The sequence below is a fragment of the Xiphophorus maculatus genome, chromosome 18 (genome assembly GCF_002775205.1).
Source record: "Xiphophorus maculatus strain JP 163 A chromosome 18, X_maculatus-5.0-male, whole genome shotgun sequence".
NCBI lineage: Eukaryota > Metazoa > Chordata > Actinopteri > Cyprinodontiformes > Poeciliidae > Xiphophorus > Xiphophorus maculatus.
Window position 1 is genome coordinate 33298147 of NC_036460.1, and position 123046 is coordinate 33421192.

General features: G+C 40.2%; 6 protein-coding genes and 2 long non-coding RNA genes across 11 annotated transcripts; 3 read left to right on the top strand and 5 right to left on the bottom strand.

Annotated features, from left to right (window-relative positions):
• Window positions 1-266: 266 nt before the first annotated feature.
• On the bottom strand, window positions 267-41077 carry snx19 (sorting nexin 19). 2 transcript variants are annotated; one of them, XM_023351398.1, is made up of 14 exons: window positions 40990-41077; window positions 39552-39814; window positions 35797-35991; window positions 34504-35709; window positions 34009-34207; window positions 32310-32410; window positions 32086-32205; window positions 28931-29055; window positions 28301-28373; window positions 27965-28121; window positions 21524-21659; window positions 8899-9083; window positions 8381-8468; window positions 267-5346 (listed from the first exon to the last, which is right to left on the bottom strand). In XM_023351398.1, the coding sequence occupies exons 2-14, from the start codon at window positions 39753-39755 to the stop codon at window positions 5223-5225; spliced, it is 2913 nt and encodes a 970-aa protein (XP_023207166.1). In that variant the 5' UTR covers window positions 39756-39814; window positions 40990-41077; the 3' UTR covers window positions 267-5222. The 2 variants fall into 2 exon arrangements, with proteins under 2 accessions (XP_023207166.1, XP_023207165.1); XM_023351397.1 differs by having other exon boundaries at window positions 28301-28394.
• LOC106700049 (L-amino-acid oxidase-like) lies at window positions 40710-70191 on the top strand. Of its 2 annotated transcripts, XM_023351399.1 has the most exons (10): window positions 40710-40980; window positions 43338-43464; window positions 43665-43873; window positions 44059-44164; window positions 45110-45324; window positions 45722-45834; window positions 53500-53701; window positions 53781-53849; window positions 54112-54248; window positions 68936-70191. In XM_023351399.1, the coding sequence occupies exons 3-10, from the start codon at window positions 43829-43831 to the stop codon at window positions 69693-69695; spliced, it is 1647 nt and encodes a 548-aa protein (XP_023207167.1). In that variant the 5' UTR covers window positions 40710-40980; window positions 43338-43464; window positions 43665-43828; the 3' UTR covers window positions 69696-70191. The 2 variants fall into 2 exon arrangements, with proteins under 2 accessions (XP_023207167.1, XP_023207168.1); XM_023351400.1 differs by lacking the exon at window positions 43665-43873.
• Window positions 56536-57134, bottom strand: LOC111611996. Its single transcript, XR_002754349.1, has 3 exons — window positions 56987-57134; window positions 56791-56903; window positions 56536-56718 (listed from the first exon to the last, which is right to left on the bottom strand). It is a non-coding gene; the product is annotated as an uncharacterized LOC111611996 (long non-coding RNA).
• LOC111611995 (piggyBac transposable element-derived protein 3-like) lies at window positions 58590-60073 on the bottom strand. The gene is made up of 2 exons (XM_023351401.1): window positions 59739-60073; window positions 58590-59630 (listed from the first exon to the last, which is right to left on the bottom strand). The coding sequence occupies exons 1-2, from the start codon at window positions 59929-59931 to the stop codon at window positions 59152-59154; spliced, it is 672 nt and encodes a 223-aa protein (XP_023207169.1). The 5' UTR covers window positions 59932-60073; the 3' UTR covers window positions 58590-59151.
• A 1949-nt stretch (window positions 70192-72140) lies between the features above and the next one.
• timm8b (translocase of inner mitochondrial membrane 8 homolog B) lies at window positions 72141-77269 on the bottom strand. Its single transcript, XM_023350915.1, has 2 exons — window positions 77041-77269; window positions 72141-72937 (listed from the first exon to the last, which is right to left on the bottom strand). Exons 1-2 carry the CDS (start codon window positions 77140-77142, stop codon window positions 72770-72772), a joined length of 270 nt encoding a protein of 89 aa, XP_023206683.1. The 5' UTR covers window positions 77143-77269; the 3' UTR covers window positions 72141-72769.
• Window positions 77270-77981: 712 nt separating this feature from the next.
• Window positions 77982-94435, top strand: sdhd (succinate dehydrogenase complex subunit D). Its single transcript, XM_023351600.1, has 4 exons — window positions 77982-78068; window positions 82098-82205; window positions 89563-89713; window positions 93531-94435. Exons 1-4 carry the CDS (start codon window positions 78020-78022, stop codon window positions 93694-93696), a joined length of 474 nt encoding a protein of 157 aa, XP_023207368.1. The 5' UTR covers window positions 77982-78019; the 3' UTR covers window positions 93697-94435.
• Window positions 84578-87719, top strand: LOC111612007. Its single transcript, XR_002754362.1, has 2 exons — window positions 84578-85083; window positions 85177-87719. It is a non-coding gene; the product is annotated as an uncharacterized LOC111612007 (long non-coding RNA).
• Window positions 94436-101254: 6819 nt separating the features above from the next.
• il18 (interleukin 18) lies at window positions 101255-115205 on the bottom strand. Of its 2 annotated transcripts, XM_005807198.2 has the most exons (6): window positions 114986-115205; window positions 107664-107740; window positions 107531-107557; window positions 107283-107423; window positions 102250-102386; window positions 101255-102077 (listed from the first exon to the last, which is right to left on the bottom strand). In XM_005807198.2, exons 2-6 carry the CDS (start codon window positions 107728-107730, stop codon window positions 101847-101849), a joined length of 603 nt encoding a protein of 200 aa, XP_005807255.1. In that variant the 5' UTR covers window positions 107731-107740; window positions 114986-115205; the 3' UTR covers window positions 101255-101846. The 2 variants fall into 2 exon arrangements, with proteins under 2 accessions (XP_005807255.1, XP_023207645.1); XM_023351877.1 differs by lacking the exon at window positions 114986-115205 and having other exon boundaries at window positions 107664-108839.
• Between the last annotated feature and the right edge of the window lie 7841 nt (window positions 115206-123046).

A 123046-nucleotide genomic window follows, 5' to 3' on the forward strand; every position in this document is an offset into this window, starting at 1 on the left:
TCCTGTGTTCTAGTCCTATACTTATCCTGAGTTTCAATATCAATCTCGGACTTAAGAAAAAACTGATGGATGACATCAGCTTTTTCATGTACACAAAGAAGTAAAAAATCAGAATGCAGACATCATATTTGACCCTAAAGAGACTGGACACATTTCTGAAACACCTCATACAGTAAAAACCTGCCTGAAAGTCAGATCTATTAAAACCTTGTAAAACATTCCCATGCACTCCACGAACCAGGACGATAACACATGCAAACAAAAGCTCAAGATTTAACACTTCATGCTTTGGTAACTTTATTATACAGACACTTGAAAATGTTTACACATCCACTAACTGTAGAGCAGAAAAACACAAGAAATGGAATCCAAAGAAGTGGCCAACATGTCAGGACTCAGCGGACCTGTAGCGTCTCTATAGCTGTTTAGTTTCTCATAAACAGTTAGAATATTACAGAATCCCCCTGACTGTACAAGCAAACTGTACTTTACTGATCTCTTGTAAAGTACAGTGGTAAATAATGAACGTCTAACTACGGTGTGTCTGAGTGTTCCCAGGATTAGAGCAAAAACAAGATTTATGATGTTGTGAATCTGAACCCCCCGCCCCTCAAAAATCTATTTATTACTATTTTTATGTGGAACATTATCAATTTAATTTGGGAAGCAACTGCTCCCATCATTGGCTTTAATAAAGATATTAAGAATGAAAGATATTGAATGTCTCTAAACCTAGTGCCTTACACCAAATGCAGACATGTGCAGAATGGGGTGGGGGGTTGCCGGAGGGAAATAGCAGGACCCTTCTCGCCTTCAAACACAGAAATGTTTCGGCTGAAGAGAAAACTTCTGACTTTAACTTAATCAGGCTGCCCAGTGCTGGACTAGATGCAGCCTGAGTCGGCCCCACCGCTGTGGGTCAGAACCAGATATCCTGATATAAAGAAACGGTACTGCAACGCCCCTCCAATCCCCGGTACCACCTGCTCACTGTTCGCGTTCTGCTGTACCTTAACATAACGCGACAACCAGGCAGTTCACACCGATGCTGACATATTGGATAAAATCCACCCTGAACAAACAAAACGGCCTCTGTTCTTCCTACTAAGAAAATCAACATCACTGTTTAAATATTGATTTAGTGAATCTGTGAGAAGGGGGCCAGGGTAATTTCCTGAGCTTAAAATCAATCACTGATTATTGGCTTTTATTTACTGAGATGTATTTGTGAACAAACCCAAACACAAAGATTACACCATATTGTAGCCATGGTAACGTAACAATCAAACTATCAAGAAGATTATTTGCCCTTTTACAAAGAAAACCTCCTAATTAAATCCTAAATGTACAATTTATTTTTAAATGTATCTCTGCTGAAAAAATTAAATAAACTTGAATAGCATTGTCATACTCAATAAACAAACGGTAAAGGTTTAGATATATGGTTTGTGTTACAATGCAAGCATGTATAGGACCCTAGACCCTCAGTAGACCTTTAAGATATTTTAGGCTGACCTATGAAGACACTGTTACAGTAATCGACTAAGCTTAAATGCATGGATATTTCTCAAGATTCTGCTGAATGGTAAAATCTAAAGACAATATTTTTTTTCTCAACCTCACAAATCTAGATCTCGCAGAGGTGATATCAAAAAATTATGTACAGTTACAGACCTTCTGCATGGCCCTGATCAAGTGAGTGACAGTCTGCAATGTGTACATTATGCTATACAGCGAGTACAACTTTCACTGGTCATGTATTGGTAATTCATTGTTTATTAATGCATTATAGGAAATCAGAATTAGTAGATACAGTACATTCTTTAATTTAATTTTAATATAATTTTAAACAAACCTTCATAAAATATGGTTGTCAAATAAATTCACATGCATCCTGTAAGCTTTCATCTGGTAACAGGATAAAACTGACCCTTCCCCCTCATACAACTGCCTTACAAAGCCCAGATATTTTTATAAAATGGGGTTTTGTTGAGAGGTTACGATGAGTCAACATCTCACTTGAAGCAGAGAATCCTCCTAAGGTCTTTGTTATGTGCAAATCCAAATGAGGTGTTCTTTGAGGCTAAGGCTAACAGCTAGACCATGTTAGGTCTAAATCAAAGCAGATTTCTACGATCCTAAAACTGTGACAATGTTGTGGTAGTTTATGCAATGTCATTTTAAAAACGTCTTAACCATTGTCAGACGTGCATTAGACCGCTAATAACCTCAGAGTTTATTGTTTAGTACAAAAAAGAAAACAATTCACAATGACTTTACCATGCAAAACATGGACTACAAAATGGATGCAATGTAGTGTAAATGTAGTGTAACAATGTAGTGTAAATGTTTTACACTAGAATTGGTTTAGGACAGTAGAAATTAGCTTTCTTCTTGGTCCTATTCTGCTGTTAGCTTATTAGTTAAAAGGAATCTAGATTTATACAAAATAAAGACACAAAAAGAGAAATCCACAACTTTCAGGCACTGGTTGCTTAGAAACTTTTATTTATTTATTTATTTATTTTTTTGGCTTTTTAACTAAAGTTAGTGAATTTTTTATGTATTTATTTATTGTCAAGCTAACAAAGAAGATAAATCTAAACTAAATCGTCAGAAAGAGTTTATATATTAGCATTGTCACATCTTATATTATGGACGGAAGTCAAGACTAGCTTAGTTTATATACTGCACCAAATAAACAGGTTCATAAATACACCGAATAATAATAATTAGAAAGAAAATAATTAATTAAAGGCAAAATGAAGACAACTTAATGAGTGCAAAACACTAGAATGATATTAGATCTGTAACATCTATCACCTGCTCATGATGCTTTGAAGGAAGAAAACGAGCTGCTGACTCACTGAACTTCCACCTGTCTCTAACACATGGACTGATAATGTGTTTTGCAACAAACATAATTATATTATTTGGAGAAAAAAGTTTTTGTACTTTGTCACTCAAATGCCATCAAATGCTAAGGCAATCATTTCAAAGTGCAAAACCTTCAACTGTATTATTAAGGTGGCAGCATGATCCTTAAAGGAATAGATTGGATTTTCTGAAGTTAGGTTCCATGAAGTTTTTTTCTGAAACATCTTCCATCACTTGTAGTGGAAAGACAACATATCGTAGTCAGTTTGTAAAAAAAAAAGAAAGACCTAACAACTAAAGATAGACTACTGATTGCAGCTATTTAAAGTGACTGAAAAATTGAAGATCTTTCTGTCCATGGCACGCAGCTATAAAGTAGCAGATATGCACCATGCACATCTTTAACAAGTGGCCATTCAGTTTTTCAGTTAAACAACGTTACAGCAGTCTTGGAAATTGCAGGCCCTGTCCACAGTAAGCCAAATATTTAGCAACGCAGAGCCTAGCTAAGTACTGCTTTAGCAATGCTATGCTAGGAATCTTTTATTCCTTTTTCTTGTTCTTTTTGCTGTATATACTGTGGACATTAACACCACATGCTGGCAAACCAAAGGTTTCACAGCTTTTCCCATCGGAATCTAACAGACCATGAACGGTACATTCAGCTTTCTTTTAAAAGAAGAAGAAAAGATTGAAGTTAAACATGTTGTAGAGACTGTTGATGTGGACTAATACAGCCAGCATGACTCAACAGATGGAAATGTTGTGTAGTATCACAGGTATCTTTTCACCTGACAAAACAATGGCAAACTTATCAATGGGTGATTGTAGTACTGTGAATCTACTACTACAGCATTGTGTTTCAGTTCATAACCAGTTGTGTTCAATAAGTAACCCAGAGTCCTGTCGTCTAGATGTAGGCCTTCCACCATGCTAAGGGTGGTTTTACTTTTCTACAAACTGTATATGACATATTTGTACAGCTGATATGGGAATATTGACTGATAACTTGCCAGTGTTTCTTCCACTAGTTGGACTCTCACTGGGCAGGTGAAGTTAAACCTAAATGCCTAATGTTGGTCACACTAGTGGCATGGCAAACATGACGCATTAGTATGTCTCAAACTTGTTCCAACTACTGATGTTTTTCTGTCCTCCAATCACTGGACTGTGACGTGAGGTACCAGCAGCTCCACCCTAACCATACCATTGTGCTATAGACGGAGGGGGCCCAGGAATGGTGGGATAGTGGTCTGTATGGGACGCTGTACTGAACCGTAATCTTCCCACCGGAGACGAAATGCAAGTGAACTTCCTTCAACATATCTGTACACAACGTTTCACCATAACTCAAACACGCATGTCTCACAACATTTAATAACTGTCGAATTATGACTAACTGGGGCTAAATAATCAAAAGAAAAGACCAGTCTGTGACTACCAAGGACACAGACTTTCACAAATTCATGTGAAATACCTTGAACAGATGGCAGCAAAGAACTCACATGTTTCATGTGGTGTATTTCTGCTCAGAGAGTTTTATAAGAGTCGGCGGTAGCATTACTTATCACCATTACATGTTGACACACCGTATATCACAAACTCTTTCAGAATGGTTTTGTGGTTTTAATTGAAGTTATATCAATATTGATCCTACACCTATGTAATGTTTTAGTTGATGCCCAGTTTCGTTTCATAAAAGGCCTTCTTAAACAGCTGAGACATAAGCTTGTAAAACCAGTACAAAAAAACCTTTCCTGGACAGCTCTAAACTCATCCCATACAGCGTGTACCTTTCCTGCACATTGACGCTTGCCAGGTAAATCCCACAGGAAAGCTCAGATTCAGGGAAATAAAGCTCACATTTTGTCAGGATAACATGTGGAGCCCTGGGATGGAGAAACCGTCACATTGTGCAGGACAAGGATCAAGCATCTGAAGACAGTTTAGTTAAAGTTGGCAAATTATGCAGGCAACAGAAGGCCAGATCTGGAGATGGGGCGAGGTTTTACCACATATTCGCATTGGAACAAAAGATACGCCGGTCTCTGGGATCCAACACAAACCGGGTATGGTTTACAATCAACAGCAGATTGAAATTCAGCGTGCATGTAACACTGTTAAATAACTTCAGTAACTAATGTAACTATGTTACCTTAGGATGTCACCAAAGTGGTCTAAGGAGTTTAAAATAAGCAAAGAAAAAGGTAAACACACTCAGAAACAACAACTGTCACAGTCATGACCTGATATTACTGGAACAGGAACATTCCCCAAGCTTTTCACCAGCAGGTCAGTTAGGCTCAAGGAAAGAAAAATAATCGAGCTGCATTTGGGTTCTCTTCTCATGCCAGCATCTTTTCTGGCTTCTTAGAGAGAGTCTGCAGGAGGCTTCTCTGGAAATCTTCCTCTGGTAATTCAGGAACCAGGAAGTCCAACAGAAGATCAAATATACAGTAGACCAGGTGTCTGCAGAAACAAAACACAACTCATCACCATCCTATTTTAAGGAACTGTGTTTCCACTACAAATGTGCTAAGATTTGTGTCAATATTCTGCTAATGTCGAAAAAACACAATTTCACAATTGCAGTGGTTCCATTAAATAAAAAAAATTAAATAAAAATCACATAAATAAGCTTGTTCATGAGATCAGTCAGTAAAAAGCAGAGCAGATGTAAACAGTAACATGACAATTCAGCCATGGCGCTAGCACTCATCATCAATCAGCCATTAGCGACCTGTCAGTGTTTTAATCAGGCGTTGGAGCAACAAGCCCCTTAAAGGGAGTGGCTACATGTGCAGCGTTGTGGGAAAAATGGAGTTGATTTTACAGAAGAGCTATGAATTTAACATGTTGGAATGACAAACAACTTCCTGTCATCTTCATTGATGTTACTGTGGCCAACAGTAACATCAGGCTCAAAAAAGTGTTTTCATTGCAGTTTAGAGAAATACATCTATTTTGATTCGACCAAAAAACCACCTCATCCAAACCATAGACTTTTTATCAAAAAGTGTTTTTCGAATTTCCATGTTTACATTAAACAAATTCATTTTCGTCATTTAAGAAAGCAGAAACAGGGTTTAAATTTAGTGTAGATTTTATCCACAAAGGGTCAGATACAGTATGTGAATCCCCCTGAGACTTTATGTTCTGTAAAAATTCAACCTAACTGCTGTTTTAACCAAAGGACATGAACTGAACCAGGCTGCTGACTGTAGATGGTGTTTAAAGGACAGTCAAGACTAGAGGAACAAGACTACTCAATGCTATGAGCACAAACTGTCCAGTATGAGGACAGGGTTTAGGTTGCCAGGACCTAGGTTGCCCCCCTTCCATTCCTCTGTGGTTTTAGATTTTACAACAAAAACCTAAGTCTGATGCCATAACTATAAAAGCTGAATGTTAATGCCGAGTTGTACTGGCACATCTAGTTCTACATGAACCATTTAAAAGGTTCCTGTCATGTGTCCAGGTGGGATTTGAGAGGAAAGCAGAGGACACCAGAACAACCTGATGAAGCTCTGTTGCTTGGAATTTATCTCTGGCAGAATATCCTTCATCATTTATATGTTAGCACAGGCATAGCATATAAATTTCATTTGTATTAGCTGAAGCTGTGCTTTTAAATAGAAGGATAAAATAAATAAAAAGGACTTGATAGGAACAGATAATTGAGAGTCCATGTTAACTGAACATCAAGATTGAGTTTAATAGTGTGTTTACTAATGAACAGTTTGTATAAGGATGTATAAGGATATGAGGATCCAAACATGCTGATACATTAGAAAAGTTCAGTAAAAAATAAGTACAAAAAAATAGAGAGCGTTTACTAAGAGTATATTTGCTCCTTCTACATATTAACAGCAGATACTTCTTTCCATCTTATTGCTGTTTGTCTTTGGAGGGGAAAGGAAGGACATTGGTCATGTGACAGTGAAAGTGATGCAGCAAAGGATTGTGGGGAGTTTGACTGAAGCACAGAAACAATGGTGAAGTAAGTGGAGTGGTCATTTTTTCCCAAGGTGTCAAAAAAGTGGTACTATATATCCATATTAATATTGGTTATCAGCTATAACAGCAGTATTAAAATCAGATATCAATACTGGCTCAAATTTTCATATTGGTACATCCCTACAAGACAAGTTTGTCAGGTTTTTATTGGATTAATAAAAAAATATAACTATGTTTTAGTCAGGTTCTGGGTTGTTTTGGGTTTTGGATTTATTGAGTCTAGTTTTTATTATTATTATTATTATGTATTTCTTAGTCTTTTTCTTTGATTACATCAGCCTTATTTCTGATTTACCTTAGTTCAGTTGTTCTTAGTGATTCTAGTTTATTTCTTATTCATGTCTATTTATTCTTTGTTACTCTTCGATTCATTTTCTTAGTCCTCTTGATTAGCTACAGCCTGTTAGCTAATCAGCTCAGGTCTTTTGTTCCAGCATTCACCCTCTCAGTGTTTAACACTTCTTCTGCTCTCTCTTCTTGTTGGGTCCTCTTGTTTAATCCCGTTATTTCCTGGAGGCATGGAGTGGAAGACCTACAACCTATTACATATAACCACAATTCCAATGAAGTTGAGACTTGTAAGACATGAATAGAAACAGAATACCATGATTTACAAATCCTTTTCAACCTATTTTCTCTTTTAAAAAAGTTTTATCACCTGGATCAGGGACTACAGGCAGAAATGAGTACTTGGAGCTGTAGCCTGATACAGTGAATCTCTCTTCTTGTCTACTATGTACTGTCCCTGTTTTTAATCAAATAAGATGTTAGTCACATCCATTCATCCATCTTGTCCTTAGTGGGGTTGTGAGGGCTGCTGGTGCCTATCTCCAGTGGTCAACAGGTGAGAGATGAGGTCATCCTGTACAGGTCACCAGTCCATCACAGAGCAATGTAAATTATGTATTCAATTGAATTCATTACAAAGACAAGTTTTCAAATGAATACACTTTTTTTGTATTTGCATTGTATTCAGTTTTTATTTGTTTTACACAGTATCCCAACTTTATTAGAATTGGGGTTGTAAAATCCCAATAAGATATATTAAAATTTGTGGCTGTATTGTGTTTGAGGTTATAAGCAAGTGCTAATTCTTGACTGTCCAATTAATGAGGCAATCTCTTTCCATTGGACATGATTACATCACTATCACTCCTCTCATCTCATCTTCTTAATCTGTCCAAACATTCTTTAGAAGAGTTCTGCAATTAAAAATAATATAGATTAAATTACTTATAAATTGGGTTTTTTGGTCTTCATGGAACTGTTTCTCACCTGAACTGTGAAAAAAAAACAAAAACATCTATACTGATGAACAAAAATCTGATTATTTCAGCTTCTACTCAAAAAATGAGAAGATTGTTATAATTATTTTTTACAGAATTAACATTGTAGTCCTTCTGATAGCGTAAAATAATATGTAAAAGCTAAAGAGTAAATGAAAACCCCAAACCATCATAGCGTAGGGTGTGTTGTGTATATTTGCCTGTTAATGTAAGGGTCTTGAAAAGAATCCAGCGCAGTCTGCCAGCTCAGCCTGTACTTATCAGAACCCAGCATATCTGAGACCACATCTAAAGACACAAAGACAAGAAGATGAAGCTAGCAGTTTGTGATGACCAGGCATGAGGTGGTTTTCCACATCAAGACATACAAATTATTAAACATTTCAAAAACTGAGCATTTTCTGGTCCAACTGTTGAATGTCCTCTAAATGAGATTCCAGACAAAGTGGTAGAGTTAGTGGAGTTTTTTCTGGCTATATGTACAATAAACTAACAAAGCACTGTCTCTTCATCCATCAGACTTGTTGCTGCACACTGCTGGTCAGTTAAAAGAAGGCTGCTTACAAGACAGTGAAAATAATCCCCTGTTTGAATTAGAGAGTGGCACAATGACTGGCCCTCTGTTGGATTGTAGGCTAGTTCACAATTTCTTTTTTTAGAGTTCCTATAGAAAGGCTAATATGTGATGGCATTTTGGATGATCTCAGGTTCTGTATACCTGGCAGAAGTTTCATCAGACCATCTAAGGCTTGCTGCTTGCTGCTGTCTTTCTGCTGCTGGCTGCGATGAGGTGGCGGGGCGGCTGGCAGCGTGCCTCCCGGCCACACTGCCTCCTGGATTACCTGCAGGTACACCACCCAGTACTTGGTGCACGTCAGGTTGGCTACACTCACATCAAGCCATCTGAAACACACAGAAACAACACAACAATGCTTTGTAGTTAACACAGAGCACTGATTGGTTCAGCCATTGGCTCGACCCAATGGTGGGCTGAGGAAAAATTCCACTCCCAGTGGAACAATTTCAGGCAATCCCATTATACACAGAGCTGTCTGTCATGTTAGAGTAGAATGACTCTGAAACCTGTTGAGCCAACCTGGATTTAGGAGTTCAATATAATGCCTGCCTGGACCAATACTCAGTGTTCCAGTGAGCTGGTAGTTTTACACGTAAGCTGATGTCACGCTTTGCTGCATTCCCACGGAGATTGGAAGCTATGAAGAGGAGCAGTCCTGGCACAGCCTTGTACAGGAAGTGGTCTCAGACTGAGCCCATTTCCCAAAAGTCTTAAACACAGCAGCTGAATTTAACATCTTATGATGAGTAAAGTAATAGGTCATTAGTTGCTGGAAGTTTTAGGCCTCTTCTGTTTTGACCTGGCCTTCTTCCTGCTGGAATTTCCCATGTGAACAGTAGAAACAGTCAACAGGCTATCCAGACTTCAAAGAAGTTATGAAAAGAAAATATCTCTGAACAGCTCAAACAAGTCCTCACAGAACTAGATTCTAGATTTCTAATATACTGTTTAGCAAAATAATTCATACTCTTTGACCTTCTTCACATTTTATGATAAACAACAACTGACATGTTTCATTCAGATTTTAATAGGAGTGTTACAGTAAACAAAATGTTATGGTTCAGTACTTTTTCAGTTTTCAGTTGTCTTCAACAAAGAGAAAAATAAAAAGCAATCTTTATAAAACTGGCTGGAGAGTTGATTTCCTCATTTAGCATATGCTCAGTGGAATATTTTGAATAACTAATTGTACTTACTGTACAGTTTGATAACTAGGATCAATGGGATTGTATGTGTGATTGAAGTGAAATTATTTTTTTGTAAAGTGCCTTGAAATGGTATTTGTTGTAAATTGGTGCTATAGATATAAACTTAATTGAATTAAAACTGAATCATTTGATGGTCCCATAATGAGATGGTAGACATGCAGATTTCTGTGGAAGCTGTATGAATAAGTTTTATGGATGTAATATTTCTGAATGGTTCACACAGATTGTTATCCATCAACATTTTGTTTGTACTGACCAATTGCTTTGACAGGGCCATTCCCTATCCACAGCTCAAAATAACTCACATGAAGTAAAGTTAGTACATAGAATCCTCCAGGGGATGGTGAACATACAACCTCTGTAACCCAACCCATAAAGATTTACAAAGGGAGCATGGAATCACTGTCCAACTGTAAATGAATCCTCATAATGTCACAGAGCTTTAGCTTGTTGTTTCTGCTTGTCCAAGGCTGCAGCTCTTGATGTTCACACACTTTACATCCATAACTCTAAGTGATAAAGTGTGTGTGTTTCTCTGAGAATTAAGAAGTTGTGGGGGGATGTTAAACGCCACTGTCCACATGCCTGGCTTCAACCAGCTGTGATTGGAGTAGTTCTTTGTTTCTAAGGTTGATGCAAACCTTCACCACTGATACAGTGTAACCACCTATTTGTGATTCTGTATTTGCAGATTCAAATATTTGGAGATTTTTCTGTGTAACTTCTAATTATCTGTAGAAATTATCTAAAATATTCTAAACAAAATGCCAAAATACAGTGCTGGTACACTTGCAGTTTGCAGGTGTTTGCAAAACAGCAAACATCCCAATAGTCATGACCAATAAGCTCTTATTGTTTTTAGGTTAAAGGCACATAATAACTGACAGCTACAGCGATCCAAGATACTGAATGTAATCTGAACTCTTGCTTTTAATGCAGTCCCTTTATTGCTTTTCATAAATATCATAATTACTTTATAAATTCTTTAAATCTTGCTCCACTTTTTCCTCATCTCAATTAACATTCTCTAAAAACTTTCTGTATATTATTTTTTTGGGTTATTCATATAATACATTATAATATTAAGGTTTCAAAACTAAGTGAAAATTTTTTATCACAGATAAGTGCACCCCCTTGGCATTAACTGAGGAACTTATAACATCAGATGTGATAAGAAAACCCCCCACATTTTTAAACGGTTTATATGCATTTTATTGGAGGTCTTTAACTAAGGGTGCATTCAGACCGGGATAGTCTGGTAGACTCAGTTCAATTGGGGACTAAAATTGCAACATTTGCTACATTTTCAGAACTCTAGTTTGCATTCACACTGCACTGTGACAAACGACCCAAACTAACTGAAAAACCTGTGTGCCAGATATCTGGCTTGGCCGCATCAGAGTAGATCAGTGTGTCGCAAAATGAGCAATAAATAAGTTTTCTATGCACCTTTTCTTGTTACTCCAAGGCCTGAATGGTTTATTCATAGTTTATTTAATGATTTATTCATAGTTATGTTATTTTCTTTTCAAATTTATTAGCCTGTGTACGAAGCTAATTTTGACATTTACCTCAGAAAGGAGGCTTTCAATTTTTATTTAAAATGCCATTTATATGTTGTATTATTATTTTTAGCAACTCAATTTTGCACGCCTGCACTTTTAAGTTATATAAGCCTTGCTTGTTCAATATTTATTGTTAAATCAAAACTTGTTTGGGTCCATATTAAAAGATTCATTTGTTCAACCTTGGCCTGCGGCTTTGTTCAATTTAAAATTTTGGCCCACTGTGTATTTGAGTTTGACACCCCTGGTCTATGCCAATCACCAGAAAGATTATTTTGCCCTTCAGATCAGACAACCGCATATGGATTTAGATCCTGAACACTTAATACACACAGCAGAGCACTTTCAACCAATTAAAGCTGACAAATGCCAAGTAATTCTACACGAGAGATTGTGGTCCAATTGAGACTGAGACCATGAAAACCACCAGAGTTGTTTTCCAGCTCCGCTCTGTCACAGAGATGTTTTTCATGCCAGGAAATTTTGGAGAAGACTGCCAAGTAATGTTCTGCTTTCTGCCTGTGAGCTTCATGTGGCTTAAATCAAACATAACATAAAGTGTTACTAAACGAAGTGACTCACTCATTTGGTTCAGCTCAGGAAGAGTCTGCAAATGATGTGTATGTCACCATATTTTTCCGTCAACCAGCAAAATTTTCAACACGTGTATACAAATACCTTCTATACTGGATATAAAGAGCAGGATCCACACAATACGAAGGCCAAAAGAAAATACATGAGGTTAATTAGAGAAAGAACAAGACAGTCCCATAAACAGGTATTGAATGAATGCAGGTGGCACAAACAAATGAGTAAAAAACACAAAAGACAGCAGAGGACTTGAGCCAAATATCCACCTTGATATTTATTCCTCTAGTTCAGTGGTTCCCAAAGTGTGGGGTGCGCCGTGTCACAACTGCAACACAGATCTGTGAAGATCTGCAGCAACAAGCCGGCTGACCCAGCCACTGAAAAGATGGGAGGGTTAAAGTCATTTTTTCACAACAAACCTTTTGTAGTGGCTACTTGTTCTTTTCTATAAAGCCACTATATTGATAAATTAGCTTCAGTTTTCTTTGTTAGTATCGGTTAGCTTATCTCTTCTTAGTTGACGCGTTTCTGTTCATTGATATGTCTTGTGCATTAAATAATAAACAATACTTACGGTTCCACACAAAGTATGAACTTTACTTTCTTTGGCATAACATGAAAATTATTTTGTCTTGCACAGCATCCTTAAAATTAACGGTCAAAAACTGTGTAGAGGTTAAGCGACCACACTTCATCCAACATTCTTTTCTTTTTTACTCTTAAGTGACACCGCCCTTTTTATATATACAATTGTGTCCTTTAGGTGGCGCTGTTTTATAAAAAACATAGTAAAATAAAACCTTACTGTAAAGACAATATCTAAATATGCAAAAAGCATACAAAAAAGAAACAATGTTAAAACTAACATTTTTGGCTCTTACACCTTTATTTTCATTTCCTTTCCTCTCAGGGAGCTGTTCATGATTTAACCCCATGTTGCACAGAGGCTTTTTTTTTAAATGTATTGATGATAGCAAAGTTAAATATTGTTACAAATTAAAAAAAGAAACATGTTTAAAATAACACTGACTGCGAAGAATACCCTTCTACAGTATAGAACAAAAAACAGTTACACAAAAGTGTTTGACTGTAAAGATGGTTTGAAGTTTGTTTTGCTGCAACCTGAAGTGGGAAATAAACTTCAGAAAATTAAATATGTGTATAGGTTTATGTCTGGTTGAACGATGTGTGTGATCAGTTGACTTTTTTTTCTTTTTTTGGGGATGTTATTGTAATCCGTAGGATTACAATAACATCCCTAAAGACCCAGAAGAAAATCTTTGGGAACCACTGCTCTAGTTCATTTCATGGAGCTTCCAGGAAAGAAACATTTAGTTTACAGAGATAAAAACTTTTATGATTGTAATAAATTTGCTTAATGAAATTTATACATTTGGACAATTTTCAAAGGTGAGAAGGTGACAAACACAAAGCTAGAGGGTCTGAGTCAGCTGGTTAACTGAACCAGGTGATGAAAGCAAGATGCCTGGAATCAATCAGTAATGCAACACAGACTAAATTTGTTTAAAACATCAGAGCGGGTGATCGCCGGCTGTGTGTGTGGGTGTGTGTTGGACTCCAGATGGCTTTAATTTAGTTGCCATTTAAAGTCAACAAAGACAAGTAAAACCAGATCCCATTTAAGCTAAAATAAGCCCACTGCCTGATTTCCACAGACAAAATGTCACTGCACAAGTATGTCTCTGGAGGCAGAAGATGAAATGTGCCTTTGGCTGCAAGTCTCAGGTGAGTGGTGAAAACGGACACCGCAGATGTGGAAAGGCCAAGGGGGTTGCTGCATGACCTCATCCCACGACTGTCCTTATTTAAAACACGTGTTTATCACTTACCAAGTTAATTCTGCTAACATTCCCACTGCGCTGAAGCACGAAGCACTTGTTCACCATCTAACTTTACCAACAGTGTGGATGATAATGAGCTGTGTAATTTTACACATCCAGCCAAGGGAGGGTTTTAGCATCGTATCAGGTCTCTACAAGGCCAAATAAGGACGAATACACAGGGAGGCTGGCTGAGGTTAATTGTTGGCACATTGAGGTGATGATGATGTCCTGTTTCATAGGCTTCAAAAGTAACTTTGCTGGATGACCTATGATACATCCCTAGAGAGGATTATGGAGTAGCAGAGAAAATAAATCAGAACAACCTAGTAATAGACAATATGTCTCAGAAAAAGGCTGTTGAAAAGAAAAACTGACTTATGCAAACAGTGACATTACACTGGGCATGGTGTTAACATGTACATGATGTGAGATAGAAACCCCTCGGACAGCCTGATCCAACCACGAGGACTTGGTCTGACTGTCTCCTCTCAGGAACAGCCTGTCCATCGATGTCCCACCTCGCCTTGCTCTTTAGGGTTAGACAGATAACACACATTATTATGTAACAAATCCAACATTCCCTTCCATTTTCTCACTACCAAATCCTTCATGTGAACCCCATCTATCTCGTCACTGGCTCCCTCAGGGAGGAAACAAATTTCTGTTGACAGGAGAAGCTTATTGGTTCCCAGCAGGCTTCTCTGACTCTCTCTCTCTCCAGGCTCTATGTGTCAAAGAAATGCATCAGAGGAGAACAAACATGGATAGTGAAGTCTAATCTTTCTTCTCACTGCAGGAAAAAAACCCACTGATATTCAAGTATTGATGTCAGGTACATGTTAGTGAGGTCAGTTATTTAGAGTAAGATTTAGTTCTCGCATCATTGTGATAAGGAATCAGCAGACTCCTGTTCAGTAATAATGCAGTTTTAACAGGACTAAAAACATGGTTTTAGCAGTGCTGAGGAGAATTTTAGTGACTAAATCAGAAGTACAGAATTGAAAGCTCTGTCATATTGTCTTGTGAGGTATGACAGTATATGTAAAAATGTTTTTATGTGTGTCTATACAGTGGCCCAGAAGGTCAACAACATGAAAAAACCACAATACAACAACAAAAGCCTAAAAGGACGTTACTGCAACTTCTCTGTAAATCTCCCACTTTAGCATAATTTCTGGTGTGACTTGTTGTACGTTGTGGGTTTTTGCTGTTCTGTGGCTTCTGTCTTATTGTGGCTTTTTTGTTGTTTGCATTTCCTTCTAATTCATGTAAAGCTCTTTGAACTGCCTTGCTGCTGAAAATGTGCTACATAAATAAAATTACCTTTCCTACCTTACCTTTTGTTTTTGTGCTGTGGCTTTTGATTTTTTGGCTATTTGTTGTATGGTGGTTTTAGCATTTCCTTGATCCTTCTGGGTTACCGTGGGTCTAATGGATGACCCTTTGGTTAAGGATCAAGTCCTATCAAAACCATAAATTATATGTATTTAATATAATACATATAATTATATTAATTATATATAATAATTACATTTTGTATAGCACAATTGTAAGGGGCTAGAGTGGGAGTGGCTGTAGAAGCCTTAAGTTACTAAAAATATGTTGAATAACCCCAGCTTACCCATGACTTAGTTGTAGCTCACAGCTACAGCGCTGCCATCTTCAAACTGAAAAGTGGGATGTGGCTGAGAAATCCCCTGGAGTAACATCTCTTACACATTGAGTTCTAACCACCAGCCTCAGAATCCTTTCCAAACAACACAATGTGGTCATTAGCTAAACAGCATAGCAGAGAGTTAGAAACCACATCGACTAGAGTCAAGCTAAATGTTCACCACTGGTGTAACCCAAGCAGACCACGGGTGTCAGACTGAAATCTCTTGGTATTAATTAACAGCCTAGCAGAAGTAGAATCAGAGCGAGTAATAGTAAAAGAATGAGCAAGAGCGTTCTCCATGTCAGCTGTTGACAGAGACTAAATCCCTCCAACGCCCCTTCAAGCTGTTAGTGAGGACTCGCAGTACCATTCAAATTCTTTATGAATTTTAGAGAGTAAAAATAAAGAATCATGTCTTGTTGTGTAGCAGATGCTGCATGTGGTTAGAAGAAGAGGTGCCATATGGACTCTGGTCAAGAGAAACATTGAGTGATCCGATACCAACAAAACAAAAATTAGGTGCATATGTGAGAATTTATCTCTAATCCACACAGAGTCAAAATTATTTATCAATCCCATCAGGAATTTGTGATTGTTTTTGTCATTTTTTTTGCAATCAAAATTACATGGTTTTGGTGCTTCTTTAAAAGTATTTGCAAGAAATTTTCCAATATTTTGTTCCTCCTTGAATCTCTTCCAAAATCAAATTTTAGAAGAAAAAAGATGAGAAAACATCCTGGCACCACAGCATTAATCAGGTGTTCCTTCTGGTGGCCATCCCTTCATAAGGATGTGAGGGAGTATGTTTCAGCCTGTCCCACCTGTGCTAAAAACAAGTCTCTCCATCAACCTCCTAGTGGTCTCTTGCAGCCCTTACCCGTTCCTGGACGTCCTTGGTCCCATGTTGCGCTCGATTTTGTTACCAGCCTGCCTCCCTCTAAAAACTCACTTTTAAAAACCCATTACACAAAATTCACATTTTGATAGGTTTTATACTGCCATTTGGGTTTCTGCTGCTTCTGGAAACAGTCTAAGCACTTTGGCAGCATTCACACCAGTGCTGTATGGTCCGACTGACTCAAACTAGTTCGTGTATCTAGAAAGTCTGTTTTTTTTTCGGGAGGTGTGAATGCCTAATCGAATTCTGACGTGGATCAAAAACAGAAAACTTTGGCCTGCCTACAAACCTCGGTCTCAGACTGGTTGAAGTGAACTATGGTGTGGTTTGAATGCATATGTGAGTAAGGGTGCACCGATAAATCGGCCCCGATTTCCTCAATTTTAGGAGATCTGTGATCAAATAATATGTAAAAGTAAAGCCGAACCTATCCACTGGCAAAGGTCTAAAACTCAGCCACTGTTCTCTTTTGCTCTGCTGTGAAACAGGGTTGACTAACAGACCCATCCACCAGCTCCTGTCTGCATGTTTGTTGCCAACTTAGCAACTTTCTTGCCATATTTTGCAACATTTCAGACAAAAAAATTCTATCAACCAAACTCAGAATCGGCAAGTCAGGCTGTTTAAAGAACTGTAATCAGCCCAAAGACAGCAATCAGTTTTTGGGCTTAAAACCGATTGCAGAGACCACTCCAAAAGGAGGAAGCGGACTACAGCACAGGGTATTCTGGGTAAATACAACCAAAACAAACATAAATCCAACACTAATAGGAGAAATGGCTTGTGGTCTTTTTCCCAAAAGAGAAATCTTACAACCAACAAAGTCTGATTCCACTCCATATTGTTTAGATTTCAAGAAGGAAGTTGGCTCAGTTTCTTCTTCAGAGGCTTTTGTGTTGTTTCCTTCAGTGGTTCTTGGTGCAGCGTCCCCCATTTCTTTGGCTCATTACACACAGTATGAAAGAGAAATGCACCAGCTGAAAATGTAACAAATGTTGCAATTTTGGACTCCAATTGAACATAGTCTACTGGACTATCAGGGAGAAAACAGCCATATGTTTTCTGGCAATAAGTCAATGTTTCGTACTATGTATAAATTTAACTTCCTAATTATTAAGCCACAATCAGCGGACACTGCCCTGTTACCTAGCAACCCCAGCTGAGCACCAACCCCTCATCTAGCATGCCAAGCACACTTCCAGCACATTTGGTAAGCTGTTTATACCACTGTATGCTGAACAATGGCTGCTGGAACAGACAAGTGTCTCGTTGGTTCTCCACATGCTTCTCTCCGAGGAAGTCCACAGATTCTCAAGATGGACTTAATGTGGCTGTTTACCAGACAAGTCCATGCAAAGGTACGTTTTTACCACATTCTGTGTCACACAGGAAACTGCTCTGCAAAAAACAGTGTTAATATTGAAATGTTTAGTACATGATGCCAAGCTGATAATATTGTGAATCGGTGCAAACAAAAGCCAGACAGCGACTCTGTGCCACACTAACCGTTGTGTGGTGGCTGCCGTGGTACAGAAGAAACAGGGCTAGGAGCACAACTAGCTCATCAAACCTGCTGGTGTCCAATTGGATTATGGGAAATGAAGGAATTTGTCACGCAAATTCGGAACGCTCAACTTTGAAACCTCAACCATCTGCGGACAGTGTGCGTAGAGTCCAAGTTGCTAACTGACTACGCACAGTACGCACCAGTATGTGGAAGACTTCACCATTTAGAAACTGCAGGTGGATCTTTGTTGGTTGTTCAGGAGGCTTCACTTCTACTTTTAAGTCTGACTTGGGGTCAAACATATACCACTGTACAACTGTGCATCTGTTCGCAGCCATTTTCCTGTCTTTAAAGTGCGAATGTAAACATTAAGTTGTGGGGCATGGCCATGACACGCTGCTGTCTAGCTGCAATGGAGTGAACAAAACACACAAGCCCTTTCATGCTTGGTGTGTGGCACTTCTCAAAATAGTGCTCTCAAACTCGATAGGGGGAAACAATACTCTGGTGTTGACACCTCAGAGAATATAAGGTCACAGCACACGGCATCCTGAGAATACCGTCTGCACGTTCAGGATACTGGGAGGACGTGCTAAAACCATCTGTGGCAAATGCCTAGGGAAGTTGATCTCAGAGCCGAACCCCACGGGCATGCATGTATACACGGGCACTGCTACGTCTTACAGTAAATGCACCAGATAAATGGCTTGTAAACAAGAGGTGAGAGCAAGGTTCTCATTTTACAAAGTGGAGATTTCTTTACCACCAAACGGCAGAGACATAAATGTCCCAGTATTGTTTGGGTGTGGACCACTGCAAAAGCTCATGGTGTTGTCTAAAAATATAAACTCCTTTTGACTAATGACTGCTGTCAGCCAGTATCCCCTCTGTTGCCTGTAAATAGCATTCTCTGTGGAATCTCTACTATGAAACCGGAGTCTCTTTGTACTGTCCTGAGTGGGTCTGCACACACAGATGTCTCCTAAAACATAGATGTTTCCATCATTTATTTGCTGCAGAAATCCTTGCTGAAAACTCTCAAGCTCCCTTGAGGTTTACTTGGAAAGCTCAGGTCAGATTGTCTGTGGTCAAACATCAGAGAAAGAGAGAGGGGAAACTAAACAACAAACCAAAACTACTGTCCCGTTGATATCACACAGACATACCTGAAGCCACATCACACTGTTGCTCTTCTTTCCTGCATTTAAGTGGTGCAGGCAGGGTCCCAGGTAAAATCACCTTTACCTTTTCATACCATGTCAAACAATTAAAGCTTCAGTATGTAATATTTGTAAACAGTGGTTTTTTTTTAATATTTGATAAAACTGTCCCCAGTATAACACATGAGACATGAGAAAATTGTTTACCTATTCATGACAGGCAGACTTCTGCTACCTGTTATGAACCAGCTTTAGCATTCATGACAGGCTGAAGTGTGAAGAACTAGCTGCTAGTGTAACATAGTTAATATTGTATAGAATTCCACTTGTCATTACTTCCAAGTTTGGGTTCAGGTGTAATGAGTGAAAGAGCACCCCCTCCTGGTGGTTTGGCAGTATTAAATATAGTGAACGCATACATCTCGCTGTCAGTTCATGAGAGATGGGCGGTTAGCTTGATGCTAACATGAAATGCCATTCCTCGTAAGGTGCTGTACCCACTGTGATGAACCCGAGAATTTTAGAATAAACATTCTTGGTCACAATCTGCTACACATGTAGAGCACTGACAGAGAGAGGCATTAGGGGTTGCATCATGTGTGGTACAACTATACCAGGCAGTTTCCTGGTCATCTGGCATTTATAGCCTAATTAGACAGTAGTACCTCCACTATAGAGGTTGATTGTAGTTGTAGAGATAGGGCTTACTGTTGGAGCCAAATCAAATTCTGGATGTCTACACTGATGCTTAACTGTTCTCATCAGTAATTGTAAAGAAACTTTGATTGCTTCTTATAGATTAAGGTCATTTTTCAGTGGAGAAAAAAAAAAGTTTTTCTGAAAAAGTTTTACTTTTTGAAGAATTGGTCAGAAAGCAATATTCCTGGTCAATTACATTCCAACATTCTCCAGTTGCAGTCATCAGTTCAGCTTTATGTTATTTCTTCACTGTAACGGTTCAGTCAGGTTAAAGCTGGACTGCTTGATCTCTGGCTATATAGAAATATAATTATTTCCCTAAGATAAAAATGTTCCATCTTTACTCTGCTGGGATCAGACTTGGACATGTAAATACTTTACTAAGCACAGTAATACTCCCATTTTTTAATACATATTATCTTCTTTTAATACATCTGTGGTCTACAATTTTTATATACAAAAAACCCCCATTCAAGTTAAAGCTATAAATCTACACACTATTGAGACCAGTGTAAAACCGCTGTAAGTCTGAGTGTAAAACTGAAATTTAGCTTTGATAAGTGTAATAACATAGTTCCAACTTGCACTTAATTTTATATCCAAGACTTCTTCTGTCAAGAATGTCTGCATCCCTTGCAGAAGAAAGGCAGATGGGATTTTTTTTAGTCTCACTCTTGCAGCATCTTGCTGTGGCGTCCCAGAAAAAATAATGTTCATTTGAAATAACGTGATTTTGATTGCTTCTTATAGATAAGAAGCAATCTATAAGAAGACTGCTTATAGCAGTGGTTCCCACAGATTTTTTTCTGGGCCCCTTATGGATTACAATAAAATCCCCCACAAAAAAAAACAATCAACTGCTCACACACATTGTTCAACCAGACATAAACCTATACACATATTTAATTTTCAAACTCCACTGAAGTTTATTTCCCACTTCAGGTTGCAGCAAAACAAACTTCAAACCATCTTTACAGTCAAACACTTTTGTGTAACTGTTTTTTGTTCTATACTGTAGAAGGGTATTCTTTGCAGTCAGTGTTATTTTAAACATGTTTCTTTTTATTTGTAACAATATTTAACTTCGCTATCATCAATACATTTAAAAAAAAGCCTCTGTGCAACATGGGGTTAAATCATGAACAGCTCCCTGAGAGGAAAGGAAATGAAAATAAAGGTTTGTTGTGAAAAATTGACTTTAACCCTCCCATCTTTTCAGTGGCTGGGTCAGCCGGCTTGTTGCTGCAGATCTTCTCAAATCTGAGTTGCAGTTGTGACACGGCAACCCAGTGTCACAACGTTTAGGGAGCTCAGTCAAAACCCTGTCCGTTATGCTTAGTCAGGCACTGTTTCTTCTTTTTTTTTTTATTCATCCATACCGCTTCCCGCGCCCCTCCTGCAATGGCACTGCACCCCCCCTAGGGGACGCGCCCCACACTTTGGGAACCACTGGCTTTTAGATTCTATAATATTATAATTCTATAATATTATACAATTACTTGATGTTAATTTAATAATATCATAGGGGAGGTTGTTTGATAAAATTTGTTCACCTCTCCTGTACAGTTGGATTTTTTATATTACTTGTATGTCCAAATGTTCTGTGCTATTCTATTCTAGTGTTAAATAGTAATCACCTGTTAATGAGGGTTCCAAACAGCAGCCTGACAGTCTTCTGGATGTTTTTTGAACATAGCCAGCTCCACTGCTCCTTCATCAGAAGACACAGGATGTTCAGAGCCACCTTGGCCTGGGACATTTCACCTGCTGAGTCTGAAACACACAACAACCAGTTTCAGTATATTGACTCAACATGGTAAAACATGAGACTGGCTGAAGATTTAATGGAGAAAAACAAGCATGATATTCTGCTATAGTAAGATCTAGAATGTCTGTTTGATTATGATAGATGAGCAGATTGATGACCATACAACCAACCCGTAGGTTTATTTACACTGCCTCCATGTGGTTAACCTTTAACATTGCAGAATTTGTTAATCAGTCAATGGGATTGAATGAAGGTTTTGATAATCAAACAAATTTAGAGTTTTGATAAACGTGAGCTTCAGTTTTTCTAATGAAAGTTATTTATATCATTTTGACAGTTCCCACTGGTGATGTTATATCATGCAAAGTGATCAGAGTAACTCCTGAGGACAAGGACAGTAAATGGCTAAAAAGCGTACTTTTTTTACGTGTTGGTTGTCGCCATGATCCTCCACTTGATATACAGTTGAAATAAGATATTTATATACACCGAATAAAAAGATACATGCTTTTTTCTTCACTGTCTGAAGATAAATCAGACCAAACACTTCTTGATTTAGCTTAGTTAACAAAATTTTTTCTGTTTGGTAGATGCCAGGAAATATGGCAAAAACATCTTTTCTAGGAATTTCTTTGAGATTAGGGAAGATTTAAGAGATCTGGAACTGGAATAAGGGTGAGGGAATAAGGAATGTTTTCAGGGGCCAAGCAATGCAGAGACTGAAAAATAAGTCAGTCCTAAACTTAGCAAGAGGCCAGAGAAGAGAAGTTAACACAAAAGGTATCTCCTTTTTGATGCATGTTGCGAATTTGAGTCAAGAGATTAATGGTAAATGGCTATAATGTAATCACAGTTATGCAAATAGTCTGCATTTGTAAAAAGGATTGATTAAGTCTGAGGACTCCAAAGCACTTCACACTGCAATCAGTCATTCACTCATTCATACACATCCTGCCTTAAGAGTCACGATCAGCCCTGTCCAGTCAACTGGATGCCAACAGTTGTGCAGCACTTTTAATAGAATAGTCAGGCTGTTTTCACAGATGATCATCCAGCAGACTTGGTTCCTTAGGGGGCCAAAATTATTTTTGTTCAATTTTCAGCTACTGTGCTTCTCCTTCATACTGCACTGAGTCAAACCAACCAAACTCTTGTAATGCTTCTACTCAAAACTTCTCTCTTTCAAATATACACTGTGTTCTCTCAAACCTTTCTCCTCACACTCAAAACTTCCCTTTGCTACAATCAAATCTCTACTTGCAAACCTCTGCATGCTTACAAATTCATCACGAAAATGGCAGCTCCCAGAAACATTTTTTAATTCATACTTGGCTGATTTAGGCACTGATTCCGATAAAGCATCTGGAGACATGGTTGAGGGGCACTTTAATCACGTGAAACTGATGCACACTGTCCAGTTTTTACCAGCATATCACCTTTCTTACACGGGGACACAACACTCTGGACTGTGAGTACACAAACATTCACTGCACATACAGAGGTCTTTCTCACCCCCTCTCTGACCACATCTACATCCTGCTGGCACCAGTTTATCGTTCACTAATGAGACAGATAAGGCCAACAAAGAAGACCGTCATTGTGTGGCTGAGGGATGCAGCCTCTGTGCTACAGGACTGTTTTCATCTCTCCCCACTTACAAGGGAGAGATGAATCTAGAGGAATACACCTCCTCTGTTCTGGGATTCTTCTCCAAGTGTGCTGATGATGTCACCATCACCAAGACAGTAACCTGTTATTCAAACCAGAAACCCTGGTTGAATGCTCAGGTGAGAGCTCTGCTGAAAGCTAGGGATGCTGCATTCTCTCAATAGGATCATCAAAGAGGGCATAGAACTTAACACCCCCCTCAGAACCAGATTTATACCACTACTTGGTGACTCACCTCCCTGTGTGATCACAGAAGGACTTCCTCACATCCTTCCTGGAAGAAAGTCCTTCCAGGAAATCAACCCCCATAAGGCTGCAGGCCCCGACAACATCCCAGGGTGAGTACTGAGGGACTGTGCACATCAGCTGTCTGAGGTGTTGGCAGACATCTTCAACACCTGCCACTGTCACTGGCATCTGTGCCCATCTGCTTAAAGACCACCCTATCCTCCAGTGCTCCACAGTGACGGAAGGTCTTCCGTTAATGGCCTTCAGTTATTCCGAGTTGAATAACTGTCAGTTAACACTAACAACAACACCACCGTCTCCTCCTCCATCGCCCTCAACACTGGCCTGCCGCAGGTCTCCTCCTCTTCACTCTGCTGATGTATGACTGCTCGGCAAGACACCCTATAGTGAAGTTTGTGGATGACACAGCAGAAGTGGGAGGCATCATCAAGAGTTAACTTTAATGACACCGTAATAACACTCAATGACATCTTCATAACTGTTTCTTCTTGTTTCACTTTACTTCAGGTAAAAGTTAATATTAATGACTGTTATTAAAGCATTTGACACTGTAATAACACTTAATGACATCTTCATAAGTGGTGTTACTTGTTCCATTTTACTTGATATAAGAGGAACTATTAATGGCTCTGTTATTAAATCATTTGATAGTGTAATAAAAATTTAATGAAATCTTTATTATTAGTCCTACATGTTCTACTTTATTTCATGTAAGAGGAAATATTAATAACTATGTTGTTAAAGCTTTTGACAGTGTAATGCACATATGTCAAAGTCAATTAATTATCTATGGCCCCCTGGATGATATTTAATTGGGGCCTGCCATGCAAAGCAATGGCAGGAACCTATTACTATTGTCGGAGAGAAGCGTCTCTTTAATCTTTATTTTTCTTCCGTAACCGTTAATGCGGCTCGTACCGCTGGGTGCACACCTACAAATGAGGTATCAAAATGTGCAGAAAATTCACGCCATTGGAGCTATTATTTTTGGTGGGATTTGGGCTTAACGTGGCGACATAATTCGCAAAAAACTACGAAAAAAACCCCATTATAAGTCAATGGGAAAAATCCTGGAAATACCCTATTTTTGAGGATTTTCTGTGTCGTCACAAATTCACCTAGAAATGCCATTCAAATTTCATTTTGTAGATACGTCTTGGATCTCTTCGAAAGTGAAGACGGCTCGTCGATACCAGTTACGGTTTGTCCACAATTTGCCTCTAAGCGACCCAAAGTTTCTCATTTTTCTTCAAATTAGAGTGACAGCCGATCTCGGTTCAGATCTGGGCACAACATTTCTTTCTCTCATCGCTGTAAATGCTCTGAGTGAGGTACAGATATGAATCTCGGGACTATCGCAGAAGACACATAGGCCTCTCATATGCTCGAAACGCTTTTCGAATATGTATTACGGTTCCCGAACAGGAAGGATTTGTTTCCAATGCTTCTTTTCAGTAAAACGTGTTTGCTCAAACACACAATTGTGTGTTTGACAGCTCAGAGCTCACACCTGCTGAGACCATTATTTGCCATAGCAACGGAACTCAAGAGGCTATTGGCTGCTGGTTTGGACTACAAATACGCATCGCTGTAGTTCTATCTATCCTCAGTTGAAACAGATCAGGACTGAACTGGCCTTTAGAACTAATTGCTGCTATGGGCTGTATATAACTGATTTAACTCAGTAACTGTTACACATGGGATTAGTTTGGAACTTTAAAATTAAGCATATTGAAAATTTCACAATAAAAGCCCTGAATATTTTTACATGAGGTAATTGCTCTTTTTTGGCTTTATTTGACTTTTTCATCCAAAGCACTGTTACACATGGTATTAGTTTGGCCCTTTAAAATGAAGCTTAACAAAAATTTCAAAATAAAAGCCTTGGATATTTTTACATGACGTAATTGCTCTTTTTGGCTTTATTTGACTTTTTCATCCAAAGCACTCTTACACGTGGTATTAGTTCAGAACTTTAAAATGAAGCATAATAATAATTTCAAAATAAAAGCCTTGAATATTTTTACATCATGCAATTGCTGTTTTTGGCTTTGTATGACTTTTTCATCCAAAGCACTGTTACACATGGGATTAGTTCGGAACTTTAAAATGGAGCATAATAATAATTTCAAAATAAAAGCCTTGAATATTTTTACATCATGTAATTGCTCTTTTTGGCTTTATTTGACTTTTTCATCCAAAGCACTGTTACACATGGTATTAGTTTGGCCCTTTGAAATGAAACATACTGAAAATTTCAAAATAAAAGCCTTGAATATTTTTACATGACGTAATTGCTCTTTTTGCCTTTATTTGACTTTTTCATCCAAAGCACTGTTACACATGGTATTAGTTTGGCCCTTTGAAATGAAGCATACTGAAAATTTCAAAATAAAAGCCTTGAATATTTTTACATGACGTAATTGCTCTTTTTGCCTTTATTTGACTTTTTCATCCAAAGCACTGTTACACGTGGTATTAGTTTGGCCCTATGAAATGAAGCATACTGAAAATTTCAAAATAAAAGCCTTGAATATTTTTACATCAGCCACTTGTGTTTTGAGCATTATATAACTATTTTAACCCAAGGACTATTACACATGGGATTAGTTTGGCCCTTTGAAATGAAGTTTAACAAAACTTCCAAAATAAAAGCCTTGAGAAAATTTTAAATCGTACTGAATGGTGCACGTCCGCCTCACTTAACGTTCTTGCGGTTCTCCGCATGCCACTGATTACGTTGCGGCGTTCTTTGGCGTCGACGCCGATTTGTGGCGTGACGACGCCGGGCCCAAACCCCACGGGCGCGCCTTGGCAGGCCCCGGCTAAATTTCTTCCGAAATTTTCTAGTTACTATTAGAACGGCCCACAGGCCACAGCCTTTGCACACACCAACACTACATTCCCCACAATGCAACCGTAGCCCGCAAAGTCACGGTAGTGCGCACAATCTGGCTTCATTGTTCATCAGCAATCAGAGCAGAGATCAACTTTCAGGTACCCCCCTCCTCAAAAGTGGCTAAACGTAACGTGGACGCTGAGAACCAGTGGCGCAAAAGGTGGCTATGCACTGTATGCAACGCAAAAACGATGTGGGGAATTTTTTTCTAGTCAGCATTTTATGTACTTGACCGCTGTTTGTGTATGAAGTGATCAATAACAGAGGAACAGCACTGATTAGGCGTCCCTCCCCTCCTGCCAGCCGCTCTCCCCTCCCGTACAGTAGTGATGGGATTTTCGGCTCCTTTTCGAGATGCGGCTCTAATGGCTCTTCTTACTGTGGAGAGCCGGCTCTTTCGGCTCCCCATATATATTTTTGACATTATTAATTAATAGCTTAAATCTAATTTTATAATATTTTGTTTCATTATTGACATTGTTAAGCACTTATGATGAGTAAAAATGCCGCATAACAATGCTATAGCAATACCAATGCGTGTGATGTCCGCATGTGCCTGTGCAGGTTGTTTGTCGAGCCTGCACTATAGGAAATCTGACTTTGCTCAGTCTGCACTCTGCCCTGGAGCTTGATGTAGCATTAAAATGAGTCCAAATCTTGCTCCGTTTTCTGTCACTCATTTATTTTCACCTATTCAGTTCTCACACTGACTCCCCTTCTTTCTGTCGTGCTTCTTGACCGCTGAGTGAGTGTCTGTACATAAACACCTGCCGAAGAACGCTATACAGCTTGGCCAACTGCCTGCCGTTTCCACAAAAAAAGTGGAGATAAACTTTTCTTTCAGTGTTTCCCCGCCACATTATTAATTGAAACTATGTGTGATTGGTCAGATGTGTGGAGCACAGGCTTGACATGAGGGCAGTGGACCGACCGAGGGAAAAAAACTCTCTGCTCTAGCACTGGCAGAAGAGCAAAACGCGCAACGAGAGGGAGAAGGGGGAGGAGAAGAGGGGGGAGAGACAGCGAGGCACTGCAGGACAAAAAAAAACGATGTGGGGAAAAACTACCCTTGCAGAGCACAAGCACAACGACAGGGAGGCGGAGAGACAGCGATATACTGTAGAAAAAAACCCGGCTCCCAAATAGGATCCTAAAACGGCTCCCATTGTGGAGCCGGTTCCAATCGTTCACTTCAAAGAGCCGGCTCTTAGAGTAAAAAAATAAATAAAAATCAGCAGATTGAAGATTCTACGGTTTGTGTACAAATGTTTTCCACTTACAAAGATGCTGCAATAAAGCTCTTGTAACCCTTCTCAGATTGTTGGGAACACCTAACTGCTACCAATCTCTTCAAATCCAATGGAAACACTGAGGGTATACAAAGCTTTTTTTCTTTGTTTATAACATTGCTTTTCCATCTTGGCTTCAGTCTTTATAATGTCAATGTCGTTTTAAAAAAATGAAGAAAAAGCCAGAGAAGCGAGACTTCCTTACCGTGTTCCTCACACTGCTCTGCTCTCACACCATGACCTCGGCAGCCTACCCACTGCCCTAACACTGGACCTCCCTCCATCTCTGTTTCCTTCTGCAGCGACTTTTCCTCCTCAGTAATGAAGGCTTGTAAATCCACCAGAGTCATGCCATTAAACACCTGAAGGAGACAGCAGAACCATGGCATGAGAAAACAAATCCCACCTTTGCTACATTGAGGGGGAAATTATATAAATGTAACATTTAGTTTGCCTGAATGTGTTTCAAAAAGAGCAACACTACGTTTTCAATGGAAGTGAATTACAGAACTGTGATTAAACCTCAACAAAGTTCACGTACTGTACTGGTTTGGTCCCAAACAAACGACACAGGAGGCCTAATTTCTGAGCCGTTCATGAAGAGGACGCCTTTGCTGGAGAGTTTGAGACGTGAGCTACGATTAGGAACAGTAAAGATGATGTTAACTACATGAGCACAAACTTCAGAAAAAATCTTATTTGAGTTTAGAAATACTAACAGTAAACTGGTTAAGCTGTAAATACAAAGCTTCATTAAGTTAAAATTATTGTAAATATCTTTAAATGTAATTGATGGTGGGACTCACCCTCCATAAAATAAGTAAAAGTTAGAGCTTGTAAATTTGAAAGTTTAGCAATAAGGGACTATGCAAAATGGACATTTCTGTAGCTGATGTTTGTTGCTTTCAACAGCTGACTGTTGAAAGTAGTCGGTGTAATGCAGTCGGTGTAATGTGGTATACAGTAACTTGCAACAATATCTAATCTTTTTAACATTTTGCCACGTTACAAAAACCACCTGAAATGTGTTTTATTGGAAATAACTAAATATATAAAATGTTTCATATTAATTACTTAAATAAAGCCTGATAATGTAAAAGGGTTTTGAACTAGTTTTTAAAACCAGTATACCCTTGGATAGAGCGTATGGAGAACTAAAGATGTCTCATACCGGTTCTTCTTGTCTGTACCCATCTTCCCTCCATCCACCTCGGACTCAGTGTCCTCGGTGGGGCTCTGAGGTTCAGAGTGAGGGAATGCTGTCTTCAGGGTGCCTACAATAGCATTCACCACAATCTACATGTGCAAACATAAAACACATGATGACAAACCTCAAACGGGCTCCTGACAGATCATGGGCTAAACTTGGCATCACTGACCCACTGATACAGGAAATCTACAGGACATTTAACATTCTACAAAAGATTTTCAGAAGCTGTTTGGTGAAAATTACGGAAATACTAACAGTGACATAGTTAAACGGTGCATATATGTACTTAAATAAAATTCAAACGTATCGAACAGATTTGTATTTGCTACATGTAAAATAAGTGAAATTGTGAAAATTTGGGTGAATCGCATCAACGTTCTGGTAACAAAACCTTTGCTTTTAATAGTCCAAGTGAATCTTAAGGTTCTTCTCCAACCTTCAGGACCTGTTGTTAAGACAAAGGTAAGAAAACCATATGTCCTCTGACTGGTCAGTTGTGATCTGTCTGAGGTATAACACAGTAGAAAGTTTGCACACAGTTTGTGAAATCTGAATTCAGGGCTTATATAAGAAGGTAAGATATCTTACTTACTATCATTTTATCTAACTTAGCCAAGAAATATAACAATATGTAGTGGTGGCTTTGGCTCCGGGCGTTTACACACAACTTATGTAAGTCTTACATCCACTTCATGTACTTTATGTTTTGTTACAATATAACACCAAAAAAGTTTCCACAAAACAGGGGAATGTTACCATTCAAGTTTTAAAAGAAAATAATAATAATAAATCAGTGAAAGAAGCAAACAATGGGTGTATGTGCATACAAATCTTTAACATTTTATCAAAAACACTGACCTCTAAATATGTCAATTCCTTCCAAGCAGCCAGATTTTTTTAGTAATCTTTTAAAGCTGACCTCAATAATAGTTGTCCAGACTTTTTAAAGTCTGATGTTTCTCTAGACCTTACCTGTTTTTTCTTACTTTAATCAGTGACAAAGTGCTGCATCCTAGTGCATAAAGGAGCATTATCATAGATCCTTCCTTCTAGCAGCCGTTACACTAGAACCATCCCTGCTCCCAATAAAACTCCACAAATGTTTATATCCATACTGTTATTTGTAATTTTCCTAATTTCCTGCTGACATTTGCAGTTTTTTTACTTCTTGTAAATAGTCTGTTGCTGTTTTCTAGGCACATATATTTTTTTTTACAATTTTTAAGTAGCCCTACTAAGTTGCACATTTCTATAAATCTGAATATACTATTTTTAATAACAATATACTATTATTTCTCTTTTTTTGTAAAGTTGACCTTACTGGGCAGTCTCTTCTTATTTTGTATGTTTAAATTGCTCCATCTTTAATTTCCTTCAGGTGGGACAATAAAGGATATTTTCATTCTATTGTTATTTGGTTTAGTCATAAGTCTGACCATAATAACAAATCATGCAGTGTGTGCTTAAACATATAGTGACAATAGGAAGCAGGTGGAAGAGTGCCTGCAGTCAGTAGAATCAAGAAACAATAAATGAGTGTGAGTTTGTTGTAATTTATGATTTGGAGACATTGGTACTATCCAAAAAAGATGAATCTAAAGGTGGGTAGGAGATGTATGGATAAAGGAAGTTGAAAACCACAGAACAGGTTCATGGGTTTTTTGAAAAAAGAAATGCAGAAGGTAGGTGTGATAGAGGAGGGCAGTAGAGATATACTCAGATGGAGCCGGATGATCCAGTGGGGAAATAAATGAAGGCAGCAGCTGAAAGAAGGAGAAAATATAACAGCAGTACTAGTTAAGCAATGGATAAAAACAGACTGGAAGGGGTACTTGTGCAAAAAAGTGTTAACTCAGATCCTGTGATCTGAGTTAACAATTTTTTGCATCTGTATGCAGTAGGTAACTCTTAAAAGCAATATGCTTTTTACATACACTGTAACAAATTGCTGTAAAAACTACAGCATGAAAATACAGTAAGGTGGCTGGGTTTTGAAAATACAGCTCTTTACTCTGATCTGAAATGCGTATGGAAAATATATGGGATGTGATTGGACCGCTGGATCACGTGCGGAAATTTACAGCTGTACTGTAAATTTTTAATGTACAGTTGCATTGTGGGATTTTTACCGGCTGTAGGCGAACGTTCACAGGCTAGAGGGCGGGGCCAACAATGACTTTCACCGGGTACTTTTTAAAAAAACATTGTATTGCAGTTTTGTGTACAAAAATATATTTTAAATGGTTATACTGAGCTACTCTCGCTTGTTTGCTAAAGCTAACTTCGGTTATTTCTCAGCTAACATCATGTTCAACATAAGTGCTTTTTAGTTCAGTTAACCTAGAATATGCAGATGACTATATTCTGGTCTATTTGCTGAAGTTGTTTGAGGGTAGGATGCTGCAACAGTTTTTTTTCTTCTCGTACATAGGACTGTTAACGTTAACGCGTTAGCGCACGCTATTAACCTGAACATTTTAATGAGTTAATATTACATAACGCAGATCAATTGAACCATCTAGTTTGACATCAGAGCCTCTCTCCCGCGGAGGGTTATCTAGTTCACAGCAGCACGTTACACTTGGGGAGCTACGAACAGCGAAATACTTTTTCCGCGTCAGCAGACAGACAGCAACAAGAGTTGAACAGTTTCAACTTTCTTGTGTTGGGTCTTTAGCCAACGTGATTAATTGTAATTAATCAGCCAGTGCCAGATTCTGCAATGGGTGACGTGGGCAACGGCCCAGGGTGGCATCTTGTGGGGGTGACAACACTGACCCCTCTCACTGCCCCAGATACTTCAATTGTCTGTGTCTCACTGTAACTTCCATCCTTCTCTCCATAGACTAATGGATGGAAGACATAGTGAGATATTGCCGTTCTTCTGCGAAATAAGATTTTAATTATTATAGTGAAACACTGTGTGCTTATCCAAAGTGGGATTAATTCATTCATTCATTCAGCCTTATGTAGCCAGCAGGTCACATGCAGGTGATTTGAAAACATAATATATGACAAGTTTTAAGGTTTCTCAAACATGCTTGAAACCTTATCCCAGGAAGGTCAACTAACAACATGAGGACAACAGAATCCTGGTAAAATGTGGAACTTTCAACCTTGTCTATGCGAGACACAATGAACGGTTTCTTCACAAAGGCAATCCTAGCATCTGTGTTGAGAGCAAGGAACTCCTGCATCTCTTCACTGTTGGCTATTTCAGAGATGGAACACAGTTGCTGTAGAGATCAAAACAGACAGCATTTAGTGTGTTACAATGGGGTAAAGTCTCTTTTGGTAAAAAAAAAAAATTGAAAAAAAGAAAGAAAAAATAACCCCTGACCTTTAAGAAGGTTTCAAGAAGTCCTTTCCTTGCCTCAATCTTGTCACTGTCCATGTTTCCAAATGGCATCTCAGGAAAAACTTTCTTTGGACCTTTCACACCTACAAGTTATATGAATACAACTTTATTTGGTGTAAAGAAAGTAACACACTAGATAATAGTAGGGAGTAGACATCTTAATGTTGGACTTTCACCTGCAAAACATATTTGCTGCCCAGCCCCCTTCAGAACTTGCCTCAAAATAATGGCTTTCAAACTGTGGTGCATAATAAGCATCGTGTCTCAGATGCTGATTTGGAATATGAATGTGATAGTTTATATTTTTGTTTGTCCTGTTGGCTCCCGACAGATATAGTTTTTCGATAACTTACAGGTTCTTAGTCACCATTGTAGGGGTAGTATTATGTATCTTCCAGGTACGTAGTGCCATTTCATAGCACAATCAAGTAACTATGGTAATTTCAGTTGTTATTAAAGTGCTATGTAAATCAAATATAACTTAAAAGAAATTTGACTTCGTAATTTAGCGGCGTAAAATTTGGCCTCTGTCTTTTTAAAAACTCCTGCTGTTTTTGAAACTTCACCATCATAACTCCTCTATTAACCCTTTAACTACATTTTAAAAGTGCTGTTCTGAGAAGTAGCTCAGCCCAGTTCCATCAGGTGTTTGCTAATTCCTGCTGCTCAGTCTGAAGTAGCTGAGTGGAAGAGTCGGGTGGGGGGGAGCTACTCTGAGGCGAAAACTGCAGCTCTGAGGAGAAGTTGTGTCCTCAAAGGTGGAGCTAGGTCCAGCCAGGCATTTTGCACAGCTGAATGGTTGCCATGGAGATTAGAAGATTTCTAAAACACGCATGAAAGAATCAATGCACTCCAGGTATGTTGTTGATGAGGGAATAATATAATAACATGATGTAAAGCTAAAAAATTTTGATTTTACATAATACTGCTTGTAATGGATAGTGAACCATTTAAAATAAATTGTCTACATTATTTAAATTTGTAGACTATTCAAAGTAAATTATTCAAAGTGAATTTTCTAAATTAAGAATGTTGCAGATTGTTTATGGATGTTTGTCTGTTTTGATTAGCATTGTTGGTGGTTTCTATTTTGTTTTGTTTAATGATATTTGTACTTTGTAATGTTTGGGGGGTTTGTATGTGCCTCACAGGCTGCGGTAGCTAATGACGGCAGGCCCTATAAAAGCTGGTAGAATCATAGTACCAGTGAATGACTTGAACTGTCAAGATGTTTGGCACAAAGAAATCAACACTTAGTGTTCCCCAGTGAAAGCAGCGAGGTACATTTTGTCTTGTTGTCTGTATTGTAAGTTTATGTTTTGTATTCTATTTGTCTATGTTTTAGTTTTCACAGTGACTGAGGTGATTGTGGTGACTGTGATGATCATGGTTCTTCATCTCCATCAAAGAAAATAAAAACCTTGAAATTCACCCGTCGCGACTGGCTGAGTAATTCAAGAGCTGGGGAAGCTGCTACACTGCTCCTTTAGTTACCAATTTTAGAGATTGTTTAAGGATCATTACCTTTAAATTAATAATTAGTCTGTAGATTAAATGTGTTTTTATTTTTAGTTAGTTTAGTATGAAATCACTGTGATAAAGAACATGGATTTATACAGACAAAACCTTTTAAATGAGTAAATCAAACAAAGTCAACTGAACAAAATACAGTTGTACCTACCTTTGATGAGTTTCCGCAGTTCTGATTTTTCTTCAAGTCGAGTCTGTAGGTTAAGGAACTCGCTGTATCTTCTGTTGACCATGTGATATGCCACAGGCGGGATAGGAGTTGGATTCTCTGAGCCTATCGGTATAGACTCCATAAGCTCAGAGCCTGCTTGGATGCTTTCCAGGTTCTCACAACCCACCAACGTCTCATACTGCAAACCATAACAGCTTTATTTATTTCTACTACAGGTTAGACTGTGTGTAACACAGGGCACTTTGTATGTACATATCCTTAAAGTAAAGGTCATTATGTTTGTAGAAATGTTTGGTTTGGTTGAAGTTTCACCCTTTTGCCCATACATAATTTTCTCTGACAAAAGATAGTTGTGTGTGAAAATCCAAGTAGATCATCAGTTTTAACAACAGTCAGTGAACTACTGGATAGAAATATTAAAAATATATTACTGGGAGAACTACTTCTGAGACTGACAAAAGACACGTTACTTACTTTGATGGTATAAAGTGTGTATGGGTGTGAGCCAGTGCCGCGATGTTCTTTGGCTGTGATGGTACCAGTGATGCGGAGGTTTTGGATGATGACCGGTCCTTCTGGACTGCTGAGGGGCTCAAAACTAAACGTCGACACGGGAGAACAGCCCTGCAGTGGACTAGCCATGATCAGCTCGCTAGGATTCCCCAATCCAGTCGGCTCTACCCCCAAGACAAGCTCTCTGCTTCGACTCATTCCAGGGGAACTGTTTTCTCTTTTCAGATCCCGAAGGCTGTTGGTACTGCAAGTTACCTCTGTGTCCCTGAGTGATGACAGGCACCCGTCATTAGGACTGTCCACAAGTACTGAATTCAACAAGACCTTAGGATAAGAGCTGTCCACTGGACTTGGGGAAACCTCCTCCAAGTCTATACTATTGTTGTCCTCAGCAGTTGTAATGTAATTTCTGGATCTGTCATACAGTGTGTCTTCTTGACCCATCATGAGCAAAGAATCAGTGGAGGTGGGTTTGTAGTCTGCCAAAGGAGAGTCAGGATCAGAGTCAGTTTCTTGGTAAAATGGGTTGGACTTCCTTCCTCTCAGGTAGCATCTTAAAAAGGGTCGAGAAGCTTCCTCTTCTCCAGAGAATGTCTGGGGGAACTTCACCTCCTCTGTGTCAGTCGCATCGTAGGCATGGAGTTCAGGCAGAGCAGCTGCCGTGTCATCAGTCAGCTCCGTCTCTGCTCCTTGCTGAAGTGACTCACTGTTTGCCTGAGTTACACACTGTAGAGTTGGAGCCTCAGATTCAGCAGCAGGTAGTGGCAAGCTGCAAGTCTCTAGTTTGGATGCTACAGTATCCAGTGGTGTGCTGGACTTACAGAGGATTTCTATGATCAGGAGGTTTAACCAGTCAGGGTCTGACAGTTTAGCCACTAGAGGGAGAAAGACATTAGAGGTGATAAGCTCCCCAACAACAAACCGTCCTGTGTTGGTTTCTAAATGAGGTGATGGCACCAAAATATGCAGCAGCAGAGCCACAATGGCTCGGACGTAGTTGACTTCTGCTGAGTCGTCGCTCATAGCAACGTGAGGAGTGGCGACAGAGGAATACGCTTTCCACAACTGTTCGCTCTCACTGCGATATTTTTCTTTGGCCAGCTCCTTGGCCGTGAGGTAGTCCTGCAGGTGGCCGCCCACCAGGTTCAGGACCTTCTGCGTCAGCTCCTGAGAAAATACAAAAAGTTTCTTGTCCTACTGTGTGTGTATGATTTCCAAAATCAAAATGTACCTGATGTTGTTAAAGCTTCTTACCTTTCTGTCAATGTGTTTGGCGCGCAGTTTCAGCTTCATGGCCATAGAGATCATGGCTTCCTGAACTTTTAATTCAAAACTACTCACTGTGGAAACAGTGGAGTACCATGAAATGACAAAGTCTCTGATTATTTTTCTCACTGTGTTATGGATCTCCTGGTCCAAATGTTCTTTGTCCTCTGCAGATGACTGAACCTGAAATGTAGACGAGAACAAATCTGAGACAAATGAGCCTCATAACACTACATGTACCACTTTTTCATATTTTATCACTTTGTAAATAAATACTTCAATTTATTTATAAAGCACTTTATAAACAGACATTACCTGCACCAAAGTGCTGTACAGTATTCATAAAAGCACAGATAAAAACACATAAGAATAAAGACTCAAATTAAACCAGTCAGGCCTTACGGAAATAATAAAAGTGAGTTTTAAGGGATGATTTGAAGAGTTCCAGTTTGATGGGTAAGTTGTTCCACAAATTTGGAGCAGTGACAGCAAAGGCCCCATTTCCTCTGATTTTCAGTCTGGTTCTGGGCATTTTAAGGGCAGTTTATTATTTGACTATGGTGTTCTAGAAATTGAATGGTGGTGGAAAAGATCCTGGAGACAAACCGGGCCTAAGCCAATTACAGGTGCTGTCATAAAATTTGAATATCATGAAAAAGTTGATTTAAATCAGTAATCCCATTCCAAAAGTGCAACTTGTATATTATATTCATTCATTACACACAGACTAATGTATTTCAAATGTTTGTTTCTTTTAGTGTTGATGATTGACAACTAATGAAAACTTCAAATTCAGTACGTCGGAAAATTAGAATATTGTGAAAAGGTTCAATATTGAAGACCCCTGGTGCCACACACTAATCAGCTCATTAACTCAAAAGACATGCAAAGGCTACACAGTCATGGGGATGTCTACTGACTTGACAGTTGTTCAAAAGATGACCTTTGACAACTTGCACAAGAGGGTAAGACACAAACATCAAGAAGCTGGCTCTGCACAGAGCTCTGTGTCCAAACACATTCATAGAGGTGAAGTGAAGGAAAAGATGTGGTAGGAAAAAAATGGACAACCAATCGGGATAACTGCACCTCGGAGGGGTAAAACAAACCCATTTAAAAATGTGGGGAAAATTCACAAAGAGTGGACTGCAGCTGGAGTCAGATCTTCAAGACTCACCACACACAGATAAGACATGGGTTTCAGCTGTCACATTCCTTTTGTCAAGCCACTCTTGAACAAGAGACGGCATTAGAAGCACTTTGCCTGAACTAAAGACAGAAAGGACTCTTTACTGCTGCTGAGTGATCAAAACTATGTTCTCTGATGAAAGATAATTCTTCATTTCCCTTGGAAATTAAGGTCACAGGGTCTGGAGGAAGAGAGGAGTGGCACAGAATCCATGTTGCTTGAGGTCCAGTCAAAGTTTCCAAAGTCAGTGATGGTTTGGGTTGCCATTTCATCTGCTGGTGTCGGTCCACTGTGTTTTCTGAGGTCCAAGGTCAGCGCAACCATCTACCAGGAAGTTTTAGAGCACTTACTGCTGCTGACCAACTTTATGGAGATACAGATTTAATTTTCCAACAGGACTTAGCACCTGCACACAGAGCCAAAGCTACCAGTACCTGGTTTAGGGTCCATGGTATCCCTATTCTTAATTAACCAGCAAACTCACCTGACCTCAACTCCATAGAAGATCTATGGGGTATTGTGAAGAGGAAGATGTGATACACCAGACAAAACAATTCAGAAGAGCTGAAGGTCACCATCAGAGCAACCTGGACTCTCATAACATCTGAGCAGTGCCACAGAATGATCGGCTCCACGTCACGCCGCATTGCTGCAGTAATCTGGGGAAAAGGAGCCCCAACTAAGTACTGAACATGCTCATACTTTTCAGTTGGCCAACATTTCTAAGAATCCTTTTCTTGTTTTGGTCTTAAGTAATAATCTAATTTTCTGACATACTGAATTTGGGGTTTTCATTAGTTGTGAGTTTTAATGATCAACATTACAAGAAAAAAAATGTGTGTGTAACGAATGAATATAATATACAAGCTTCACTTTTTGACTGGAATTGCTGACATAAATCATAGTTTGCATGATATTCTAATTTTATGACAACACCTGTAAAGTTGTAGTAGTCTAAGCACGTAGTAATGAAGACATGGATAAGTTTCTCAAATTCTTTGATACAGAAGCTGGATTTTAACCTTTGCTAGAAAGCGCAGATGAAAAAAGCTTGGTTTTACTACATAGCTCACCTGCTTATCCAATTTCAAGCAACTGTCAAAAATGACACCAAGATCCCTAACAGAAGATTGATCAAAAGGAGCAAGGGAAGCAGAAATTTTATCAGGTTTACTAATGTTCTTTTGTCCAAACAATATAATTTGAGTCTTATTTTGATTCATGTGAAGAAAATTTTGGTTCATCCATGAGCTAGCTTGTGTTACGCAATCTGTTAAAGACTTTAGGGAATAATCCTTACCTTGCAATTTCTTTAGGGACATGTATATTTGTACATAAGTGAAAGGAGATATTACATTTCTTAAAAATGTGTCCAAAAGGCAGCAAATACTTCATAGATAAAATAGGGCCTGAGATTGAACCTTGAGGTACTCCATACTTTAGGGGTGGTGCTACAGATGAACAGAAAACCTTCTGTCTTTCAAATTTGACTAGAAGGAATCTAAAACTGTACCCTTAAGACCAACACAGTGCTGCAGTCGAAATAAAAGGATGTCATGGTTAATAGTATCAAACGCTGCACTTAAAGTCTAATAACAATAAGGCCACAACGTTCCCGTTATCAACTGTTGGAAAACAATCACTAAATCCTCTAAGCAAGTATACTTCGATGTATTTTGGGGCGAAAATTATGTGATAAACCAACACAAAGTACTGTGTACTTTTGAAGTGAAGGTAGAATGATCCTTTATTTTCAAAATTCACAGCAAATAATCAGAATTTGCTGTGATAATATTTGCTGTATATGTACTGTATATGTTTTCTATCCTCCTGAGTGGATACATTGAAGAACCACCTTTTGCTGCAAGTCTCTTCCATATTTGCACATCTCTAAACTCTAACCTTTATGATGTGCTTCATGGCTTGTGTGTTCGCCAGTCTACCAAGACCTTCACAACGCAGCTAGATTTATATGTGGATTAAGGGAGACACAGATGGACTCTACTGACTAATTAGCTGGTTACTGAAGGCAGTTGGTTGCAAAGGATTTTATTTAGGAGTACTTCCATTAGTTTTTTCAATTGTTTATCTTTTTCTTCCATTTCAAAATGACGTATTATGACAGACCACCCCAGTAAGATACAATAAAGTTTGTGTTTGTGCCATGCCATGTCAAATTCAAATGGTATGAATGCTTTTACAAGGTTTTACATTTGACCACGCAACTAAAAGCCAAGGTTACCTTTTCTCAGTATGTCTACCTGATTATTTTGCAGACACAAAATGAAACACACACATGTGCTAAGACAGGGGTGCCCAAAGTCGGTCCTCGAATACCGGCATCCTACACATTTTAGTTCTCTCCCTGGTGGTACCAACAACCTTTTCAGCTCGTCAATGTTCTTCTTAGGCCTTCTAACGAGCCATCATTTGATCCAGGTGCGATAAACCAGGAAGAGAACTAAAACATGCAGGATGCCGGCCCTCAAGGACCCACTTTGGGCACCCCTGTTCTAAGACATGAACAAATAAACCCATTTAGTGATGCACTCACCTGTTCCAGATTGATGAACCTCTCCAGGTGAACCAAGCTGTTGGACTCCAGGATAGCCTGGGAGCCAAACCAGCCTCCGAGCACCAGCAGCAAGCTGGTGAACACACATAGGAGCCAAATATTGACCAGCAGGTGGAAAAGCAAGAGCCAAGCCAGCAACACACCGAAGCCCATAAGGCTCCTCTGTCCCATCACCTCAGCCATGGCCCTGAGCACTCTCACAGAGAGAAGCAGGGGTCACGCAGGCCAGGGAAATGGCACACCTGGAAAAAGATTTTAAAAGATTTAAACCTCCTAATAGACTTGGAGCATTAGTAGAAATGTTTCTCAATGAGGCGGGATTAGCTTAAAATGGAAATTATGAGTACAGCAATTACTTAAAGTTTTTCAAAGGAACAGAAAGTTTGTGGTGTCAGTGTTTCATGATGATGGTTCAAGTTGTTAGATTATTTTTTATACAACATAAATGCTCTGGACCAGGGGGGCTGAAGTTCAGTCCTCCAGAGCTACCGTCCTGCAACTTTTAGATGCGTCCTTATCCAACAGACCAGGATCAGAACACACCTGCTAACGAGCCATTCGTTTGATTCAGGTGTTTTGGAGCAGGGAAGCATCTGAAAGTTGCAGGATGGTAGCTCCGGAGGATTGGACTTGAACTCCCCTGCTCTGGACACACTGATGGTGGAGAGCTACACTGCAACAGCAACGCCCCTGGGCCGACTGACAGGGACCAGGCCACCTTCAAAAACTTGTAGGAGGCACCAGTGTGCTAACTGTAGTCATCTTTCTTGATTGATTGAATGGACAGACAGATATTAGCAGTTCAAGGGAAATATTGCAAAATTTTTCTCTAAATAATTGGTAAGTGTGACAGAGGAATATGAAATGGAAGCAGAATGTCACAAACTGGTTTCTGGAATAAGCATACAGTATTCAGCTCAGACTGGTTCACTGAATGCAGTTTTCCTGGAAGCGGGAAAAAGAACTAAAATGGATCTTGATTCAATAAAAGCAGTGAATTGGTCCTTTATTCAAACGTATAATATGATTCTGATGCTACACTTATCTTAGCATTAAAACACTGTTTTAAACAAACAGCAGCTGCTTATTTGTCTTTGATATTATTCAACATGGACTGCAACAATCTGACGGGTTGGGTTTTATTATTAACATCGTTAAATGTCTCCTATCCGCCAACAACAGAGCTCTAACTAAAGCTGCTAAAGACAATAGAGTAGTGAGAGTGAAATGGTAAACGAGTGTCAGCAGGCTGAAACAACGACATGACAGCTGGGAGGTTTTATCAAAGCGATCATGAACCAGCGGAACAGCTAAGGCTGCATAGCATCATGCTAACGCTTCAGCTGCTCCACCAGAAGGGATGTGAAGCTCCCTGCTGCTACATTTCACTGTTTAAAGAAGAGAAAAGGTTTGTAACCTGTGCGATCTGTCATGGCTCAGTGAAGCCGCTTGATGACATTTTCCTTCATGTTTACTTCCTGTTTTATGAAGTCATCAACTAAAAGGCTCATGGGAAATGTTGTTTGATAACCATAACCTCGGACAGCTGCAGCTCAGGGCAAAGAGCAGCTAAGATTCAGTCGGACAGTTTTAGTGGAGCACAGGTTAGTTAGTCCCACCTGGGTCACGAGTGGCCTGGGTGTCACATCTGATTGTGATAAGAGACAAACTAGTGTGAAGGTTTGGTTAAAGTTGTAAGGTGTGATTCAGGTTTAATTAGATTCATTCTAACCAGAAAGTGAGATCGAAGAATTAGAATTAAATTACTCATAATATTATAGAATGTATACTGATTATTGTAAAACAGGAGACTGGCAAACGGTAAATCGAAGAAGTAAGAAAGTGAGAGGAATTGTATGGAGTTAAATTTGTTTCACAATTATTCAATCAAAAAAAACAACTAATCTCAAAGACTAACAATGAAAGACATGTCCCTATTGGTTGGCTCTGACTAAAAAGAAAGAAGTGATGGCCAAATGAAGCCTCATGAAGCAATGAAGCATTCCAGCCCTTTGCTTTGCTGAAAGGTTCATTACCTGATGGTTCATTCATTCCTCATTAGTGACATCTGTTGCTGAAACTGTAACAGCCTTGTCACTCAGTTGGATCATATTTCCAAAAATGTGTTTATGTAATATTACAAAGTTTTTGTCAACCTGTGATTAGTAATAGGAGAGTCAATTAAATCCTATTTAACTTCATAGTTTTTGTTATTAAAATTATCTGTAGCCAAACTGAGCCTGCTATATGTTCACTATCAGTGGCTGTGTTTTCTTTTATGTCATAGACTGATTTGACAATAAATACATTTGATGTTTTAGTGTCTTAGGAGTGCAGTGCATGCTGGGACAGACATTCTTTGTGTTCTAACTTGCTTTCTGAAAAACTAAAATTTTTCAGAATTCTCTATTTCTCAGAGGTCTATCAATCAATCAATCAATCAATCAATCAATCAATCAATCAATCAATCAATCAAATTTTATTTGTATAGCACATTTCAGCAGCAAGGCATTTCAAAGTGCTTTACATCATATCAAACACAGAAACACAATGCAACATAGAATCAACAATCAAAACACAACATTAAGTCAGGTTCCATCAATAAATTTGTAATTGATTACATTTCAAATACAATCCTAAACAGGTGGGTTTTTAGTCGAGTTTGCATCAATAAAAGGTTTACCTGTTACACTCCTACTGTTACATACCTGTTGCTATTTTTATTCCCACTCACGCTCACAATCACACAGTTTAAAACGATGTAGACAGCATTTTAATGGGCTTCTGACACAAGGCTCCGTACTCCTCTTTCACGGAATTTTGAGCAGGGACTCCGTCGTCCCTCACGGATTTTTGTGCAATTCTATGGTACCTGTTAGTGTCTAGAATTTACAGGGTAGGTGTTACGCGCAGTGACCCTCAGTCACTCGCCGTTTTTCTTCCGGCACCAGGCTCTGTACACCAGGCTCGGAAAAGGCCATTTCATAACATTATTGGTCTAATGAGTTGTCAATCAAAAGTGGGGCTCTAGGCTGCCCAATAAAAGCATCATAATGGACACCGGCAGAGTTTAAACCCTTAAATCTCAGCACCAGAAAATACAATGGAAAAACAGCAAGCGGGCGTTCCGATGCAGGTTAGGGGGTTAATCCTCTCTTTATGAACAACAAATCCTGTAAATCTGGTAACATTTGCTCTTTATTTGCCAAGGTTATGAGAGGGAATCAAATCACCCTTCAATAGCTGCAAGAAGCAAGAATATTGCCACATTTAAGCTCTGATAACTTGTGTTCTCATATGTTTTGTAGCCTAAATTACCTGACAAAAGCCGATTAGCAAGTTGCTACATTTTCACAGGGGAACAGAATTTTGCACAAGACACCTAGAAGAAATACTCATACTTCCCTTGGGCACCGGAAGTAAGACCCATAATCGTTTCCACAGTAACCAGAATCAAGGTGGATAATTATGCTTCTTCTAGCTACTGAATTATGGGGTGTACTTTTTTGACTGTATCTCTTGGTTTTTTATTTTATTTTTATTATTATACCTAATTTTTGTTCAGTATAAAAAGTTTAAAAATAAGGACAGAATTAAATTATCTAACAAGAAGTAGTTGATATTAGATATAAATAATTTTACAGGTCATTACCAGATAATTTTTATTACATAGACAAGTCAAACTTTGGAATGGAAAGAAGGTGCACTTTCTTTTCCCCCTGACTGCTCATAAAAAAATCCCCAGCATTTATTTGTTTTTTTTAGGTCTGAAGTCAGGAAAATGAAACTCCAACCCTGCTTTTGCTTTCATTTGCTTTCAAAACCATGGGTTTCCAGCTCTGTGGAGGACAAGAAGAGAAGTGGATGAATCTAGTCTCACATTCTCTCTTTGGTGAGTAAGCACAAATTTATGTTTCTAGCAATCTTTTTTAACTGACTGTTTGGATGAATGGGGGCGTCTGAAAGTTGAGCTGAAGCATTTCTTGGACACATCCAAAGGAGCACTTTTGGGTCAGATGCTGAAATGAGGGAAGATGGAGGAAATGAGGTGTGCTGATGACTTGTGTTCCCTCACTAATCTGATTTGTTCAGTGTGGTTGACTCTCGAGCCGGTGTGGGAAAATATTTCTGGAAGACCTGAGGGAGCCATCATAAAAGTGACCTTGTGTGCAGCGTGACACACACTGTGCTCCTCAGGTTTCCCAGTCAGCCTCACCACTCTGATACTTTAGTCTCGGGGTCATTGCTGCTCCGTCATGCCCAGGGCTCCAACTACTTACCATACGTTTCCTTTGACAGAGGTGAGTTAATGTAGCTTGAATGGGGTGATACTTATTTTTTAAATTTCCATTGGAAAAATGCAAAAATGATCAGGTTTTGTATCGTGTGTGTGGTTTTTTTTAAATATTTAATTCAGTGAAACACTCAGTTGTTTATTTAGCCCGATAGTCTCTCTGCAAACTTAAATCAGGCTTGTGTTTTTTAGGTTTCTGTTTCCTCTCTGACCGTCACCACACACAGCAGAGGGAGGAGGTCCAAACTGTGGAGTTCTGCTCTCCAGATGATGCCTCACATGGTTCTGTGCAAGTACGGTAGGTTTTACAGTTGCATATTGTCACCTTCCTAAAATAATGGCATAAGTCATTCTTTGCCATAAGGGTTTCATTTTTTTCTTTTTTTTTGCCCTGAGCTTCTTTTTTTTTTTTTTTGGAAAGAGACGTGGTGATTCTTTTTTTCAAAAATTACTTTTCACAAAAAATGACATAGGCCATTATTTCAGGAAGGTGACAATATATAGCTATAATCAGACATCACATAATTTGTCGCAACTACAGTTATAATAGTTTTGGGTTTTTAGTTATAGTTTAGTTTTATTTTGCTGTGACTTTTTGATTGTCTAATTCAATTAGTTTAAATTAGTTTTTAGAGTGAATTTACTGATTTTGTAGTTATCAGTTAAATATTGTTTAGTTTTTTGTTTTTAGTTTTTCATACTTTGGTTAATTTTTAGTTGCAGAATTAAAAAAGTCAAAGAATTGTATTGTAATTATGTATACATCAATTGGAATACTTAACAGAAGAAATCATTTTCAATAGATGCATTGAAATATTATTGAACAACAAGTGTCTGATGTTTTCTACCAACCTTTTTACTGTTATTTTACGGACTGACTGCTGCCAGCAGGAGTATGGAGTACTCTAATTTATCGGCAGCTAACATAAACTGCTTATGTGGGGAAAATTAAATTAAACAGTTCAAAAGGCTAGTAAATTAATTCATAAACACAGACACAAATGACATTATATAATTTCTGTATGTTTTTGTTAGGTTTATAAATGCACAATATAGTTCCAGTTATAATTTTTCCTCATGAATTCACTTTTTTATATATTTTAGTTAATGAAAATGTTAGGATTAGGGTTTCAGTTTTTGTTAGTTTTGATGTGACCTTGGTGACAACTCATTACTTTGTACTCTTTAAATGAAGGAAAACAGAGGGAAAGGGGTTTGAGTTGTTTGTGTCTCTGTTTGTCAGTTCCGCTGGTTCTAGTGGGAGTTGTGGTTTTGGCAGCCAGCGGAATCATAGGAGACCCTCTCTATGAGTGTCTCCAGGACGCTGACTACAGAGAGCTCCTGGACATTGTGACGGATGGACTCCCAGCTGCCAGGATGCCTCAGCATGTGGCAGTCATCGGCGGGGGCATGGCTGGACTGACTGCTGCCAAGGTCTTAGAAGATGCAGGACATAAGGTTGGATGGGTGGGGAAAGACAGTGGCGGAGCTAGACTTTTAAAGCTGGGGGACTAAGAGGGAGAGCACTATATATACATACAGTATATGTATATACATATACAACCTCTGTATATGTATATACAGTATGTATATATATATATATATATTTTCTTACACATTTTCTTTTTATATACATTCATCATTGTCTTTCTTCTTTCTGTAATCCACCCAAATGGGTGGATTACAATGACTCCAAATACTGTACAAGAATTATCTGGTTCTGTTACATGTTAGTCTTATGGGGGGCCTTCCCCAGATGTCAAGGTTGGCACTGACCTTTTTAAGTGCAAATAGGGTGGCAGTGGATGATGTTTCCACGGTGATGATTATGTTTCCCTATCTATGGATTAAAAAGGTGACCATAATAGAAGCTAGTGAGCGAATCGGAGGACGGGTGGAAACCTTCAGGAACAGAAGAGAAGGCTGGTACGCAGAGATGGGAGCCATGAGGATCCCTAGCTTCCATAAGTGAGTAGTGAATTAATGTGTGGTTAAAAAACAAATTCTAAGGTTTTATGCATCAGAATATATTAAAGCTTTATCTTGCCTATATAGGATTCTGATATGATTTAACATGTTTCTTAGTCGCAAAAAACTTGCAAAAGCTTATGGTAAAGTTAATTCAACCCTTATGAGTGACTGCAAAGGGGAAGAAGGAGCGAGAAGATGCACTTTACTAACTGAGCATTAAGAAGGTTCTGTTAAACCAGGATGTTTTAGAGTTTGCTATTAGATATTTCTGTACCAAGACAGGAAGACATCAACAATGAACTACAAGAAGGAAATTGGTGTTACACCTGCCATAATGTGAGGTTTCTAGGACTCTAAGGCAAGCAACAACTACGGACACCCAAACAGTTTTAACAGATTTATTTAGCAATAGAATGTGCTGGAGAGCGTGTGGAGGGGCGTCGATCTGCGACAGCAGGGAGGAACCGGACCAGCGGAGGAACTGCAAAGGGCGAGAGGTTAAAGAGGGAAGTAATGGAGGGAATGACGGAGTTACCTGATGGCGACTTAAGGTCTGTGGGTAGAGGCAAGCAGAGGAGAGTACATGGGGAACCAACAGTTAGTGTGATGTGGTGGTTTTCCAGATGGGGAAGTTCCAGCAGGTGATTGAGGGCAGACAGGCAGCAGCTGAGTGGCGGGCGTGACGCACCCAGGTGCAAGGCCCAACGGAGCAGCTAGAATCAGATACTTCAGGTGAGTCCTGGTTCAGAGAGTGTTCAGCACGGGTTCACTGTAGAGGAAGGAACAGATGAAAAGGAGTCAGAACAAGGAGGACACTGGGAATACAGCACTGACAGCTAGAGAGTACCACTGTAGAAGCGGAACCATCTGGCATCTGCTTCCGGGAAGCTGCTCCTCTTTAAGAACCTTGCAGATTGGTGGTGATGAGTAACAGCTGGATCCCATCAGCCTGCCACCTTGTGAAGGAGAAGGTGGACCCTCCCCTGCAGAACCCAACTCTAACCCACAAAGGACTGGAGACGTAGGGTTTGATCTGGGAAACGTGAAACACGGTGGACACGGAAATGAGAGGGGAACCTAAGGCGGACAGTAGAAGGGCTAAGGACGGAGTCAACAACGAACGGACCCTGAAACCTGGGAGACAACTTGCGGGAACAGGATTTTAGAGTAAAATTCTTTGACGATAACCAAACGCGATGGCCGGGCGAGAAGATGGGGGCTGGAATTCTCTTTCTATCTGCCAGAAGCTTATTCTGAGCAGACGTTCGTTGAAGGGCGGCCTTAGTCTGGTTCCAAATACGTTGACAGTTTTGCATGTGACGTCTGACAGATGGAATGACCACATCTGGGAAGGATGTCGGCAGTAGGGAAGGTTGGAACCCTTGAGACGCATCAAATGGAGATAACCCTGTCGCAGATGATATGTGTGTGCTATGGGCGTACTCCACCCACAGTAAGTGCACACTCCAAGAGGTTGGGTTGGAGGTGCAGAGGCAGCACAGGGTGTTCTCCAGTTCCTGGTTAAGTCGTTCACATTGTCCATTGGTTTGAGGATGGAACCCCAAAGACAAACACGGCCAGGCCCCGAGCACAGAACAGAAGTTCAGCCAGAGCTGGGAACTGAACTGAGGCCCCCTGTCAGAGACGATCTCTGTGGGGATACCATGAAGGCAAAAAACGTGGCGAAAGAAGTTTTGCTGTCTCTGCGGCTGAGGGGAGTTTAGTGAAGGTGACCAAATTACACGCCTTGGAAAAACGGTCCATAATGGTGAGGATGACACTCTTCTGTTTGGATGTGGGGAGACCAGTAACAAAATTTAGGGAGACGTGGGACCAGGGACGACTAGGAATGGACAGTGGTTGTAACAGACCAGAAGGTGGGCAATGTAAGGTCTTGTTCCTAGCTCAAGTGGAACAGGCAGAGACATATTCAATGACATCTTTATTGAGTGTGGGCCACCAAAAGTAGTGATGCAGGAAGCTGATGGTACGGCTTATCCCAGGATGGCCCACGGAAGAGTGTGCCCAAAGGATGGCACGACCCCGGACCGAGATGGGGACATTCTGCCGGTTGGGGGGACCACCTCCTGGGTCTGGATCAGCGGTTAGAGCCTCCTGGATGCCTCTCTCCACATCACAGGTGAGGGACCCAATGGTGCAGGAGGCTGGGAGTATCTATCCGGGAGTCTCGGAAGGGTCATCTGGAGAGTGGAGTCTGGAGAGGTTGTCTGGCTTGGTGTTCTTGGAACCCGGGTGGTAGGTGATGTTGAGGTTGAAACGGGAGAAAAAGAGAGACCAACGGAACTGGTGTGGGTTCAGGCATTTGGCTGACTGAAGGTAAGCCAGATTCTTATTGTCTGTCCAAACAATGACTGGGAGCTCAGTACCCTCGAGCCAGTGTCTCCACTCCTCAAGGGCCAGTTTGATGGCCAGATGGCCAGATGACCAATGTCGTACCTGCTTTCGGTGGGGATAAACTTCTTAGAGAAGAAGGCACACGGGTGGAGCTTGCCATCCTTCGGGGAGCGCTGTGACAGGATGGCCCCCACACCAGTTTCAGATGCATCCACCTCCACTGTAAATTGAGCAGAATGGCCAGGGTGAATGAGAATAGGAGCTTCCACAAACCTTCTCTTTAGCTCAACAAAAGTGAATCTGGCCTCCGGGGTCCAGCTGAAGGGGCATTTGATGGAGGTCAGAGTGGTGAGAGGGGTTGCGATAACACTGAAGTTTCGGATGAACCGCCGGTAAAAGTTAACGAACCCCAGAAAACGCTGGAGTTGCTTTCTGGAGTTCGGAACCGGACACTCCTCAACAGCCTTGATCTTAGTCGGGTCCGTCTCCACCTGCCTGCCCTCAACACAAATCCAAGAAAGGTAATGGATGTAACATGGAACTGACACTTCTCAGCCTTGACGAAGAGCTGGTTTTCCAACAACCTTTGGAGGACCAATCTGACATGCCAGCAGTGTTCATCCATGCTGTTGGAGAAGATAAGAATGTCGTCAAGGTAGACAAAAACAAACACATTGAGATAGTCCCGAAGGACATCATTAACTAGATTCTGAAAGGTGGTGGGGGCATTGCAGAGGTCAAAGGGCATAACCAGATACTCAAAATGACCAAAGTAGGTTTTGAATGCCGTTTTCCATTCGTCACCCCCTCGAATGCAAATGAGATGATACGCATTGCGCAGGTCGAGCTTGGAGAAAATAAGTTAAGATAAGATAAGATTTATTTGTCATTGTCATCAACAGATTACAACGAGATTGAGATTTGCTCGACTCGAGTTAAGATGCAGGTTATGTGTATAACCTGCATCTTAACAGGTTAATATAATATAATATACAAAGATAAGGAAATAAATAGTACAAAATGAGAAATAAATAGACATCAGAAGATGGTTGCAGCGCCTGGAGGTGTCGCAACAGAATTTACATTTTTAACAAAGTGGTGTCAAGAGCAGAAGTTCTTATGCCTTTGAATTTAGTGCCATGATTGCCATCGGGTAAAAACAGTTTTTTAGGCGATTTGTCCTGGTTTTTATTGCTCTGTATCTCTTGACTGATGGCAGCAGCTGGAAGAGACCATGGCCAGGGTGTGAAGAGTCATTTAAAATGTCCAAAACTTTCTTGTGGAGCCTGGAAGTGTAAATCTGTTCCATAGTGGGGAGGGGGCAGCCTATGGTTCTCTCTGCTGCCCTAACAACCCTCTGGAGCGCCTTCTTGTCCGCGGATGTGCTACTGCCGTACCAGACACACAGACTGTACATGAGCACACTCTCTATAGAGCAGTGATAGAAGGCCTGCAGCAGGTCTGAGGGGAGACGGTTCTTCTTGAGTATTCTCAGAAAGTACAGTCTCTGCTGTGCCTTCTTGAACAGCTCCTTGGTGTTGGTGCTCCAGGTTAGCTTGTCCTCCAACTCCATGCCCACAAACCTGAACACTGGGACCCTATCCATACAGGTCCCACTGATGGTGAGAGGCTGGATGTCCGTTTTGTTCTTCCTGAAGTCGATCACCAGCTCCTTTGTTTTGGAGGTGTTGAGGAGCAGGTTATTGACTTTGCACCACTCTGACAGCCGCCTCACCTCATCCCTGTCCTCCAGCTCCCCCTTCCCGCCTGAGATGAGACCAACAACAGTCGTGTCATCTGCAAACTTTATGATCTTGTTGCTGAGGTGGTTGGAGACACAGTCATGAGTGTAGAGGGTGTAGAGAAGTGGGCTGAGCACGCAACCCTGTGGCGATCCAGTGTTCAGGCTCAGAGCAGTGGAGGTGTGGGGGCCCAGTCTGACCCTCTGGGAGCGACCCGTTAAGAAGTCCAGGATCCAACTGCAGGTGGCTGATGGGAGCCCAAGGTTTGCTAGCTTGGACACCAGACGTTGGGGAAGTATAGTATTAAATGCTGAGCTGAAGTCCACGAAGAGCATTCTGACGTAGCTCCCCTGCTTCTCTAAGTGGGTCAGGGTAGCATGAAGTGCTGTGGATACAGCATCCTCTGTAGACCTCTTTGCTTTGTAGGCAAATTGGAGAGGGTCCAGCTCAGCAGGCAGGCCAGCGAGGATGTGACTCCGAACCAGTCTCTTGAAGCACTTAATGATGATCGGTGTGAGTGCCACTGGACGGTAGTCATTCAGGGTGTTGATGTTGGTTCTTTTCGGATTGAACGGGTTCAAAAACTGAGAACAACAAAGGGAGACAATATTTATTCTTTACAGTGATTTGATTTAAATCCTCTATAATCAACACAGGGCAGGAGAGTGTTATCCTTCTTCGATACGAAGAAGAATCCCGCGCCCAAGGGGGAAGACAAATGACGAATGAGACCAGCCTTAAGTGAGTCATTAATGTACTGCTCCAGTGTCTCCCTCTCTTACTTCGAGATGTTAAACAATCGGCTGGAAGGAAGTGGGGCTCCCGGAAGGAGGTCGATACAGCAATCATAGGGCCGATGAGGAGGGAGAGACTGGGCGAGATCCTTACTGAAAACCCGATGGAGGTCATGGTATTTCAGTAGGAATATTCGTGAGATCGGGTTCACCATTCAGCTGGGGTTGCTTGGAGGGCAGAGCCGGTTTAGCAGATTGCAGGCATTGGTTTAGACAGTAAGGACTCCATGAGTCAATGTGAGCATCGGCCCAGTTAATGTGGGGGTTGTGTTTGCGGAGCCAGAGGAACCCAAGAAGCAGAGGGGCATCTTTTGTAGGAAACACAAAGCATTGAATGAGTTCCTGGTGGTTGCCTGAGACGTGGAGGGAAACTGGGTCAGTTTGATGGGTGATGTTGGCCATGGGACTACCGTCTAAGGCAGCCACCCGCAGGGGAGAAGGTAATGCCTGGACCGGGATCTGATATTGCGCAACTAAAACAGGGTGTATGAGATTCTGCTCTGAACCGGAGTCTACCAGAGCTTGGAAGGGATAGGAATCCTGCTGAACGGTGAGAATAGCAGGAAGATTTAGACGGAAGTAATTGTTCTCTTTAGATTGGCCTGCCAGAACTCCCAGACTTACTGGCGGGCCAGGGTGTTTGGGCGAATCGGGCAGGCTGAGATGAAAGTTGAGGGTAACTGCAGTAAAGACAACAACCAGAGGCTAAACGGCGCTGCCGTTCCTCTGGGGTTAGCTGGGCTCGGCCTAACTGCATGGGTTCGGGTAGGTTCTGGATGGGAGGACTGGATGAGTCTGGGCTGGGAGAACCCCTTCTAATGGAGAACTGAGACGACCGGGGATTTGAGGATCAGGATCTAGTTCTACGTCGATCATTGATCTTAACGGCCAGGTTAATTAATTCGTCCAGGGAGTCAGGTTCGTCTCGGCAAGCCAGCTCATCTTTTAATCTTTCATTCAGAGCTTGTTGGAAGGCTCCTTTAAGAGCTGGTTCATTCCAACCTGCCTCTGTTCCCAGAGTACAAAACTCAACTGCGAATTCTGCCACAGACTTATTTCCCTGCCTTAAATCCCAAATTCTTTTAGAAGCAACTTCTACCCCAAGTTTGGGACAAAATGTCTGTTTGAAGAGTTCTATAAATTCATCAAAGAGTAAATAGCTGATGTTCTCTTCGTCCACTACGGTCTCCGCCCATCCAAGTGCTCAATCTCTTAACAATCCTACTATAAAAGAAATCTTGGTGGCGTCATCCGGAAATGAGCGGGGAGAGTGGCGAAAGGCTAGTGAACATTGCAGCAGAAAACCCTTGCTTTTCCCCAGCTCACCTGAGTACTGTTTGGGAACGGGCATGATGACGTCACTGGACAGTGGAGGAGCGGAGGCAGCCGAAGTAGGAGCCGGCGTGGGGACTGGAAAAGGAGCGGGAGCCGGAGTATGGAGTTCTGCTGATGCAGTATGCCATTAATTGCGGCGTCGTGTGGGCCCAGAAGGACGCCCTGTTAAGACAGGGTGGTCTGTAGTTGTGCTGCAGAGTTCGATTTTCCAGATGGTTCTGTCATAATGCGAGGTTTCTAGGACTCTAAGGAAGGAACGAATGAAAGGAACAGATGAAAAGGAGTCAGAACAAGAAGGACACTGGGAATACAGCACTGACAGCTAGAGAGTACCACTGTAGAAGCGGAACCATCTGGCATCTGCTTCCGGGAAGCTGCTCCTCTTTAAGAACCTTGCAGATTGGTGGTGATGAGTAACAGCTGGATCAATCAGCCTGCCACCTTGTGAAGGAGAAGAAAACCACTCCCCTACAGAACCCAACAACACCTGTCAGGGGTCATAAAGTTTTTTCAAAACTATTTGAAATCCATCATTTCATAGTGAGAAAGATTATTCCCAAATGGAAAACACTTAAGACTTTGATAATCTTTCAAAGAGTGAACATGTTGACAAATTCACATTGCACCGAATTTACAAAAAAAAAAAAAAAAAATAGAGGAAGTTCTTCATTTCAGACTTCACAGGTCTCAGTCAGCACGTTTATGTCATATTTATGATGATACTCTGCTTTTCCTCAAGAAAATCTGCTAAGTCCAGTGGTTGGGATGCTGAGATGGTCCACCGGCGGTCCACTGTGTTTTTGTGTTAAATGTTAATATTTTAACACAGACCACAGATACAGTATGTAAATGTAACATTTGTTCATAGAGAATATCAATGCTGCTAAATTTGATTTAATGGTTTCAACATACATAAAAATAAGGGTGATGCGTGACTACAAGGCAAGTGCGACATCTCCTTCACCGGCTGAACCGCCTAATCATTAACGCACAATGATCTGAGAGACTGATTATCATATTGCCACCTTCTTAAAATAATGACCTCAGTCATTTTTGCCAAGTTATTTTTGCAACGTAATTACCACCTCTGTATTGCCAAAAGATGATTTAGGCAAAAAAAACAAAAAAACAACTTTTGGCAGAAAATGACATGGTGCATTGTTCTAAGAAAGTGACAATATGCAAAGAAAAAGACAACTTCCTCTTCATACACTTAAAGTGTTCTATAGCTTTTCATCTTGGCTTTATCTTTGTTTAGTGAATAAAGACATAGCTGAACCACAGAATTCAAAAAGGGAGTTTTTTTTTCCACTTTCACCTGATTATAGTTACTGATTTTTATCACTGATTTTTTTAAAATTCTTCTATAACTTAAAAGAATGTAGGAAATTTCCTCATCATGGACAAAAGTTGATCCCATTCTGTTTATACCACAGGATTCTACTTTCCTTTATCTCCAAATTGAAAATCCCACTGAATTCCTTCATCCAAGATGACATCAACACCTACTACTTGGTAAACGGAGGCCTACACAAAACCTACACCGTAAAAAACAATCCCAGCGTGCTCAACTACAGTTTGCATGACAGAGAGAAGGGAAAGTCAGCTGCTGAACTCTTCAGTCAGACACTCTGGAAGGTCTGTAGACATTCCTGGTGTTATTGCTGTGCTTGTTATGGCTGATGTGTTCAGTGGATGGCTTGTGATCTGTGTCCAGGTGAGGGATGACCTAAAGACATTGGGCTGCAGTGGAATGTTGAAGAAATATGACTCCTACACAGTGAAGGTATGAATAAGTTGGAGCAATGTGGGAATGTTAGGTGAAACACAAACTACAGTGTTGTGTCTACCACTAGGTGGTGTGCGAGAATAGTACTGGTTGTAGAGAGAAGAAGAAGAGATAAGATGGAGGAAAGAAATACCTGATGTTACTGTACTGCTGAGCAAGTGAAGAATAATTGCTGTTAAGAAGAGTTCTTTGTCTACCCGTGCTTCTATCTTGTTCTGGCTTCCAAACATAACATACAGTAATGGCCTGTGATGTGCAGGAATATTTGGTGAAGGAGGGCAACCTGAGCCGCGGCGCTTTGAGAATGATTGGTGACATCCTCAATGAAAACAGCCTCTTCTACACGTCCTTGATAGAGATGCTCTACATACAGACCGACATCAATGACAACACACAGTAAGATTTTCTGTACAGTTATATGAAGTTAAGGAAACTTTCAGGAAACTAGCAACTGGCATTGAGAGACCAAGTAAATATTTTTTTAGAGTAAGGAGGAAGAGGTCTACAGCATCAACAAAACAGTTGATTGGCTTAGGAAAGAAGCGGGACAAAGGCTGAAAGGTTCAGCTATACAGCAAAGAAAACCTTAGAGGCAAGAGAGCACTCTAAGAAATAAAATATTGAACTTACTTAACCAAGGCAACTGGTTCCACTAAACCTAGTTAATTAAATCTAAAGAGTGTTACAAATTTATTTTCAACATAATCACTTAAATAAAGACAAATAAATCCAGTTAAGAAAATCCAACACTTAAGACTTAAGTTTCTTTAATCCACATCATCATCATATCTTTATTCCAGACACATAAGAAGGTCTATAATAGATAAAACAAACAACATTAGACATATACAAAAATACAAGATGAAAATAAACACAAAACATAATATTATTGTGAGGATTTGGGTTTTCTGTGTTTATTTAGGTTTATGTGTTCAGTTGAGTCTCTGTGTTGTCCCGTCTACATGTTGATTGTTCCTGATGACCCTCTGTGTGTTTAAATCCACCTGTGTCTCTTGTTGGGTCCTTATCTATTCTGTCGTTTCACGTCTCTGCATTGTTTCCAGTTGCTACCAGCGTCTGAGCTGGTAGCAACTGCCTGGATTGTGTATTTTGTAATTTATCATTAAATCATCATTTTCCTTATTTCAATCTGAGTCCACTGCATCTACCTCACCATCTACTTCTGCAAATCATGACAATTATTCACTGAGTAACAAATAAATGATGTCACCAGGGATTACACAATCTTGATGAAAATCTCACTGTACTCAGTGCAGGTTTTACTAAAATTTCAATTATATTATTGCATGACACAGATAATCTACACCTACATTTGCACATAAGATTCCTGATCACAGCTGCACATGTGAGTACAGCATTATGTACAAACAAATGGCTAGCACTACTCCATTAAGGCACTTTGAGTAGTAGCCTCATGCCATTATAAACCACATACAGTTTCTGCAGGCTGCTTTTTTTGTATACTCGCCACAGATGGGCCGTGTACAGTGGAGTACAAAAAGCTTTAAAAAGAGCTATCTTTACATAGGACAAACACATACCGAACCTTCTGATCAGAATATTAGCTTGTGCATACATCATACGATGCTGCCTATAGATGTCACAATCATCAGAGGTCATTATTTATGTAACATCCCAAATATTTCACTTCATTGCATATGCTGAGAACAGTACAAGATAAAGAGAAGTAAGGTTATCAGGGGTTATCTACCAATCATAATATTGCTTTTCTTAGCGTTATATTTTATGTCAAAGTCATAAACATATTGGGAACAGGCCCTTAGTAATTGTTAAAGGCCAGCACTATATGCACTGTAAAAAAAAACGGCCTCATTTTACGGTAAAAAACTGGCAGCTGAGTTGCCAGAAGTTTACCGTCTTTATACGGTAAAAGTCTGGCAACCAAAACTGCCAGTTTTTTACCGTATTTCTAAAATACGGTAAAATTCTGGCAACCAAAGCTGCCAGTTTTTTACCGTATTTCTAAAATACGGTAAAATTCTGGCAACCACAGCTGCCAGTTTTTTACCGTATTTGCTAAATGCAGGATTTTACCGTATTTTTGAAATACGGTAAAATTCTGGCAACCACAGCTGCCAGTTTTTTACCGTATTTGCTAAATGCAGGATTTTACCGTATTTTTAAAATACGGTAAAATTCTGGCAACCACAGCTGCCAGTTTGTCACCGTATTTTGTACATGCAGGATTTTACCGTATTTTTAATATACGGTAAAATACCGTACTTCCTAAAATATTTTAAAAAAAATAAAATGTGGTTTTGCCGTAGTAAATACGGTCATGCTGACTGAGGCATAATATCTACATGAGTGAAAAACACATCCAGACTGTATGATATATTGACATTTTATTGTAAACCCTCCCCCCCAAAAAAAACTTATGGTAAATTACTGGTCTCTGTTCCTACCAGAATTTTACCATACAAATTATAGTACAACAACCAAGGAAGTGTAACTTGTCAAGCATTTCTATACAGAAAGTTATAAAGAAAATAATTTCTAATTAAACAAAAATACAGATTACGAGTAATCCACTTAAAGAAACAATTTCTATTTAAAAAGTCAAGTTAAAAAAAGAACTGATTCTATTTTATGTCCAGTTTCCTCACGGTATTACTGAGATCTGGAAAACAAAAACAAAACAAACAGTATGTGTCCACATAAGAGATAACATATTGTAGAAGACAAAATGGTGATAAAAGGATTCTTGTTCTGGGTTGAGAGTCACAAGTCGCTGAGATCAGACGTTGCTCAGGATGGTTGTAGTCTTCCCAGTCACAGGTTGAAATTGAGACTCGCATGTTGTCAATCGGGTGTTTCCTCTCTGCTGGAAAACAAAAAGAAAAAGTTAGAAAGATGCACTACATGAACATCTTATTCGCTTAAATGTTTGTTTCACCTTTGTTGACTTGCATATGGACACAGGTACTTCAACCAGGTGGTGTGATCATTTCTGACTGAAAATTCAGTAGTTAAACCTTTGTTTGTTGTCAACAGGTGTGATCCTCTGGTCTGCAACCAGACAAAATACACAAACAAAAAACAAATAAAAACAAATATAACTGTTTTAGGCAATTTATGAAATAGATACTCACCATTTATCTGAGTCTCATGAAGGCCAATAGGTTGTCTTCAACCATTTATGTAAGTTACATTTCCTGCAAGCTAGCAGAAACAAAGCTGTAAATGTGAACACTTTTCATACAGGCAAACAAATTGATACAGCTGAGACAATTTATGCTAGGTTAGTTTTTCTCAGTCACTTTTGGTGCATTTCTCGAGTCATTGTTGGCATTTACAAAACAGTAAGCGCATTTCTCAAAACAATTTGTAGAAACAGGAAAAATAGCATTTGTTTGCTTTCAAAATCCTTAGTTCAGCTCTTAAAATCCTGTCTGTTAACATATCAGTGACTCAAAATAATAAGTTATAGTCTCTCTATGTACAGATAAGACAGTCAAATCGATTAGTCATGAGAAGAGACTACAAAAGGATCATTTACGCCAGTGTTTCTCAACCCTGGTCCTCAACGCCCCCCTGCTCTGCATGTTTTAGATGTGCCTCTACTCCAGAACAGCTGATTCAAATGATTGGATGACAATCAAGTACTGCAGAAGCTTGTTAATCATCCAGAGATACAATTCAGGTGTGTGGCAGAAGGGAAATACCTAAACCTGCAGGACAGGGTGACGCTGAAGACCAGGATTGAGAAACACTGATTTACGCTTTTGCTATAATTTATTCATGGACCATGCCATGGTGATTCAGAAAGAAAAAGACAGAAATGCAGAGAACAAAAAAAGTAGAAAAGGAGCCACAGGACAATCTCCTCAAGGAAAACTGTACAGTGCTGTAGAAATTACATTACATTTTAATTTCCATAGTCACTTTGTTCCTTAACTCCACTGAGGAATCTTTTTTCCTCAGTGGGGTTAAGGAATGAACAGTAGGGTGGGAGGACCTCCATCAGCATCATGTTGTGGGTCTCAGCCATGTCCTGATGTTGGACTGATGGAAACTGGCAGATGTCCTCAGCCTCTTCTGACTCTTCTTCTGCTTTCCTCCCAACTATTTCCTCCTCAGCCTCACTCCTCTTCTTCTCTCTGGCTGTTCACTCTGCCCAGATACTTGTTCATCAGTTCTCAGACATGTAACATTGTGTTGTGTTCTGACTATATAGAGCATAATGTTGCCAACTGATGGTTCACAAGATGCACCTCCAATCTGTTTCAGAAAACTGGTTGATCGTTGGTTGAGCTAATGGTTCATACACTGACCTGTTAGAGAAACTCAGGACTCACTTGGGAGCAATTTACCAATTCAGGACAGATTTAGAAAATAATAGAATATAAATTAATTAATATATGATTCACATTATGACAACTTTAAGACTTATGCATGTTAAGACTTACACAATGAACTGATGCTATTTTGGAAGTTGAGAATTCAACACAGACACGTTGTTGTCCTGTTGTCCTCATTTTCTGTATACACCCTTTATCCTCCGGGTCAAAATGACCCGTCTTCAATAAACCCCCAATATAAGCAGCTTAATTGAATTTTAAACACCAAATTCTATCTTGTATATTGTCACTCACCACAAAATGTGTGAATACTTGACTTTTCCCTCTCCACTTGAATTTCTATAGCTTAAGAAAAAAAATGTGCAAAATGAGTTTCGAATGCATTTTTATTCATCACAGTGACTAATTTTCTTTTACTTTTCTCCAGTGAACAAGAGGATGTACAATACAAAAATATGAAAAATAACATAACCCATTCAACTAATTGGCACATGTAGGGCAGTATGCAAGTGCACAGCCTTTGCAGATATATTTCTTACACCTGCAGCACACAGTATGTGTTTTACAGTCTGAGGGCAGAACTGACATCTCTTCCTCTTACTTGGCTTAGCTGAGGAAGTGGCTGTGGTAGATGGATCCTCAGGTTGATCAGGAGCTGCTGCACTCTGAATAGCTTTCACAACTGCTGCTGAGGCTTCTGTGTGGGGGACATGCTTCCTTCTTTCAATGAGTGGAGTTACAAGTGCCTTTCCTAGCTGCTCCAGGAACACCCTCTTCTTGTTGTGCTTATGAGACATCCAGGTTGGGTTGATCTCTATCCAAATCACAAAGGCATTGTAGGAGGACACATCAATGATGTTGTGGAAGATGACCAGGGGCCAGCGGGCAGTCATTCTTCTGCAGCTATATGCTCCAATCACCTTATCTAGGTTGTCCACACCTCCTTTGTTTCGGTTTTATTCCAGGATGATGATTGGCTTCCTGTCCTCACGGTCACTAATGTCGCCGTCTTTGTGCAGTGTGCTCAGAAGAACTACATTCTTGTTTTTCTTTGGGAGGTAGGAAACTAGAGTGGTGGTGGGTGTGAAGGCAAACTTTGAGGAGAAGACCTCTCTCTCCTTTGACCCAAGCAGTGCAGGTGGGAGCTCAGGCTTGTTCTTTTGAACTGTACCAACCATGGTGATCTTCCTCTTCAGGAGCTGCTGTCCGAGTTCATAAGAGTTGAAGAAATTGTCACATGTCACATTGTGACCCCTCAGTCCCTCTGTCACATCAAGCACAACTCGCAACCCCTGGTTCTTCTCTGGGCATCCACTGGTTGACTTCCCAGTATAGACTTGCATTTTCCAAGCATAGCTTGATTCAGAAGCCACCCATGACTTGATCCCATATTTTGCTGGCTTGCTGGGCATATACTGCCGGAAAGGACAACAACCTTTGGACAAAAGACATTAGCATCAGTGATTAGTATCAGTGTCACAGAAAACAGTCAAAGAAATCAATAGTGAAAATCACTTTTATTACAAATATGAAAACAGATTACCTCTAAATGGAACCAGTTGCTCATCCACTGTTACATCAGGCTCTGGATTGTAGAGGTAGGGCAACCGCTCCACCCACTTGTCCCATACCTCTCTTATGGCTGCAAGTTTGTCTGTCATACGTCTTGCTGGTCTTGATTCACGGTCATCAAATCGCATCAGTCTTGAGTAGGTGTGAAAGAGTTTGACTGGCATTGTGGCTCGGAAAATTGGCCTTCCACTCTCTGCTCACTTCTGCTACTGATTGATCTGAGACACAACTAAAACTTTGTAACATTTTATGGTTTGTAAATAACTCTGTGACCTTGATTTCAACTCCATTTGCCTCACGGGTCATTTTGACCTGAAGACCATCTTTGTACCTTTTTTTGTACAGCTTACATGGAAATGAGAATAAAAGCAACACTGAACTTTTTCTATTGTCTGGGCCAATCTAGGAAAAGTCTTAAAATCTCAAGTTAAAAAAATTACATTTAGGGGATTGTTTGGGGGGGGGGGGGTTTAACACAGTGGCGGGTCATTTTGACCCGAGGACAACAGGAGGGTTAACATATTTTGATCAAGACGATAAAAGCAAATTACAATTATAAAAGCATAGAAGTGTACATAACCAGCTACATGATGTACAAAAGCAAAACTTGCAAAACTAATTCTTTTGATGTGCAGAAGTGACACAGTAATTTGAAGATTGAACAGGTAGTTTTAAGAATTTCAATTCTGTTCTGAGAGATGCACCCAAACTGAGAAAAGCTGTAAAATATTAATATTTAAATTCTCTTATCTTCAAATCCTTCAACTGTCATGGACCCAGTGACTTTAGTGCAAGTATTTTGGGTGTGAGAGTCAAGAGGTCAAAGGAAAATATTAAATAATATCTCTGATGCCAAGCTTTATACTTCTAAGTATTACCAAAGTATTGAAACAAAAGCTAACATGTTCTTCAGAGATTTAACTTGCATGCATGAACATTTCACACTCAAAGTAATTCAAATTAATTATTGAACCAAACTTGGAAAAAGTTGCTTCTGCCATTAACAATAACTTTAAGCACATGTAGTCTGAAGTAGACCAGAAATATAATCTATGCAGCCGTTCCTACAGAAACATTAATGGAAGTGTTGCATCTGTGAAGATTAAATGTTCCATATAGTAAAAATATCTAGCTGCAGTGCATGTACATAAACAGCATGGCTCAGAAACTACACATTTCTTTGTCAGTTGGTTAAAGTTAGCTAACTTCAGTTGAAACCGTGAAAGGGACTCACCTGTGATGTGTTGCCCTTCTCCTCCTGAACGTGCAAAAATAGCAGAAATTTGATTTCAAAGACAGTAGCAGCATCTTGACAAGGACCAGGCCTACTGGGCTCTCAGCACCCTAGTTAGCAACCTTAGTTAGCACAGTGACTTTACTGTGTTGAGTTCAGGACACCACTACAGGAACAGAGTTAAAAGAATCTTGCTGCTGATGCTGAAGGATCAAGCAGCAATGCAAACTAGATAATTATTTGTTTACATGACAAATAACAGTCTCCATTTACTGTAAACCCTACTATTTATCACAATTACAAAATGAAAAACTCTCTAGACCAGGGGTCCCCAAACTACGGCCTGCGTCATTTGGTCTGGCAATGCCGGATCTGGCCCGCCTCCTCATACCAGAGAGCATTCAGTGTATTTTTTCATATATTGTATTTTCTGGTTTGTGGATTTCTCTTCAACCACCAGGGGGCTCTTGAGCAGATGTTAAACTAACTTTCCCTCAAATATATACTAGTCAGTCCCAGTCACCGTTTCACTCACGGTTTTTTCCATTTCCATTCTGGGTAAAAATCTATCTAAAAGCGACCGCGAATGTGTCGTAGTCAGCAACCCCCCCCCCCCCCCCCCCGTCGACAGTTTCAAAGACAGAACAGCCCCCCCCCCCCCCCCCGCCGACAATAAGTTTCTAAGGTATCTTTCTCCAAAAACTAAGACCGGCCCCCGAGCAGAGAAAGGAACAGCTATGTGGCCCTCGCAGGAAAAAGTTTGGGGACCCCTGCTCTAGACTATTCTCTACTAATAGCACAATATTCAAAACCAAGTGTGGGATTTGTGAAACTTCAATGATGGGTGACTTTACAACTTGTATGATTTTGGATAACACTAGAATTGTTCTTTATTGAAGTTTCACAAATCAGATAAAGGTTTTACAAATCCCACACTTGGTTTTAAATATTCTGATATGAGTTGAGAATAATCTAGTCCAGATTTGAAGAGTCTAGGTGTTGTAGTTTTTTAGCTAGAGTAAATTAAAGATGCTGATTGCAGTGAAAAATTAGGTGGAATTGCCCTTTAGCCATTTCCCAAATTGGAAGCAGCAATTGGAAACCAACTTCAGCTTCATTCAAGCAAGAGGGGCTAACATACAGTTCTCTTAATGTTAATGATCAAATGCTCTCATAAATGATGGTGGCGTTGGCTGTAGGAGTTTGCTTTGCAATCGGTGGATCGCCAGATCGATGCCTGGTCTACTGCTGAGATTTCAGTTTGGTGTATTAAAGGCATTATTAAAAAAGAAACCAAAATATCACACCAGCATTCTGTTCTTTGTAAAAAATTATTTTGCAGTCTTGTTTACGCTTTTACATTGTAGATCTAAACATCAGCAAAATTTGTAATTTTGGCTGATTGCTACTGTTAAGTTTAGGGTAATTAACTGCTGGCAATATTACAATTTTTTAAGAACTTTACAATTACTTATATTTTTACACTATATTTCTGTATTTTCTACATTCGTGACTGTCACAATTATTTAGGATATATGTTTATTCAGTTATGATAATGCCATGTATTTTCTACGGCAGTATAATGCTGTGAATATTCTGGTCAGTAACTGCTGGCATTTTACAATTTTTTACCGTAAATTTACTGCCTTTCTTTGCAGTTTCGACTTACGGTAGTTCCATGTAATTTCTACGGTAATGCAATGTTTTTGGGTACGACGGTCAAAAACTGTTGGTCTTTTACCATTTCTTACCGTAAATTTACTGACTTTCTTTGCAGTTTCGACTTACGGTAGTTCCATGTAATTTCTACGGTAATGCAATGTTTTTGGATACGACGGTCAAAAACTGTTGGTTTTTTACAGTTTTGTACCGTAAATTTACTGACTTTTTTTACAGTGTGGGCATAGGATTATCAAATCATCTGCATACATTATATGACTGATTATGTGGTCATCAACTACACAACCTGTTTTACAACAATTCAGATGCTTTGACAGTTCATCCATATAGATGTTAAAAAGGTAAGGGGACAATATACTTCTCTGCCTTACTCCATTACCAACATTAAATGAATCAGACATTGTACTGCCCCATTTCACATACATTGACTGGTGCATAGATAAGAATTTTAATTAGATATTTGGGTGCACCTCTGTTTTCTAGTTTGTAAAACCATTTTTGATGATTCACACGATTAAATGCTTTAGAGACATCAATGAAACACATGAATACTGTTCTGTTGTTCAAGTTATACAAGTTTAAAATCTCTTTCAGTGCAAAGATGCACATGTCTGTTCAATGTTTAAGTTTAAAACCGAATTGATGATCAGACATCAAGATAAACTCTTCCAGCCTATTTAATAGGATTCTTTCTAAAACTTTTGATAGACTACTAGCTAAAGCTATGGGTCTGTAATTCTCCAAAGAGCTAATCTAGCCCGTTTTGTCCTTAATAATGGGTACCAGTATGATAGATAGCATTGAGTTAGGTAATAAACCATGTAGTTGAAAACCAGTAAAACACATAGAGAATAATGGACAGAGTTTCTTACTTGCATTTTTCAGATGCTCAGTAGAAATGTTATCCTTAACATTGGCCTTGTTGTCTTTCAGTTTCATAATTGTATTCTGTATTTCTCGTGGGGATACACTCATGTTTTCATTACTATGTATGTTACTCACTACAAGAATGTTACTTTTGACACAGTTAAACAGCGCACTTTAGTGCTTCTGCCATTAACTTTTACCTCACTAACACCAATAGTAGTTAGTAGTGACATTTTGCAGTTATTTATTTTTCTTGATTTCTTTTCAAAAGGCTATTTTAATTTCTTTTTATAAATCGTAAAGCATATTTAAAATTTAATAAATAATAATCTGATAGATCTTTTTCAGTCAGGTTATGTCGTGATTTGTGTTTTTCTGTGTGTTTATTTTGAGTTTTTTGTGTATCTGTGTCTCCGTGTTGTCCTGTCTCCCTTTGATTAGTTCCCAGGTGTGTCTCATTCCCTGATTACCTCCTGTGTATTTAGTGTCACCTGTGTGTCTGTGTCTTTGTCGGGTCCTCGTCTCTTTTGGCGTCTAGTCTGTCAGTCCGTCGTCTTGTCCGTTGTTTTATGGTTCCTACCGGCGTCGAGTCCTGGCTTCCGCTTGGCCGTGCTGCCCGTTTGTATTGGACCATGTTGGACTGTGTTGCACTGGACATTCATCATTAAAATTCATTTATTTATCGCATCCTGGGTCTACAGCGTCTGCCTCACCACTCAACCACACTGCACTTTATGACAGGTTATCCTTTTTTTCCTATACTCGTAATATAGCCTATATATATAGGCAAAAGGGAAGGTATGCAGTTCACATTTACACACAAGAAAAATGGCATATGATCAGTGGTGGCAAATTTATAATTGGCACGAATGCCCTGTATGGAATCATGATCATTCTCTGTGCAGAAACAATGATCTAACCATGAGGTTGTATGCCATGCATTACTAACATAGGTGTAACTGCTGTTAGGAAAAAGCACCTTACTAGAGAGAATTAGGCCATTGTTGTGACAGAATTGCATTAAATGTTTAGCAAATATACAATGATTATCTGAGACATCTGCATTTCAGTCTACCACAACAAAAAAAAACAGGTAGATGCATTTTCTTGTACAAAATACATAATAAAAGACAATTTGTTAAGAAATTCATCTTCATTTTGAGGACATTCATAAGGTTTGTATATGTTCAGAACAATAAAGTTCTCATCTCCACAGGTGAACTTAATCCCTATGATCCAATCCACATCCAGTCTAATCACATTAACCAGCTGGTTCTATTTTTTTGTGCCATAACATTGCAACACTACTTAATGCTCTTAAATTAAATTTACAAGATGCTAATAGAATTTACTTATGCCAGTAATTAGTTCAGTTTATTAAACACTATTGAGTTGTAATAAAGTTCTTGGATTTTGCTGACTGAATTTAATATTCTTATGTTCAAGTTAAACAACATAGTTAAGTGGAACCAGTTGATAAGTAATTGAAATTGTTTATGATTCATTGGATTAATTAAACAAATCTATCCAATTTAAACCACACTAATTTATTTTAGACAGTTAGTTTCAAGAACAGTAAAGTCAAACCATAAGTTATTTTTACAAAACAAAAAAAGGTGAAGCAGTAATAAAAAACAGATCAGCCCCACTCCGGCAATGCCTCCCACTCGCCTTGATCAATGCCCATGCGCAATTTGTGCACCGGTCCACTAGGCAGTGCTCACCAATGTGCTAAGCAGTTATCCCCGATGATGCACAAAAAATCTGGTGCAGATCAGCTATTCTATTAAGGAGATATAACTGTTGCAATGATCTAGAAGGTGCAGTGGAGTCAAATTAAAATGTAATGGTATTGGGCTCTCTAGAGGTTAACAAAGGTCAATCATATCAAGTTTGGTGCTAATCGCATAATGCATGTCTGATTTAGAGCCAACATATGCAAACAGCGAGGGATTGAAATTTGCCTCTCTGCCACACTCCAAACATCTGAAAATGTTGAGAAAAGAATTTACCATCATGTTCTATTTCATTAAACACTGGGTTAAATCTCTGAATCTCTGAAAAGGAAGAAAACCTGTAGAAAAACTGGTGTCTTCCTATTGAAAGGGTGTCACCTTTCAACAAGAAAGGTGATGTCACTAATTGATCATGTGAATGTGATCAGCTCTGGTCTGTGATGACACAAAGAAAGCTGGATGCAGCTGGGACGTTGTATGTGGAAGTTATTCCACTTTGATGTGGAATAACTGTTGATGACAATCTCGTTGTCATCAACAGATTACAACAAGATTGAGATTTGCTCGACTCGAGTTAAGATGCAGGTTATGTGTACATACATAATATACAAAGATAAGGAAATAAATAGTACAAAATGAGAAATAAATAGACATCAGAAGATGGTTGCAGCGCCTGGAGGTGTCGCAACAGAATTTACATTTATAACAAAGTGGTGTCAAGAGCAGAAGTTCTTATGCCTTTGAATTTAGTGCCATGATTGCCATCGGGTAAAAACAGTTTTTTAGGCGATTTGTCCTGGTTTTTATTGCTCTGTATCTCTTGACTGATGGCAGCAGCTGGAAGAGACCATGGCCAGGGTGTGAAGAGTCATTTAAAATGTCCAAAACTTTCTTGTGGAGCCTGGAAGTGTAAATCTGTTCCATAGTGGGGAGGGGGCAGCCTATGGTTCTCTCTGCTGCCCTAACAACCCTCTGGAGCGCCTTCTTGTCCGCGGATGTGCTACTGCCGTACCAGACACACAGACTGTACATGAGCACACTCTCTATGGAGCAGTGATAGAAGGCCTGCAGCAGGTCTGAGGGGAGACGGTTCTTCTTGAGTATTCTCAGAAAGTACAGTCTCTGCTGTGCCTTCTTGAACAGCTCCTTGGTGTTGGTGCTCCAGGTTAGCTTGTCCTCCAACTGCATGCCCACAAACCTGAACACTGGGACCCTATCCATACAGGTCCCACTGATGGTGAGAGGCTGGATGTCCGTTTTGTTCTTCCTGAAGTCGATCACCAGCTCCTTTGTTTTGGAGGTGTTGAGGAGCAGGTTATTGACTTTGCACCACTCTGACAGCCGCCTCACCTCATCCCTGTCCTCCAGCTCCCCCTTCCCGCCTGAGATGAGACCAACAACAGTCGTGTCATCTGCAAACTTTATGATCTTGTTGCTGAGGTGGTTGGAGACACAGTCATGAGTGTAGAGGGTGTAGAGAAGTGGGCTGAGCACGCAACCCTGTGGCGATCCAGTGTTCAGGCTCAGAGCAGTGGAGGTGTGGGGGCCCAGTCTGACCCTCTGGGAGCGACCTGTTAAGAAGTCCAGGATCCAACTGCAGGTGGCTGATGGGAGCCCAAGGTTTGCTAGCTTGGACACCAGACGTTGGGGAAGTATAGTATTAAATGCTGAGCTGAAGTCCACAAAGAGCATTCTGACGTAGCTCCCCTGCTTCTCTAAGTGGGTCAGGGTAGCATGAAGTGCTGTGGATACAGCATCCTCTGTGGACCACTTTGCTTTGTAGGCAAATTGGAGAGGGTCCAGCTCAGCAGGCAGGCCAGCAAGGATGTGACCAGTCTCTCGAAGCACTTCATGATGATCGGTGTGAGTTCCACTGGACGGTAGTTGTTCAGGGTGTTGATGTTGGTTCTTTTCGGCAGGGGGACAATGGTAGAGGACTTTAGGCAGGGAGGGACAGTGGCTTGAGACAGGGACTGGTTAAAAATCTTTGTGAAGATTCCAGCCAGTTGGTCTGCACAGTCTTTAAGCACCCGTCCCGACACACCGTCAGGTCCCGCAGCCTTCCTTGGGTTCACCTTCCTCATCACCTGCCTCACCTCACACTCCTCTACTGTGAGATCAGAGCTGCTGTGGACAGGCAGCTGTGATGGAGCTGGTGTAGGTGTCGCCTCAAAGCGGGCAAAGAAGCCAGGGAAGCGGTTCCCTCCGTGCATGGCTGGTTGCTGGATCTGTAGTTTGTAATGTGCTGAACACCCTGCCACACCTGCCTGGTGCTGTTGCTCCTGAGCTGCTTCTCTATTCTCCCTCTGTATGATGCCTTAGCTTGGCAGATGCCTCTTCTCAGGTTGGCTCTGGCAGAACTGTAGAGTGCTTTGTCCCCAGACCTGAAAGCAGCGTTCCTGGCTTTCAAGAGGCCCCGGACCCCTTAGTCATCCAGGGTTTCCTATTCGGATAGATCCTCATGAGTCTGTTCCTGGTGACATTGTCCGTGCAGAACCTGATGTAGTCCAAGACTGCTGAGGTGTAGTTCTCCAGGTCCTGATGTGCAAAAACCTCCCAGTCAGTTCTCTGGAAGCAGTCCTGTAGTTGGTGAGAGGCATCCTCAGGCCAGATGGTGACAGTCCGGGTTGTAATGGGGACACGTTTCCGCAGGGGGGTAGCAGGGACATGATCCCTGTAGCATGTCCCTGCTACAGGGATCAGTAGCAGGGACATGTGATCAGACTGACCAAGGTGTGCTAAGGGTTTAGCCCTGTATGCTTGTCTGATGTTTGTGTACAGCTTGTCCAGAGTTTTATCACCCCTGGTTGTGTACTTTACGTGTTGATGGAATTTGGGGAGGACTGATTTCAGATCAGCATGATTAAAGTCCCCAGAGACGATGTGAACAGCCTCGGGGTACTTGTTCTGGTTGTTGCTGATAGTATCATGCAGGAGTCCCACGGCCGAGCTAGCGTTAGCATCCGGTGCTATGTAAACCGCAGTGAGTAGAATGGCGTTAAACTCACCTCTGAGATAAATATGGCAAATGTTCAGATTGGAGGCTTAGCCACGCCCACATGCATTAATGTAGGAAAAGATTTCTAGGGGCACTGTGGAGGAATTAGGCCACCCCCACTTTTCTGCTGGATGTCTTACTTTTAATCTTTCATTCATATAACTTTAAACCTGTGCCAAGTGACATAAATGACATGATGAATTCTGTCAACGCTGGCTGCTGGCTGAGCCGTGTGAGGATGGCCAAAGAGGAAAATTTCAATCCCTCGCTGTATGTGTACGGTTGTCTCTAAATCATACATGCATCATCTGATTTGCACCAACCTTGTCATGATTGATTTTTGTGAAACTCTAGAGCCCAATAGCATTAAATTGTAATTTGACTCCACTGCGTCTCCTAGATTATTCCATCAGCTATATCTCCTTACTACATCAGTCGATCTGCACCAGATTTTTGGTGCATCATCAGGGAGCACTGCCAAACACATCAATGTGTTTCGCCTGGTGGATGGGTGCAGGAACTGCAGGAGAGCGTTGACGGTGGCAAGCGGGTGGTTTGCTGGAGCTCCCGCGGTCGCCACGAGGCCGGAGCATCTCTGAGCTGCGAGCTGCTTGCCGATTTAATTAGTTATTCCTTTTGTGTGATTTCTTCAGGTACTTTGAAGTGACAGATGGTTTTGACCAACTCCCCACAGCTTTCTATCAAGTTTTAAATGCCACAATTCTGCTGAACTCCAAAGTGAAGCTTATTGACCAAACAGATGAGGCTAATGTGACTGTAACGTATGAAGACTGGCGGAACTCAGGTTCCCTGTCAAAAGTGACAGTGGACTATGCCCTTGTTACGGCCACAGCCAAGGCCACCCTCTTCATTGACTTCTACCCTCCTCTGTCTGGTAACAAGATGGAGGCCCTGCGCTCTGTTCATTATGCCAGCTCCACAAAGGTAGTGCTCAGTTTCAAGGAACGCTTTTGGGAGAAAGAAGGCATCAAAGGAGGGAAAAGCATCACCGACCGACCATCTCGCTTCATCTACTACCCCAGCCATGCATTCCCAGGTACCACTGCAGGGGCCCTCCTGGCTTCCTACACCTGCTCCGATGACTCCACCCTTTTTCAAGGCATGAATGAGGAAGATCTGATGGCAGTAGCTCTGGAGGACTTGGTGAAAATCCATGGGGAGTATATCCGACCGCTCTGCACGGGGGGTCTGGTGAAGAAGTGGGGCCTGGACCCTTACAGCTTTGGAGCCTTTGCCCTGTTTATGCCGTACCAGCAGGGACACTACGCACGAGAACTGTTCCAGAGTGAGGGACGGGTGCACTTCGCCGGGGAACACACAGCAACCCCTCACGGTTGGATCGAAACTGCCATGAAGTCTGCTCTCAGAGCAGCTAAGAATATCAACACTTGACTCTGTAGCTTCATGCCTGTTTTTTTCTCTAAAAAAAGCTCTAAATAGTTAAACTTTTTAGATTTTTTTCAATATCATGAGCCCTGGTCCAATCTCCGTCTGATATCTTTTATTGTGATGTGGAGATGTTGCTAGGTCTCAGTATCAATAGTTTTAGGTTTATTTCATTGAAGGCAAATGTTTTATTAAGTCATTCAAACTCAGTGGTGATTCTTGCATGTGTGATACACCATAAAGTGGGAGAATTTAATTATCACTTGGTGATAGTCCAGAAAATCTGTTTAAGAAAATATACGCCACCACACAGAAATTAATAGTATTGCAACTAATTACATATATGGGTTTTAAAAGAAAAAGAAAAAAAAAAAAAAAGGGTAACGAAGGTTCGGGCAATGTCTCACCAGGAGACCGGAATTGAGGAGCCCCGCCCCTCGCTCTTCAGACAGAGTTTGGGGAAGAAGACGGCGGTTGTCCTTTTTTTCTCTCACTGACTGTTCGTCATTACAGGTTAGTAGTGTGAAGCTGGTGAGGGCTGCCCCCCCTTTAAAAATGTGGAGTAACAATGTATATTTGGATATGATTTGTAATTTGATTGATAGATGTGCTGAAACATTGAAAATAAATAAAGAAAAAAAGGATTTGTTAGGATCGCAGTTAGCTACATTTTAGCTACAACGGTCGCATAACGGCCGTTCTGAAGATCGCTACGTGTATCTTTTTTTAGCTCCGTTCCACTCCCCGATTAAACATTGGTACCCTGAGATACATTGTGTTGTTTTATCTGTTAAAAAGGAGTTATTATTATTATTATGATTATTATTATTATTATTATTACTATAGACTTTACTTTTTCTCCCTTGCTATGTAATCAATTAAACTGTAGTTTATTCAGTCGGACAGTAGTTATTGAAAACACATTAGAGCGAGCTTAAGGTTTTGTCCATTATTACATCTCCCTCTTGCAGTATTCAACATAATTAATCCTCTTATTTGAGAAATGGTTTTTTTAATGTATTATCGCTGCACTCTGGATTGATTGGTGAGAGTTGATACCTTTTTACACAGGTGAAGGCTGTGTGTGGTTTTTTGTAGCAGAAGAAATGACACAGGAATGTGATTGTTCTAGGAAATGTTAATAATTTCATAATTTCAATAATTTGTAATAAAGACAGAGTTTGGGGAAGAAGACGGCGGTTGTCCTTTCTTTCTCTCACTGACTGTTCGTCATTACAGGCTCTCCAAGATCAAGGGAAAGCAGAAAGTCTTCAGAAGAAGAAAAAAAACGGAAAAACAAAACAAAACATCATTTGTTATATTTGTCACTATAAGTAGAGACGAGTAACACATGAATTGTCTTTTTCTTGCTTTTCCACACTTTTTCTCTTCTTCATGGCTGCTTCCATGATACAAACATCTACGGAAACCATCTCAATAAACAGGGTGCCAACTACCGAGCTACCGAGTGCACATGAATACATTCAATAAAAACTTGCTCTTGGAGCAACTGACAGATGACTAAGTTCTGTTTTTAATATAGTGCTCACTTATCCTCTTTACAATACAGCGCTGGACAACAAGAGCCGGGCTGATCAAAATGAATCCATTTAGCTTTGTAGATTTAAAAGTTTTTAATCAGAATGAGATTTTTACTAACTGATGACTTAATGTCAGTAAATGGGGATTTTAACTCAACCTGAAAAATTTGCAAAGCAGAGAGTATTAGAACAATGAAATGCACTCAGATTTTTAATATTTCTAGTATTTTGCTTGTTGCAACCTCTTTATACTTCAACAATTTCAATGTTTTTACTCAAGTTAAATTGTGGCTTTAGTTCACTAACTTTAAATGAACTGTTTTACATTCAAAGTTATCAGGACAACCCCATCCATCCATCCATTTTCTAACACCCTTGTCCCTAGTGGGGTCAGCAGGTCCTGGTGCTTATCTCCAGCTAACATTCTGGGCGAGAGGCGGGGTCACCTGGACAGGTCTCCAGTTTGTCGCAGGGCAACACAGAGACAGACAGGACAAACAACCATGCACACACTCACACCTAGGAAGAATTTTAAAAAAACAATTATCCTAACAGACATGTTTTTGGACTGTGGGAGGAAGCCGGAGAACCCGGAGAGAACCCACCATGCACAGGGAAGAACATGAAGACTCCATGCAGAAATACCCCGGGCCGGGAATCGAACCCATGACCTTCTTGCTGCAGGACAAACCCAAAACTTCACATCATCATATATTGTGAAAATCATTGTCTTGTGTAGTTTGTTTTTGAGCTAAAAAGCTATTTTTCTTTTCCCACACTACACCAGGAATGTTATTTTCACTGACCTGAATAACACCACAAAGTTTTCATCATAACATAACCATATTTTTTATTTTTTGGTTAGTGTCATAGTAATTAGGAACAAAAATAGAATCCTTAAGCACCCCCAAAATAGCCAAATAATATTTATTAATTTGAGACAACTGCCTCCTGTATATTTCAATAATACAAGATTGGAACATTGAAGGTGTATTGTGATGTTATAACACCTGACAGTGTCAGTTATTAAAAAAACCAAACATTGATAAATGGTCAAAATCTGAATCCATAAATTAGATTAGTGATCAAAAAGAAAACTGTAATCGGTGCACCACTAGTTTTAAAATCACTAAACAGAATGGGGAACAGTAGAAGGTATGTATACTTTTCGCTAACACTGTTTGTCAAATAAACTGGATTGTTACGTAAATCGAAGAATATAAGCCATCTATGTACTTCTATGTCTTTCACCTAGACAGAAAAAAAGAGCACAATATTTAAAGACTTTAATATCATTTAAGACCTCCGCCTGATCATCATCACTGGATTCTATCAGAATCCTTGTCAAACCTTTTACAACTTGCAAGGATCTCACACCAGAACATAGATTATGTGCGAGTTTCCAAACTGATTTACTTCCAGAAACATGAGAGACTTCATCCCACATCTCCAGAGCCCGAAACATATGGTCCTCTCCCATCCGCATGATACAACACGGGTAGCTTCTGAGTAAATCGTCCTTCTGGATCAGGTCCATGATCAGTGAGTGCCCTTCTGCACCATCTGTGTGAAGCGGTTGGTGATGGTTAAGGTGGTGTCAATGAACCTCTCCACACAGTTCTGCAGACATGTCTCTGTCCGGTAGTCCAGCTTGGAGCCTGGACTATCCACACACTTGTCCCAGCACACGTCTGTGAAACTGTGCACCTGGAAAACACAGCAGACAGACAGACAGACGGTCAAATGGACTTCTCTGGCAAGACACTGAATCTGACTCAGCTGAGTCCAATAGTGTACCGGCTCCTTTCATGGCTGCTGCAAAGCTGCTGAGTTGCAGCAATAACGATAATACCTGCAGGCTGACGTTTGGAAAGTTACACAGTAAAGATTCACAGTAATATAGAAAAAAGAAGGCCGTTTTTCATAGTTATTTTTACCATCTTATTCATATTATAAATTTATAAATGTCACATAAAAACTAAGTATTTGATTTGGAGCTAAATATTTCATTTGAAAGATAAAAATGTACTAATACATATTTAGTATTTAGGTTGTAAACAAAATGTTTAATTTTGAGCTAAATATTTAGTTTGTAAACTATTTATTTAGCTTGTGAATCAAAAATTTTGTTAGTTTGAAACTAAATATTTAAATAAATATAAAACTGTATAAATGTTCAGTTAAACTAAACATTTGATATTGGTATTTAGCTTGTAAACTAAATGTTTAGTTTTTGAATTAAGTGTTTGGCTTGGAACTATAACATTTATAAATGTATTAATAATATGGTGAAAATATGACTTTGAATAATGAATAACACATTTTTTCTATACGGACAGGCTAAATAAAGCAAAAGTATTGCTCTTAATTTTTCACTCTGTAACTTTATAATCACTGAGACTTTCGATCTGTCCAGGTGACCCCGCCTCTCGCCCCGAACGTTAGCTGGAGATAGGCACCAGGACCTGCTGACCCTCTACGGAGAAGGGTGTTAGAAAATGGATGGATGGAACTTTATAATATCTACCTGTCAGACTATATCTGGAGAATTAGATGTGTAGACTGCAATAAAATGTCAACATGAGCCCTCAGTACAGTGTGGAATACATAAAGCATTAAGTCTTGGTTCTTTTGGACATCTTGGGACAGTATGGACCTTACTAAGCTCCGCCCACAACCGACCCACGTGACCGCAAGTCTCACAAACAAAGCCTTGCGGAGCGTTGTTTCTATGTAAACATGACTCGATTAGTGCATCATTTCTACCGGATTTTCACAATATATCAGCTACTACAACGGACAGAGGAACTAACAAGTTCATGTCATCTTTTTTGGATGAGATTGCAATGCCTCCAACATTGTGCGTCACAGCAAAACGCTTTCGCTAGATGAGGAAAACGGCAGATCCACCCTCTACCTCAGGGGTACCCAAACTTTTTGAGACCAAGATCTACTTTTTCTCTCACCAGCCGGCTGAGCTCTACCTCATGACACAAAGACATAAAAATTGTAAATTAAACTCTATTGACTTATTTTCTATGCGAATATCCATCAGTTATAGCAGAAATAATAAAGTGATAGAAAACCTAATGCAGTTTCTTCCTCAGTGAGACTCTGTCACTGGGAGGAGGTTACTGGTTTCTCAGTCACAAGCTGGTTGCAAACCTGAGGTCAGCAGGTGTCAGTCAGTTATGGTAGATCTGAACTTTGGTTTGATGACTGAAATATGAGAAGCTACAGACTGATAGGTGGAACCAAAGAGCTCTGTAAAAGTAAAGGCAAATCTTCTGAAGTTGGGATATAATTAATTTAATTTCACATAATTACCACAGTAGGAGCCATTTGTTTGTTAAAATTTTATATTTGTTCTATTTGATGTTTGTTGTGAATGACGTAAACTCACAAACGAACGAGGTAATTAGTCCAACATTTAGAAACTACAGCGGCTGTAATGAGCCACAGCAAAGAGAAACAAAGGTAAAATAACCTGAACAGGTGATCAACTCAAAACCACTCCTACCTTTTTACTCTCTCTCTCTCTCTTTGTAGTTTAAGCACACCTAGGCCTGTCGCGATAATCGATAAATCGATTAATCGTACGATAAATTAAAACTATCGACTTCATTTTAATTATCGGCATTATCATCTCTTCCGGCCTTTTTCTCTTTCCGCTAATGACACTGAATGAAAAAAAGGCTCAACTCCGGTGCTCTCCACTGACTCCTCCCTTCCTCATTTCCTCAGTGTAAAGCCCAGCGCACACTACACGATCTTAGAGCTGTCGGCCGATTGTCGGCCCATTTTCAAAACCTGACAGATCACACATTAGCCGACAGAAATCTTAGATATAACGGTTCGATCGGGTTCGTTCCTGCCGTGTGGTGTCCAACAATGGGCACAAAATAATGGCTACAAGTTCAGTTAACTAATTTTAAAACCAGGCATTAATCAATGCTTTACTACAATCTACCTGCAGTGTAGAATCCTGACTGAATGAAAATCATTAGAACCTATTTACGTCACCTTAACGAAGAACAGCTGAAAAGTTACCGGGTTTATCAACTGCGGTAGCAATTTCGCTCCAACTCCTCCTCTTGTCATTTCTATATTCTTTGCATGTTGAGTAAACATTAATGTTGTTTCCACATATCATCTCCAATGTCCGCTGGACTTCGGGTTTCGCCGTTTCAGCTGTTTGGGATTCCCCGACGTAATTTCCCCTCAGAAAGTGCAGAGGAGAATCCGCGCTTTCTGATTGGCTACCTGTCACATTCAACAGGCTGCGTTAAAGCGCCCAGTCCGGGAAAATCCCTGATTTAGATCGGAGGACGATCTACCGCAGTGGTCCCCAAACTACGGCCCGCGGGCCAGATGCGGCCCGCCTCCACATTTGGTCCTGCCCCCTGAACAATACCAGAGTATTTTCATATATGTGCATTTTTATTTGATAAGTTGGACTTTTGCAATAAAATAAATGTTAGTAATGAACTTTATTTATTATTAACTACTAGTTAGTAACTATTTTATACATGCATATAATTGACCCTAACCCTTTTTTTATGTGGAGAACCCAGTGTTATTTGGTTATTATTTATTTCATAAATAGTGTTATTTCCTAACTTTTGTTCTCTGAAGAATCCAGAAAAGGTTATTTGATTGTGCTTTCTGAAAAACAATACATTTTTATGTTTAGCACTCTTACAATCGTCACACTTTTTCTGTTACAAACTGACCCCGGCCCCCCATCAGAGAAGGGACAAGTTATGTGGCCCTCACAGGAGAAAGTTTGGGGACCCCTGATCTACCGTAACACACCACACAATCTTAGAAAGACCAACGTTTTAAGATTGTTGTAACGGGAAAAATAGGAGCAAAAAATCGTGTAGTGTGAACTATTGCATCAGGTAGTCGATGTGCCCATCTTCTCTATTTAAATCTAATTATTACTGAAGGGCAACATAATATACAGACTTCATAAGCTGCCCTCTTTTGGTTGAATGCAGTATTTATTTCCACTTTTACTTTATGTTGTTTAGTTTTTTTTTCAAGTGCGTTTTTTGTTAATGGAGACTGAGAATCCATTTTGTTTTCGTTTTTGGTTGTTTTGTTTATTTTGTTTATCAGTTCCAGTGTTAAATATTCTTTTGAAAATAAAGTGTTTCTATCTTTGGCAAGAAATCGCATGCATTATTATGTCATTTCCATTAAATCAGTGTAAAAATGTCTTCAAACAATATTAGCGTTTATCGCAATAATTTTTGAGACAATAAATCGCTCAGCAAAATTTGCTATCGTGACAGGCCTAAGCACACCTGTTACCGTGGCAACCGCCTGCTCCCCGCAAGACGAGCAAAGATTATGTTAAAAACATAACATTCAGTCCATTACGATATCAAGTTTCCAGGCTTGATATTTATTTCTCGATTATTAATCAGCGCTTCCCTGAACACAGCGATGGTTGATTGACTAGCTGTACTTGGTGCTAGAGTGGCTAACATGAGTAACAGTTTAGTCCAAAGCTTTTTCTGCTAAAATAAAACCTTTAGTGTATGTCAGATACAGACACATTGCATACTGAGCTGTTTAGCTGCTTCAAGGTGTAGAAGCTGTATCAGTTCTGCCATTATGCTGTACTTAGCTAACGGGAAGCGTGTGTTTGTGAGACGGCCACACACGTTGTAGCAGCGCTACTTAGTAAAATGGGCATCAGCCAATGAAAAGCGGCCCCTGTGGTAAGGTCCATGATCCATGGTCCCCTGCATGTGGCCTGTTAAAGCCGGGAAGACACAGATCACCGTGTGGGAACAAACCTGAGCCTGGAACTGGGCCTTCTGCTGCTCTATAGCGATCATCTTCTGAAGCTCCGACGCTTCTGCCTTCTCCGAGGCGCTGAGATTATCAAAGCTGTCCATGAGCTTCCAGAGTCCACGCAGAGAGCCGACGGACCGGTCCAAGCGGCGGACGAAGAGTCCTTCACACTAACCCGGCGTGAGCCAAGGCTGAGGAGACCCTCAGGAAATCCCAATGCAGCGCTGATCTACAAACAATAAAGATGGTCCTCACACTGTGATGAGTCACATTGTAGTAGTTTGGAAATCAGCGTCATCACGGTGACGCAGGACGTTACGTTTATCAAGATATTTGACAGTAAAAAGATGTTTACTCGACCCCTAAAAAGGTCAGTTAGAAAAGGTGAAGATATTGCTGTAAATGCGCCAGACTTGGAAAGCTGCTCATTTCCATCAGTAGTCCCATAACACGAACAACACACTAAAACAAGACCATTTATACAAAACCGTAAAAATAACAATAAACGAATGCTGAAAGGAAAAAACAAACAAACAATTTAAGGTGACTTACACCTGTTTTAAAATACTTATATCAAAAGTGCTAGTATGTTTCAAAGTATAAAAGACAATGCATGTCAAAAATGAAACAGAAAGTCTTTTTTAAAAATGCCCATCCTTCATAATTTTCCAAAAATATCAATATTGAATAAAATGTGTGTATCCACGTTTTGCAAGTTTTGATTTATTGAAAGAAATAGAAAGAAACAACTAAAGTCCTATTGTAGATTTCTGGCCCATTTTATTTAGCTTGAATTACTGAAAGCTAATGTAGATACCTTTGTGTAAAAGAACAAAGTACTTTTGTACATTTGATCGATAGTAACCTCCTGCCTGAACTTAGAGCGGAGTGAGTCATCTCTTTAAACATTCAACAGCTTCGTACTTAACAACTCCGAAACTACATCCGGGTAACGGTGGTGACCTTGGTGAGTTAGTCATCATGGCGGCCATCGTCAGATTGAGTTCTGTGTTTCGTAAGGGTGTAAAACGTGAGTACTGCTCTCTGTTTCCCAGGTGTGTGGGTTTTCTGGGCACCAGCGCTAACCTGAATACAGCAGAGAGAGAAAAGGACACTAAGAAAGGACCAATGAGGTGCTCAGGCAGGTTACGTAGAAACAATGGCCGATAGGGTCTGTTGTCAAGTTCACGAGACAAAATAGAGGAATTCAGGCGCACAGCTTGAAAGTGCTAACCCTTAATATTACAGCTTCAAATCCCGTCTCAGCTCTAAGGAACGGGACTTCGTGTTGTGATGTTAAAACGGCCAGTGTGATGAAATGACATCTAGGGTATAGCGCGACACGCATGGCTTTAGAAAGCAATGGTACAGGGACCTCTCACATTCTGGAAAAGGATGGGAAGTTATTGATTTATTTTTCCACCTCTGACAGTTATGGAATACGATAATAGGAGCATAAAATACAATTTCTTCCAGAACTTTCCCATTCCCCACTGTATAAAAGTTGTACCCATTCATCCATTTTAATACAATTATGTGGATTTTCCAAATTCTGTGTTGAAAGTCTGATCCTTGCAGGAATAGCTGGAGAAGTATATGATGAAATTAAACATTTGTTTTTGATTAAAATAGTATTGACAATTTGAGCCTGGAAAATCTGTAATTTTGGTATGATGAATGTGTTAAAATTATAATCTTAAGACCAATGAAAAGATTGAACCTTGTTTTGTTTTTTATCTTGTATCAGGTAAGATGGCAGCTTTGTAAATAAAGTCATGAGTAGATGTATAGTAAATGAAACAATGCCTCCCTGGTTTAATGTGATTGTTGATTTTTATTGTAATGGCCTGATGCTTTATAGTCAAAATGATAATTAGCATCTTTCGTCTTTCATCACTCATCGGTCACTTTATTAGGTATACCTTGTTAGTACTGGGTTGGACCCCCTTTTGCCTTCAGAACTGCCTTAATCCTTTGTAGCATAGATTCAACAAGGTACTGGAAACATTTGCAAACCTCTCTGCTCACTTGCGAATCATTTTCTGCTCACACTTGGGTGTGCCTGTGTAGCTACTGCACTTCCCACTGGATGTAGGGAGAAACGACGTTAGCTTTCTGCTCCGTGTTACACTAAACAATTTGCCAGCAGTGCGCGACTGATCACTAACAGCCACTGGTCTTAGGCAGGAGTTTGTTCACCCAACCAAACAAAATGGATCCCCAGAACCAACCGTGTTACACCTTAGTCATAACACGAAGTAGTTTTGAATTTGAATAAAGTTATAGGTTTTGGATGCGTGCTGATCCATTCCAGGTTATATGCTTTCTGTGGCTAAATTCTTTAAAAAATCATGTCCACTTGATTGTTTTTATTTTCTATTAGGTCTGTATTTTATTTTCATCTGCTGTTTTATGGCAGACTATTAGGGCTATTGTAGATAAAAGAAAAGAAAACATAATGTAACCATGGAGGAGTACATTTTCCCCTGAAAAATTTCTAGATTATTTTTATACATCTACAACAAAAAAAAACTTGGATATTCCCTGATGCTGCAAAATCATGTTTGCATGGAAAAAAAGGCTTCCATAATTAAAGGCACACTATTAAAACAAGATGTTTTCTGGGTGATAAACTTAGAAAATTGTGAGAAATTACTTGAAAATTTTCTTAGATTATAAAGTCAAACATTTGGAAGACAAAAATGCCAGAAGTCTTCTTAGGTTGAAGTGGTAGATTATTTGTACATCTGGATATTTTCCAAAGTGGCATCTCCTTCACCTGGAGAAACAGCTCAGATTCACATCTCCTTCACCTGGAGAAACAGCTCAGATTCACATCTCCTTCACCTGGAGAAACAGCTCAGATTCACATCTCCTTCACCTGGAGAAACAGCTCAGATTCACATCTCCTTCACCTGGAAAAACAGCCCAGATTCACATCTCCTTCACCTGGAGAAACAGCTCAGATTCACATCTCCTTCACCCGGAGAAACAGCTCAGATTCACATCTCCTTCACCTGGAGAAACAGCCCAGATTCACATCTCCTTCACCTGGAGAAACAGCTCAGATTCACATCTCCTTCACCTGGAAAAACAGCCCAGATTCACATCTCCTTCACCTGGAGAAACGGCCTAGATTCACATCTCCTTCACCTGGAGAAACAGCCCAGATCCACATCTCCTTCAACTGGGGGATTCTAGCAGGTTTTGTTTCAAATATCTGACTGCATTGTCTTAGAAATCTTGCGTGTTCTTATTTTTTTTCTCCTACAAAATTCAGACTTTAAAATGTCAAAGAATATCCCAGTTTCAATGTTAAGTTATGCCTTTAATAATAATTACCTTAGATATGTGTATTTAATCTAGAAATGAATAATTTTTTATTATCTCTAATTTGGGCCTAAAGCTCTGTCCAGCCATGTCGTGTGTCATCGTGTTTGCTGTGTTTTTGCTCAGCTTCCTTCTTTGCCATTTTTGACCATGTTTTACACTAAACGTTCCTCTTATGGATGGCTTTTTAAAATGCTTCCGTACAAAAATTTCTCATAATATTCCCACTATGAAAATGTTACAGAGCAGTTCTTTTTGTAAAGAAATGTACCAGATTGGACAGGAGTAGATGTTTTTAGCTGAACTGTGAGGTATATAGGTTTTAAACATGCTCGTATATAAATACTGTGACTTCACACAGCATATTAAAACAAACACCTCATACTAGCTATCAGACACAGCAGTGGAATAATGGTCTGGTATCATTTTGTGCCATAGGACTGGTTCTTTAAACCAAGCTGGTTTGGCAGCTGGAGCCTCTAAGAACAATGCCCTCTGCTGGCCTCTTGAAGCCATAGAAACCCGATTGACTACTGCAGTGAGGCACCATGTCAATGCAGTACAATCTGCTGATGTTTTGTGAATTTATACAAATCAATAAGTACTTTATCTTTACATATTTAAATATTTTATATGCTTGTTTGAAATTTCTATAACTGTGACTTTTGTCAGTTCATAGAAATTTCAACAAGTTTGTTGTTTTAAAGTCATAGGTCACATGACAGTAGTGATGACAAAAGTCCCAAAGTCCCAGTCATCATTTTGAATCAGTTGACTTCAGGTTCAGTGACACAAGTCGGTATCATCTGTTCACCACTAATTATTGTTGAATATCTACCAATCCACTGTTTCACTTCCGATACCGATATCTAAGGTTTAGTATCAGGCGATACTGATCCAATACAGAAAAATAGTTCCAAAGTGATAAAACGTTTCTTTTTTCAGACAGACATAAAAGTACTGAATTACAAATTTATTTCATAACTCTTCAGCAGTGCAGTACATTTAAATACTTGGTCCCATGTGGAACCAAGCTTCATAAGATTGGTCCCATAAGATTGTCCCACAAGCTTATACTTGGTCCCACATAGAAAAACAACACAACAACATAAAATTGGTCCCATAAGATGTAGAACAGCCAATGTAAAATAAATAAACTGACAAAAGCCATAAGTTGACTACCTTGCTTGTCAAACATGTAAAAATATACTGTACCAAACCTTCTTTCACATGGTTCAGAAAGGGCAATTAGTAATTCTATATAAAATGAAAAATAAATAATAAAGCATAACGTCACACAGAGCGCAAAGCATCAAATTAGACTGAATAGATCTGCCCTTATGATGTATTGTCAAAAGGGCAAGCAATATGCCATACCAGATCTAGAATATTTTCCAATATCAGGACTGATACAGATATTAATATTGGATTGGTTCATCTCTAATCTTAGACATAGGAACCCTGCAAGGATAAGCATGGCCTCTCCTCATGCTGCTTATAAATTTTGGCTTTGTTTTCGCTGATCATCATGTCCTAATTTGCTTAATTTTAATATTTTTATGATGTTCTAGTTAATCTTCCAGCCTCCTGAGAACCAAGTTGTTTCTCATGGCAAGAGAAAAAAACACTAAAACTAAAGGAAGAAGCATTTTGCAAACCTCTACTGTTTTGTGTTATACCTGTAGAACTGGTGTCCGATTAAAGCATCTCCTCTGTTTTCCCTCCTCAGCTCTGTTCTACCAAAGCACCCTGCTGGCTAGGCCAGCTGTCGTCCTTCACAAAGAGCAGCAGCCCCAACCCCTGACTGCAAGGATCCATTCGTCACCACCTCTCTACGGTCAGTGGTAGACAGTCAGCTCTACAGTGGTACAGACTTGGAACAGGTCTATACACAGATCAACCTCTGAGATTTGACTCAGAGACAGTCACTATCAAGCTCAGACAGCATGATAGTGACTTCTAAAACAGTTCAAATCCTGAGTGGTGCTCTAAGGTTTGAGGAAATGCAGAGTGTTGATGCTCTGCTGCATTAGTAGTAGAAGAAGAAGTTTTATTTATATTGCACTTTTTCTTTCTTTTTTTTCTCCCCTCCAGGGGATCTATTGTGGGCTCTAGTGTCTCTTATATGAAAGTAGGCTGACAGGAAAGGGAGAGGGAGATGGGGGAAGACATGCAGCAAACATCACCGGGTCTGGGAATCGAACCCGTGACGGCCGCATTGAGGACTCAAGGCCTCCAAACGTGGGTCGCGCTATCCCCTACTCCACCACAGCACGCCCCAATATATTGCACTTTTTCAACAACAAGGCAGTTCAAAGTGCTTTACTTGGATTAGAAGATAAACAAAAAACAGTAACACAATCACAATAAAAGAAAAACAAGCACAGCAAAAGAAAAACTACACTTTAAAATGTTCCAGTTGTTCTGGATTGCTAAGTAAAGTTGAAAAAGAAGGCCTGAGTGGTTGGAAAGTTGATATAACAATAAGCCTTTAATGTATTTTGGTGCTAAAGCACACCACAATTTGTAAGCTAATAGTATTTTCTAAGTTTGTTTTAGATTAGTAAAGGATAAAGCTTAATGTTGGTTCTCTATGTTTGATTCTTGTCCTGGGTTGCTAAGTACTCATCAACAGGAGTTTCTCCTAAGTCTTGCTCTGATATAAGTCCTTTAAATCTGGAAATGTTCAAGTGATAATAAGGATAAGTAGTCCACCATTTATAAACTAACAGGAGTTTCTCTTGGTCTTCCTCGTTTATTAGTCCTTTAAGCCTGGAAATGTTCTTCAGGTGATAGTTAGAATAAAATAAACAGGCAGACAGGGTGATGAAATGATAACATCAGGAAGGATAGGCAGAACCCCAGCAAATACAGGAACATTCAGACATGCGGCCAGCAAAAGGCAGTGAAATCAGGGAGTGTGCATCAGTAGTCTTAAGATATGTGTGCAGTAAGTCCATGAACCTTGTGCAACCAGCTCTCCCGGGCAACAGTCTCTGATACGGTGGTCTTATCTAAGAGCAAGTCCTTGGGAGCACTCTGCTCCACAGTTGCACAGATGTCTTTAGGAACGGAACAAGGTGGGAAAGAGCCTCTTGTCTACATATCATTCTTCTAGATTTGAGATAGCAGCCAGCTAAGGTCTACACAGGGGAGCCTGTTCAGATAGAGACAGTATTCTTTAGATCAGGTAGACTTTTTAAATTTTCATCTCCCCTAAAGTCTCACTGGTACATCCCTATTGATTCCGATCATCCAAATTATTGTGGCCGTTCCCGCCGGGCCAGACTAGCAACTGGTCCAAGATCGATTCCATCCCGCTGGTGTTATTCTGAGTCTTCTCTAGTCAGCTCAGTCCATCACACTGATCAGGCATCCTTGACAAGGGTTGAAACAATTGCCCAAGTCTTCCAAATTTGTTAATATGCCAGGTATTCACCAACTCCAAGCAGCAGAAATCCCGTTATCATGAATCCAACTAAATACAGACACTCCAGGTCTTCCAGGTATAACATGGACAGAAAAAAATTTTTTGTAAACATCTGAAGAGTCCAAAATGTATGCCGCTGGGTGTGTCCCCGCAGGACAAGCTGGCTATCCTTTGCCCAGTCGTCTTGTTGCAAAAAATTTGACCAATTGCATTGAGAGACCACTTGACCAGTTCTATAATTTGTAGATTTGGAGGATGTGCAAAGAGAGGCTAGAAAAAGCAGCACAGAGACGGAGCAAATAGGGAAAAGATAGGTAGAGAGGGAGCAGAGGAAAAAAGAGTGCGCCTTCCAGTGGTGGAGAAAGTACTCGAACAATGTACTTAAGTAAAAGTACAAATAAACAGACAAAAATGTACTCTAGTAAAGGTGAAAGTACCACATTAACATTTGTACTTAAGTAAAAGTAAAAAAAGTACTGGCTTTTAAAAATACTTAAGTATTAAAAGTAAAAGCACTTGCTGAATGTAATACCTAATTGCTAATACAATGTCATTAAGAGTAGCTATCGTATTTAATTTCAATACATCAGCAATACATTTAATGAACAATGCCACAGATAAAGCATGTTTGTATTGTGTTTACTCTCTGTGACGCGATTTAAATCTAGATTTACATGCAACCAAGGACGTAGTCAAGACCACCTAACCCAAGACCTCAAGACCAAGACCAGCGCCCCGCACCACATGATGAAATAAAATGTGAAATATGATCAAAATTGCTTCTCAAATTGATCTGAAAGATCCACATTCCCATAAAAACACATAGATATTAAATACTTAGAGCTGAAATAAGTTTAACCAATATCATCAATTCAAACTCTTCTTCATTCCGCTTTGGCATCGTTCAGAAATATATATATATATATATATATAACACTTTGTACTTATCTGTTCACTTTGAGTCACTTCATAAGCAGTACAACATGTGGCAATACTGCCTATTTGTCCTTCAGGTTCTTCTTCCCCTTTATTGTTAGAGGTAGGAACAGGAGAGGAGACTGACAAAGGGAAAGAGACTTTTGCCAAGACTTGATGAGCGGGAACAACTATGTCATGGTTAGTCTCATTTTTCAGAAGGATGGGGACTTTAAATGAAGTCTGTCGTGGACTTGACATGATGTAACTGCAGAGTATCACACCGCTTGGTAAACCTTGTTGGCTGACTGGCTCTACTAAGAGTATAGCGCCTTGCTCTGCAGGGACATTTCTCACACGACCATCTAATGTAAGTTTTTTACCTGCTGGGAGGATGATCTTATTTTTTCCTTGTGTCTTGACAGACCTCACATAGTTTTTCTGTCTTGTCTTTTTCTTGTAGATGGCATGAAGTTGCCTAATGAGGGGAACATGAGTTCAGTCCTCAGGGATATTCATATGCTCACTGAAGTCTTCATACAAAATATCCAGAGCATTTGTTCCTATCAGGACTGGAATTTCTGAATTGGCTCTGTTGTCTGGAACAATTAGAGCTAGGACTTTGACCAGTTTTTCCTCACCTGTGAAACTCTGAGGGAAAGTGATGTCGATCTCAATATACCCCAGATAAGGAACGATTTGACCCGCAGCTCCTTCTACTTCGAGGAGGTTATCCAAGGAGAAGAGGGGATATGAAGACAAGTGAGTCTCCTGGAAGGATTTGGAGATGGTGGTAACTTGCGACCCAGAATCAATAAGGCAGGTGTGCTTTATTTCTCCAATCGATAAATCCACAGCAGCTCTTGAGCCAACTAATCCACCTGGCAGCTGGGCTTGGCGGTTCCCACCATGTTGACAGTTATTTTGACAATGTTCTTTGGGTGTGGGACTCTTTGGAATATGTCTGGTTCCAGTATGTCCCATTACTCGAACCTGTTCCAGTTTAACGACTGACTGGTGTGCTTACTCTTCCATTCTTCTTGTTTAGCCTTCAGTTCTTTGTATTTCCGATCAACAGCAGCTTTGTTAATGGGGTTTTCACAGTTCCTTGCTATGTGCCCATCTTCGCCACACCTAAAACAGAACCAAGCTTTAGGCTGAGGTCTTTCTGAAAACTGCCATGCAACTTGCTGAACTTGGCTTTCTGCTGTTGGCAGTTCGTGGTTTTCTTCAGCAGCCTTCTGGGTTTTTTTTTCTGCTTTTTGGAGGGTTTTGTGGAGAGCTGTAATTGCAACCCAACCACCTGTTTCCTCAACTTCTCAGTCTCAGAGATGTATGTCTGTAAAACTTCAGAACCGGGTTCAGGACAAGGAGGTGTCAGGTCATGAAGTGAGTTGACATTTGCAATGGGCTTTGCCTTGGAAGACCCAAAATGGCGATGCATTCTGTCGAGCTTAGAGGATCGCTTATCTTCTTCGGTGCGTATCTGCAACAGGAGTTCAGCAAAGTCATGCATAGCTTCTTTGTTTATTTCTAATTGCAAGATCAAATTGGGATCCCAACATCCTCTTTTAAATTGTTTCAAGAGGTGACGATTTGCATCTGCTGCATTCACACCATTTCTTTTAATAGCAGACCCTGTAGCCTCTGTAGATATTCAGATGCCTTCTCACCTGGATTTTGGTTTGTGCTCAGGAACTTAGCAAATATTTCCTCACCATCCTCCACAAGGCCGTAAGCAGCATCAAGCAGTTTTACATATTCTCTTGGGTGCGCTGAGTAACCAAGTTGTTTCACGACGTCAGATGCTGGGGGGAGCAAACTTTCCAGTATTTTTCTCCGGGTCACATCGTCTGAAGTGCCATCATTAAACAGTAGCTCAACATGCAGGCCCCATGTTTCATAATCTGCTTCGCCTGGAGGTTTTGGTACTCTTCCTGAGAATGGCCGTAGCCATTTTGACTGGCTCTGAGAGGGGGCAGCATCATTCCTTATAACATGTTCCACCACAATTCGCTGAATTTCAGGTGGGTTAGTTACATCGCTGGTCAGTTTTGGAGGTTTTGTCTCAACCCTTTTTTTAGCCACGTCAGTCTGAAAACTGTTTGATTTAGGGGGTGGAGGAGAAGGGCAGTTTTCATTGAGCACAAGAATGGGCTTTGTGCGTTTTATTAGAGGAGTGGTACTGTGATCAGAAGAACTGTCGTCCGTGTCGTCACTCGACTCGTTCAGAGGTAGATAGGGATGTTTGTGAGCCAAACTCTACAATGACAGATTCTCCCCCTTCCCCTTCTGTGTTCTGCACTCTGAGGATTCTGGTTACTGCTCCATATTTTCTGAAGGAAGCCCTAATGTCACGGTTAGAATCTGTTTCAGTGACACCATTTACACTGATGGCTCTCGTTACATCAATCCCATAATACTGGACCAGATCCATTTTTTGGGGGGTATTTTAGACTTACAAAAATATGGTTTCGATAGTAATTTACATCTGACAAAACAAAACACCTAAAAGTACTTCACATTACATAGTATCTTCCCTTTTCAACTGCTCCTCCTGGCTGGGCTCGCCACTTTGTAACACTTTGTACTTATCTGGTAAGGCACCTGTAACAAAGGAATCGGTGACTATGAATCTTTACAATTAAATAGCGCATCAGAACTAGGTTCAACTCAGGAGGAGCGAGGGAAACAATGTGTTGAACAAAACACATTTATTACACAATTTGACAATAATGAAACAGAACAAAATAGTCAATGTTTCCTTTTGGTAGTCCTAAGTCAAGTCAGTCGAGTTCAAAAGTTTTTCCTTTCTTTTTTTTTCAGTTCAATTCAGTTTTCAGATCTGAATGTTATATGGTAGCTACCCGGGTAGTGTTAATATGTGCAATCCCACCGATCAAGTGGAACAGAAGAAGGTTCTTCTTTGACGTCGTAGTGGACACAATCTCAATCTGCTCTTTTGGATCCTGGCTCGCCGTTCTTCACACGATGTCTCTCAACACAAAAAAAACAACCGGAGACTCGCATCAAAAAACAAATAAATGTAATATCAAAAACAAAGTTCTCCCGGGTCCGGTTACACAAGAATCGAAAAATCAACCATAGATGAAAGTTAGCTCTTGAAAAATATTGAAAATAACACAGAGTGTTGTCAATAAAATGACCACAAAACGTTTCTTCCAGTTTCTTCTTCTGGTTATTCTAGTCCATATTCTGCTGCACATCAATGTAGTTTTAGACTACTTGAAACCATTTACTGCCACCTATTGACAATGTAGTGTACTACAGGCTATAATTCATATTTGTTAAATTAACATGGGTTACATATATATCAGACTTTTGGTCACAGCGTTGCCACATACAGTATATGCAACAAGTTAGTCAACACCTCTGCACAACAATTAAGCAAAATGAGTGACAATATTTTTTCATGCAACATATGTGTCTCTGTACAGCTAGCTTTGTTCACATAGCTTACCTTTCTTTAAGCTTCTTTTCCAAGTGAGGTAAAAGTTGGACATAGTCCCCACCATCTGTGAAAGCTAAGCACTGCTGAATTTACATGTCGCCATATCTAATGATTTATGAAGCAATATGCAATTTTTTTTTTTTTTACCCCTCCAGGGGGTATTTTTGTGGGCTGACAGGAAACAGGGAAGGAGAGGGGGGAAGACATGCGGCAAATGTCGTCGGGTCCGGGAGTCGAACCCGCGACGGCCGCGTCGAGGACTCAAGGCCTCCAAATACGGGTCGCGCTAACCGCTACGCCACCACGGCACACCCCGCGATATGCTATTATTGACGATTAAACAGACATCTTTTCCCGCTTAGAGAAAATCACTGCGCATGTCTTGGAGCGCCGTGTGTGACTGAAAGGGGAAGGCGATGGGTAACAACAGACACACGTAATTAGTAAATTGCGTTATTGCTTGGATTTTACAGCCCCACCTTACGTCCCTGAACTTCACATTTTAACGGAATAAAGCGCAATGCGACTTGAACGTAACGAGCAACGTGACGTTTTTGTAGAAATCTAGTGAAGTAGAAAGTACAGATACTTACTGTAAAATGTAGTGGAGTAAAGTCGAAAGTATCCAAGATAAAATCTACTTAAATAAAGTACAGATACATGAAAATTGTACATAAGTACTTGTACTTCACGGAGAGCTGAAAAGTGTTGAATGTAGGTGCCCATCTGGTTGTGTGGTTAACAACACATTTGGGTTTACATCACAGGAAGGACCTTGTCTTTTTTTTTTCCTTCATTTCCTTTTCATCTTGAAGGTAGAAAACTGAAATATGCCTGTGGTGAACTGCGGATGTTGGTCTGGGTCACATCATGCTCCCTTTCATCTAGTTTAGGACTCGTTCAGCAGTAGGGCTGTGAATTACAATGTTAGCTGGACATAATTGTTCATATATTCCAAGTCTCATGAGTTCACACTTGTACAGAAACCCTAATATTGAATGCAGTGACAGTTTTGCACACACTATTCATTATGTTCATCCTGTTGGTATCAGCTTACATTGCCAGAGAAACTGGTCATGCTAATTTCCACCAGATGAAGCTAGAGCGTGTTCTGTTCCTTTCTCACTGGTAAGCCTCAGAAGATGAAATGAATGGTTGTGATGTTGAGCCGACCCAGCCGCTCATATTTTATCACCATTCCAGTTACTGCTCTGCTGCTGCTCTCCAACGTGACCTAGCAGCAGTCTGTGGGCAGGATTGATTGAAATTCAAAAATGTGAACAGAATCTGACTGAAAATGAGTGGCTGTGTTAATTTTATGCTGAGCTTCAGTGAAGTTCTGAAGTTGGATAACACATGTGCTGCCTTGCTCTGCAGCGGGCTCCGACTCCAAAGCCGCGTCTCTTCACTGGACAGCAGAGCGAGTGCTGAGCATCGCCCTGCTTGCCTTGGGTCCTGTGGCGTACTTCAGTCCCGGGCCAGTCATCGATTACTCCCTGGCTGCTGCTCTCACCCTGCATGGACACTGGTAAGACTAGCTGCCACCAGACTTTACTCTGGGGAAGTTTAATAAGAATTGTTTCACAGAATTTTGGGTAGAAATGTACAATAGTTAAAAAGAGATCACAATCCACAAATTTCCTCTGAATAGTTTCTGACTAGCGAAATACTGAAAAATCTGATAGTCAAAACTAAGAACTTCCACCATTTGAGACCTACAATCATACCTGTCACGTGTTGGATTTTAGAATATGGAAAAATTTGGTGCTACTGTCAGAGCGGAGGAGAGGGGAGGATGGGGCGAGTAACAAAGGCAGGTGGTTGGGGTGGGGGGGATGCTATAACATGGGTGCTATGTGCTTCGGGCATATTATAATTCACTAACTGGTCACCTTGGCATAAGAAAAACCTATGATTGCATTTTGCGTCATTTCTTTTGTCCAGGGTTGAAGGGTGATGTCGTGCACTACTGTAATCGTGTCATTTCTGTCAAGTATCTGGAAAACCCAATCAGACTATTCCTCCCGCTCCGTTGTATCCCATTCCAGCCATCTCTGAACCAATTGAACGAGTGCTGCAGTGTTGTATAAAGTACTGAAATCTCAGAGTCAAGTTAAAGTATAAGTACCTCTCCAAAATATGACTTTGGTAAAAGTCCAAGTCACTGACTGAAATGTTACTTGAGTTAAAGTCTTAAAGTATCTGAAACTTCTTGTACTTAAGTATGGAAATTACTGTAAAAATGGATGTACTCAAGTAATGTAATGAAAAGTACAAGTAAAAAGTAAAACAAAGCAAATGCAGTTTGAATGACATTTTTTATATTTTGGTAAACTTGTCAAATACACTTAAAATAATGTACACAACCAAGTGCAGGCAAAATTAAACCTGCTAATAGATATACCTGCTGGCATCATTTAGTTAAGAAAATTAGGTGCTTTACCTATAGCACAAGGTTAACTTAACCTGCTTTACAACTGAACCAGCTTCTTAGTAAACCCTCCAGGACAGAAAATACAAAGTTTTTGTAAGCCTTAAGTTTTCCCTTCAAGTAAGGTCAGTGCTGAAAATGATAAAAATTAATAGTACAGAAAATGCGGCCAACATCAAGAAAAAGAGCTGTTACGATTACTCTACTTCACAAATCAGTCAATGCTACAGTCAGTAGGTGGTGCACACAACTGGTCATTATGCAAAAGAAAAAAAGAATTGGGAGGGAAATGCAGCTTATTGGCATCTGTAAACCTGGTTTTGAACTTGCATGCCTTTCCTATATTCGTTAAATTTAGTCTAAATTGCTATCGCTATGGCTTCTGTCCCCCCTTGAACAGAGGAGTCTAGGTAGCCTGCTACAGTCAACATTAAGCCTAAGCTAAATACACCACGTGTGGAACTGAAACAATGCCAAACAAAGTTCATTTATGGTCAACGTTTCACAATACAGTAGTGCCTAGTGACCAAGCTATAGTTACTGAAACAGGAGGATTATAACCATTTCATAAGACGTTACCTCGATGTGTTTCTTCAAGTTGGACGGGGAGTTTTTGTAAGATAGAATTTCCACATCTTCGGGCAGGAATAACATACACTGCATGCGGTACGACGAATCTTTAACACCCACTAAAGAGTATATTGTGTTTATATAAGGCCATGGGCTCTCATCACCAGCTGGTGGTTCCCCTGGAGCCGTGTCCGACGTAGTTGCAGTCGTTGTGGTCTCCGTCTCCTCCTCCATGTGACTGCTGCTGATTGCGAGACTTGCTTTGTGTTTAATGGGAGAAGCGAAACAGGTGTATCCTATTGGTGGTGATGAACAAGCCCAGGCAAGTAGGCAAGTGGAGGAGTTCAAGTATCTCGGGATCTTGTTCACGAATGGGGGAAGAAGGGAGCGGGAGATCGACAGGCGGATTGGCGCAGCGTCTGCCGTCAAGCGGGCGCTGTACCGGTCCGTTGTGGTGAAGAGAGAGCTGAGCCAAAAAACAAAGCTCTCGATTTACCGGTCGATCTACGTTCCCACCCTCATCTATGGTCATGAGCTTTGGGTCGTGACCGAAAGAACGAGATCGCGGATACAAGCGGCCAAATTGGGTTTTCTCCGTAGGGTGTCTGGGCTCTCCCTTAGAGATAGGGTAAGAAGCTCAGTCATCCGGGAGGGACTCAGAGTAGAGCTGCTACTCCTTCACATCGAGAGGAGCCAGTTGAGGTGGCTCGGGCATCTGGTCAGGATGCCTCCTGGACGCCTCCCTGGTGAGGTGTTCTGGGCACATCCCACCGGGAGGAGGGCCCGGGGAAGACCCAGGACACGCTGGAGGGACTATGTCTCTCGGCTGGCCTGGGAATGCTTTGGGATTCCCCTGGAAGAGCTAGAAGAAGTGGCCGGGGAGAGGGAAGTCTGGGCCTCCCTTCTGAAGCTGCTACCCCGCGACCCGACCCCGGATAAGCGGAAGAAGATGGATGGATCAATATCAGATGTTAATAGTGCCGTCATGGTCGATAACTGATATTTAGAAATATACAATGTTAAAAATATTAAAAACATCACAATTTTTCACAGTAAACATTTTTCTAAAGGTGATATTGACAGGACATTTTCATCAAATATTGGTAACAACTCAAGTAATCCATACCTAGGAAGAAACCAAAACAAATAAGTTTAAAATAATGTGAAATAACAGAGAGAAACCGAATTGAACATGCTTAGTAATATTTATTTAGTACTTTGTTCAAAAGCCTTTGTTGGTAATGATAACCAAGGCTTTATGAACTGGAGAGCGTGGAAATGGCAATGTAGAAATCACACACTGCAAAAACACAAAATCTTAAATATTTTCTATAGCTTTTAGTACAAATATCTAAGAACACTTGAAATAAGACAAACTAAATTACAGGCGAATTTTCAGCAAGAAATGGGAGCTTGTTTTAAGTCATTAATTCCTTAATTTTAATGGGCAAAAAATTCTAGTTCCATTGGCAGATTATTTTACTTATAACAAGACTCAAGATCTTTTAATACAAAACCCTGGTGGACCACCTCGGTGCAATCAAGGCAACACTCCATTTATGTTGCCTGGAGTCTTTGCATCATACCTGTATTGTATGTCGCCAACACTCCAGGTACGTTTGTTGAGAGATTCAGCAATCTCTCATCAAAGAGAGATTGCTACATCACAGAGCTGGTCTGTGACGATGATGACATTTATCGGCAGTGTCACATGTTGTACGCCCAGGCAAACATTCTGGGGAGAAAATTTCATATGTGCACTGATGAGGTAAAAATAAACCTGTTCAAAGCTTACTGTACACCTTTGTATACAGCTCCTCTGTGGTGTAAATTTAAAAAAGCTAGCATGCAGAAGCTTAAGGTTGCTTATAATGAATCCCTGAGAATTCTCCTCAAGAAACCCAGGTTCAGCAGTGCAAATGGAATGTTTTGTAACGCACATGTCAGAACATTTCAGGCACTCATTAGATATTTGATATACAAGTTTGTGTCATTTGTGCAGCTCCTTGAACAGTCTTATTGTAATGTTTTCACATCCCTCTCTCAGTGCACTAAGATACCAGTCGGCTCTGTGGAATCATTGATATGCAAGTCTTTTATAAGATTTTATTTTTACTTTTATTTTTGTGTGTTGTCGTGTATCATGTCTTTGTGGACCACGAGTCTGATGAATAAAGCAATCAACTCATCTCTCTTAGTTTCAGCCATAAGACCTATCAGCTGCTATTGGTAGTCCAGCAACACACCAGAAGCTTCAGTTTGTTCATTCAAAGGTTGTCTGAGATTGTTGACTGGTCTTCCAGTGGCTGCTTGTGTCTGACCTCAGCTTGTCTTTGCGTTGCAGGGGTCTGGGTCAGGTGTTCACGGACTATGTCCATGGGGACACAAAGGTCAAGCTCGCCAGTGCAGGCCTCTTCGTCCTGTCCACGGTCACCTTCGCCGGACTCTGCTACTTCAACTACAATGATGTGGGCATCTGCAATGCCATCGCTCTGCTCTATAGCAAATGAAAGGGATTTTGGACTGGTGAGCTCAGGGGGAACCAGCGCTTTGGGAGAAATCTTGTCCCACCTAATTGTAAAAAAAATAATAAGTCAACATGTTCTTTATAAGTTCTATCGTTTTGCCTTTTCTGAGGATTTCATGTGTTTATCTAATTGATGCTGATCCGTTCCAACTTGTTTTTTTCCACTGAGTTGAGCTCCAAGCATTTACTTTGGAGATTCAAGCATTTTCATCCAGACAGTTATGGTTATGATCAAGTCTTACAGAATACAAAAGTTTAACATCTTCTGTCATGTTTTATATATATATATATATATATATATATATATATATATCAGCCACACACTCTGACACAGCAGCCCATTCTGCAGCTCTAACTCAGCTTTGGAGTTTTTTTGACAAGCCACAATAAATTTATTTTATGACTCATACAGAATAGTCTGGTTCCCTTTACAGCATTCCTAGAAATTGAAGGCTGCACCCTGAATTTAGGATGCAATCTGTTTGAAGCTATGTAGCAATGCGTAGCTGGATATGAAGTTGCAAAATTTACTTCTGCTGATTATACTGTAGTTCTGTACAATACATAAAACAATCAGAAAGCTTGGATAATTTGATGTTTTTTTTCTGTTGGTGTGTTCACTTCCTTCATGCAGCTTAGATTCCACGGTTTCACGGTCAAGAAAACGGAGCTCTGTCTTCTCTGTCTACACAATACTTATGCAATAAAACTACTGGTACACATCTGGTTTGGGGCTGGGATTTTGTATTGAGAAAAATAGTAAAAAACTGTATATAATTCATAGCAGAAGTAAAATGCATTTACATTAAGTGGTTAAAAGACAAGAAGTCAGGATAAATCTGAGGATGAATACTTCTATCTAAAACTGGGAATGACTTCTGGAAAAAACCTTCACTTCAACTAAATATGACTGGCAAGCCAAAGTTGTGCAATAATTTCAATGGACATTACTGATGACAGAAATCATCAACAAAACAAAATGTCTACTTGAATAAACAGCTGCCATAAATAAGGTTTAGTGGAGTGAGTCAGAATCTGGATGTTGCTGTCATGGAAACAAAAATTACTCTCCAAGATCCTACTCTCTCTGTGAGTCAAACTCCAATTTATGACTTCTGGCTTTTCCATAATTACCAAACAAAAGAAAAAGTGGAGGAAGGAAGCATCAAGCAAATCCACCCATGGGCCACTTTATTAGGCATACTCTTTAGCTGATTTTCTGTTTGTGACAGACTGAGCTTCAACAACAATACAAGAGGTGTAAGTAACCAAATGTGGATGGTTTTGGCTATAAACATGATGCAAGAATACAGACTTTAATTGAGCCAAAATGAGAAATAGTTTGCATGTTATCCTTGTGCATGTGTGGGTTCTCTGTTGGTACTCCCACAGTCCAAAAACATGGCTGTTAGGTTAATTGATCTCTCTAAATTCTCCTTAGGTGTGTGTATGTGTGCATACACCAGTGGTTCTTAACTTGGGTTCGATCGAACCCCAGAGGTTCAATGAGTCGGTCTCAGGGGTTCGGCGGAGCCTCTGCCGCGGAGGTAAAGACACACTTGTGTAAAGTCGTGATGACCCGCCCCGCTTGGCTATCACTTGCTGCAGAGGATCATGTTACATTGCTCAGCCAATCAGGGCTGCGGGGCATTTAGTGCACACAGTATCAACGGCTGTCGTAGTTGTGCGTCGCGTGGTTTCTTTCTTAATATTTTAATCCGTACTAAATATGTTGAGCAAAAAAAGAAGAAAATGAACAGACTTTGCTCTGAAGATGCACCTGCCAAGGTGAAGCCACGCCTCTCTGAACTGGTCTCCCAAAGACAACAGCAGAAGTCACACTGATTTGCAGGTATGTCATTTGTGCAATACTTTATTCTGGCCCCAAAAAAGTATTTTGTGGATTCAAAACGACAAAAAAACAAACTAAATTTAAAATAAAAAATATTAAGTTATTAAAAAATTTATCATTCTTTGAAAAAATCCAAATTTATTTTTAAATTAGTAAAATAGTAAAAAAATATTTTGGGGGCTGAAATTCTTTTATGGGGCCAAAATATTTTTGGGGGCCAGAGTAAAGTAACACTGTAACTTGCTGTGAGTTCATACCTATGTCTTGAATTTGAAAAATATATATATATATATATTTATCACTAAAGAAGGGTTCCTCAAAAAAGGTTAAGAACCACTGGCATACACACACCTAAGGAGTCTCTGTGTTATCCTGTGATGGATTGGCGACCTGTCCAGGGTGACTCTGCCTCTTGCCTGTTGGCCACTGGAGATAATCACCGATACCCCTCACAACTTGATGGATGGAGAAATGTAGAGAGCATTCTATGTTTCTGTAACATGTTTTAAAAATGTGCTATCTTATTGTGACCTGTCACAGAGCCACCAATAAAGCCTGGCGAGCCACATGTTTGAACGGAACTTCCTTTTTTCCTACCCAGCAGACTCCAGAGCTATCTCAACTCTGCTCCTACTTGAACACTACTACAGTAGTCGACGTAAAACTTTATTTTTCTCAGTTTTTTTGTTAAAAACACAAGAAAACGCCAAAGCATCCAGCTCAAGTTTCCCTGAGCTGGATGCTTTGTTTCATTCATCTGACCTTTTACCTTTACAATCCTTCCAGGTACTATAGCTGAGAAACATCCCAACAGCATCATGCTGTTGGGATATGAAGCATCGTGATGGTTTGATGTGCAGTGTTTGCCTGACCAGACCAAAAATCTTTCTTCTTCGTGTGAGAGGAGGGTGTGTGGAAGAGGGGAAGAAGAGCGAGTGAGAGAGTGTTTGTATATTTTCTATCTTTGGCTTTTTTTCTTCCTGTTTTTCACTGGGTGTTTATGTTACTTGTTGAATTGTAATTTTGTGTTAGTTTTGTCATGTTTTAAGGGGTTTTTTGGGTTCGGGTGTGGTCGGCGTCTCAGGACGCCTTGGTGGTGGGTCTTTCTCCACGCTGACACGAAAGAACGGCATCAAGGTGGGTGCTGGTTCTCCATGCGACGTGAAGGAAGTTTGTTTGGCTGTGGGGGAGGTGATTGGACATGGATCAATCAAGTCGGCAGCTCGAATGAGTGGAGCTGTAGTTTTGTTTGTGGAAAAACTGGAGCAAGCACAACAGTTAGTGGAAGCAGGCGTTTCCGTGATGGGTTTGTTTCTACAGGTTTCGCCGCTGACTTTATCTGCAACTAAGGTAACTCTGTCAAACGTCTCTCCATTCATTAGTGACGAGTTTTTGATTAAAGAACTGTCTCGGCACGGTAAGGTGGTGTCACCGATTAAAAAAGTTCCATCCAGGTGTAAATCACCTTTGTTAAGGGTTAGTTGGAGACAGTTGTCTCACAGGAGACAACTGTTCATGCTGTTAAATCGACGAGACGAGGAACTTAATTTGCGCTTTCATGTTAGATTAGACGACTTTGATTACATCTTGTTTGCTACGTCTTCTAACATGAAGTGCTTTGATTGTGGTCAAGAGGGCCACATTATAAAAATGTGTCGCGACAGGGCTGGGCCTGCCACGCCGGTTTCAGCGAAGCAGCAGTAGACCAATACTGACCTGGAGTGTCCCCTGGGGCTTCAGGAACTCCACACAGCCCTCCTCAGCATGCAGGGCCAGAAGTCCCCAGGCGTTGACAGGCTCACTGTGGAGTTCTACAAGGCCTACTGGGACATTCTGGCCCAAGACGTGCTCAACGTCTACAACGAGAGTCTGCTCACTGGTTCACTTCCCTTGTCCTGTCTGGAGAGTCTGCTCACTGGTTCACTTCCCTTGTCCTGTCGCAGGACAAGGGAAGTGAACCAGTGAGCAGACTCTCCAGACATTTCTGGAGCTGGATGCTGCTCTGTTTTTAACTGATTTTAGTCTTTTAAAGTTAAAAGGGTTGTCTCAGTTTTATCAGGGTGTTTTTAAATCCTGTGGCCTTTTTAAACTACATCGTTCACAGGCGCACAACTCTCTGCATTGGCTTTTAGATGAGCCTTTGGTCTGTGGGTCCAGACTGGATGTGTGTCGCAGCGCAATACCGGGACTGTTGGAGGCACTGTGCAGGTCCAAGATGACAACATTGAAACATCTGGTGGAGACAGCTGGACCAGATTTTTCCAACACCCAGGCCGTTGCTTCTCTGCTAGGGGTCCGGTCCGCTAGACTTGTGCAGCGCTTCCTGGGCCTGGTGAAAGATAGGATGACGGCTGGGGAGAGGTGCCTCCTGCAGCTGCTCCACGAGAAAGAGGTTTTACCGGACCCAACAGACCCGGTCCCTGATTTGATCCTGATTACCGGCTTCACAAAGGACAGTGGTCCTCTGCTATCCAGCAAAGACTCACAGATGAGCCTTCAGAGTACAGGCCCAAAAGTACTCTATAGAAACTTTGTCAAAGTCCTGAATGAAAGAATTCTGCAGAATAGAGCCGTGAGCGTGTGGGCGGACCGACTGGGAGGACAAACCCCTCAGTAGAGGACTCTCTACAAACCTCCGATATTGAAATGGACTGGTGATCTCTACACGGCGCCATTGCTACAAACTTGTTTTTATCGGTTATTAGTCCAGGGGTTTTAAATGAGTGTCCTTTCTGTGGTCTGTCTGAGAGCGTTTTTCATGTTTTTATTGATTGAAGAAGACTAATGACATTTTTTAGTTTACTAATGAGTGTTTTTAGTCATTTTGGCATGGTTTTTATCAGTTCTATTTTTATTTATGGACTGCGTTTCAACAAAGCCAACAAGCCAAAGTGCCTGATTTTAAATTTCTTAATTGCAGAAGCGAAGATGGCTATTTATTTGTCTCGTAGAGACAAACTCCAGACTGGACCTCAACTCGATGCGGTGGCTCTGTAGACGTGCAACATCAAGGCCAGGCTGAGGCTGGAGTTTTTCTTCCACTGAGCCACTTGGGATATGGAAAATTTCCTGCTGCTATAGGGTTTCAATGGGATTTTGTGCAATATATCAACTCAGGGTAAACTGATATTTAACAAGCACCTTACTTAATTATTTTTAAGATTGTCCTGATGTGATATCTTGCATTTTTAATTGTATTTTGTGCACTTCATTATTGTAAATAAATGTTTTGTTAAAAATAAAAAATAAAATCTTCTTCTTCTTCACCACTGAGTCTCCATCAGGCTTTTTGCTAGACTCTAGTCCAGCCTTGGTGTGAGTTTCTGTCAGCAGTTTCTCATTGCCTCTTTCCCATAATGTTCTGACTGGTCAAGAACCAACAGTTGTCTGCAGAGTCTCCCCTAAAGCTTGGAACTCCTTCAGTGTTGTCATGATAACCTGGTGCTCTCTCATTGTCTCTCAGGTTGTGAGGACCATCTGACCTAGACAGATTCACACATGGACCATATTCCTTCCCTTTCCTGACAATAGATGTCCAGGAGATGTTCAATGGTTTAGAGATTTTTTTTTGACTCCATCCCCTGACTGACACTTTTTAATAACCCTTTCTCTGACTGGCTTGGAGTGTCCTTTATTCTTTGTGCTGTAATGGTAGCCATGAATACTGATGAACCAGTGAATGGACCTTCCAGACACAATCACTGGAGATACTTGCAGCACTTAGACCACCTCTATTCCATTTATTGCGAGACTATTAGCACCAATTAGCTTGACCTCTATTGAATTAGATCGGTCATTTATGTAGTCACTTACTTCATGCTAAATATTTTTGTCATTTTTATAGAAATCAGTTTTCATTTTGACTTGAAAGGCATTTTTTATTTTTTTTGGCAAAAAGATATTGAGCACAGTTGATTTGTAAAAGCAACAAACAAGGCTAACACATCCAAGGGGTGAGTCTTTTTTTTATTGTCAGTGTTTGTTACCCACCCCCCAGTTTGACAACATTGTGTCAATATTCACAATCAGAGAAAGTACACTGAACAAAAGTATAAATGCAATATGTCATATATAAGACTTTTATGATCATTTGGGTTCCACAGTATGTAGAGAAACTCAAAATATATTTTCAGTGATTACTGATCTTCATATCAGCATTAATAACACTGTGGTATGCCCATTTGTAGTGGATTGACAGTCCTTTGAACATGATAGGGGTCAGGTTGAGGAATTTGATTTTGACCAAGTTGGCTTCTCGTAGGTGGATACGGACAGTCTGAGGTGTGATGCGTCTGTTGTGCAGACCAATAGAATCATCAGCTGTGTGTGTCGCTGGATTTAGCCGATCCCGCAGATGGATGAGCCGGATGTGGCGATCTTGTGCTGGAGTGGTCACACATGACCGACGAGGATGAGGTCGATTTGCAGTAGTGCCAGTCTGTTGGAAACCAACTCTTAAATGGCCAATGGTCCGATTATGGACATTGAGCCGTGCAGCTACTGCTCTGGTGGAAGTCCCTGGATCCAACATGCCAATGGCATGCTCCTGCATAACTTGAGACATCTGAGGCATTATGACTTGTGACAAAATTTGACATTTTCGGGTGGAAATTTCATTGTCTAGTGCAAGGATTGTCCAGTTTTTGCTCATTTTGTCTGATCACCCAGTGGACATGCCCCACCCATGCGCTGAGTAAAAAACACATCTCACTGAGTAATGCTCTCTGAGAAGCAAGTTGGATTAAAAATTATTCACAAATCAAGAGAAATATTACTTTTGTACAATAAAATGTCAGCAAATGCTCATTTACAGATGTTAACTCCACATGGCAACAATATTTGACATGGGGCGTTTATATTTTTGTTCAGTATTCATTTTTATAATATTGATGCAACCAGTTAAGGAAATGGGTAGCATCTTTAATCTATAAAAGCTAACAGACATTCCAATATGGAATATTATTCATCTCTGATGTTATATTGCATGATGATAAATCTGAATCTGAAAAGTTGTTGACTTTATTATCTCAGCTGATGCATCCCTGTAAGCCACAACAACCAAACAGAAAGGCAGGCGCTCTAGGACAAAAAAATGAAAGAAAACAGACGATTAAAATAATAGCAAATATTGAAAATGTGTTAGGTGTTCATTTCTAATGCATTTCAGATGTGAAAAGGTTTTTAAATCTCTCATTACTGAAGTTTCAAATAAAGGTTTCCCAAATCACACACTAGGTTTGAAATATTCTGCTACTGGCATAGAATACTCTAGTCCAGATTTGAAGCGTCGATGTATGTTCGTTTTTAAAGCAGAACAGATGATTTCTTAACACTTATATGTATAATTTCCATAATTAGTTACTTATATATAGTCATATGTTAAGCATAATTTACATGATTATTATTATTAGTTGAATTTAACTTGATTGTACATAATTACAAAAAGGTGACATGAAAAATTAAAATTCAAGGCATGATTTATTTTGGAGAGAGGAAGTCTTTTATTTTGAAGAATGCTAAACAGGATCTAGTTTTGTCTTTTGCCACTATCTTGCCTTCTGTTGATTTTGGTTGCTTGGTTACGAACATGGTTATTCAGCTATTATATTGTTCAATAAAAATCTGGACAGAAAATGTTCAGAAAATACATCTGGGCCTCTGTTATAATCGCCTTTAGCCATTTCCCAAATCAAAAGCTACAATCGGATTTTATTTGTACTTATGTACAAACAGGTACATTATGTATGTTTCAAACAGGTTTTAGAAAACAAATCATCAGTAGAACAAGAGAAAACATAAGCATACAAAACCAAGAACAAAATAGCAAACATTTATTTAATCCTGGCCTTCATCTCAATCTAAATATATCACTTATAGACTTAGTAATTATCGGTAATGAGTCATTTAAAACATGGTATTCATATTCCTATTCAAAAGAACCAACAAATGGATTATAGTACATAAAAACAAAATTATTACAAAATGACTCATAAGAGAATAAGCATATTTGCTAATTCATAATAATAATAATTACAATTATAAATAACAACCAGACATACAACATCAGAATAATTACTAACTTCTTTCTTATGTATACTAAATAATATACATACATAAACTTAGTTATATAACAAACAAATCAAATAAACAACTAATGGTCATAGCAATGGCAGCAACATAATAATCTACAAATAATGTTAATAGTAGCAGAAGAAATAAAGAAACTCACTATCCATTTAATAAAGTGGCTAGTGAATGTTGTATTTTCCCAAGAGAAATAATTATGAATTGCGTTTATTTACACAGAAAATGCTACGCTCATCCACTTCATCCATGGATCCCTGACGCAGAATTAGTTTATGCATGCAAGGCATGTCCTCCTCACGCTCGAATCCCAGGAAGTAACCTGGGTACATGGTGGATTCAAACTTGTATTTGCCAGTGGAGATACAGTTCCACCTGAACAGAGCCTTGTGTGCCGCTGCTTTAATCATCTTCGGGACTTCAGGATCCTAGCAGTGACAGAAGTGGGAAAACTGGTTAGGCTTCATTTTGTTATGTTGCTGAGTAACAGTGAAGGCATTTATCTTATTTGGAATCACTCTGCCATTATTTTTCACCCACAGTGATACGATTAGCTGCACCTCAGCACACAGTCTCATTTCACATGTAAGAAAGCCTCACCATAGGCTCTGGGCACACTTCCTTGTTATCTTTGCAGGATATCATCATTTTCTCATCATCAGCACAGACGTAGAGCATGACTGACTGGTAGTTGTTAAGTAGTGAGTCCTGATAAATCTGGATTCCAAAAGTGCAATCTGAAAGAAAAGAACAAACAAAAAAACAAATATAATCAAGATGTTTTCTAAGTGACCTGCACAACAGAACTTATTGTGTACCTTACACTAGAGTGATCATGTTGACTATCTGTTGTGCATTTTTTTGCAGAGCTTTTATGCTGCTGTTCTTAGCAGTATTACTAGACATGGCTTGGGTGGATTGCTTACTGTGGAGTCTAAAAATAGATTCGCCAATATAGTGAAAACCTCATTGAAAATAATTGGGTTGAATTTTAAGCCCCTGCCCTTCCAGTCTGTCTATGAGGGCACTGTGCTTAAACAGAATCTGTCTCATGTTCTGTTTGAACATCATGAATTATTACCTTCAGAAGAATATCACAGAGCCGTTCATTGCAAAAGCAACTGGGTTTTTTAAAGTCCTTTCTCCCAAATTCCATTTAGTTTCTTAATACATCTAGATTACTTTTTTTGTGGTTTTCTTATTTTTCCTATGTAGTGTCTATTTATTTTCTCTCTTTTAAAATTGTAATTGTTTAATAACTTGTTTATATTACAACATCAATAAAGTAGTGCTGTGTCAGGACGTCCAATAGTTGTGATCTTGGCATAGTTATGTTGTCCCTCATTCCAGATGCCATGTTTTAATACATCTGTCTCATTTCTTGAAATTTGACTGCAATAAGACATTTCCTGTCTTATTGAAGTGTGTTTCAATGTCCTGCAGTTGTTATACTTCTGTCTAGGGATGCACTGTCCCACTTTTTTCACTTACAGATATCTGAGGTTTAACATCGGCCGATGCAAATCTGGTCAAACATGTACATTTAAACTGTAACAAATTTTTCAAATGGTTCAGAAAGTGCAGTTAGAAATTTTAAATATAATCTAAAATAAATCAAGCATAATGTCATACAGAGCACAAAGCATAGAATTAGACTGAATAGATCTGCCATTATGGACTGGGCACACTGTCGCTGATACCCGATCTATAATACTTTTCAATACTGGACTAATACTGGAGCAAGACTCTGAAGGACCCAGCAGGGATGGGCCCTTAGGAGAATCCTACATTAATGGATGCTCCTCATCCATTAATGTCATTGTGAGTCTACCTGAGTTTGTGATTGTGTCTCGTTCCGTACCTGTGGTTCCTGTGCATTGTGTTCAACTTCATTATAATTGCAGCTCATCCGTTGGGGTATGTCTCTATCAGCTTTATACATGTAGAGATTTTTATCTTTTTTTTGCCAGATCATCTGTACAAAGTAGCTCAATTCTAGTGGCAGACCAGAGTCTCCCATAGTGTACTTGGCAGGCCTCCAGGCTTCAATTTCCCTCTACCAGGGTAAGTCTTGCTGGTTTTTGTTTGTATTCAAAAAGTAAAATAAATGTATTTATTTATTTATTTTACATGAGCTGACTGCAAGTCTCTTTGCTGGACTGAGAATTTCACTGGCAGAGCAGAATTATTCCTGAAAGATGGGTTTATGGTTGATGCATTGAAAAGGGCACAAAGTGCTCACCAATCACTTTGACTGGCGCCTCTGCATGTTGGCCACCTTGTGCACTATCGCTGTTCGATCTCTGAAATTTGCCGCAGTGTGGGTCGTGCCCCACCGTTCACTCAAACTGGACACGACCTCACCTGTATCATCATTTATAATCAACCACTTGTGAGAAGTCATGTTTCTTTGGAAAATTCTTCATCAAGGTTTGAGTCAAGTTTAAAGCCACTGCCTTTGCTCTGGTTGTGCAGCCCAATGTGAACCGCTAATATAACCAGTAGTCCCGTTTTTAGAGTTGTGCTTTGAGTGTGCAGTGAGAATGATACGTCTTTGTGAACATAGAATTACATGTGACATATGGGTTTATATCTCAACATGCTTTGCACTTTTACAAAGTAAAGTTGCCAACTCTTTAAAATCTTACATTTAAATGTTAAGCAATTTAAAATCTTTTAATTTATGTATACTGAAACCATCAAATCAAATGTAACAGCATCAATATTCTCAGTAAGTGTTAAATTTCTCTATCTGGGGTCTTTAGCAGCTGCTGGCTTCAGCAGATTTATCAGAAGTGCAAATAATTGATACTTATTTTGATTATATTTTTTTTATTTGTTGTTTTTAAAACTCTATAGTTGTGGGTTTAAATAGCATTTCACTGACAATGTCTTCCCGTAACATATAATTACCCAGCTATATTTTCACATTTCCTGTCAATTCAACATCTTTTAATACGAAACACTGTGGACCGCCTTGGGCTTAGCAAGTTTTCTGGAGTAAATCCTGCAGTCAATGGATAATTTACCTGTGCAAGAAGACAACTAAGTCAGTATGTTATTACAATATCTTACCACATTTCTATACCTGACAAAAGGATGAAACTAATTTATAGTACTGTATCAAATGTTTTTGTTAATCCTGTCTGGCATTTTTGCATTATTTACAGGTATTTTTGTGGACCTTACAAGTGTTTAACTCCACAGCTTTTACATCAGGCAGTTTTGCTTTGTCTGAACCTTTGAAGTAAGTGTGTCTAAAACGAAGCTACTTAAACATTATTCCCTCATGTCTAAATTATGTCAATATATAACTAATGCCAGGTTATCTAAGAGAATTAAGCCATCATAAATTAGCTCAATCTATTTCAGCTCATCTCTTTATTAAAAATAGTATGTTGGAAAATACACTGCTCAAAGAAATAAAGGGAACACTTAAACAGGTGTTTAACGCTTAAAGTGTTCCCTTTATTTTTTTGAGCAGTATATTTATAGACTTGTCAATGATCAAAAGAAAAACCTACATTAGTATTATGGTTGTTGTAAGCTGCGGAGCAACTTCTCCATGTTTCCACTGGTGTGACTTATCAGTCTGTGAAGTTGGAGAGCCTACCTACAATCACCCTAATCCTGGAGTCTGCAACCTGTGGCTATGGAGCCTCATGTGACTCTTTAGACCAGGGGTGTCAAACTCCAGTCCTCAAGGGCCGGTGTCCTCCAACTTTTAGATGTGCCTCTGCTGCACCACACCTGAATAGAATAATTAGGTCATTAGCAAGGCTCTGGAGAACTGATCTACACAAGGAGGAGGTAATTAAGCCGTTTCATTCCAGTGTTTTGTACCTGTGGCACATCTAAAAGCTGTAGGACAGCGGCCCTCGAGGACTGGAGTTTGACACCTGTGCTTTAGACCCTCTACTAAGTTTAATCAAAATTGCTAAAGAATTGTGTAAAGTTAAAAAACAATTATACAGTTTTTCCAAGGTGTTTTCATGCTATTTATGTGGAACATTTTCACAAAGTATGAAAAGGAAAATCATTTTTAATAAACACATTTTTTGGTCAATCCATCTTTTTTTATGTCAGTTTCTGGTATAAAATTAAATGGTCTATTGAAGAAAATGTATTAAGTGGTGGTATTATGTATTTTTCAGGAACTTGGTGCCATTTTATAGCACAATCAAATAACTATGTTACCTTACGTAAGCTCTATACATGTAATAAAACTTTAAAGAAATTTGACTTAGCAGGTTGACACCTTGAAATTGGGCCGTTTTGCTCTGTCATCCCACCTTCGGCAAGTCCATCTCTGACTGCTGTAACCCAGGGTAAAAACGGCCCTTAATCCCGCCTTTGCTGCACCATTGGTTAGAGTGACAGTCAGTCACACAGTGCATTCAGCCAATCACTGCGTCTGGAGTGGTTAATCAGGCCTGCTCCAGCTTTCCCAGTCAGGTGTGAGGGGGAGAGCTGGAGACAACGAAGCTACAGGTTTGTGCTTCCAAACAATTCGTTCATCTCTTTGTTTATAATGCACTTTTAAAACTCACTATAAAAATCATGTAGATCTGAATACACAGTGAGCTTGGAGCCATGAAGCTGTCATGCACTGAACTATATATGGAACTGGTGAGTAGTGAACACAATGTTGTTTTGTTTTGTTTAGCATGTTGGTAGCCAATGCTAATTGTTTGATCATCAATTGTCACACGATTTAACTTCTTAAATTCAATATATGTGTTTAAGATAATGAGATAAATGTTGATATCTTTATTTTGTCTTAAAGATTTGATTGTGGATATCAAATCTACAGCATTTATTTCTGCATGTAACTGAAACAAGTCTAGTTAACTAGCAGGCTGGTAATTTACTGGTCCTGTTTATTTCAATACAGGCCCGGTGACCCTTTTAGGGTTAAAGGATGGCAAGCTTCTGACATCTGGCTGGAGCCAAGAGAACCTGAAATTCACTCCATACTGGACTGGTAGGAGGCTGATGGTCTGTACTGGTTTCCCCTCCATCTCATCATACACACACACACAATCCATTATTCATCTCTTCTCCATTGGAAACAAACTGCGCTTGGACATTTACACCTCAAATATCTGGACAATCAAACCATGGACTTTTCAAATGTGTGTCAGTCAGACACTGTGCTGACCGGTGGGGAAATTTAGGATGTTTGTGCACATTTATATGGAAGATTTACTGCAGTACTGTGTATATATATTTTGTATTTATTTTTGGGGTTCCATGTATGTTTTGTGTCTTGTGGTGTTCACTTTAATTTTTCCTTCTTTAATATACATGGTATTGAAAACAGTTATTCTTTTGTATTGTTTTTATTGATTACTGACAACTGCTCCAGTAGATGAATTTAGTCTTCTGACATAATGTCATCTAGTCCCTTAGTACATTAAGTAGTGCTACACTGACTTAGTAAACCAAGATGAAGGTTTTACAGTAACTAAGTCAAAGTCTGGATGAAATCTAATTACAGTGAGGTACTGTCTGTGTGGCCATTACTAGGCCACACAGACCATTCAAGCTAAAAAATACTCCAGTGTGGCTCTACGAAAGCAATTCTGTAAAGATCTCGCTGTCAAAAGCAGAGGAGTTGTGTCGTCTCTTACCAGGCTGTCCTCGATCATGGACTGTTCTGTCCTCGAATTCAAATTTTCCCGAAGTTTTCAAAACAAGAAACTTTTGGTCCTTGCTTTGGATCCACGTTGATATTGGAGGCTCACATCTCCTGAAAGCATCTGAATGAAGCTCTGCATTTCATAGAAAACCAGTTACAACCATTGCTACTGCATCTTTACTACTACTAGAGGTCAATAAATATGAAACAAGCTGATATAGAAATGAATATATAAGCTACCTGTTTCACATGAAGTAGAACTGGTCTCTGTGCACAGGTACAGGTTGAAAAACATAATTAAAGTGCTGTTTTTTTATCCAACAACATCAAAGCCAAATAGATTTACAGATTAGAAAAGTATGTAATCACCTACCTTCAAAGTAAAAAGAATTGTTAGTTGTTTCTATGAACTTCAGATGAGAGTCTTCACAGGTAGCCATTAGTGAATGCCTACAGAAGAAAAACACAAAACATAAACCACAATATGTTTCCATAAGGAAACATATCCTTATCACTGAATGTGATCTGAGCCATGTCTAACATACAACTGCAAACAATCTGGGCATGATTTAAAATCCTTTAAATGAGGTGCTAGAAAAGGTACCTGACAGACTTGAGACTAACAATCTATAGTTGTTCGGGAGGGCAGTGCTATAACGAGCACTGCCCTCCCGAACCTGCTGAAATGTGTGCCCCAGAAGCAGGGGTCCCACAGGCCAAAAAGGCCCGATAGGACTAGTTCTTCAGCCTGACAGCATCCCTCAACAATGGTGTCCACCAACGGGTTTGAGGGTTGCTGCTATGATGGGCACCGACAACCTTGCGGCCACAACTCATTTGCCTTAATAACACACAGGTTAGATCACTTCCATCTCACTCATTGTGCAACACAGGATACAAAAACATGCTGCTAAGCACACTCTGAAGTGTAGTTCCCAACTACCATTTTTTTCTTTTAGTTTTTCTTCTTTTTCTTCTAAAAACTCTAGTCTATTCAACTCTTAAAGGTTTGACAAAATTAATTTTAAAAAAAGTTAACAACTTGCTACTGTAAATGCATCTTTGACAAACTCACATTTGGTTCAAAATCTAAAACTTGCTAATTTTATTTTACTTAAAGAATAGAAGATAGTAGACACAACTAAATGCTGCTAAAATGTTTTACAGTGTAGATGACCTATTGAACTAATGCCAGCTTGTTTTACAGTACAAAAAGAATATTGATTAAAAAAAGCAGTAATGTTCTGCATAGTAAGTACCTAAGACCTGCTACATTTTATCACTTGTATAATTATTAAGGCTCTGCACTAATGAATAAATAACAGGACTACAACTCTAATAATACTTATGACATTAAAATGCTGTTAACAATTGTTGTGAAACCTTTTCACCAACTGCTAATGTAACACAAGCATCAGAGTATTAAGTCCGTACAGAGATTTTTGCAGTTTATACACAAGTCTTTCAATTTCCTGAGATTCCCACTTATACCCCTCTAGTTGATAAATACACTGCCTGGCCAGAAAAAAAGTCACCACCTGGATTTAACTAAGCAAATGGGTACAATCCTCCTATTGGATAAGTACTGCATAGGCGATTATCTTTCAGCTGGCAACAAGTTATTTAACCCCAGCTGATGCAATGAGTAACTCCTCATTTCTTAAACAACCATGGCAAAAGACACATCCTGTGGTCGTGGAAAAGACGTTAGTCTGTTTAAGAAGGGTCAAATCATTGGCATGCATCAAGCAGAGAAAACATCTAAGGAGATTGCAGAAACTACTAGAATTGGGTTAAGAACTGTCCAACGCATCATTAAAAACTGGAAGGATGGTGGGGAACCATCGTCTTCCAGGAAGAAATGTGGTCGGAAAAAAATCCTGAATGATCGTGATCGGCGATTACTTAAATATTTGGTCAAATCAAATCGAAGAAAAACAACAGCAGAACTCAGGAGTATGTTTAATTATGAACGCAAAAGCATTTCCACACGCACAATGCAAAGGGAACTCAAGGGTATGGATTGAACAGCTGTGTAGCCGTAAGAAAACCTCTAATCAGTAAGGCTAACCAGAAAAAAAGGCTTCAGTTTGCTAGGGAGCATAAAGATTGGACTCTGGAGGAATGGAAGAGGGTCATGTGGTCTGATGAGTCCAGATTTACCCTGTTCCAGAGTGATGGGTGCATCAGGGTAAAAAGAGAGGCAGGTGAAGTGATGCACCCATCATGCCTAGTGCCTACTGTACAAGCCTGTGGGGGCAGTGCTATGATCTGGGGTTGCTGCAGTTGGTCAGGTCTAGGTTCAGCAACATTGTGTGCCCAAAGAATGAGGTCAGCTGACTACCTGAATATACTGAATGACCAGGTTATTCCATCAATGGATTTTGTCTTCCCAAATGGAACGGGCATATTCCAAGATGACAATGCCAGGATTCATGGGGCTCATATTGTGAAAGAGTGGTTCAGAGAGCATGAGACATCTTTTTCACACATGGATTGGCCACCACAGAGTCCAGACCTTAACCCCATTGAGAATCTTTGGGATGTGCTGGAGAAGGCGTTGCGCAGTAGTCAGACTCTCCCATCATCAATACAAGATCTTGGTGAAAGATTAACGCAACACTGGAATGTGGGCTGTAATCAAAGCTAAAGGCGGTCCAACAAAATATTAGAGTGTGTGACCATTTTTTGGAGGCGACTTTTTTTTTGGCCAGGCAGTGTATAAAGTTCATACTCTATTGGGGCATGTAAATATGCTCTCTTTACATCCATCTGGTGAGCAAACACGTTCTTTTGTTCCACCTTTAGCATTAAACAGTCCAGCAGAAACTGGAATAGGGCTAAAACGATTCCTCGAGTGATTCGAGTACCTCGATTATTAAAATCCCTCGAGGAAAATTTATCTGCCTCGAAGCTTCGTTAATTTATGTTTCATTATTTAATGAACTGTGTTCCGGTCGGGTTATTACTTGTGTTGCACAGCACTCTCACTTCTGCCCGAGTTGTTAACGAAAGCTAAGTGTTAGCAGCATAACGTCCAGTTTTCAAGTTTGGCCTGGGAAGATTTTATTGATTCATGATAATGTCTGGGTTTTTGTCGTATTTGGGGGACCAATAAGCATCCTTAAAACGACTGGAGCAATGCCTGGAGTACGGCAGCTTTTCTCCTCCTGGAGCTGCTGCCTGGTGGTAGGGAAGAGTACTGCAGGTGTATTTATCCGGATAGACTGTACACGGCGGGCGGCTGCGCATTAGATGATTAATGTAAGTGTAGCTTTACGGATGAACTGTAAAATTTATTTCATATCATCTTGGTCTCAACAAATGGGTGGCGGAGCACATTGTGGCGGTATGTAGCTGGTAGATGTGTCTCTGTGTGTGATGAATAAAGGTGTCAAATCCCGTTGCTAACATCGACACAAAAGCTATAAATGTCTGGACAAGGTGAGAGTTTATCTATTAAATCAACTGAAGATGAATACATAAACTAAAAGCTGGAGCATAGACATGTTTTATAAGCGTACGTGTGAGCCTGCCTCTTTATTATTAAATTGAATATAATTTCAGATCTTTGTATTACTTCAAATTAACTTAGAAAGTGAGCTATTATTGTTACGAGTTAATTTTTTAAACTACAGAAAAGTTATTGTTTGGGAAGCTCAAATATGAAAAATTGTACTGATGTTGATATGCGATAATACCACTGCTGTTATGTTAGATTTACCAATGTTTTCTTTTTTTTGTTATCCGATTACTCAATCAATCGTAAGAATAATCGATAGATTACTCGATTACTAAAATATTTGTTTACAACAGCCCTAAACTGGAACAAAACTACCAATGTGAAATCAAGTTTATTCAAAACCCTGCTCATCATTGTGTGTACACAAAGATTACTGATACTGAAAAGGTGTTTATTATAATATGAGTAGACGATTAGATTATTGATGCCAGTGATATGAATGCCTTTAGCGATGTAAAAGAGAAACTTGCGTCCATATTTAGGATGAAGGATTTAGGAAAGTTGACATATTTTCTTGGCATTGACTTTGAGCAAGATGCTGACCGTATTAAAATGTCACAGTCCAAGTGTATGGGGAAAATACTGAAAAAGTTTGACATGCAGAACTGTAAGAACTATCCCCTGTGATCAGAAACTTAATTGTGCTGATAATGCTGAAGTAATGAGTGATGTCAGAAAATACAGGGAGGCACTAGGAAGCGTAATCTATTTGTCAAAATATACAAGGCAAGATTTAAGCTACGTAATGAGTAAACTGGCACAGTATTTTGCAAACCATACCACAGAGCAGTGGAATACTGTAAAGCATGTTTCAGATTTCTAAAAGGCACACAAAACAAGGAACTATGTTTTAAAAAAGGTGCCTTTGAGAACCTTATGCCGATTCGGCAGCAGATGTATCATATTGAAGAAGTACTACAGGTCACTGCATGAGTGTAAATAAGGATGGTCCATTAGTCTCATGGAAGAGCACAAGAGAGTCTACTGTAGCACTATCTATGCTAGAGGCAGAGTATATGGCAGTAGCTGCTACTGTATAGCAGTGCTTATACTTGAAACACTGTTGTTCACCATGGATGGTTTGGATTATTTAGCTAAGCTCTGAGGACAATCAGGGATCCCATTCTTAGCCAAACATCCTGTGTACAGACAAAGATGTAAGCATGTTGATATTAAATATTATTTTTTCAGATCAGTTGTAAATGAAGGGAAAGTTTTTCTAGAGTACTGTCCAACTAATGAAAGATGCAAATGTAGCAACCAAATCAGCAACAAAGATTAAGTTGAGGAAGTATAAAATGTTTATGTTTGGTGTAGCATGAACGTATTTTGGTTGAAATATTAAGAGTCAGAGGAAATTACCCAAATGTGAGCAAGGAGGCATGTTGACATCATGAACATTTCTGTGCTCTCATTTGCTGTTTGTTTTTGTTTTCTTATTGGTTGATTTTTGTCACATTGTGTGCCCTGTGTAAAATAAAAGGTGTCTCCTTCAAACAAAGGAGGAACAACACAAAGCCAAACTGTCTCATGCTGTCACAATGAACACTGAGTCAAAAAGTGAATCTGCTTATAAATTCTTTCATTCAGATTTTAAGAGGCTAAAGTTGTAGTATGCAACTTTTACAAAAATAAGTCACTAGTACTGATTACTTTCACACCAGATGTATTGTGCAAGTGAAAATCCTCAGCGAGGCTAAAATATTTCCTTTCAGATATTTGGCCAGCACAACAATTTCCCACAGTTCCACATCTGGTAACCATCATTATCCAAAGCATGCACGCATATCTACTTATTGCAGTGCAGTTAGGTTCAGTTTATTTGTACGGCACCAGTTCACAATCGGTCATCTCAAGGCACTTTATAATAGAAACATGTCCAAGTCATATTTAGCTATACAGAAATGTGTTATCAATATAATAAAATCCTGCGACAGACTGGCGACCTGTCAGGGTGTACCCCGCCTCTCGCCCGAAACGAGAAAGGCACCAGCACTCCTCCTAACCCCACTGGGGATAAGGGTGTAAAGAAAATGGATGGATGGATGGATATAATAACATCAAATAATAGACTAATGGTTCTCCAACTTTTCTAAAGCAAATACTGCCTCAGTAGGGCTGCAGTACACTATTATTTTAGTAATCAAGTTCTGGCAAGTAAGCAGTTAAAAACAAAATTGGCACATTGTGCAGATTTTTTTACTTAACCACTTAAGCTTATTTTGTAAAACATCAAAGATACATGAAAATGCAAATTAACAAATCTTTTAATTAGGGAAAGGATAAATTATGCAAATGGAAATGATTAAACTCGTCTTAATTTGTCACGCGATTAACTAATTTAATGTTTATTATGACAGGGCTGTTAGAACTCCTAATTGGAAGATTGTAGGTTTAATCCCAGCTTCCTTTTACCACATGTCATTGTGTGTGAGTTTATGATGGGTGAATGTGGCATAGAGTTTTAACTAGTCAAAATGACTGGAGAAGCACCATATCAGTTAAATCAGGGGTACCCAAACTTTTTGAGACCAAGATCTACTTTTTCTCTCACCAGCCGGATGAGATCTACTGCATGACATGAAGACATAAAAATTGTAAATTAAACTCTATTGACTTATTTTATATGTGAATATCCATCAGTTATAGCAGACGTAGAGTGATAGAAAACCTAATGCAGTTTCTTCCTCAGTGAGATCCTGACACTGGGAGGAGGTTACTGGTTTCTCAGTCACAAGCAAACCTGAGGCCAGCAGGTGTCAGACATTTATGCTAGATCTGAACTTTGGTTTGATGACCTCAATATGATAAATTTCAGACTGAGAAGAGGAAGCAAAGAGCTCTGTTAAGATAAAAGCACATCTTTTATCTTAACAGATAAAAGAACCTTGGAGGATATTTTTCCTCCAACAGGTTCCAGAGGAATTGCCTCAAACCAGATGTTGGACAGGATTTTATTTCAATGTCATTTGTGAATGTTAGCTTCTTATTTTCAACAGTGGAGCTAGAAAGGTTGAAAAAGATTGTCATTTTGGAGAAAGTCTCATCAACATCAATATTTCCACTAAATAAGAGACCAAAATTAATAGCATGTTTGATGGAGGAAAATCCTCTCAGACTCTGAGCTCAAAGAGAGATGCCAGAGAGCACCAAACTTATTTATTTTTTTTAATATTAGACAATAATCTCATATAATTGTCACGCTAGGAGCCATTTGTTTGTTAGATACTTAATGAAATATATTTGTCCTATTTGATGTTTATTGTAAGGTATGCTGCAAACAGACGAGGTAATTAGTCCGATTTTCTCGTTTATTCAACATTCAGAAATTACAGCAACGGTTAAAAAAAAGGTCAAATAACCTGAACAGGTTTCAAAACCACTTTCTCGTTTAGTATACCCGTTGCCGTGACAACCGCGCTCAGTCAAGCCGTGCAGCGATTACGTTAACAACGTTACGTTCAGGTTTTCAGGCTTGAGGTTTATTTCGCGATTATTTGCGCTACACCTTGTTGAAACAATAATTACTGGCATTATTTTTGTTGGGTCATTAATTTGAACACGTTTTGTTGCTTTTTTTATTCTTTAATAAAGTTACAAACGTGTTGGATCTTAGTGAATATTTTGATAAGCGCATCAGAAGAGGACATGCTGGTTTCAGGTTGCGTTCAGTTTGTCACCTACTGCCGAGATCCGCGATCGAGCCCTGAGTTAAGTCTATTTACTATGTACTCCAGTTAATGATTACTAAATTAGTTGAAGATTATTTCAATAACTGATTCATACAATGAATTGTTTCAGATATACCCTTCAGTTTTCCAGCTACTTCAACCCTGGCATGCGTTTTAAAGTGTGAGTAACTGTCTGAACATTAAATACCTAAAAAATAAAAAAAAACACAATAAATCCGAACAGAACAACTCTAATATCCTTCGACCATGAGTGATTTCTTTATCGCACACATAGCATAAAATAAATGGTTTACACACAATTAGCAGGAAAAAATCTGGGCTGATTGCTGAACTGGAGCAAAGCCGCAAAGCAGCTTTACGTTAACTACAGTGTAAAAAAAACAAAACAGCACCAGCCTGTTTAACCTCTTACAGCCACACCCGTGTTGAGTTCTATCCATCAACAGGCGAAAAGCTTAATGGGGAAAGTAAGTACCATACCTTGAAAATATGCTCTCCGTGGTGCAACTCAGCTCTGACAATAAAGCAAAAACTGCAACTCTGCGCCTTTTAGACGTGTTTAAATGTTAAAAAGTAACTCCTGGTTCTCCTGTGTCGCACCCACTCTGGCTCCGTGTCGCCGCGTCGTCCTCAACCCAGACTGGACTGATTCCACTCTCTTCTGCCTCACACTCGCACTGCCGCGTGAATTCTGACGTGAGGCGAGCTCACTTCCCGGTCCACACGGAAGTGAAAGCGAAGGACGGAGTTAAGATAGTTTAAACGAAAATAATTCCACTTCCATTTTCTGCTGTGTGCAGTACTCTGGCCTAGGGTTATGAATTTTTCTCTGTTAAGCACAAAACAGGAACTGTTTAAATGTTTTTTTTCTTTTGTAACTTAACTTTAAGGGTCCACTTAGGTTTGCCTACTTTCAGAAATGAAAGTAAGGCACGTCCACCATGGTGGGATGCCCTCACAAGTGGTACACATTACTTTTTTTTTTTTTTTTTGCCAAAACAAAAAATCCATAGTGCAATCATTCATACACAGAGGTATGTTAGAGTACCCAAAAATGCACTCCAATCAGAGTAGTATAACTATAACATGTTAAATAGAAGTAGATTAAGCTTTAAATAAGCAAGTGTAAAATGTATCTGGTAAAAAAATCTAGTCAAGGACGGAGTAACTGAACATAATACATGATTCATTGGTTTAAATTCATATCAACAGACAGCCAAAAGTAAAAGTTAGGGATTAGGGCTGCAACACGGAAGTGATGGAAGATACAAACAAGCCGTGAACTAAAGGATGCCGGCTTTTCTTTTCTTCGGATTTCAATATTCAGCGGCAGCTCGATGGAGCAGTGAGGAATGAGTCGTTTTTGTCAACGTAGTGGAGAGAATGGAAAGCCTCGTTAGCCGCTTTGGAGCCCGACGGTGAACACCGACTCAGATGCAGCTAACGCCGCTGCTGATCTCCAGCCAGGTGAGCAGTTTGTAGATATATCTGTCTGCTTTTTACTATAGTTAAGGTTGCCTACTTACAGTCACGGAAGACATTTGAAACACAAAGTCTGCTGTGTTTTTATTGCTCAAACACAACATGCGCATTTTCTGAAGATACTCAGTTGCATATTCCTCAGTTATAAATAACTGTCAATATTGTACAGCATGTTGCCTTCATTTGTTTATATTTGATCTTTTCGTGAATCTACATGCTTCGATTGTTTCTCATTTTGCTGTTGTTGCTCCTTAGTTTCCCCCATTGTAAGATAATAAAACATGTTATATGATATTCTATTATTGTAAAATGGCTAGATATCAGTTCTCTAATTAAATGGTTATGAACTATTAATTGTAGAGGACATAAAAATAAACAATGAACTTGAAGAAACGAGAGTGGTATTTTATCCATGGCTGTATGTCTGTGTGGCGAGACTAGGTTAAAATCAAGAATATTGGGCAATTTAAATTTCTAAACCCAATTAAGTTGCTCACAGCGCCACCCTGGGAATTTCACCCAGAGAATATTACCTCTTTTCTTTAAAGCACACAGGTTCAGTTATGCATGAATTAAAACATCTGAGGCAATTGCAAATACACAAAAAGCTATTTATTAAATTCTTTTAAAACTCTTTTTAAAACCAGTTCTTTACAACAAAAAACTAAGGAAAAACAGAAAAAAACTATAGTAGCTGAGGTCACCGGCAGAAGGGGCCACTATAGGGACGGCATCCACCAAACACAGCAAACAAAAAAAACCGTAAAAGCACCAGACGTAGTGAGACAACCCAAACTCAGGAATCACGGCACAAAAAAGAGGGAGACACCGTCACCACACCAGCACCGCCACCGGGCCTCAGCAACTGCAAACAACAGAAAAACAGTTAACCAAACACAACAACCTTATACAACAAAAAGAAAAACAATATCAGCCCAAATAAATAAACAATTATCTAAAGGAACCAAAGGGCTGGAAACTAAATAAAGAAACAAAAAATAAAAAATCCAAGTTGAATATTAAGATCCGGTGTGGCTCTGGTCATGCCACTGCAGGAAGCGAGCTCGGCGCGCCGATGCCACACCCCAAACACCGCTTCAATTAAGGCGTATAGGCGCCACCACAGTCCGAGTTTGACTGATGACGTGCAAAATCCGGGATCCAAAAGAGCAGCAATGGTTCGAATATGGGGAGACCTATGAAAGTTAATCATTTTAGACAGAACTGCAACAAACTGGAGCTTCCAATGAGCGTTAATTATTTACCTGTCAATCCAGGCAAAAACGCACACACACACTCGCTGAACGAGGAAGCAGAGGAGAGCAGCACAATAGCGTTTCACCTACAATCATACTTAGCTTTAGATTTTCTAACAAAGATCAGCAATAGTGCAGGGAGAGAGGAAACCTACCACCAGGGAATCAAAGCAGCATGCACCACACTGGCGATATGTTGCCTTTTCTTCTGCCGGAACCCAAGAGACGCGGACCACACAGTGGATGATGAGGAAGACACATGTCTGACTGGGCACAGCGGCCACTTATATACCCCGCCCACTTTACCCAACCGGAGCGTCACACCTGGAAACTATTTGTATAGGAATATGTATATTTCTATACCACTACATCTGCATAGATCTAAAACTTACAAGTAATCATGTTTTGTCTTTAATTTACACAACTATTCTGGGAATTAATAATTCTGTATGTCTGGATGGTAAAAGATTTTTTGCATATAGGCAAATATATGGCAAATATAGTACGATTAAATCAATTAATCGTACTATAAATTAAAACTGTCGACGTCATTTTAATTATTTTTTATCATCTTTATCGTCTCTTCCGGCCCTTTTCTCTTTTTGTTGATGACACTGAATGAAAAAAGGCTCAACTCCGATGCTCTCCACTGACATCTCCCTTCCTCATATCCTTAGTGTAAAGCCCATCGCACACGTCACAATCCCATTTTCAAAATCTGAGAGACCACACATTAGCCGACAGAAATCGGTTCGATCGGGTTCGATCCTGCCGTGTGGTGTCCAACAATGGGCACAAAATAATGGCTACTAGCTCAGTGAACTAATTTTAAAACCAGGCATTAATCAATGCTGTACTACAATCTACCTGCAATGCATGTGGCTCTAGTGTCAGGGTAAAGTCCTGACTGAATGAAAATCATTATAACCTATTTATGTCACATTAACGAAAAACAGCTGAAACGTTACCGGGTTTATCAACTGCGGTGGTAATTTCGCTCCAACTCCTCCCCTTGTCATTTCTATATTCTTTGCACAAAATGTTGAATAAACATTAATGTTTCCTTTACTTCTATTTATGCTGTGTCAGCTGTTTGGGATTCCCCTCCGTAATGGGCTCTTTGCACCTGCCGCGCTGACGTCACAACCGCATGCGCAAATGCGGCTCTCTTTTTTCCGCTTTGAGTTACCATGACAGCTAGAAAAGACAAAGTTGTATTTCAGACGCAAATAAAACAATACTATGAACATTGCTGTCTTCCTAATATAATGGGCTTTTAAGTTTTCATGGATTTCCAAGCGGTCCTGAATTAAGACAATGGCTTGTAGATATTCGTTGCTACCAGTTAAAGCTAAAGTTTACAGCCGTCACTTCACTCCGGATCAGCTTCTTCAGCCTAAAGCAGAATGTAAAGGAGCCTCCTGTGTTATTTCCATGGAATCACTTCTGTATTCAGCCTGAAAGAGAGTGTATGGGAACGAGAGAACAGACCAGAGCCTGACAGCAGAGCAACTGATCCGACTGTACACACTGCTAGGGTTAGGGTTGGGGTAGGGGTTGGGGTTTGGGTTCAGGGTCAAAGGTCAGAGGCCCAAAAATTGGACCTCCTTCCTTCTCCCCCTCGCCCTCTTCTCCTCCCCCTTATGTGCACGGGCCATCCTGTCAGGAGTCCACCAGGTGAAGCCTACCTCTCATTCAGACCTTTTGGGATCCGTGTGTCCAGCCTGTGGATCCAGGTTCTTTCAGCCCTTCTCCTCTGGGCTGAAGACCAGGCTGGGTTACATTCCAGCACCAGGGCTGAAACTGCATCCCAGCCATGGCGTATAAAATGCTGCACTAAAGGTACATGTGTTTTTTTGTGTTTTTGAATGTTATGTCTGTGCTGGGTGAAACGAGTAAGGATAGTGTTACTCGTTTCCCCCACATAACTGATCTTACAAATTTTACAGGTGATTAAATAAACACAATTTTTTGATTTGGGGTTTCCTGATTGGTCTGATTTGAAAATTGTGTTTTTAAATCTGTTCTGTACCCAGTGCAGCTGCTTGAAGAATCCACTCTGACCTTTGACCCCTGGTGTCTTCAGAGGTCTGACCTCAGCACGGACGAGGAAATCCCTCAGGTTTTTATTTCTTTTGTAGGCCGCAATTATTTTATAATTTGGAAGCAAAGCAGTGTCCGATTGGAATTTAGTAAAATTCTGTTTGATGTTGTACACAAATTGTCCTGCTGAGGAGGAGAATGTTGTGATCAGAGGGATCATCGGAGATGAATCGGGGGGTCTGGACTCAAGGAAGTTTTTCCTGCCTGCTCTCAGGAAAGATCGGGAATATCCTCTCTTACGAAGAGCAGAAAACAGCGTTCTAGTTGCCTCCTCAAAGTCTGTTTTCTGTGTACAAATCCTATGAAATCTGAGGAGTTGTGATTTGACTAGGCCCGCATAAGTGTGCCTCGGATGGTAACTAGTCTTGAATAGCAGAGCATGTGTGTCTGTAGGTTTAAAGAAAACTTTAATGTCCAATTTATGTGTTGTGTCAAAATCTTGTCCCTTGTATGTGGTGGTGTCCAGAAAATCGACCGCTTTAACGCTGGTAGTGGACTTTACAGTAATAGATGGGTTATGTGTATTCAAGTGCTGGAGGAATTCCTGGAATTCAGCTTCAGAATGAGTCCAGACCCCCCAGATGTCATCTAGGTACCTGTAGTAATGCAGAGGTGCCTTCCTGCATGTACTGAGAGCACCAGCCTCCCACTCAGCCATGAAAATATTTGCATATGCCGGTGCAAATCTTTTGCCCATGGCTGTGCCCTTAATTTGGAGGAAAAATTGGCCATCAAAAACAAAGTCATTTCTTTTTAAGTTAATTTCCAATAGTTGAATGAGCTCACGATCTGGCCTCCTCGAATCTGGGTATTTGAGAAATATGTTTTTAATGCAACTAATTCCTTCATTTATATCAATATTGGTGTACAAACTGTCGATGTCAATTGTAAATAGAATAGAGTCCTGAGGTAGAGAGATTAATTTAATTTTTTCTACAAAATCGTAGGTGTCTTTAATGTAACTTTGGTGTCTAATTGAAAGAGGATATAAATAATGATCGATAAACTCTGCTGTGTAGTAGGTCTCACTGCCGCAGTCGGAGACAATGGGCCTGCCGGGAGGGATTTCATGCGGTTTGCTCCATTTTTCAGGCTCCTTGTGGATTTTAGGGAGCAGATAAAACCTCCTGGCTCTGGGCTCAGAAGAGCCACGCAGGTAAGATTTTTGTTTAGCATTAATAAATTTCTTTTTATGTAAATTGTCTAGAATTTTGGTAACCAGGGGGGCCGTATCGGTATAAATTGGGGAGTCTAATTTTTTATAATATGTTTGATTAAACAATTGTTTATATCCCTCCCACAGATACTGCTCCCTGTCCATAATGACTATGGAGCTGCCTTTATCGGCAGGTTTTATAATGATGTTTTTATTGATCATTATTTCCCTGAGTGCTTTTGTTTCTTCAATGTTTAGGTTAGGTATGGTTTTAATAAATTTAAATTCTTTATCCAAATAAATCAGGTCCTGGGCAATTAATTTGTCCACCTCAGGAGGAAGAGAGGCGATTGGAGGAGACCAGTCAGATTCCGGCATAAAAGGTGAGCTATTGTTATTGTTGTCATTATCAACATCATCTTTATAATAGATGGCCAATTTAATTCTTCTGTGGTACTTCTGCAAGTCATACCTCATTTGCATTTTAATGTTTTTTAAGTGTTTATTACCCTGAGTGGGGATAAAAGTTAGGCCCTTATTTAGAAGGGAACACTGTGCATCACTGAGGGTGAACGTTTTAGAGAGGTTACACACATTTTTATTTACAAGGTTGGAATGCCCCTCCTTCCTGTGAAGGCTCTTGGGGCAATCTAATTTAACCACTCACCCCAGTGGTTGAGGATGCGAGCTGCAGTGGGCTTAGTCCAGTGGATGTTGTCCTTTGCCACTGTGAAGGACCGTCTCGGCAGTGCTGGGATGCAGCGGCTGAGCTGCGCGATCTCAATGTTCATGTGAGACAGGGTCACCTGTTCCTGGAAGGGCAGCGTCAGGGAGAAGTTGATGGCAGGAACAAAGATCTGCGCATTAGGACACTTGGTCCTGGCTGCCTTCAGTGCCGCCTTCATCTCCCTCACCGCCGCTCTCTTGTCCCTCTGGGCTCTGTGGTTGATGCCCAGAGAGAGGATCATGCGCTCCACCTGGCTCATCACAGGTGCCCTCATGAACAGGTGGGTGAGGTGTCTCCATTTGGCCCCAGGGAAGCTGACCACCTGCAAGTCTGGGTTATTTAAGGCCGGAAACCTGGCCACATTAGAATCACCCAGGATTATATATTTGTTGTTAAGGTCCAGGGACCAGTGGCGGGCCTTGTTTAGAGTCCCCACCTGTCTGGCTGCAACCGTCACCTGTGTGGGTGGAGGAGCAGTGGACTCACCGGTGGAGGAGGCAGCAGCCGGAGCAGATGTTTTCACTCTGGGGTTGAAGGTGAGTCTCCGCTGCGTGCTGCCCTGGAGCCTGAGGTGCAGGGGGGCCGTCCTAGGCCTCAGTGATGCCCTGCGTTCCAGTTGCGCTGAGCTGGAGGTGTGGGAGAGAGGAGGAGGAGCTGCAGCTGCAGCATGTTGCCTTCCCGCCTCCTCCTGGATGAAGCCAGAAATGCAGCGGAGGACCTCATCCGTGGCAGGGGATGCTGCCCCTTCCGGTGGAGGAGAAGGAGAGAGAGAGGAAGAAGAAGAGGGGGGGCCCCCCTGTGGTGCAGAGGTGGTGTCCCTGCTGGAGGATTTCTGTTGTCGCTGAGGGAGTGGAGTGACGTTCTCAGCAGGTGGTGGAGGGGGCGTGTCCTCCTCAGCTGAGCCTGGTGGAGACCAGTCACCACGAAGAGGCTCCGTCATGGTCGCGGTGGTTATCATGGGCGGGCGGAGGGGTGGAGAGGGAGGGGGCGTGGCAGGGGAGGCGAGGAGAGGTCCATCCAGGTCCTCCTCTGTGTCCACAGCCCGGTCTAGTAGTCCTGGGCGGCTTGCAGAGGAGCAGGAGGAAGGAGGCGAGGAGGGACGGAGAGAGGGGGGAGGGGGGATGGAGGAGGTAGAAGATGATGAGGAGGAAGAGGAAGAGCATGGCGAAGCTCCTCTTTTCTCCTTCTTCAGCAGGTAAATCTGGACCTCATCTGCTGTTTCCGGGCTGAATCTTCGGCCCAGATTACGTTTAGCCCACTTGATGGCCACCTCAAGTGGAGCTAGCAGATCCCCGCCGAGGTCCAGGAGCAGTTGCTTCTCCGCTGCGCGCACCTCCTCGTAGTGCTGGCGCAGAATGAGGATCGTGTTCCAGGCCCAGTCCCTGGCGTTACCGTCAATCAGCTCCAGGGTCTTGGAGCTCGGGTGGGCCGGCTTGATCACGGAGGCCAGGTTAGCCGTGATTCGCTGGATCGCGGGTGGATCCCGGTCATTCCTCGACACATTCTGGAGGTGATGTGTCGCTTTCAGCAGCTTGTGCAGAGCCCTGACTTTGACGGCGAAGAGCGGGTCGTCAGATCGCTGGTGGCTGTCGTGGTTCTGCGCCCGGGGTGTGTACCTTTGCTGCTGCTGCTGTTGATGCTGGCCTCGGCCCCGGCTTTGTGTCGCTCTCCGGTACCAGTTGCGGGGGCGGGGCTGCCGGTACGGTTGAGACCGGTCCCGTGGAGGGCGGTGGCTTCTGCTGCGGCTAGTGGGGTGGGACCGGACGGCTGAGGCGTAGCTGCGTCCCCGGTGCTGCTGCTGCTGCTGCAGAGGGGGA

Coding starts and splice junctions, on each gene's coding strand:
- LOC106700049 (XM_023351399.1), top strand. CDS start 43,829: ATGCCCAGGGCTCCAACTACTTACCATACGTTTCCTTTGACAGAG. Junction 53,850..54,111: donor ATGACTCCTACACAGTGAAG/GTATGAATAAGT, acceptor TGTGATGTGCAG/GAATATTTGGTGAAGGAGGG. Junction 54,249..68,935: donor GACATCAATGACAACACACA/GTAAGATTTTCT, acceptor TGATTTCTTCAG/GTACTTTGAAGTGACAGATG.
- LOC111611995 (XM_023351401.1), bottom strand. CDS start 59,931: ATGCCAGTCAAACTCTTTCACACCTACTCAAGACTGATGCGATTTGAT. Junction 59,631..59,738: donor GCAACTGGTTCCATTTAGAG/GTAATCTGTTTT, acceptor TTTTGTCCAAAG/GTTGTTGTCCTTTCCGGCAG.
- sdhd (XM_023351600.1), top strand. CDS start 78,020: ATGGCGGCCATCGTCAGATTGAGTTCTGTGTTTCGTAAGGGTGTAAAA. Junction 78,069..82,097: donor GTTTCGTAAGGGTGTAAAAC/GTGAGTACTGCT, acceptor TTCCCTCCTCAG/CTCTGTTCTACCAAAGCACC. Junction 82,206..89,562: donor TTCGTCACCACCTCTCTACG/GTCAGTGGTAGA, acceptor CTTGCTCTGCAG/CGGGCTCCGACTCCAAAGCC.
- timm8b (XM_023350915.1), bottom strand. CDS start 77,142: ATGGACAGCTTTGATAATCTCAGCGCCTCGGAGAAGGCAGAAGCGTCG. Junction 72,938..77,040: donor AGGCCCAGTTCCAGGCTCAG/GTTTGTTCCCAC, acceptor TGTGTTTTCCAG/GTGCACAGTTTCACAGACGT.
- il18 (XM_023351877.1), bottom strand. CDS start 107,784: ATGGAAACATATTGTGGTTTATGTTTTGTGTTTTTCTTCTGTAGGCAT. Junction 107,424..107,530: donor TTCTACTTCATGTGAAACAG/GTAGCTTATATA, acceptor TATGAAATGCAG/AGCTTCATTCAGATGCTTTC. Junction 102,387..107,282: donor CCATGATCGAGGACAGCCTG/GTAAGAGACGAC, acceptor CTTTTCTTTCAG/ATTGCACTTTTGGAATCCAG.
- snx19 (XM_023351397.1), bottom strand. CDS start 39,755: ATGGCTGAGGTGATGGGACAGAGGAGCCTTATGGGCTTCGGTGTGTTG. Junction 35,710..35,796: donor CCAAACACATTGACAGAAAG/GTAAGAAGCTTT, acceptor GTATTTTCTCAG/GAGCTGACGCAGAAGGTCCT. Junction 21,660..27,964: donor AGAGCAGTGTGAGGAACACG/GTAAGGAAGTCT, acceptor TGTGTGTTTCAG/ACTCAGCAGGTGAAATGTCC.